The sequence below is a fragment of the Mya arenaria genome, chromosome 11 (genome assembly GCF_026914265.1).
Source record: "Mya arenaria isolate MELC-2E11 chromosome 11, ASM2691426v1".
In the NCBI taxonomy this organism is placed as follows: domain Eukaryota; kingdom Metazoa; phylum Mollusca; class Bivalvia; order Myida; family Myidae; genus Mya; species Mya arenaria.
In genome coordinates this window covers 56,451,190-56,579,733 of record NC_069132.1, presented here as the reverse complement: position 1 = coordinate 56,579,733, position 128,544 = coordinate 56,451,190, and the positions used below count along the sequence as shown (strand labels likewise).

Genomic DNA, 128,544 nt, shown 5'->3' with positions numbered 1-128,544 from the left:
ATTTCCCCAAGATTTGACCTTGTGACCTTATTTATTACCTGAAGAGACCATATTCACAAATGTTCTAGACAACATGTAGACAATTATTCTGACAAAGTTTCATTACAATTGGATAAAAACTATTGATTTTATGACATTAGGAAAATATTTCCGATGATTTTACCTGGAATAAAAACGTATTTTTCGTTGAAAAATCAGGCTTAAATGTTCCACAATCAGACACACCTTTTGTAAAAACAGTATATTATACTAAGAAATCACTCCTCTGAGCCTGAATCCCAGCAAAAAAAAATGTTAACGATTACCACCATGTTGTTTAGTAATGCCTGACGTGTGTTTCGTGGCCATAACATTAATGTCTTAGAGATATCCATTAAATACGATTTACACTCGTTTGGCTATATTTGAGTTTGTGTAGCAAACTACTTGCACATTTTAGAGGTATCACTCTAAATACTTGGTACGCATGGCATCCAGGACGGGTAGTAGTGCCTGATGGGTTTTTCGTGTCCCATGATTTATTTAGTTTTCATTGACTTTTTGAGTTATGTTCCCTTAAAATCAGTTGAATGTTTTATAAGCTTTCAGAATAGTCCCAACTTGAAACATCTCAATCAGTATCATGATTCTTATTTTAATAGCCAATTGGTAGTATCGAGGCGGCGTCCGGTGGTAGTCCTAACGCCTATATTGATGGTAAATCCAGTTGAATAAACGCACGCCCACGTCGTCACTCTTGAAAGTAGGTTAGCGTTCCTTTCCTCGGAGGAAATTACACTCGACCTGGTCCATATTAGACTACTCTTTTTAGGTGAGTACGGATTTGTTCTCAAAATTACAAGAATACCAGAATACATAACAATTTATGAACAGTTTTTGTTATATTTATTTAATATTCAAAGAATTTGTCTTATGTTGGTACTCACCAACATGTGCTCATAATAAGGCAAAAAATGACTTAACCAAACCGACCTTATCAGGGTATATCACTGTTGTAGAAAGTTTTGAATATACAATGGTCAAATTTTAACATGTTCACTCGTAAATAAGGAAAAAAAATCCACACAACGTCACACAGAAGTGTATGGTCCGGAGGAAAAACTAGGGTCGGCCGGGTAAGTGGGAATTAACAAAATTACACCTTATGGCATTTTAATTACAATATTCATAACAAAAATGATGTCTGCATTTAGCCAACCTCTTTGTGACCTTGAACGCAATAACATACGACAGAACATAACAGATTCACACAATTTAATCAAGAAAAATAAAATAGAATAAAAAATAAAGTAAGTATACTGTTCAAATGGTAACCGGTTGTTCCCTAATCCAAATACAAACTCGACAGTGGGTGCATATTTATGCCAGAAACTGCACCTATTAAATTAAGTGTTTGTCTTTTTTTCGTATTTTATCATAAAATTTACCGGAAAACATTCGGGTGTTCAATCTCGGAGAAACATAATTAAGCCACTTACATGGCAGGTATTGTACGACATTCTAGCTATGAACCTGTTTAGAATAATTGTGTATCGATAAGTGTGTATCGTTTTATCCTAAACATTTAGAATTCCTAAGAGGAATAGTCTCCGCCAGTCCCCATCGTACACGGTACTTACACAAAGTAATCCGTACAAAAGCAAATATCTGTCAAACACCGACTTACCATATTCTTCATGTTCTTCTTTCTCTTTGTACGACAAAGGCCAAATGGTGCGGACAGACCTTTATGGGTTCTAAATTGCAAGAAAATGTAATAGAGCAGACCAGAAAAGCATCATTCTTTATGTTCGAGTTCAATATTCTATTTGCTAAAGGCCACCGGCCAAAGACAACAAATATGTATATTACAAAAATGCAAAAGCAACAATGGTAACAACGGTTGAACATGTAAAATATGATACAAACACAATTACAAAATAAAACAAAACAAACCAACAAAAAAACACGAAAGCTAAAGGGTTAAGAGATAAGGAAGTGCAAGTCGGAATACAAGTTTGAATGTGTAGCATAAATTAAATACCTTTTCGAAACGAAATAGAAGGGATCCAAAGAGTACACATTGTAATCAAATACTGTTAAGATTCGAAAAGTGTGTCTTCCTTAAGACTGCCAAATGAAATTATTATACAATCCATTCGCACCTATTCTACTTTGTGCATGTGAAATTATTATACAATCCATTCGCTGCGATTTTTTTGATTTTTTTTTTAAATTTTACATCAGGCAATAATGACAAAGTCAAACCACAGTATGTGAGAGAAACTCTCCAAAAGTAAACTTTTACAACAAGTGATCAATTAATTTGTAGTAATTATCAAAGGCAAAGAAATATTACTCCTTTGGAAGGAAGAAATTTATAATATTTATTCTATTCTCTTATTGTCTGAAAGTCATCAAAGCTGATAGAATTAAGCACAAAACAAGACTTCGGAGGAAGGTAAATTTAATTTAATTGTCTCGAAAACATATTTTTCCAATGACATATTTTGTTTTGCAAGTGCATTACAGTATGACATGACAGTTTATCATAAACATATGATAAATCATGACATAAAATAATTCTGTATAATGAAAAAGTTAGAGGTTTTCAAAGCAAACTATATGTGAATACATTTTTTCATACTTGCGTCTAAAAATACTTTAAAATTTCGCCAACTTAGACCTGCTCAAAAAATCCCCCTGTATAATTATACAAAAATGTAAATATATATACTTTGGAAACACATATTGCTATATAATAAGAGCTTTTTGTATTTTGTAACTATTATTTTTTCTTTTCTTCAAATGTTTTTATTAACATTTATAGTCATATTATCCAAAATGCAACTTGTGGATATAATTGCAAATCTGCCTTCCACAAAACGCAAGGCACCAATTGACCAAATGACTTCAACCTTTTTTACTGATATCTTATCTTCTCTCTCCTGTCCTCATGAGCCACATGATAGTTCTGATTTATCCTCTTGTAACAATGATCACACGCAGAGTATATTTAAACAAAACATGAACATACTGATATATAAAACATGCATCTAAAAATATGTACATTTAATGCTAAAGGCTTAGCATCAAAAGAAAAACGAACTAAGTTGTTTGAATTTTTAAAACTAAAAAAATATAACATATGTCTCATCCAAGAAATGCACTGTATAAAAAACAAAGATGAACAGAAATGGAAAACAGAATGGAAACATGACATAATTCTAAGTGGTAACAAATCAAACAGCCAAGGAGTAGGCATTCTCATAAACAATAATATAAATTGTAACATACTAGAATACAATGATATTATAAGTGGTAGGCTTCAATCATTAAAACTTGAAATCAATGATGAAACAATAATGTTTATAAATGTTTATGGTCCAAATACATACGATAAACATTTTCTTGATACACTTCAAAACTTGATTGTAGATAATAATAACGAAACACTGATAATTGGAGGAGATTTTAACGTAGTGCTTAACTCAGAAATTGACAAATTGAATGGTAAAGATAACACAAACAAACAAAGCACACATAGACTTAATAATATCTTAGAAAATAATGATCTCCATGACATATGGCGCTTAAGCAACCCACAAACAAAAAGTTATACATGGCATAGTAATACAAAACCGCCTATATTCTGCAGATTAGACTACTTTCTAGTATCTCAAAATTTAATTAACACTATATCTAATTGTAATATCTCTCCAGGCTATAGATCAGATCATTCATTCGTTAATCTCAACATAGATTTATCAAGATCTGCCAAAGGACCAGGATATTTTAAATTTAATAACAACATACTGCTCAACAAAGAATACCAAAACATCATACGCAATGCAATTAATGAAACTGTACAAATTAATAATGCAGCTAACCCTAACACTCTATGGGAAATAATAAAAGGCACTATACGAAATGAAACAATTAAATATTCAGCTAAAATAAAAAAAGAAAATGAAAACGAAATAACGGAAATTGAAAATACTATTAAAAGAATTGAAAAAAAATTAACCCTATCTACTGATAAAAACAACCTTATAAAAGAGCTAAACGAACAGAAAACCAGATTAAACTATTTTCTTGACGAAAAAACAAAAAGTATATTATTAAGAACAAAAGCTGAATGGATCGAAGGAGCAGAAAAAAATACAAAATACTTCGCAAACCTAGAAAAAAAGCAAGCAAGCGAAAGATCAATAAATAAAATAATTCACAATGGAGTAGAAAAAACAAAAAGTGAAGAAATAATTAAAGACATTTATTCATTCTACAGTAATCTATATAAAAAAGACATTAACATACAAACCGATAATAACTTCTTTCCAGATAATAACAAAAAACTCAATGATGAGCAAAAAAAATCATGTGAAGGTTTATTGACAGAGTATGAATGTGGCAAAGCACTAAAAGAAATGCAAAACAGAAAAAGTCCGGGATCTGACGGCATAACTACCGAATTCTATAAAATCTTTTGGAATGATATAAAACGATTCTTAGTAAACTCATTAAATTTTTCATTTCAAAATAAAAACCTAACTGAACTCCAAAAACAAAGCGTCATATCTCTTCTACCAAAAAAAGACAAACTTTTAACAGACATTAACAACTGGAGGCCAATATCACTTCTCAATATAGATTATAAAATAGCCTCAAAATCCATAGCAAATAGAATCAAAAACATACTAGCCAACCTTATTAATGAAGATCAAACTGGATTTATTAAAGGGCGATATATAGGTGAAAACGTAAGAATTCTGTATGATATTATTGAACAAATAAATAAAGATAATGAAAAAGGAATTATTTTCTTCTCTGATTTTCATAAAGCCTTCGATAGTGTGAACCATGACTATATGTTTGAATGTTTAAAGTATTTCAACTTTGGAGAAACACTTATAAATTGGGTAAAACTATTTTACAATGATGCCCAAAGTTGCATTAATGTGAATGGACACTTATCAAACTTCTTTAAAATTGACAAAGGTGTAAGACAAGGGTGTCCCCTATCACCTTATCTATTTCTCATATGTATTGAAATTTTATCACTGAATATAAATAACAACAACAACATAAAAGGAATAAATATTTTCAATAATGAAATAAAACAAACATTATTTGCTGACGATGCAAGCTTTTTCCTTGATGGTACAGAAACCTCATTCCAAAACCTTGTAACAACATTTGAAAAATTTAGTCAAATATCTGGACTAAAATTGAACATATCAAAATGTACTGTCTTGAGAATCGGTACACTGCGATATACCAATAAAAAATTCTGTAAGTCAAAAAAATTTGTATGGACATCTAATGAAGCCTCAACGTTAGGTATATGTTTCTCAAATGACCATAGAAAGATACATGAACTAAATTTAGAACCTAAAATAAATGCATTTCAACACACTCTCTATAAATGGAAAAGATGGAAACTCTCATTGATAGGAAAAATCACTGTTTTAAAATCATATGCATTCCCGAAACTTGTTTACCCACTAACAGTGCTACCTAATCCAACAACCAACAATAAAACGAATTAAAAATATTATGTTTGACTTTCTTTGGGACTCAAAACCAGATAAAATTTCCAGAGACACAATATACCAAACCTATGAAAATGGCGGACTAAAAATGCTAGACATAGAATCCTTTATCAATGCATTAAAAGCTAGTTGGATCAAAAGATTAATAACTAAGAGTAATGCTAAATGGAATAAACTATATAACTCAGAACTCAATAAATTTGGTGGAACAAACATATGGAAATATAACACTAATGTAAACGATGCTAGCAACTTCCAGCTAAATTTTACCTTTCTAAAACAAATCCTTACATCTTGGTGCAAAATCAATTATAACAAGACCGTGAAAAATCTAGCAAAAGAATTTTTATGGAATAACTCTAATCTTAAACAAAGCAATGGCAATACCCTTCTTTATAAAGACTGGCAAAAAAAAAAAATATTTTATGTTGAACAAATTTTCGATTTTGAAATTAAAGATTTTTTTACTTTCGAACAGATGCAAATTAAATATAATATTGTGGATGGTGATTTTCTCAAATATCTTACGTTAATAAAAACTATAAATAAAATATGGGGACAAGAACTAAAAGACTACCATGCCACTTTAAACAAAGAGCCAGAATACCTTATAGACAAGTTAAGAAAAAAGAACAAAGTAAACAAAATCCTTTATAATAAACAAATTGAATTAAAACAAAAAAATAACAAATGTCTTATTAAATGGGACATTGAATTTCCTGATGAAGAATTAAATTGGAAGCATATACTGACAACACCAATCCACTCTACAATAGACACAAAATTAAGAGAATATCAATATAAGTATATAATGAATTTAGTTCCCAACAATGATTACCTACACAAATGTAAAATCACAAACTCAAGACTATGCGATTTTTGTTCAATGGCACCAGAAACACAAAAACATCTCTTCTGGGAATGTCCAATAACTCAAAACTTTTGGTCAAATTTACAAAATTTTATTAATACAAAACATATTCAAACAAGCATAATGCAATACAGAGTAATATCATTAGGAGTTAAAAAGAACAATAATAATACAAACATTAATTTGATAAACTTTCTTCTGATATTAGCAAAGTACTACATAAGTTATTGTAAATATGACAGAAAAATACCAGAAATAGCATCATTTAAAAACTATTTGTTGAGGCGCATCTTAATAGAAAAAATAATCGCAACACAAAAAGACAAACTAGATGTATTTGAAGCAAAATGGAATGAATTTTTGCAACTGTGTTAATATATCTGCATGTGATCAAACACCTTACTTATGAAATTACACTTCCAACTAAACAATAGAATTATCTCCCTTAGAGTACCCTTTTAAAAATATATCTGCTTGTGATCTAACAACTCACTTATGAAAGTACACTATCAACTAAATTATAGAATTATCTCCCTTATAGTATTTTTTTCTTTATTATTTATTGGCTCCCCCTATCTCCTCTCTCTTTGTTCTCTACAAAAAACTTAAAAATTCAAGAATAGGAAAAACATACTTTATATTGATGAATAAACTTTGCTCGATATAAACTATATAAATATATATACTTCTTACTTAGTTGTTATAGATTATGTCAACATGTTAATTTATATTGACTGAACTTTTTAAATTCTTTATATTGACTGTCTGTGTATGTATATGTATATTTGTATATGTTTATATTGTTCCAAAATCTTGAATAAAAATAATTGAAAAAAAAAAAAAAAATCCCCCTGAATACAACCAATATCCCCCTGAATTTTCAGCCTTTTGAACAAATCCCCCTGAATGTTCTCCAGAAAATATGGCATGTATGTTCGCACCTATTCTACTTTACAGTACTGTTAAGACCAAACTTGACAGTTAGTGAACTTCTTGTTCACTATCAGTTCACCATCAGTGCACTTCGTAGTGCACTAGGGTAAGACAAGGGGAAGACCAGGGAAAGACTAAATGTAGACAAGGGGCTGACCAGATAAGGCTTCTTCAGTCTGTCATAAAAGCTATATTTACAGTGAAACTTAGAATGATGTGTGTAGTTTAAACAGATGTTTTAATGTTAATAGAATAATTATAATCCATTTGGACCTTTCATGTAATTAATATAGATTTATTAAATTAAATAACTGATGTTGTTTTATAAAAAAGAAATTGTCAAAACAAAGATATTTAAAAAAAAAATTGTTTTCTTTAAATATGCATTGCATTATTTTGATATTAATTGATAGGTATAATGATATAACTTTGGTTCTGGGTTAAAGGGTTTCATCTTCAAACACTTATTGAACATAACGATTAAATGAATTCATGAGCCTTTATTTAAACGTTTTCACAAGGTGATAATTACAAATTGTTCGTTATTTGAAATAGTTAATCATCAAAGTTCATGCCTTATTGTTCCAAGCTCAAACTGAAATTGTTGTGCCGTTGTTGATTCATTCAAAGGTTATATAAACCAAGATTTTCTTCCATCTATTCTAAAACTTTCAATTTTATGTTTATTTTTGTTTAACAAATGTATTATGATTTAAGGTGACAGCCTAGCAGCAATCATGCATTATCGAATAAGTACACCATTAATTATAATAGTATATTTTCTAAATTGTACCCAGATTTATTAATTGCATTTCTGATTTGAAACACATAATAAATAAACAAACATTTTAGAGGTTTTGTATAATTGGTTCTGCTGCGACATTATTAAATGAAATACTATCCATTGAAGGCTACCCTAAGCCTTCTTTAAGTGCCCCCCATAGTACACAATTCTGTGTATTGATCTTTATCTTTATTGCCTCCTGCTGTCTATCAAATCTCAGATCTGTCAGTGTTTGACTTATTGTTTCATTTTGATAACTTTTTAAATCATATTAAAAGCATTATAACAATGCTTTAGAGTAAGAATAAGAGTAATGTTAGATATTATTAATAATATCCCATTTATATGATTTATATCATACAACATAAATGTTTAAATGTTACTTTATTTGTTTATTATTTACTTCTCATCTGTCAAATTAATACATCGTTTATGCAAGAGTATGTTGTGTATTAATAAGACAATGCTATTTTCTACTGTCACCTCCAAATGGCCCCGGGCCAATAAACAATACACAGGAAATTGGCCCTGCAATGACAGCAGTGCAATAAACAAGGGATACACAGCAGAGAATTAACATGACAATCTTCTTAAAACTAGGCCTTTGAAGGAAACTCAATAAATGTTTTACAAATTTGGTTTTAGAGAAGAGATGGTAACAAATATGTTTTTATAAAATATGGAAAATAGTTTATAATTTGTGTTGCAACTGCATTATAAAATAAAAATACTATTTCTTTACGACACTTTTCATCATTTGTTAATCAAATTGTTAAGATGTTTGAGTAGAGATATTTAATATTTACCATGCATATCATGTATTTTAACATCAAATAGCAAGTTTAATAGCACTTATATTCATTGTAATGCCTGTTTAATGGTTGGATGCATAGGATAATTCCCTTTTTTAATGTAATCACAGCAGGTATGAATAAAGTATGAGTAAGCATTTTATCATTTTCTGAAATTCAATTTTAATGCCTGGTAAGTGGGCCATTAGGTAGGATAATTCCCTTCTGTGCTCTTTTTATAGATAAAGATAAATAGATACATCCAGTATCAAATGCTTAAACTAGGCTTTTAAGATGTTTATTTATGAAAAGTAATGAAATTAGTCGTGAATATAGTTAGTAACATCTATACAGGAAAGTGACAGACAATTGCAAATTCATTTAAATAAGTATTTATAAACTTTTTGATGAAGTTATAATGTAATGTATGTATGAAAAAGCTGTTTCTGAAGAAATAGCCTGAGCTTCTATTTTTAAATCTAATTAAGGGTGAGGTATTTTTTATCAACACTTCTTCTTTTAAATTAAAATTACCTTTTTTATCATAAACATTGGTATTGCATTCACATTTTGAATATATAATAGTGCTGTTCACTTATATACTTAGGACTCAGAATTATTATTTTGTAATCACTAATTGACTTTAATTAAATGTCTGAATTACCAAAAAAAATGTTTGGATGTTACAATAGTAGCACAATTATATGTATAACAACCCTATTTTCAAATATTGGCTTACAAAGAAAATTTATTGTATTTATTTAAGAAATGTTTTATTTTTATTTCATCTACATTAGAATTTAAAAAATGACAAATATGACAAGTAAATGATGGGTAGAAACCCCTTGTCTTTAGTTACTGGCCCATTAAATGATGGACATCATAAAGTCATCAATAATGCAGTATACTAAAATGTTTTGTCACAAGTTAAACAATGAACTGGTAAACGGACATTTGCCCCCCCGGACATTTGCCCCCCCGGATGAACTACTAGAGAAAATGATCTTATCAGTAAAATTAAATCAATATAGTAAGGCCAATCTGAGTGGACCAGGAAAATCAATACTGGCTTATCTAATAAACTACAGACTACATTAGTTTATCAATAGTGCACAAATTGTTCACTAATAGTCCACTCCTAGTGAACAAGAGTGTAAAGTTTGGTCTTAATAGTACTGTATGCATGTGAAATATGGGGCTATGGTGATCTTAACACTGATGTAATTGCGTTATAATATTAGAAACATTCCTAACAACAAGGCCTGCTTTTTATGATATGTTGTACTTAAAATGTATATAATTTATGTACACCACTTCACTCCGCCCATTCTTAATCATTAAAATGTTACTTCGTGTCATTTAACTCTTACAAATTGCAGGGTGGTTAAAATGTTTATGGATATATTGCTCTTTTAGAATTTTAAATGTTATGAAAATCAATGATATACAATGATTTTACAAGGTAACCGCACCAGGCCGTTTAAGCATATTTTTTTTGTTGATTTTCGGTGTTAAATCTTAATTGACCGCATGGTCACAAAAAGAATTGATGACAGAGCAAAGGGAAGTAACCGCTGTGGAGGTTTGAGGCTCGAGTGAAGACTTTTGAACGGTGCTGTAATGGTCAAACTCTTTACAGTTATTTTAGAAAATGGCCGACTGTAGATCGACATGCATTTTGCAGTTTACTGATGATCATGAAAAAGTCACTGTTACGCGATATTAATGTAAAGTGGTAGTGTTTTCCACTTTTCTAATGAATAAAGTTCTGCTTCTGTTTTGTTTCCAACACCGATAAGTTTGATCACATGACCTGATGAAAACAGACTGAATATCCATGTGACCTGTACAGCCAATCAAATGCGTCGTTACATTGTGAAGTGATCCGAAAATACAGTGAAACGGGAAAAGTGAATTTATTTGGGTCACCTTTTTCTTCGAAATGCCAAATAAACCAAAGAAAGAGAAGGTATGTTCCTCTTTCTCAATACGTTCCAGCCTTTGAAATGTTGATTTATCTCGATGAATCGCTACAACTCTTTGATAAAGTCAGCTTACAACATGTTCCAAATCAATACTATGCTGTTATGATATTCGGTAAATATTGACTTATTCATGTGAATTCGGTTCTCATGGCATTTCCGTTTCAGACACCAACCAAAAATAACACGACCACAAAGCCGGGGTCGAAGGAGAATTCAGAAAACGCTGAAAATGAGGTACGAAAAACGTCATGTCTTTGGAAATGGTCATTCATAATTTGCATAGAATTCAAAATGGCGGCCATACAAATGACAGGTTGGTGTTTATTTAGCAGTTCGTTCCTGTCAGAGCATACATGCATGTTGAATAATTATATGTCACTACTAAATAGTAAATGTTAAGATATCAGTCAAAAATAATGTCATGATTTGACTCAGCTTTACAAAGAAAATGTACAATTGAGTGGAAATCTATTTGTTTAATAACATAGCTAGTTTTCTGAATCAGTCATCGAAATTAGACTTTTGGATGAACAAGCCCGAATTCTTATTGTATTGCGTGGCATAAAAGTTTTGAACAAGCCCTGCTATATAAAATGCAGAATTTGAGCAAGCCCGGAAGACATTTTACCAGTGCAGGGCTTGCGGGCTTGTGCTAATTTTGACCACTGCTGAATCACTAAATGCAGAATTTCTGTATGTTGTCTTGACCTTCCAGTTCTATGATACTTAGTTTGGAAATGAATAATAATGTTTCGATGCCACCAGACCATCCATTTGCATTGATTATATAGAGAGAGTATTATGCACCAGTCAATTGTAACCACGGCCCTCCCAGGTCCCGGGGTATATCGGGAATAGCGGGGGAAATGGGCTGTGTTTTTACCTTTCAGGTGGCCCCGCAGTGCCGGGTGAATGCGGTGGTTTTGTCTTCGCTTTAAATATAGCGGGAAATGTGCCTTACATAGGGTCCCTGGGGTGCGGGGGCATTTGGCGGGGATTTTACCATCTGTTCGTCCCCGCAGGGCGGGGAGTTTAGCCGGGGTTGGCTGAACCAAAGTCAAAGTCCCTGCTATTCCCCGGACCTGTGGGGGGGGGCGTGGTTACAATTGACTGGTGCATTAGTAATGTTAGGTTTTGGGGCATAGTGCACCTAAAGGTTGTTACCCTAGTTAGAGCTCTGGTTCTTAAACGTGCACCACATGAGAGCTCTGGTTCTTAAACGTGCACCACATGCACATCACTTTCACACAGGACCTTCATTTAACATCCCTTTAACATTCCTTGAAAGACGGTTGGAGTTTCAAGTGGTAAGGCTGGGATCGGACAGGCAGCCCCTGAATTTACAATGAAGAGCTTTACCACTAGACCATGTATCTGACACTTATACTGACATCAAAACAGCAAATCCTGGAAACAGTGGTGCTTGAACAAATATTTTAAAAAATGATTTTTCGTTAAAAAACAGTGGAGAAAAAAAAGATGGGCACCAAGGTGATTTCCTCTTCAGTGTTACAGATTGGGAAATTTCAAATAACTTGTTTTGCCCAATCAGGAAACAAACACTCTTCATTTTATTTATCTTGTATATAAATTAAAGATTTTCATAGATACCGTATTATATCATGTTTAGGACGCTAGCATAGATAGGACGCAGGCAAAAAAATTGTTGAGAAAACGGGTAAAACCCCTTAATATATAAGATAGGACGCAGCGGAAAAATGTCAAAATCGGAGCCGAAAAATTGAGGTTGGTAAAGTATTTATAACATATATTGAAGTAAAAAACAAACAAAAATTGTATAAAAGGCATATTTCGGTAAGTGTCTTGTGTATATCGATAATTATCGTCGTATTTCGGTAATTAAACGTACACAACAATGATATATGTCTTGACATTTTGAGAACATTCAGGCATAATATAAGACTTATACAAATGCTGTAATAGACTAGTTCTGACTGACAGTCAACCGTTGCAACCGTTGCATCTCCCGACATGCCCTCTGAATGACAGTCAACCGTTGCAAAACTGTGTATTGTCAAAACTAATGATTGTTTTGATAAGGCTTGTCGCTGCGCGGATTAAAGCATGTCAGCATAATTATTGCGTGTCGGTAATTAGCCTTGCCAGCAGAAGGCACCTCGGGTAAAGTGCGAACAAACAACAATACGGTATTACCATCGCAATAGTTTGTTCTATTGATGTTTTTCTAATGACAGACAGCGGGTGTTTTTCACACCTTCGCACATTTGAAAAGATTTGATAGTGACAAAAATGCTACTTTGCGTTATGCACATTCCTTTATTATTTTTTTAAAACAGTAACATACAACAAAATGTTTTGTAAAATATCGAAACATTAAAATCATGAACAACGATTAATTGATAAATACCTCCTTTCCCGATTTTCCGTTGCCGTTATAACTCAATCCAGTTAAAGTGCTGACTCACATCGAGTTTTTGTGAGTAGCGTCCCTTTTGTAAAAAAGTAAACACTCGTGTTTGTTTTCAATTTATTTTTCAATAAATCATTTTAAAGTAAACTTTCAATATATTTCTGCGTGTGTTAACTTGCATGATTTTACCTATGTCAGTTGTTCACTTCGGTGACGCAGTACAGATACTTACTATTACCGCGTTCTTCCCCGGTCCGATATTTTCGACCTGAAATGGACTTGGAAAAAAACAGATGAAATTCTAATAGCATAGAAAGACGCAGGCAATTTTTAAGGCAATAATTGGGGGTAAAAAAGTGCGTCCTATGCATGATATAATACGGTAGTAACTTTGTTTTTATTGAATAAGAAATCTATTTCCAGATCAGATAACAGGATGGGAGCATGATATTAACAGTTGAAAAACTCATTTTTACTTATTTTAAAACTGGTACTTAAGCACTTTGGTAAAAACAATGGAACAAGCATGCAAAATGAAAATGTTTAAAAACTAAATTTTAATTTCAGAAAAAGAAAGGCACAACCCCGAACACAGAACCCCATCCACCGACCACGAATATCAACAAGTTAAAGTTCACCGGCCCTCCTCATGTGAAGAAAGACAAACGACAAAACTCTTCAAGATTCAACGTCACGAAAAATAGAGAATTAGTCAAACTACCCTTTTTGAAAGGTATAAGATTATGTCTGAGGTATTATCAAGGAAATTTTCAAGGAAATTATTTTAGATAAAAAATGTGAAAGGAGCAACTTTAAAATTAGTTTCCTGTTCTAAATTGTTGTCTCTATAATAAATTATTTTCCCTTTGATGTAATTAATTACTATATAGTTTTTGTTGTTCCTAGTTTGAATGATCTGATGTTGTGTTATGTCATGTCTCTTCGCTCTCTTGGCTATTTATGTTTCTTCATTGTATTTGCATATGTATCAGTTCATCACAACAACTCCCTTGTCTGCATTTTCTTTTAATAAATATCAGAAATGGTGAACCAGCAAATTTGCACTTTTCTGTAGGTTGTATGAGCAGTTCAAATACGGATGTTTGCTTTTATACCACCCCATGATACATTTTTTTCAAAGATCTAATCTGTGGTATTACAGTTAAAGGCGCACAACATAGGTTGATGTATATTTTCTTTAATTCAATGCATTATCAAGTTTTAAATCATTTGACATTAATGATAAATGAAACTCAAAAACTCTGATTTAAGTACAGAATAAAAAAAATCAGCCTTTATACGTTTTTTTAATTAATAGCTATTTGGCCACAAATTCCCCAGTAAAAAGCATTAAAATATTGGCATATTTTTTTTTTAAATGAATTAAAGTCAATAATGCATTATAATGAATTGTTTGTATTTTGTATCAACCTATGTTGTGGCTCCTATAAAGCCCCATATAATAACGTATTACAAAGCAAGATATGTGGAACATAATCCTTTTTTTTTTTTTGACAAACATCACACCTGTAACTTAGGGTCATTCGATTGACTTCTTAGACTCCATGCAATATACAAAGATCATAAAGTGTTTTCTTATATCGCAGATGCGACGCCTGCTGAACGTGAGGAGCTGTTTATACAGAAGTTACGACAGTGCTGTGTGCTGTTTGACTTCATGCAGGACCCGCTCAGTGACCTAAAATGGAAGGAGGTGAAGCGAGCAGCTCTCAATGAGATGGTGGAGTTTGTCACCCAGAACCGTGGCGTCATCACAGATGCCATCTACCCGGAGGCAATCCACATGGTAAGTAGTCTGACACAGGTATTCTAGAGTTACAGATAAAGATATTGGTGTAAATACGGTTTAAAATGCGCCAATTATGATATCAAATTAAATTTATATAAACATCTTGGTGAAAATAATAATTGTTATATGGGTGGACCGTAATTCTATCAATTGACGACCATTTTAGGACCAACCATTTTGACCAGAACAGAAGATGCCGGGTAAACTGGTTTAGAATAATTTATTTTTAAAAGTTTTGAAAATGCAACCTGTTTTGATTTCTCTTTTGTGATGCAAATGGAAGTTAGCGCTGGTGTAATTTAATCTATGAAGTTCTGCATTTAGGATCAAGCCTATCATGAATGCAAAAATACATTAATATTTGCACTTCAATGTGGCAGAAGATTAACACTCACCATTACACTTTATTGAATGAAACCAAGGTGTACAATGCACTAAGAAAAGTTACACAAAGGTGTTCCATAATACACTTTAAGTAAAGAAATATCTGTATCTCTGGTTTTCACAAAACATCTGATTAAAATATAGTCAAATTGAAAGAAAAGTATGATTGATTTTAGCATAAATTGTGAATCCAATAATATCATGAATACCAGCCCTGTTTTGGAGTAATTTATTGTTTCATGTAAATTGTATGTGTTTAGATCTATTGTGCCTATGGAATCTGTGAATTTCATCTACATTTATATTTAGTTGTTTGTGTCATAGTGACATTTTAGCTTGTCTTTCAAAATCTAGATATGGTTGTAAACCTTGATGCTTTCTTGCTGGTGTGCCATTGAGAGACCTTCATGGTTGCCATTAGAACAGAATAACATTATTACTATTAAAGGGTATTGTCATGACCCTTGGTACATGTGTACTGTTAGTATTCCAATATATGAAGTAGCAGTCTCATGACTCTAATTAACATGACCCTGGTTGTCATTTAACTATCTAATTGACCAATTAAGAGATTATATTTCGTCAATGAATTATAGAACATGGTTGTATTATCCAATTGATTTCTATGATATTACCTCTGACAAATAATATCTGACAACTGAATAGACTTGGCTAATTAAACCCTATGAATGACAGCAAAAAAACTGACAAGAGTTGGCATCACTTGCTGTTGGCTGGTTTTGTATCTATATTTTGTATTCACATGGATGTGATTTGTCATACAATTTTCCACGGATCTTATGGCTCCAGAGACCAAATTGTTTTTTAAAATTGTATTATTTGAAACTGATTAAAAAAAAGTTAACTGTCAGAATGCTTTTAAGTGTTACTTTATTTGTTGTAAGCATTGACACTCCAGTTTGCTTCTAATGTAATGTAAGGATGGGCCTCAAAAGTGCTTTTATAAAGCCAGTTTTGCTTCTGGTACAGGGTGCTTCATCCCCTTTCAATCCCATGCGGGAGGGATTTTTCAGCCACCCAGCAGCCAATTCAATCACATCCCTGCTACTGTATCTCTGGAAACACCTAGTGACACAGATGGAGCAAACTTTAATTGTGTTTGTATTTTCAGTTTTCCACAAACCTGTTCCGCACTTTGCCACCGTCGTCCAATCCAAGTGGGGCAGAATTTGACCCGGAGGAAGATGAGCCAACCCTTGAGGCGGCCTGGCCACACCTACAGGTAATGAACACAGACCAGAGCATCAGGATGGATCTTGTGCTTGTCTAAAGACATTCTTGTCAATTTGCGCACTTAACACTGACATGTGATTCAGTTCTTGATCTGGAGTTTGAAACCTTTTTAATCTGTGTTCAGAACTTTTTTTCTGTTTATTTTGAGTGACTTAATATGTTAGCAATGTCAGTGAAACTCTCAATACTGAAATGCTTCCACTTAAGTGATTTAAAGTGAATGGTTCTTTAAAGTTTGTTAAACACTTTTTAAGAGAGTCAACTTCACATAAGTTGCAGTCGTGACATCATACGGTGAATCTAACATGTTATAAGATAAAGGAAAAAACATGCTATTTTGATTCCAGTATTGTACTTAGTGATTGAAAGGGGTTTTGATTGTGTTTATTCACTGTTTTCAGCTTGTCTACGAGTTTTTCCTACGTTTTTTGGAGTCCCCAGATTTCCAGCCTAACACAGCTAAGAGATACATAGACCAGAAATTTGTTCTTCAGGTAAGACCATGAAATACTTCCTTTTTTGGCTTCAGTTTATCATGACCATATGCTAAAATAATCTTTTAATAAACTTATGATATGAGAGTAAAAAGCGTGATTGATGAACATTTACATGCATTACCATCCAGTTAAATGAATTGGCGGATTGAACAGATTATAAATGCTATTTAACATATTCAACTTTCATGATTTTAGGCCACAGTTAAGTAATTTATTGTTTGGCATTATCTGACCCACGTTTGGAGGGGTAGGTTGGTCAAACCCCTGAAATATGTAATGGTGTTTATAAAATTGTTACCGCTTGAGAGGCTAAGAGACTTTTGAGTCACATGTATTATTGTTAGTCTGTCGAGTGACGCCAAACAAGCTATTTATTAATTTGCCTTAGGAATGTCTTGATAATTATGCACATTCATTAAGTTTGAAATAGATTTAAATGTTCTAATAGGATGTGATTAACCTGGACAGCTGTAATGCACAGGATATGTGATAAAGCTCTATCATACATGTATTATAGGCGTAGATATATATGTATGAGACCTGGTTTCCCATAAAACCTTTCCTTACATGTACACTGTAGATTGGGGTTGATTGTTTGGTTCCAACACAGCAATTTGTGCAGTCTGTTTCATTTTGTGACCAACAAATCTCTCAAGGTCACTGCAAATTAACCACAGTCAATGGAATTAATGAGACTGTGTGTCACCAGCAACACTCATGTCTGTATGTAGGTCAAGGTCACACATAAGGTTCTTTGGTCAAAAGGAGGTGCTATTGTAATAACTTAGGGAAGCATATAAACTTAAAGGGTGTCACATTTCCTTCTGTATTCTTATCCATCTTTTTAATATTAAATATGCTCAGACCCTCTCTTTGCACAAATATTGAAAACCCAGTTTTTGTCGCATGTTTTTAGTATAGCAATGAGGAAGTATTCGTCTTCATATGAAGGATTGTGAGTTTGAGTTTCCCCGGCAACCAATTGTAAAAACCTGGATGAGTTATCCACAGGTGATCTTTTGACTAAGTTGCACATAAAAGCAATTTGATTGGTCAATGGTTATTATAGGATAAATATTGACCGATCAATGAACATTTTGGCTAACTTCCACTGAATAAAAGAATTAACAAGTTTGATTCAATTCAATTGGCTGCGGATATACAAAGCAATTTGTACAGACTGTTACATATGCGTTCTCTATGCATGAATGTGTAGAGTTATGTATACATGTTTATTTTCCAGCTCCTTGAGCTGTTTGACAGTGAGGACCCAAGGGAAAGAGATTTCCAGAAGACAATCCTTCACCGCATCTATGGCAAATTCCTCGGCCTCCGTGCTTACATCCGTAAACAGATCAACAACATCTTTTATTCGTACGTACACAGCCCACTTTAATATTTACAGTAAAAAAGCAATAACTTGAAAATAAGAATGCCAGTGCCTGAGTTTAAACCTCATGTTATCTGATGTTTCAAGTTATCCCAAGTTCCAATTTAGTCCTTTATGAAATGCCTTTTTTCACTGTTTGAAGTCAAAACATGTCTAGTAGCATTATACCGTATATCTTTTTTGTCTTGCGGTACTGTTGACTTATAATATGGGGTGACAGCGTGCAGAGCATGGTGCATAAACAGTGATTAGCAGTTTTTACAACAGATAATTGTTTGTCTGTCATTGCAATTTTCATAATGTGCGAAAATTTTAACTCCTATCAATAGTTTGTTTATTTTGGAACATGCTTTGGGAAATGTGTGAATTTAAGACCTCAAGTTATTCAGCTTTAGTGTATGATTTGTGTTTGGGACTGGCAACAATGCTTGACTTTTTTAGGTCTCGAGTAATTGTCAGTATATTGAATCAGAAAAAAGAAAGAATTAAGGTTGTAACTTAGCCTCGACCAATCCGCAGTTCACGGGCTTTCCCCTGTTCAAGTTTTCACAGTTTTACTGTAACTCGGTTCTTTTACTGGTGAAGATTTATAATATTTATTAGCAGGTAATATTTGTGAGGTTTGCTAAGCAGTATGTTTTACTGACAATTTTTTGGTCGATATTCCACCTTATTCCCAATGCTTTAACATTTCCTTCTTTTCCAAAATAACAGAAATAATGTTTTACAATCTGTATCTGTACAATGCTTTACCCTATGTACATTTCAGGTTCATCTATGAAACAGAACGTCACAATGGCATTGCAGAACTGTTAGAAATTCTAGGAAGGTAGGTGTTGTTTATTTCGTGATAGAGTTTATCATAATCATTTTGGAAGACCATTAAACTGTTAATCGGAGTAAATAAAAATACAGGAGTTAATGCAGAATTCAAATCTTGTTCCAGTTATTGAAATGTTTACATTCTATGGCTCAATATATGTAATAAACTGGTACAGAAACATATTATCTCATTCATTGTCAGATTAAAAAATATATTTGGCAGGAGTGACCAACATAGCATGTGGATGTGTTGCGCACAAAACCTATGTCCCTTTAAGATTACAGAAACCTTCTGAATTTAGTATGTGTCAGCTGGTCCTTCCCTTTTTGTCTGGTCCATATCTTTCTCATTTATGGTCAGATCTTATAATTATTATACAAGAGTTGACTATCTTACTAATTGCAGCATCATCAATGGTTTTGCGTTGCCATTGAAAGAGGAGCACAAGGTGTTCCTACTAAAGGTGCTGCTGCCTCTGCACAAGGTGAAATCTCTGAGTGTGTACCATCCCCAGCTTGCCTACTGCGTCGTTCAGTTCCTAGAGAAGGACCCCAGCCTTACAGAACCCGTGAGTACATGCCTGCAGTCCTCGTCAGCTATTGAACGTTTGTATTGATCAATAATAGGGATGCAAAGGAATATTTGAATATTCGAACATGTCATTTAGGGACTTATCGTCGGGTACTATAAAAAGTCCCCCTACTTTTACAATATCTGGCTAGGAATGAGCTTTAACACCAATGTATTGTCTTGGCTGCAAATTAAGCTGTGGAACGTAGCTCAAATCGCTGTGATGATATGAATGCCATGTGCTACAATAATGTTGTAACATATATGTGCTGTAAAATGTTTTCCATGTTTCAATGTAATGTTCGTGCTTTGAAATGTAAAAGTATAGTATAGCGTTTTAGGATATATTTCCTCTATTGTTGTACAATGGATGAGTCAAATCCACATATATTTTCGTTTATCATTTTACTAGTTGGTTTGGGTTCTCCATAGTTATATTTAGTCAATTTAGAGGTCAATCACAGAACGAGGCTGCACGTCCTACGGAAAGACCCTCCATTGGCGCAAAACACTATTTGACTAGGAATCCATCTAATTTCACATTGTGAACAAATATAAAGGCAGCGGAATTGAAATTATTTGATATTGATGTTTGTTTATTAACCAGGTTTTCACATAGTGAAACCTGGTTATTAGAATGGCGAACGTGGTCGGCCGGGCGGCGTCAAACTCACCTATGAAACTGAATAACTTTAGTAAGGGTTGACATATCTTGACCAAACTTGGTCTATAGAAAGAGTTTATGGGTACCTTTCATGGGATTACGTTTAGAGTCCCAAGGGTCAAGGTCACTGTTACTAAAAATAGAAAAACGGTTGAAACTGAATAACTTTAGTTAGGGATGACATATCTTGACTAAACTTGGTGTATAGGAAGAGTTTATTGAGACCTTTCATGGGATTGTGTTTGGGGTCCCTATGGTCAAGGTAAAGGTCACTGTTACTTAAAATAGAAAAACGGTTGAAACTGAATAACTTTAGTTAGGGATGACATATCTTGACTAAACTTGGTCAATAGGAAGAGTTTATGGAGACCTTTCATGGGATTGCGTTTAGGGTCCCTAGGGTCAAGGTCACTGTTACTAAAAATAAAAAAAACGGTTGAAACTGAATAACTTTAGTTAGGGATGACATATCTTGACTTAACTTGGTCTATAGGAAGAGTTAATGGAGACTTTTCATGGGATTGCGTTTAGGGTCCCTAGGGTCAAGGTCAAGGTCACTGTTACTAAAAATAGAAAAACGGTTGAAACTGAATAACTTTAGTTAGGGATGACATATCTTGACTAAACTTGGTCAATAGGAAGAGTTTATGGATACCTTTCATGGGATTGCGTTTAGGGTCCTAAGGGTCAATGTCACTGTTACTAAAAATAGAAAAACAGTTGAAACTGAATAACTTAAGTTGGGGATGACATATCTTGACTTAACTTGGTCTATAGGGAGAGTTTATGGAGACCTTTCATGGGATTGCGTTTGGGGTCCCTATGGTCAAGGTCAAGGTCACTGTTACTTAAAATAGAAAAACGGTTGAAACTGAATAACTTTAGATAGGGATGACATATCTTGACTAAACTTGGTCAGTAAGAAGAGTTTATCGATGCCTTTCATGGGATTGCGTTTAGGGTCCCTAGCCTCAAGGTAAAGGTCACTGTCACTAAAAATAGAAAAACTGTTGAAACTGAATAACTTTAGTTAGGGATGACATATCTTGACTAAACTTTGTCAATAGGAAGAGTTAATGGATACCTTTCATGGGATTGCGATTGGGGTCCCTAGGGTGAAGGTCAATGTCACTGTTACTAAAAATAGAAAAACGGTTGAAACTAAATAACTTTAGTTCGGGATGACATATCTTGACTAAACTTGGTGTACAGGAAGAGTTTATAGATACCTTTCATGGGATTGCGTTTGTGGTCCCTAGGGTCAAGGTCCAGGTCACTGTTACTTAAAATAGAAAAATGGTTGAAACTGAATAAATTTAGTTAAGGTTGACATATCTTGACCAAACTTGGTCTAAAGGAAGAGTTTATGGATACCTTTCATGGGATTGCATTTGGGGTCCCTAGGGTCAAGGTCACTGTTACTTAAAATAGAAAAATGGTTAAAACTGAACATCTTTAGTTAAGGTTGACATTTCTTGACCAAACTTGGTCTATAGGAAGAGTTTATGGATACTTTCATGGGATTGCGTTTTGGGGTCCCTAGATTCAAGGTCAAGGTCACTGTTACAAAAAATAGAAAAACAGTTGAAACTGAATAATTTTAGTCAGGGTCTACATATCTTGACCAAACCAGGTATAAAGGATGAGTTTATGGATACCTTTCATGGGATTGCGTTTGGGGTCCCTAGATTCAAGGTCAAGGTCACTGTTACTAAAAATAGAAAAACAGTTGAAACTGAATAACTTAAGTTAGGGTTGACATATCCTGACACAACTTGGTATAAAGGAAGAGTTTATGGATACCTTTCAATGGATTGCATTTGGGGTCCCTAGGTTCAAGGTCACTGTTGCTAAAAATAGAAAAACAGACACAGGCTGAAGTTCTTCTGTCAATCATTAAAAACCTGGTTTCGTCGCATTGCGGCGTTTCTTGTATATAATGTATTGCTAATTCCTTCCTGAAAATGGAGAATTTCAAAAACTCATTTGAGGAAATCAGGGTCTGCGGCGTGTACTGGCTACAAAAAATTACGGAATAAAAATACCCCAGCTATTACTTTAGCAAATAATAACAGTAATTTACTACATCTTCTAAAATATGTATATCGGTAATCGAATATTCGATCAAAAGTATTACCGAATATTCGAATATCAAGTTTGCCATTCGTTTGCATCCCTAATCAATAACTATCGATTAACTTGGTTTTGGAGTCTCAAAACTTAGTCTGCACGTCTGTTGATGACCCCTTTTGATTTGATGTGAAAGTATCACAGTTACGCTGACTTTGACTAAAAAATAATAAGGGCGTGTCTTATCAATAACTTGCTGTAATGCCTTCAATGTATGTACATTGGTCAAAGAAGATGACCGCCTACTGGGTCAAAAGTAAAAAATATGGGTGATTATTGTTGTTGTTTTTACATTCATTTTATAGAACATCATTGTTGTCACTTAAGATCACCTAGTGTGGTACCAAAATAGTAGACTTCTTAAATCAAATATTGTTATATTTGAGCCTCCTGTGGAGTACTGTTACTATTTTTATGTTCATTTCCTGGATGTGGTGAATGAATTTTCAGACAGATATCATAATCAAAGATCATATGGAAACAGACAACCATAATTGATCAAAGAATCTGAAATAATTGGAAACTTACTTCTATATAAGATATTTTTTGAAAATATATTTTTCAATCAACACTCAAAATTAATAAACGCTCAATAGCATGACTAAAATTAAAAACCTGTAGTTTATGGTGTTTAAGTAAAATAATAAAGTTATACGATATTCAGTTTTTGATGATCATAGACCAATGGTGCCGATGTTCTCAATGATTAGGCCTAAAAAAAAAATAATTGTTTGGTTAGGGTTACATCCTTTTAAAAAATAGGTAGGGTAGGTTGGCTTTTTTTTTTTTTTTTAATTAGGCTTTTTATAAGAATGTCATTTTCATCATTGGATAATGGTGTTGAAGTTATCTTCTGTATATGCATTTAAGGTTTTCAACTACAAAGTGAAAAGCAATTTTTGTTAATAATTTTTTTTAAAACGGACTATAAAAATGGTAGGACGGAGCCTATTTCGTCGGTAGGGTCGGGTAACCCCAACAAAATGTATTTTTTTAAGCTTTATTTGATTATATTAGATCATCAAGCCATCACTTAGTCCAGACTTACAATTCTTCAATCAAATTTGATCACACCATCATGTCCTGGACCGACCACTCAAAGATTATTTGATTATAATGCAACATTGCATCATCACTATGTCCTGGACAAGCCACTCAAAGATTATTTGATAATATTCAAACATCATGCCATCAATCTGTCCCGGGTTGTTGCAGGTGATAATGGCCCTGCTCAAGTTTTGGCCGAAGGTTCACTCGCCCAAGGAGGTGATGTTCCTCAACGAGCTTGAGGAGATCCTAGATGTGATCGAGCCAGCTGAGTTCACCAAAGTAATGGTCCAGCTTTTCAAGCAGCTTGCCAAGTGTGTCTCCAGCCCACACTTTCAGGTATTATATAAAATAACAAATCAGGATAAGACATTTTTTCTCAGTAGATATATAAATGTACATGGGATCTGTATTAACTCTTGTACCATGTTTGGGAGTGATTTCTTTGTTTTTTGTGGACACATTCACTCCCATATCATAACAGTAACAAGTATAAAAACATATTAGTGATATTTGGCACCTTTTTTACTGGGTAATTTGTGGCCATGTAGCTAAATTGCAACCAACCATATATTAAGGCTAAAATATTTTTTTATATGAACACAATTCATAAACTTTTTTACCATAATGATAATAGTCAAATGAGTTAAACATGATAATGAATAAATTAAAAAAACACTTTTTTGCATCTACCTTTATTGTACGCATCTATAGAAACTTTATGTATTATTCAAATGTGTATAAATTGTAAGTTATGTGTTTAATGTCTTCATGACACAAAGAAGACTTGAATGGAGTAACTGTTGTTGACAAAGATGCTATACTTGTGTATTAAGGTGGCTGAGCGGGCGCTGTATTTCTGGAACAATGAGTACATCCTGTCCCTGATCAGCGACAACGCCTCCACAATCCTGCCCATCACTTTCCCAGCATTGTACAGAACCAAAGAACACTGGAACAAGTAAGCCACCTACTCAATAATGTCTCATCTCGAATGACAAGGCACCCATAATGAACTGTTAATGTTGTGTGCTGTTTATATAAATGCCATTATATATCAAGTGACATTAAAGCTGCACTCTCACAGATTGAATGTTTTTACAACTTTTTTATTTTCTTGGAATGAGCCAATTTTTGCGTAAATATGATCTGATAACCAGTGGTATAAGACTGCTGACAAAAGAGCAGATGGCAGTTTTTCATATTTATGTACGAAAATTAATGTTTTATGGCTAAAAGCGTTTCTAAAGCTATAAGAAAAGAGTTTTTAGGCACAAAACGTAAATTTTTGAACATTATTATTAAAACCTGCAACTTAACGTTTGGTCAGCAGTCTTGTATTACTGGTTTCAAAACTGCAATCTGTGAGAGTGCAGCTTTAACCTGATGATTGAATAACTATCAGGGAAAATACAGATTTTTGAGCTTCTGATTCCAGATTGTTATTTGTAAAAATGATTGGATATAGTTGAAATGGATATACATGGCTTTGAAAACTATTTCATCGAAGGTCTGAGCCCTTTCACTCTACTTTCTGAACCTCTCGTATTTTAAGTATTTTTTCATGATGGGTTTATTGTATGCTCTTATCCTTGAAATCTGTCAATGGCTAACATATTTTTGAAGTTATGCAATAAACTGTTAAATTGTAAGTTTTTATTGTTATCAATGTCTGTTTGAAAATATAGCTATATTTAAAGGAAGTTTGAACCCATCTTTATTATATGTAAATTGTACTATGTACTAATCATTCATTTCATATAATTCTAAATATATGCTAACAAATGTGGAAAATTGAGATTGAGAATTTGAGGTACATTGTAATTACCTGTATTTTCAGAACGATCCACGGGTTAATATACAACGCACTGAAGCTGTTTATGGAGATGAATCAGAAACTATTCGATGACTGCACACAACAGTACAAAACAGAACGACAAAAGTAAGAAATGTTTATTTGTCTCAACAATTTTCATTTCTTGTGTGAGGATGTTTCATTTCTAGGCAACATTTTATATCCGTTGTGAGAAGCTTCTGCAGATTTGTGGATATTTTAGATTTTTAGGTATAATTCAATATAAGGCTCTTGGATTGCGTCAAAGGGAGTTTAAAGAGGACTCAGCCCCCTGTGAACCCCACCAACGCACTGTTGTGGACCAGCCAACGCCCCTTGGACCCAAACGTGAAGTTTTAGAGAATTCACTTTAATCATTCAGTAGACTGATAAATTAGTGGTTGAAATTTCCACAACTATATTGTTTTCAGGAATAAAGGGCAGTTGATAGTTTGGTTTCTTATAGACTGAGTGGTTGAGATTGTCATGTTTGGTATCAGGGAGAAGTGGTTGAGATGACCAGAAGTCTGTTTGGTTTTTGTGAGAAGCGGTTGAGATTTCATGGCTTTGTTTGGTTTCAGGGAGAAGTGGTTGAGATTTTCACAAGTCTGTTTGGTTTAGGTGAGAAGTGGTTGAGATTTCCACTACTGTCTTTGGTTTCAGGGAGAAGTGGTTGAGATTTCCACTAGTGTGTTTGGTTTCAGTGAGAAGTGGTTGAGATTTCCACTACTGTCTTTGGTTTAAGTGAGAAGTGGTTGAGATTTCCACTAGTGTCTTTGGTTTCAGGGAAAATTAGTTGAGATTTCCACTGGTGTCTTTTGTTTAAGGGAGAGGTAGTTGAGATTTCCACTACTGTCACTTGTTTCAGGGAGAAGTGGTTGAGATTTCCACTAGTATTTTTGGTTTAAGGGAGAAGTAGTTGAGATTTCCACTACTGTCTTTGGTTAAAGGGAGAAGTGGTTGAGATTTCCACTAGTGTCTTTGGTTTCAGGGAGAAGTGGCTGAGATTTCCACTTGTGTCTTTGGTTTCAGGGAGATGTGGTTGAGATTTCCACTAGTGTGTTTGGTTTAAGGGAGAAGTGGTTGAGATTTCACAAGTCTGTTTGGCTTCAAGGAGAAGTGGTTGAGATTTCACAAGTCTGTTTGGTTTCAGGGAGAAGTGGTTGAGATTTCACAAGTCTGTTTGGTTTCAGGGAGAAGTGGTTGAGATTTCCACTAGTGTTTTTGGTTTCAGGGAGAAGTGGTTGAGATTTTCACAAGTCTGTTTGGTTTAAGGGAGAAGTAGTTGAGATTTCCACTAGTGTCTTTAGTTTCAGGGAGAAGTGGTTGAGATTTCCACAAGTGTCTTTGGTTTAAGGGAGAAGTGGTTAAGATTTCCACTAGGGTCTTTAGTTTCAGGGAGAAGTGGTTGAGATTTCCACAAGTGTCTTTGTTTTAAGGGAGAAGTGGTTGAGATTTCCACTAGTGTCTTTGGTTTAAGAAAGAAGTGGTTGAGATTTCCACTAGTGTGTTTGGTTAAAGTGAGAAGTAGTTGAGATTTCCACTACTGTCTTTGGTTTCAGGGAGAAGTGGTTGAGATTTCCACTAGTGTCTTTGGTTTCAGGGAGAAGTGGTTGAGATTTCACCTTGTGTCTTTGGTTTCAGGGAGATGTGGTTGAGATTTCCACTAGTGTCTTTGGTTTCAGGGAGAAGTGGTTGAGATTTCACTAGTGTGTTTGGTTTCAGGGAGAAGTGGTTGAGATTTTCATTCAGTCTTTTTGGTTTCATGGAGAAGTGGCTGAGATTTCCACTAGTGTTTGGTTTAAGGGAGAAGTGGTTGAGATTTCACAAGTCTGTTTGGTTTCAGGGAGAAGTGGTTAAGATTTTCACAAGTCTGTTGGGTTTCAGGGAGAAGTGGCTGAGATTTTCATTCGATTTTTTTTGTTTCAGGGAGAAGGAAAAGATGAAACTAAGGGAGGAGACTTGGTTGAAGCTTCAGAACATAGCCAAGGGGAACCCTCAGGTAGCCATGATGACAGCATTTATAGTTATATGATTAAACATATTGAAATTAATGTACAATTGTTTGATTTTGCTCAGAAGTTAAATATAAATCAACTTCCAAGTACTGAAAAAAAGACTTAAAAATTCCCACAGCCATATGAGGAAACTTGGTTTACATCTTTCCAATAGTTTAACAGTCATATGCCTTAACAATGATTATTCCTATCTTCCTGTTTGTGTTTCAGTTCAAGCAGTTTAGCAGTGGTATAAGTGGGGATGTGTCAATGGGGGGCTTGATCAGTAATGGGCCAGAGGATGAGGAGGTAGTTCTTGTGTCCCTAGAAAAGCTGGAGAAGGAAGCAGTCGAGGTCGGTCTCTCAGCGGTGAGGCAAGCCCTCACAAGGCTATACATATTCAGGGGCTTATTTATATCATGATTAAAGTAAAAAAATACCAGAGATCTGGGATATGCAGGTATCTTTTCAAGCTGGGGGGTGGGAATGGGAGGATTGCAATTATTTTGCACAAATATCAGCAAGTGCGTTGTTAAATGTGTTGGAAAAATATCATTCTATTTAAAATTTGTAGCTTTAGAATGTCGTATTGTTCTTAAGATTATTAGTGTATTATTTATGTATTATAACCAGGGTTCCCGCTGGCGATCGCCAATGGCGACAGCGATTTTTTTCTAAAATATTTTCTTAAAATGACGTAAGTGGTGCCCATGCGGCCTGCATGATAATCGATTCTATCACTGTCATAAATCAAGCGCATCTGCTGGTGCGACAACAAAAATTAATCCGATACTTAGGGCATGCAGTCACGGCCCAGTCAACACCTCGCTAATTATTGCAGAATTTTATTGCTTTCATGGATAAACAATGACATCCTTTAACTGTTATGTCTCTTATTAGCAAACAATTTGAATATTTAGCTCAACAGCTTTGTTGTTGCGCAATTATCGTATTAGTTTTAAATATACAAATCATAGAATTTAATGTTGTCCGAAAGTCACGTGATATGCAAATTTCGTAATGACGTTTACGCGCTAAAAATAGATTTGCTTTCGGTTTTGTCGCAATTTGTAATTGCTATAAATGCAGCATTCTAAGAGTTCGAAAAGTGTCAAAAAGATTAACAAAAATCAAATAAATAGGATTCAACCGCATTTGATAAGGCTTCTAATAAGTTGGCTGGAGTAAAGAGTAGGTAGACAAATTTCTATTAGGAAAGTTATGGCCCTAGTTTGACAATGTATATTTCTTTAAGTTTCCATTTATTTTAAATTTATCTCATAATTTCACAATTGTATTCTTTTATTGTATGCAGGCATTAGACTGAAATCAACATATTGATGTTTATGTCACATTTTTTGCAATATTTTTTTATTTCTATACTAGTCCATATACAGTATGTTGTACAATGTATTTTGTCAACAGAATAACAACTTGCTATTAATATCTTGTGCTTCATATACAACAATTTTTTTTGCTAAAATCCATGGAAACCAGTGATATAAGACTTCTGACAAAAGATTTTTATATTTAAGTTAAAAAATGAATGTTTTATTCATTTTTCTTAAACCGTTAGAACAGTTTAAAAATAAAAAAATATTTTTCGAATGGAAATATGAAAATCTACGATCTGAATTTTTGTCAGAAGTCTTATATCACTGGTTTGCAGATATTTACGCAGAAATTTGCTTTTTCCAAGGCAAAAATATAAAAAAAATGGTAAAAATGGTAAATCTGTGAGAATGTGGGAATGCATCTTTAAGTTAATTCACTACAATATGTAGCATAATAATGACACTTAAGATAATTTAATATACAGGTTAGATCAACCAAGATCTTTGTTGTAACAGCCGCCTGGTCACCTGGCTAAATGTTTAGGGATTTTTTTGTTATCAGCCATTCTCATGATTTCCAGATGGCGACATCATTTAAAAACAGTTTAAGTTTAGTGTCATTTATGTGTGTGTTGCATGTTACAGATCAGCAGAAGGAAGCCCAAGGACAAACCATTGTTGCGTCGCAAGTCAGAGTTACCCCACGATATCACTATGATCAAAGCTCTGGACGGGCATAAAAGGCCAGACGAGTTTTTAAAAACCAATTCAGAGACAAACTGATATTGACAGCGCCGTAACTCCATGTGGCACAACTACTTTTAAATTGTTGGTATTAATATAAACATTCAACTCCCCCTGGAAATCTGGGTCATGCCCTATAGACTATATGCTTAATCTTGAGATTTTATCTTCTGTAGCCAAGAAAAACAAAGTTCTGCTTGTGTTCTAATATTAAATATTGTTAATGATATTTTTGAAACATATTCAATGCATAATTATTACTTTGTAACTACCTTGTTTGAACTTTTATGTTGTACATGGAAAAGTGAAAATTCTATTTTATTATTAACATTGTTTCCTTTTTGTCCTATAAGGCAAATTCCTGCCTTGCACATATTTAGTTTTCATGAAGATTAAGCTAATAATTCAAACCATATATAGCATTAGATTGATTTACTTTGTAATTGTTCGTAGATTATACCTCATCATTTCACTAATGTTAACAGTTTCATGGTAAATTTGTCACTGGTCAACTCACATACTCCAGTTCCTTAGCATTCCAGCTTGCGTTAGAATAACGCACCTTCGTCTGTCTGTAGAAGGTACAAATTTTGCTCCTCTGTAGGTGATCACTCGGGGCAGACTAAGGCTGTAATTATTTTCTATACATTGTCTATGTACATATAAGTCTTTCATGTGTTTTTATCAGCAGGCATGTGAATATGTTAGCTTTCATCAGTTTTATCCATGGATCTTTGTACCAATTTCATGACCTTTGGTAGTCTGTTATGGGGTTCATGACCTGTAGAAGTCAGTACTGTTTTACGACCTTCTGTGGTAGCCTGTACCAGCCTCATTACCTGTTCATGCCTGTACCGGGGGCATGGCATGTGGTAGCCTGTTCTGCAGTTCATGACCTGGGGTAGCCTTTTCAGGGTATCATGATCTGCATATATCGTTTACCTATGTTCATGCCTGTTGTAGCCTGTACTTGGTTTTATGACTTGGGGTAGCCTGTATCTCTGTGATACCTTCATACAAAGCAATCAGGAGATTTGCACTGCTTTTAGCTGACAGGTTCTGCTCTTTGTTTCTGTAGGAAAAACTGAGTGAAGCATTGCAGAACATGGGGATAATAAAGGTACTTCTGTTGCTGGTGCGTGGATAAGTAGGGAAGAAACATTGCTTGAAACAAATATCCTGATCTTTTCCTTTCATGTGCATTTATCCTAGTGTTTGAAATTATACTGTCAAGGTTTTAAGTTTTGGAATATAAATTATATTTGTTTGGCTTTTCTTTTTGACGAAAAACAGCAGCAGTTTCAATCGACATCCAATCTTTTTAACTAGTTTTGCTTCATGCTGTATTAGTCTCAATAATGAAGTTTACATCAGGTTACATGTGTCTTAGTTGTAAATGGCAATATAATGCTGCCAATACCTGAACACATCTGATTAGTAAGACATAGCATGACACACGTTTGTATCAAGAAATAATCTTAAGCTGCTTTAAATTAAAACTATGTTGATGTTGTTGTATCCTTTAATTTGTGACCTATTTGGTAAATGAAAGGGTGTTTAGTGTCCTGTTCTTGTGATATTTTATATTGTATATTCTGGCTGGTAGCTACAAGCTCGGTAACTGGGCTGTGCTGGTCACAGACAGGATTATGGACCACACACATAAGAAGTTCATCTGTTGTAATTTAAAAAAAAAGCATAATTGTACTTTCATCAGTAGATGTTTGCAAGCCTGTTTCTAGAAGGTTACTGAAGGGTGAGGTAGTGTTATATGGGTGAAGCCCAAGGGGGTTTGGTGAATGTACCTGGTATAGTGAACATGGACAGTTGCGGCCTATCATGGACTCACCTCAGTTAATCTATGATCAGAGGTGGCGAAAGCATCTTGTAGATTGTAGAACTGCTTGGCCTTGCCAGGTGATGGCAGTATTGAAATTTAATCATGAAAAATCTTTTTCTCAGCAGACAATCAGTGACCTCAGTTTTTTTCCGTATTATATTGAATGTTTTTTGTTTTTTTTCTTCAAACCCTTGTTATGAAGTTAAGATTTCAGCAGTTTGGGGATGAACATTGTCACTCCATAACTATCATGAACATCAGCAAATTAATTTCACAGAGTTTTTTTGTGATCCAAAGACTTGCTTGTATACTGGATGTAATCGCACACTCGTCAACTCTTTCAACTGTGATAGATGTGCTGTTTTAAGGATTTATTTCACACTATTATTTCATGAGTATGTATTTGTAAGTAATGATTACCTTGTTTTATTAAGCTTTCTTTTCTTTTCAATCACTTAGTCATGGGAAGTTAACTTATGTAAATGTTTCCTTAAAACAGCATGGCATGTATTATTAAATATTTAGTGAAAGATAATTATATAGCTCATTGCCTAGACAATGTGTTAGCTTAGGTTAAGACAGTTGTGTGTGAGGCCTGTAGGTGTATGACGAGACAGTTGTGTGTGAGGCCTGTAGGTGTATGACGAGACAGTTGTGTGTGAGGCCTGTAGGTGTATGACGAGACAGTTGTGTGTGAGGCCTGTAGGTGTATGACGAGACAGTTGTGTGTGAGGCCTGTAGGTGTATGACGAGACAGTTGTGTGTGAGGCCTGTAGGTGTATGACGAGACAGTTGTGTGTGAGGCCTGTAGGTGTATGACGAGACAGTTATGTGTGAGGCCTGTAGGTGTATGACGAGACAGTTATGTGTGAGGCCTGTAGGTGTATGGGAAGGTAATTAGATGTGAACACTGTAGGTACATGCGGTGACTGTGAGATGTGTGAGCACTGTAGGTGTATGACGTTGATGTAGCTTACGTGAATGACAGAGATAGTGTATTACACTGTAATAAATGTGCAAGACTACTTGAATAGATTCATCGGCTATCTTTACAATTTGCACAATAAGGTGAACTTAAAGAGTACTTAGAAAAAGTCATGGATTGATATAGTATTGATAGAATTAATTCTTGTTTTGGCTTTACGATGTTAAACCTAAGGTCTTGTTTGTTTGAGTAACTGTCGTAATTTAACACATGTATCTCTTCACATCACAAATCAATTATGATCTAATTCAAGTAATCTCCATATTTAAATTATGATTAATAAAATTCAGGTAGCTTGCTTACTGCAATTGAAGCTACACTAATTATTATTCGCTGTAAATGTTTCAACAATATCTGTCTTGTTAACACAAGATCGGGGTGAATGCTGCAGTCACAATATTTTGTTCTTTGTAACAATGTCACAGACATCCTTTTTACTTCAACAGAAATTAAATGCAAATATAATCTTAAATATGTGCAACTCAAACAAGTCATGTTGTTTATGGGCGTTACTGAAGGTACATTCCAAAACTGTCCTCATATATTTCAGAAACATTTTTGTAAAAAAAACATTTAGATTTTTCTTTGACTGTAATAACCTACTTTGATCTATTTCCTTCTTTCTTGATGTTCTAACAACCATTTAGTCTCAAGTTAGGGCCATATTTGGCCCTTATCATAGTGTATAGCAGTTATAGCATGTTTGTCTTCAATCCAGTCAGGCTGGTTAATTATTGCACAGTTCTCTCTATGGAAGAGATTAGCTAGTATTTATTTATTGTTTCACACATTTCAGATTAGTTTGATTTATTCTATTTTGGTATTATGTTTGATCAGTGAATAGTCTATAATAAAAGTGTAGGATATAACTTGATGTAATGAATTGTTAAATAATAAAAAAAACATGTTACACATCTGTATACACATCATAATGTATTAATACTAAATTCCCTTCAACTGTAATCTGTGTCAAAAAATGTGTGTCAAACTTTCATTGCAAAGTAAGCTTAACTTTGTGGGTTAGGCCTAGGGCTTTTTCATTTAAACATATCCCCCAACCCAGGAGGCAAAACAATGAAATTTAATAGAGGGAGCTTTCTTATTTTTTTGCTACATTTGAGTTTATTTTTTTTAAAGGGGGATAATCCATTTTTGAAGTGCCTTCCTGGGGTAAGGTCCATATTTAAAGGGAATAGCCCTTACCTCGTTTTGAGTGGAAATGTGTTTAAAAGGAAAAGAATCGGTCATGTCATTCCACTGTCAAGGCTACAATGTGTTGTCAGTATTATTGCTTTAGTATTTCCATGTAGAAGTCATAAGTGCCAAGTTCCTGGATTGGTGACACACAATATTGTGTCAAGTGTTTTCCTGAAGTCATTGACATTTTACATATAACAAAGTACTTATCATTAGAGAAAGCTTCGGTCTTTATGGCCTGTATGAATTATACACCATGTTTAAAATTAGTAGATAATAAAGTATCAAACAGGGGAATAAATACTGAGTTGTGTTGCAGCCGACAAATCTAATATATTTAATTACCTGTATTATTATGAAAATAGACCTATCTTTTATTAACAATAATCATGTGCATATTAATCCACTATAAAAAAGGGGTTGATATGTTTCCTTACACAGACTGTGGTATGGAATTACTTGTAAATGATCAGCGGGTTCTGATGAGTGGTTCGCTACAATGTCCCCCCCTTGGCCCCCCACCCCCTTGTTAAATCCTAGTTAGCGAAAAGCCTGTGTTGAAAACTACTCAGAGACTTGTCCAGGAGCTTGGCACATACTGATATAAGCTGATATAAGAAGCAACACTTTGAATTCATATTTCAGTATAAATTTTCTAAATTTTTACCTGTGATATAAATGCAAGCACTGAATTATACAGTGTGTATTTGTATTTGACCAAGTAGTCTTGATATTTTAGTGTTTATTGTTTAGTTCAATGCTCTTTAATCTTTATGATTTACTATGCTTACATAGATATTTCACTTGATTATTGTTTTATAGATGACTTACCAGCTAATAATTGAAAAGTGAGAGAGTATATATTGTATCTTACTTGTGATCATGTTATTTGCAATACAGGGAATAAACTCTCTGATCTGTACACACAATTGTTTATTTTATTGTCACAATGTGACATGTGAAGATGACATATTAGTATTACTTTTTATATGCCCGACGACAGTTCATAGAACATGACATTTTATAGTTTCACCTTCGGCATATGGGCCAATCTGCGGTTGGCGTGCAGTATGTTGTCCAATCAATAACTTTAAAAGCCATTGCCCTATCATCACCAAATTTAGGCAGAATGTGTATGGGTATTATATTTTGGAAAAGTTTGATAACAAGCCATTTTGTTCTAGTCAGTCAAGAGTGTCGAAAAAAAACACTAAAATCCTTCTTGTCCATCAATAAATTTTGAAGCCTTGATCCAATCAACATCAGATTTTTGATATGCATAATAACTCAGCTAGACTATAGTAATACCCTTTAATGGATCTTGTCTAAATCATTGTCTAATTCTCATCAAATTAGATCAGAAAGTGTATGTGATTTATATCTCAGAAAAGTTTCATAACCAGTCATATTACTCGAGTCACTAGAGATATTGCCCATTAATTATAACAATTAAATACAATTGCCTTAAATCTGTCTTGACAAATAAAGAGCTTAAGAAGCCTTTGTCCAATCATCACAAAATTTGGTCAAAATGTGTGTAGGCATTATATTTTGGAAAAGCTCAAACCCAGCCATATTGCTGGTCACTCGAGAGTTACCTCCATTTAATCTTAGAAATAACCTAAAATCAGTCTTATCTGATCAATAACTTTGGAATCCTTTGTCCAGTCATCAACACATAGAGTCAGAATGTGAATGGGCATTATATATAGGACACATTTGATAACCAACCACATTGCTTCAGTCACTCGAGAGTTATTGCTCTTTAATTAAAGAAATTACCTAAAATAGGTCTTGTTGGATCAAAAACTTTGGAAGCCTTTGTCCAATTATCACCAAATTTCTTCAAAATGTGTATAGGAATAATTATTAAGTTCGGTTCAATAATCAGCCATGTCGCCCCTGTCACTCCAGAATTGTGACCCGTGAATTGGCAAAAACTTTATTCATACTGTCCGCACTCTAAAATTGACTTAAGGTACAACCACTTATCACCAAACTTGGTGTCATAAACCAGGAAGGACATATTTTACGTTAGATGGCGCTCTTGCTGGCTATGGCTAGACATACAACACTCCCAAGGTGAATTCCCCGATCCCGACAGTTTTTGCTTCGATAGAGATTTTTAAAGTTTTACAAATAAACTGTAATGAAAGTATGGTAATGCAATTTCTTAAAATAGCTATTTTAGCTCAGCTTGCCAAACGCTAGAAGAGCTTATGCGATTGCGTTATGTCTGTTGTCCGTGCGTCCATGGACAATTGCTAGTGAAAGCTAAAAAGACTTCAGTTTTGATTGTATCTCAATCAAACTTATACAGTAGTTAGATACATAAGTACACATAAGAGCTTGTGTTTTCCTTAAACCAACCAGATATACACATGCCTGATTGAATTATGGCCCTTCAAATGGTGTAACCCTGTCGGAAATATTCTTTAAGGGAGACAACTCGTACAGCGTTTTGTATTATTGTAGTGTTCCTCTTCCTTTATTTAACCTTTGTTACAAATAAGCAGGAAAACTTACAGTTCACTGATCGCTTCCCTTTGAATATGAGTTTAGTGTATTGCCTATTACTAGTATAAACATACTTGGGTAAAAATACCAAAAACCTTATACCAGTAGAGCATAGGTCATCGTGGGCCTCTGGTTTAAAGTACGCTTTTAAAAGACACTATTAATCTCATCTCAGCTTAAAGTTTATCCAAATTGCTTAATCCAATAAGTTATGACAAAATGACTGAACCTTGTATACATTACGTTTTTTACATTTCTTAAAGCCTTCTATTGATACGCCTTTATATTTACCTCTACACTATCTTAAACCATTGACTGAAATGCATTCTACTCTTTGTATCTTTATCTGTAACAAGACAAAAAAAGGTTAGTTTCCATGCACAGGTTGGAGTAGCTCCTTGTCAGTGTCCCCAAAACATTAATTTTACTGTCCTATCCATCAACACAGTTTTCCGTTTTTTTTTGTCTTTTATGAACAGAACCAGATGTCTTGGTGAGGTGGTCTAATCGTTAAAAAAGATCTTATGTCCTATTTATAGACACTATGTTCCATCCATAGACACTATGTCCAATTCGTAGACACTATTTCCTGTCTGTACAACTGTGTCCCACTCATAGACACACTATTATATCCATAAACACTATGTCACATCCGTAGACACTATGTCCTATCCATAGACATTATGTCCCATCCATAGACCCTATGTCCTATCCATAGACACTATGTCCCATCCGTAGACACTATGTCCTATCCATAGACACTATGTCCCACCCATAGACACTATGTTCCATCAATAGATACTATGCGCCATCCATAGTCACTATGTCCTATCCATAGACACTATGTCCCATCCATAGACCCTATGTCCTATCCATAGACACTATGTCCCATCCGTAGACACTATGTCCTATCCATAGACACTATGTCCCACCCATAGACACTATGTTCCACCCATAGACACTATGTTCCATCAATAGATACTATGCCCCATCCATAGACACTATGACCTATCCATAGACACTATGTCCCACCCATAGACACTATGTTCCATCAATAGATACTATGCCCTATCCATAGTCACTATGTCCCATCCTTAAACACTATGTCCCATCCATAGACACTATGTCACATCCGTAGACACTATGTCCTATCCATAGACACTATGTCCTATCCATAGACACTATGTCCCATCCATAGACACTATGTCCTATCCATAAACACTATGTCACATCCGTAGACACTATGTCCTATCCATAAACACTATGTCCCATCCATAGACACTATGTCCTATCCATAAACACTATGTCACATCCGTAGACACTATGTCCCATCCATAGACACTATGTTCCATCAATAGATACTATATGTCTAATCCGTAGACACTATATGTTTGACACTATGTCCCATCCATAGACACTATGTTCCATCAATAGATACTATATGTCTAATCCGTAGACACTATATGTTTCATGCGTTCACACTATGTCCTATCTATTTACACTGTGTCCAATCTATTGACACTATGTTCCATCCATAGACACTATGTCCTATTCATATACACTGTGTTCCATCCAAAGACACTATGTCCCATCCTTAAACACTATGTTCCATCCATAGACACTATGTCCCATCCTTAAACACTATGTTCCATCCATAGACACTATGTCCCATCCATAAACACTATGTTCCATCCATAGACACTATGTCCTATTCATATACACTGTGTTCCATTCAAAGACACTATGTCCTATCCATAGACACTATGACCTAACAATAGACATTATTTCCTTTACATAGACACTATATGTCCCATCCATAGACACTATAAGTCCCATCCGTAGACACTATGTCCCATCCATAGACACGTATGTCCCATCAATATACACTATGTCCCATCCGTAGACACTATGTCCCATCCATTGACACATATGTCCCAGCCATAGATACTATGTCCCATCCGTAGACACTATTTCATATCCATAGACACTATGTCACATCAATAGACACTATATGTCTCATCCGTCGACAGTTTATCCCATCCATAAACACTTTATCCCATCCTTCGACATAATGTCCCACCTGTAGACACATGTCCCATCTATAGACACTATATTCCATCCATAGACACTATATGTCCCATTCACAGACAATATGTCAAATCCAAAGACATTGATTTTCTTTAATATGCTTTTGTGAATATAACCAGTTGCATAAGTCTTGGTGAGGTTCTTTATTCGTTTTGAAGTTTAAACTTATTATTCATTATTTTTTACATTCTGTGATTTAACCTACCTAATGCCAATGTCCCATCCGTACACCTATCCCCCTTGGAAAACGGATTAATCATATACTTAGTTCGCAGCCGCTGGAGTAAGAGTAGCCTTTCATATTTTCATCGACGTTGGACCACAATTATTTTTTGCCACCAAACGGTGGGGGTAGATCACCCTTTCGGCTTAAAAAATTCGGGGATGTGACGGGGTCAAGCTATAATGCAGATTTATAAAGCTATACAGAGATGCGGGCGGACCATTTTAAAATCGAAGAAAAAGAACAAGAAAGTTATGTCATCCCTGTCGCCGATTTTAGCACGTAAACATCGACAGGGAAGTAACGACAAGGTATTTTTCTGATACTGTATATTCAAACTTGCGGTTAAAATTCCCTGATCTGAAACTTCTACAATATGTTAAAAAAAAACTTAAAATACTAGCATCAGCAGCATAGAATTTCAACACCAATGTCAACTGAAGATCGTCGACGTTCATGGACGTAAATATAGTACTATTCTGCAGAATAGGTACCTGAAAAACACCGGTTTTCGGTGCGTTGTTTTGATACTCCCCACCCATATACAGCCCGATAATGTTATAAACATCATAATTTGACATTCTATAATATACTTTGTCACAAATGGGAAATTGTCATAAGTAGGATGTTATGTATTTTAACGTTTAAAAAATATCTGGATTTGTTTGAGAGATTTGGTGGGTTGTGAAGGGTAGGGTTTTGGGTGGAGTAGTGGGCGTAGGGGTAAAAATAACGCACCAAACTCCTGTGAATAGCTGCTGTGAAAAGTGCCTTAATTGTCTCAGGCCTTTTCAATATTGTGCAAGCTTCGTCTTCAAGACCAGCCATAAGAAGGGTCAGAACGCTTTGTTAATTAAACTTGATGATCAGCAGTTTTCATAAAATTATTAAATATAACATTTGCCCTGGGGTGAAATGAATATATTGAAGAAATATGTGTTTCAACAATTTGTTTCGAATAATTTCGTAATAATGTCGAATATTTACTGAAAAACCTACCAAACTCGAAATACCATCTGGTGCAATTTAGGTTTTGCGTTTCAGACACGGTACAAATTTCGCCACGAGGGTCAAATTGCCCGTAGATATTTGCATAACCAAATAGTTCTTGCTTTTCGTAATAACAAACCACGAACATTACATATTTCTATATTAAATGAGCCTCATTTGCAGGTAAGTACATACCCTGTGGATAGAATATGTATTCCAAGATTTCCGTTTTAAGGCAAACATGATGAATATATATATAAACATACTTTTGGACAAGAAACATAATTTGCTTTTCGCTATAACAAACAATATTTTTTCCATTCTGAGCATTTGCCCACGATTTTAGAAAACAATATAAATTGCTCAACATATTGCTCAGTAATCGAATATAAGTGTTTGTTTTCCCCTTAGCCTGCGCAATATTTTGTGAAAACTGATATGATAATAACGAACTTATAGCGATAATCCTATCTGAATCGAGATGAATTTTGCTTACTGTAATAGCCAAATAAGACGTCACAAACCACGTGGTATGTCCACACTGATAAATTCGGGCAATTCATTTATGTAATTGTATATATATATCGCATAGCCTGATGTACTCGTACATTCTTTTATAAAATGATTCAAGTATGCATCGACAATTATGTTGAGGTATTTTGTGGGGAATGTGGTATTTCTGTAAAAAAAAAAAATCTGCGTCAGATTGATGAAATTAAATTTTCCTTTCAAATTGTGTTTTAACATATATTCATCATAATTTGTGCACATTTTTTCATAAACATACTGATAAATGCACTGGGGACTTCAGAATGAATTCCTTTATAAAAATGGTGCTAAATTTGTGACTTGAAGTTTTTCCTTGTTTCTTGTAAAATAGGCATGGGATGATTGTTGCCGGGATGGTATTATGCCATTCATATTGTATTTTATCTGTTTGAAAAAATATGTGACAAGATTTAAATGAAACTATGATAAAATGGTATAATTCAGATCTTAATCAATATCTGTGATAATATTGGTGTCATATTTTAATACGTTTTAGGGCTAAGATCGGAGGCAATCGTAACAACTCGACCATCTCTGGCAAGCTTCGAGGTCGATTCCTGTTGGATACTGGCCGAGATGTTCCGATTGAGATCGGAGGGTGTGACAATTAATGTACGGATTTCAAAAGGCTGGGCAAAGATGAACACCAATACTTCAGTTATCATCTTTGGCTTTGCACATTTATTTTATGACATATCTCACAGACATATCATAACTGTAATTATTTCTCGATTGTACTTTCAGGTCCACGTCCCATGTTAATTTTTACCATGCCCGTTTCGTGTTTATCTGGCAGCAGTGACAACCCAATGACAATCTTTCCGAGCTGACATAGCTGCTTTAATAGTTTTGATAAATGTAACAAAATCATTACATTGAAAGCTTTCAAACGAAAAAACACACAACAAAAACACCCACAACAAACAAACAAAAAACACACAAAAACAAACAAACAAAAAACACCAACAACAAACGAACAAAACCGTGTTTTGGTACACAAATTGAACAATTCATCGAAAGATAGCAAAATTTGTTATTTTCGAATATTTTTATTAACCATCACCTACACAGATATCCGGTCATTGTTGCCGATTAACCATCACCTTCATAGTAATCGGTCCATTGTTGCCGATTAACCTGCACCTTCACAGTAATCGGTCCAGTGTTGCCGATTAACCTGCACCTTCACAGTAATCGGTCCAGTGTTGCCGATTAACCTGCACCTTCACAGTAATCGGTCCATTGTTGCCGATTAACCTGCACCTTTACAGTAATCGGTCCATTGTTGCCGATTAACCTGCACATTTACAGTAATCGGTCCATTGTTGCCGATTAACCTGCACCTTTACAGTAATCGGTCCATTGTTGCCGATTAACACTGAACGTTTTGTTTTTAACTCGCTGCTTCACTGCCAATCAAGTTTTTTTGTTGCGATATAGTTAACATGATTAATATCTGTTAAGCTGTTACTCTACTGCGTTTACATATTTATACCTTTTATATCTTAGTTTATTATAATTGCATAGCGCTCTTGTAACACAAATATTTGTTCAACCATAAACGTACCTTGTACATACACATGACATATTTAAGTGAATTATTAAGTGATTTAGTATAAGTCTTAATAAAATATCTGTTCTTTTCATGATTAATATCATATGGAACATAAAGTTCCTAGCTTTATAACGGTGTATAAGTTGGAATAATAATTAAGTAATGACGATTTTTGGAAGATCACTCTTGTTTTTTTAACCTGTTCTGGCGGTCAAATAATGAAGATTTTCATTTAACGGCAGTTTTAACTCGCCGTTTTAATTCCATTTCTTATTTTGTTATGAAAGTATTTTACATTAAATGAAAGACAATTTCTTCAGCTTTATATCAGTGTAAAAATGTTAAGAATGCCATTTTAATTAATTAAGTAATGACGATTTTTGTGCAGGTACATCTGTATTCACTCGCCTGGTGATATCGCTCCGCTGTAATTCATTAAGCGCGCGTTGACATCGAATATCGATACATCAAATAATAATTATCAGTAATCAAAGCAACCGACAAAAGCACATTCAGACTGATCCAAGTTTTATCATTTGTTTTTTTTTTCTCCCTTTTATGCTACCCCCACCTAAGAAGTTATGCAAAGTCTAAACGTGATTGTGAATACATTTTATCATCTGACTGTTCTCGTTTATCATTCTTAAAAGGAAAAGTAAGATCTAAATATAACCGTTTCCGCACCTTGTTAATTTAATAACACCACTAAGGAAGAAACATTGGTGCAGTTAAAACGCTTGGCAAAATGATTGAGTACTGTGTGTTAACAAGTGAACATCATTGGACAATAGTTTACAATCACACATCTTGGTGTTTTTTTCTGGAATCGCCATTGGTTAAGGAAGAAACATATCTGTCGACTACGCTTAAACACTGGTTTTCATCATTAAACATTAACGATTACAGTTTTGACTTGTTCTATGCGGATGTGATTATTCGAAGTTAATTTGTGTTCACGTTTATTGTGAAATATGAACTACATAACAGTTACTGTACTTCTTAACGGTAGGTAATGTTTTAATTAGTAGAATGAAGGGCGTTATTGAAAGGTTACGAACCACTAAATATTGTCTGTTTAATAGTGTATACATACATGTATATCGTGACACACCACATGAACCTCGGGCGGATCCAGGATTTAACGTAAGAGGTGGCGTTTCTTCCGGGGGCAACATGTTGACATGAGCCCCTCCCTCAGAACCGAAAGTAGATTGCATACAGTTTGCATGAGGTTTGGGTTCGTTGGCTCCCTCAAGAAAATATGAACAATTTGTGGTCGGAAGTGGTGTATTTTGAGCGTTTTCTATTACTTTTTTCACCCAATTTGAAATAAAAAATAGCGCGTTATGACATGAAAGTATGAACAAGTTATAGTCCAAAATGGTGTACTTTGAGCGTTTTCTATTATTTTTTTTCACCAATTTTGAAATAAAAACCAGCGCGTTATGCCACACCCTATAGGCATAATATATGTGTGGGTTATCTCTATAAAATTTCTTTCGAACGCTCTGAGTATCTCGATAAATTTGCTTTTAAATATGTTAACAATAATTGCTCATAACCAACATTATTGTACCATACGTAATAGTTGTGATATTGAAGATGATCGAGTTTCACTTTGTTTGTGTTTGTTAGGTATTTGACGATTTACGTAGAACATATTTAAAACGAAAACACATTGTTATGCATAACTTGTTGAAATTCATTGACTTTAAGCAAAATACGAACTATTCCATTCAGCTTAAATTATGCTAATATATTTCTAAAGGATTCGAACCTCGTCATTGTTAACATTAATAGTGATCATATTATATTTTTTGTGTCTGACATTCAAGCCTTCCGACACATGTGTTATCGTTGTAGATATGTATACTTGCATTATTCTTTTAATCATGCAGTGAGGAATACGTGTGTGTTCATATTGTTTAATAAATTTGTTGAATCTTGAATCTTGATTTTAAAATAGCCGTATTCAAGAACATACAAATTTGAAATATGAAAAGTTGAAAAGCTTATATCTTTGGTTTGATCCAAGTTGCCATAATGCTTATTAATTGGTCAATATGAATCCCATAATTCATATTAACCAATCAAATAATTTGATTAACAATTGAACCAAAATATCACAAATTCTATTATTATTTAATATTGATATAAATTTTACATAATAAAAACAAACCGAATTGTTATAGCATCCAACAGCGTAGCCTAGATACTCAAATTTCCACAAAGCTAACTCAAATTAATATAAAGGGAATTGGACAAGTCAAAATGGAAAAGTAATTTTTGATTCAATCCCTTTCCATATCTATAACCTCGGAAACCTGTTTTTTTATTTTACATCTGTCATATATTTATTGCAAACATATTCTGGAGGAATATATTTGCTACAATATAGAGTGATGGATCGAATGACACAGACTGTTTTTTGTTTTGTTTCAGGAATAACGTTCGTATTGTGTGACTGTGACAGCCTGCCGGTCGTGGAGAATTCATCCAACAATGCCACAATGCAGGGCACATACCCAGTTGGCTATACTGTGCGATATGAGTGTAATGTGGGGCATGAGCCAGACGGGACTGTCGTGATTGTGTGCGGTGGCGGGGGCTGGATCGGGGAGCTGCGGTGTCGGGAGGTCTTCTGCCCAGCTCTAAACCCACCAGACAACGGAAGGATTATAGGCTCCCCTTCGTACAAAGTTGGCAGCTTTATTACTTTCGAGTGCAATGAGGGTTATGAATTGAAAGGATCCAGCCAATTACTCTGCCGAACTAACTTACAATTTGACAGTTTGCCTCCAGTATGCAAAGTGAAAATGTGTCCAGAATTTGGGCCTGTTGAGAATGGCAGGACTTTTCAAGAAAATGCTGGAGGTATAGAAAATGACTACGAAAGTGTAATTAAAGTCACCTGTAACTCAGGCTATATCATACATGGAACCTCTCATGTGACGTGCCGGGAAGATGGGACTTGGAGCAATAGACCAACATGTAAGGGAATTTCGTGTACACCATTCAAAGGTATGAATGCAACCTGTATTGACAAGTTCTTACTCTACAGTACTTTGTACTACATGACCTGCAGTGATGCTCCTAACACCAGAGTTGCCGGGACGACTGAAGATGAGCCGAACGTTTGCCAGAATGATGGATCATGGCAGTTTCAGGAGTTTGCTTGCTACTGCAGCTGTAACCTGACCAATTACGACGGAAACATCATGACGATCGACAATCTGGTACAGGGATACCTGCCCCACGGGAAGGTGCTGCAGTGGTCGTGTAAGCACGGCTGCACCAAAAACACAACTGACGATCTACGGTGTCTTGACGGAGAGATGGCCATGCCGCAGTGTGACTGTCCCTTCACCACCACAATGACAACACCTGTCAGAAAAGATATGACACCCGATGGCAAAATGAATGGAAACTCTCCAATGAGCTCGAAGCCTGCCGCCTTTCCAGTGTGGGCCATCATCCTCATTGTTTCAGTAGGGGTCATTGGAATCGTGGGCATTGGAATATTTGCTTATCAGAAGTTGGTTAATACAAGTCACAATGTAGATCATTTAAGAGATATTGGAGATAATGCTAAAGCGGCAGTGAAAACAAATGATGCGAGTATCTATATAAATGGATAAGACGATTCTAAAGAGCATCTGAATCAACAAACTAAAAGGAGGTATAAACTTTTTAGTCCGTGAGTCATAGTGACATTTAGCTAAAAATCTGCGACTTCCAATAATTTTCTAATTAGGTATTGATTGCGTTACTTGTACTGAGTATTTTCAACATTTAAAAAAGGACTTCAGCAATATCATGTTAAAGTACATTCATCTTTCAACTATGCATGCTTGTCTTATTGATAAAAAAAACCCATGTGTTCAAGGGTTTAAGCATGGTGTTGTTCAAGAGCTTTAAGCATTGTATTGATCTCAAAATATAGTTAAGACATGTCCCCTGTTCATTATGTTAGGAGAGCGCGCATCCGGTTAATGTTGAACCTGTATTATTATCTGATGATTATATTTCTGATATACAAATTATGGCCCTTTGTCTTAACAATATTTACAAGCTTCATGGGAAGAAAGGAAAGGTCTCCATGGAAATATGTTAGATACTGAAAGCTATCTGTACAGACAGGCCAAAATACTAATGACTATCTATACAACGTGGCCGTCCGGGGGCATTTGTCGCATTTCGGTGACATTACTTTATAGTATTGCTCGCAATATATTTCTTGTCCCGTAGTGCTAGTAAGAAGACGTTAATATTTAGACCACTGCATTAATCCTTACAATGATTTTTAACTGTGATAATGTAAATAATACATGTTTCGTGCTTTAATTATTTCTTTTCATACTTGGTTAAAGTAGTTTGCGATGAGTGAGTTGCTAAAAGGATTTAAATAAACAATTGTTCGATGTTACTTGTGTTTTTGCACTTTCATAAATATGCAAAATAAACGTACATAACAATAAAACATTGCAGAAATAAACCACAGTTTAACATCATCATGTACATAGAAATAAAATGTATGTAACCTTTTTTCAAAGTGCATGTTGAAAAGAATATCATAGACTCCATCAAACCGGACTGAAAATTAGAAAAAAATAAAAAAACTCAAGTTGAATACCAATGAGTTTGTTTCAATGCACAGAACATGAGATTTGTCCGTTTCAGTTAGTTTATCCAATTATTTTGCACATACTCGTATAAGCTGTTTTTAACATGAAGCCTCAGGCCAGACTCGTATTAGCATTATACAAATGATCTACAGAGTGCTTTTATTCAAGTGATGGTTGAAACGTAATTGAATCTGAGCTGTTTTCAATTTAATTGGAGAGCTCTACAACAATTTGAAGATTTCTTCAATTATTCAAGCTTATATAGAGTTGGTATTTGGCGGTACCTAACACTTCTTGATAAACACACCTAGAATTTGTATATAGTATATATATATGCAATGTGTTGTTCGTGGAGTTTTGTGTTGTTGTTCCATGTTTCTTGTTTGAGATTTTTTGTTGTTGTTTTTGTCTACTGAGCTTGTAGTAGTTTCTTTCACATTTGAATGTAATATTGTATTGATATTTGGTTCTTAAGATTAATTGAATGGTTCATTATTTGTTTGCATGATTATTGATTATTATGACCTAATAAAATGCACATACAATGAAAAGGCTGGTGTTACTTACCCCTGGGGTCAGTCTTTGTAATGAAAGTTGAAATGGCTGCATCCGTTCCTTAATGATCCCGGGGTACATACAGGCGCGATTCTTGAGAGTTTGTTCATTCCCGTGGCCGAGTTAACATTAAAGCATCGACATAGAAGTCACGACTCGGTAGATGCTCGTATATTGTTCAAACTTGCGGTGTAAAATTGCCATGATTGAAAAATTGACAATCTTTTAAAAGACTATCATATACAGCAGAAGATCTGCGACACCAACATCAACTCAAGGTCGTCGACAAGAATTTTGTACCATTGTGCATACGAGGTAACTGAGTAGTTTCGATGATTGGTCCTTTTTTTTTAAACCTGAACAATATTGTACGCCATGAAATACCCACAGAAGCATATTTTTCCCTCCTCCAGACATGGGGCGTAACGCACGAGGATGAAATTACCATGGGTATTTGCAAGATATAAGATACAAGAATCTTTGTTTAAATGCGGGTGTATGATAACAAAAGACATAAGTGCAATGATCTATTTTCTGACCTGAATAACAAACATATATACCATATCATAACATGAGCTGGTGACCTGTGTTCATATTAACAACCTATTCTTTCAATGTGTGAATACCACGTGATAAATGACGTCATAAATGCTACGTCTGAAGGCAATATTTTGCCCCGAATGATGACTTTAAACAAAGATAACTTTCCTATTTCTTCACCATTTTAAATGAAACAAAGCGCAGTCTATGCCGCCTACGGAGCCCCGCCTTCTTTTTATCACCGCGGTTTGATATGGTGATTAGTTTCTTCAAATACTTCGACAAACCTTTCGGAGAACTGTCAAAACACTATTTTGGAAACAGGTTTGTCGAAGTGTTTGATAAAACTAATCACCTTATCAAACCCCGGTTATAAAAAGAAGGCGGGGCTCTTTAAGCGCAATAGCCTGCTCTTTGCTTTATTTAAAATAATGTAGTAAAAGAAAAGTTATCCTTGTTTAAGTCTTCATTTTAAGCAAATTGGTGCCTTCCGACGTAGCATATATGACGCAATTTATCAATTGGTATTAACACACTGTCTTTGACACCATCACATCAAGTGCACAAAGAAGAGACAACACAGTTGCCACTCAAAACTTAAAAGGAATTTTCTAAAGGGCAAACAATGGCATAAATTCGGAAGTGACTGCTCGGTGCTACAAGTGCTGTCGTTTTTTTTTTCTTTTTATTAACATATACCAGTGAATCAAATATATCGGTGATACCATATGACACCATTGGCTTCATTCCATCTATGTAGGTTTTGAAGCTGAATGGTTTGTGATTAAAAAAAATATTTCTAAACATGCTGGATGTTTTATATACTTTTTATTGTTTACAGTTTCGGCATATTGTGTATATGCCTACGCGAGATTGTGTAACTCTATTGTATATGGTGGTATACATTTAACCAATTTTATTTTTCTTCTAAGAAACGTATTTTTCTTATGTTGTATATTCTTAGTGTACAAATGAAACGTGCTAGTGCTGAGGGGTTGTAAAACATTACAAGTCAGTGTTATTCGGCGTGTAAATAGGTCAATTTACAACAGAAAATGACTAGTATATAACCTCGAACCTACGGAACGATAACCCCTTTACAGTTTCAACATTAATCTCTAGCAATTTATGCAAGCTCTACACGATCGGATTTTGATTTATGTTCACTACTTGTTCATTTAATCTAAAACATAGTCGATCCTGTGTGAAACTACTTTTCCCAATAAAAAAATCTACACGGTTGACCTCGCAACGGAATACGCGTTGGAGCATTTTCAACGCATACCAGATTGTTACGGCTTCAATGATTCGCTGCCGTGTATTATGTGCAATCAAGTTTCGCGTGTTTTATGTTCTAATTTAGTTATATAGGTTTTTTTCGGTATACGTTTTATATATACGTTCTCTCACTTAAATGGTTTAAAGGTCCGTGGTTCCCTGCACATCAAACGTTGGATAACTAAACGTTTCAGTGTTATAATATGATAAAAATATAATTATATATGTATATAAATATATAATCACGCTGAAAAATACTCGCCCGAGGGTAAAATTGTCGTTTACAAGAAATAGGACAAACAGAAACTACTGAAGCCTTGACTTGTTCTGTCGGATGGCATTCTTCGCATGTATTTTTTCAGTGTAGCTTTAACGCTTATTGTGGAATATGAAATATATGACAGTCACAGTTCTTCTTAACGGTAGGTGATATTATGGTTGGTGGATTGAAAGGCGTTGTTGATAAGCTACGAACCACTAAATAGTCTTATGTTCAATAGCATTTCAAAACAAATTAGGGCTAAGATCGGAGGCAATTGTAACAACTCGGCCATCTCTGGCAAGCTTCGAGGTCAATTCCTGTTGGATACTGGCCGAGGTGTCCCGATTGAGATCGGAGGGTGTGACAATAAATGTACGGGTTTCAAAGAGCTTGGCAAAGATGAACACCAATACTTCAGTTATCATCTTTGGCTTTGGACATTTATGACATATCTCACAGCCATAACAAATCTGTAATTATTTCTTGATTGTACTTTTTGGTCCACGTCCCATGTGGATTTCTACCATGCCCGTTTCGTTTTTATCTGGCAACAGTGACAACCCAATGACAATCTTTCCGAGCTTTAATAGCTACTTAGTAATTTTTTTTTTGATAAATATATCAAAAGAATTGCATTGAAAGCTTTCAAACGATTTAAGAATTGTCCTTGTTGTATATAAATATAAATATATATCTATATATACTTTGTTAAAGGCCTAGTTTAGTCCTTCTATAAGTGACCCCCCCCCCCCCCCCCCCCCCCCCCAAGAAAACAAAAAAAGAACAAAAAAATCCAAAAACAAATCGTGTATTGTACACAATGTCTGTGTATTGATCTTAATCGAAATGGCTAATTGGCTTATCAGATCTCCGATCTGAATATCCTGCTTGGTTTTATAATGGAAATGAACCTTAAATGGCCCTGAGCCAATACACAAATAAACAGGAAATTGGCCCCTACTGTGACATCAGTGCATTTATCAGTAGATGCACAGCAGGGGATTGTCATGCCAAACATTCCTTAAACTACGCCTTTAAATTATTAAATTTTGTATTAAACATTTATATGTTTCAACATTGCATAAACGACCAAGTATCCTCATTTAACTAAAGGAAGTTAGATAAACACGTTAACTGTTCGGTATTCTGCAAATTATTATGATTACTTTTATTTTTAATGGTACACACTTTTGGCTAAAGAGAAACAGCACCGCGACTTACATAATTATATATGTTAATTGTTAATAGATGTACCAATGCTTGAGTAATGTTAGCATAAAGGTGACTTATAGGCCCGATGGGCCGGGTGTTATCATCAGTTATATTTGTTTTGTGAATATCATTTGTGTTATGCACATGTCACTATAATAAACATCTTACTTACTTACTTACTTACTATTCCCAGTTTTGAGTAATTATGTTTGTGTCCGCCTTTACAAAAACGAGCGAATACTAGCTAATCCATAGTTGTTCTCCTGACATAATAGTCACCAAGATTCAATAAAACATAATAAAAATAAAATTTTCAAATTAAACATTTCATCAAAAGAAGGCAAAATCTGTTATTTTCGAATCATTTTATTAACCAACACCTTCACAGTAATCGGTCCATTGGTGCCGATTAACACTGAACGTTTTGTTTTTAACTCGCTGCTTCACTGGCAATCAAGTTTTTGTTGCGATGTAGTTAAGATGATTAATGTCATATGGAAGATAAAGTTCCTAGCTTTATAACGGTGTATAAGTTGCAATAATAATTAAGTTATGTCGATTTTCGGAATACCACCTCGGTTTTTTTTTAAAGCTGCGCTGGCGGTCAAATAATGACGATTTTCATTTAACGGTAGTTTTAACTCGCCGTTTCAATTCCAATTTTTTATGAAAGTATTTTATATCAAATGAAAGGTAATTTCTTCAGCTTTATATCGGTGGATAAGGTGGCATAATAATATTTTTAATAATAAAGTAATGACGATTTTTGGAAGACCATTCCTGGTTTTTAAACCTGCCCTAGCGGTCAAATAATGACGATTTTCATTTAACGGTAGTGTTAACTCACTGTTTCCATTCCAATTCTTTTTTTGTTATGATTTTTTTTTTCATGAAATGAAAGACAATTTCTTCAGCTTTATATCGGTGTAAAAATGATAAAAATGCTATTTTTAGTAATTAAGTAATGAAGATTTTTGTGAAGGCACATCTGAATTCACTCGATATCGCTCCCCTGTAATACATTAAGCGCGCGTTATGCATTCACGATATCAACTGTCGATATATCAAATCATAAATATCAGTGATCAAAGCAACCGACGAAAGCATATTCAGACTGACCAAAGTTTTATCGTTTGTTTTTCCCTCCCTTTCATCCTACCCCAACAAGTTATGCAAAGTCTAAACGTGATTGTGAATACATTTTATCATCTGATTTTTATTTTTCTCATTTAACATTCTTATAAAAGGAAAATTAAGATATAAATCTAACCGTTTCCGCCCCTTGTCAATTTAATTACACCACTAAGGAAGAAACATTGGTGCAGTTAAAACGCTTGGCAAAATGATTGAGTACTGTGTGTTAACAAGTGAACACCATTGGACAATAGTTAACAATCACACATCTTGGTGTTTTCCTGGAATCGCCAATGGTTAAGGAAAGATACATATCTGTCGACTACGCTTAAACACTGGTATTCATCATCAAACATTAACGATTACAGTTTTGACTTGTTCTATGCGGATGTGATTATTCGTAGTTGTGTTCACGTTTATTGTGAAATATGAACTATATTACAGTTACTGTACTTCTTAACGGTAGGTGATGTTTTAGTTAGTAGAATGAAGGGTGTTCTTAAAAGGTTACGAACCACTAAATATTGTCTGTTTAATATTGTATACATTCATGTATATCGTGACACACCACATGAACCTCGGGCAGATCCAGGATTTGACGTTAGAGGTGGCGTTTCTTCCGGGCGCAACATGTTGACATGTGACCCTCACCCAGAACCGAAAGAATATGGCATACAGTTTGCACGAGGTTTGGGTTGGTTGTCTCCCTCAAGAAAATATGAACAATTTGTGGTCGGAAATGGTGTATTTTGAGCGTTTTCTATTACTTTTTTCACCCAATTTGAAATAAAAACTAGCGCCTTATAACAAGAAACTATGAACAAGTTATAGTCCAAAATGGTCTATTTTGAGCGTTTATTATTACCTTTTTCACCCATTTTGAAATAAAAAATAGCGCGTTATGACAAGAAAGTATGAACAAGTCATAGTCATTTTGAGCGTTTATTTATTTGAAATAAACACCAGGACGTTATGCCACACCCTATAGCCATAATATATGTTTGGGTTATCTCTATAAAATTTCTTTCGAACGCTCTGAGTATCTCGATAAATTTGCTTCTAAATATGGTAACAATAATTGCTCATAACCAAAGTTATTGTACGATACGTAATAGTTGTGATATTGAAGATGATCGAGTTTCACTTTGTTTGTGTTTGTTAGGTATTTGACGATTTACGTAGAACATATGTAAAACGAAAACACATTGTTATGCATAACTGTTGAAATTCATTGACTTTAAGCAAAATACGAACTATTCCATTCAGCTTAAATTATGCTAATATATTTCTAAAGGATTCGAACCTCGTCATTGTTAACATTCTTTTGTAATCAATCAATGTGGCTAACGTTTACAATTTAACTCTATTTCAGACATAACTATTTATTTTCATGTTTGTCATATGATATGTCTCTGTTCCTGACAAATAGTACATAAATATTTTACTCAACGTTTGTGAATTTAAGCAATTTTAATACAACTTCAGTGTGTAAAATACTGAACAATAATAGTGATCATATGATATTTTTCAATCTTTTAATCATGCAGTGAGGAATACGTGTGTGTTCATATTACTTAATAAATTTGCTGAATCTTTAATCTTGATTTTAAAATAGCTGTATTCAAGAACATACAAATTTGAAATATGAAAAGTTGAAAAGCTTATATCTTTGGTTTGATCCAAGTTGCCATAATGCTTTTGAATTGGTCAATATGTATCCCATAATTCATATTAACCAATCAAATAATTTGATTAACAATTGAACCAAAATATCACAAATTCTATTATTATTTAATATTGATATAATTTTTACACAATAAAAACAAACTGAATTGTTATAGCATCAAACAGCGTTGCCTAGATACTCAAATTTCCACAAAGCTAACTCAAATTAATACAAAGGGAATTGGACAAGTCAAAATGGAAAAGTAATTTTCGATTCATCCCCTTCCATATCTATAACCTCGGAAACATGTTTTTTTATTTTACATCTGTCATATATTTATTGCAAACATATTCTGGAGGAATATATTTGCTACAATATAGAGTGATGGAATGACACAGACTTTTTTGTTTTGTTTCAGGAATAACGTTCGTATTGTGTGACTGTGGCAGCCTGTCGGTCGTGGAGAATTCATCCAACAATGCCACAGTGCAGGGCACATACCCAGTCAACTATGCAGTCCGCTTCACGTGTAATGTGGGGCATGAGCCAGACGGGACTGTCGTGTTTGTGTGCGGTGGCGGGGGCTGGATCGGGGAGCTGCAGTGTCGGGAGGTCTACTGCCCAGCTCTAAACCCACCAGACAACGGAAGGATTATAGGCTCCCCTTCGTACAAAGTTGGCAGCTTTATTACTTTCGAGTGCAATGAGGGTTATGAATTGAAAGGATCCAACCAATTACTCTGCCGAACTAACTTACAATTCGATAGTTCGCCTCCAGTATGCAAAGTGAAAATGTGTACAGAATTTGGGATTGTTGAGAATGGCAGAACTTTTCAAGAAAATGCTGGAGGTATAGAAAATGACTACGAAAGTGTAATTAAAGTCACCTGTAACTCAGGCTATATCATACATGGAACCTCTTATGTGACGTGCCAGGCGGATGGGACTTGGAGCAATAGACCAACATGTAAGGGAATTTCGTGTCCACCATTCATAGGTATGAACGCAACCTGTATTGACAAGTTCTTACTCTACACTACTTTATACTACATGACCTGCAGTAATGCTCCTAACACAAGAGTTGCCGGGACGACTGAAGATGACCCGAACGTTTGTCAGAATGATGGATCATGGCAGTTTCAGGAGTTTGCCTGCTACTGCAGCTGTAACCTGACCAGTTACGACAGAAACATCATGAAGATCGACAATCTGGTACAGGGATACCTGCCCCACGGGAAGGTGCTGCAGTGGTCGTGTAACCACGGCTGCACCAAAAACACAACTGACGACCTACAGTGTCTGGACGGAGTGATGGCCATGCCGGAGTGTAACTGCACCTTAACCACCGTAATGACAACACCTGTCAGAACAGATGGAAACTCTACTCTCAGCTCGAAGTTACCTCCCTTCACCTTAACCACCGTAATGACAACACCTGTCAGAACAGATGGAAACTCTACTCTCAGCTCGAAGTTACCTCCCTTCACCAAGGATATGACACCCGATGGCAACACAAATGAAAACTCTCCAATGAGCCCGAAGCCTGCCGCCTTTCCAGTGTGGGCCATCATCCTTATTGCTTTAGTAGTGGTCATTTGAATCGTGGGCATTGGAATAGGTTCTTATCAGAAGTTGGTTGATACAAATCACAATGTAGATCAATTAAGAGATATTTGAGATAATGCTAAAGCGGCAGTGAAAACAAATGATGCGAGTGTTTATATAAATTGATGAGACGATTCTTAAGAGCATCTGAATCAACAAACTAAAAAGAGGTATAAACTATTTATAATATTACACCTTACATATATGTGTCTTTTCTTTGTGTACATAAAGTTGATCGAGCCGTATATCAATGAATTTTAGTAAAAATCCAGTTTTCATGACGTCAGCGGTCCATATCATGTTTTGGCCGGTCCGAACCTCTCCAAAATATAATATGAACCGCTGACGTCATATTATATGGACCGCTGACGTAATAAAACTGATGAGTGTTGCTTGCAATTTTCACAATGTCATTTTTTTCGCAAGAAAACATTAAAAGATTCGTTCACTTAAAACATCAAAGGCACATTGAAATTATTAAATGGTAAAAAAGTGTTCGGTATAATATAAGAAATATGACACACCACTTCGGGCCATATGGCATTATACGAAACTGCAAGTCAGCCTCCGAAGGTGAATGGACCTCGGCTAACGCCTCGGTCCATATTTACTTTCGGGGGCTGACTGGCTGGTCCTTATAATGTCATATGACCCTCAGTGGTGTGTAATATTTCATAACAACAATTAGGAAAAACAAGATAACATATTTGTATTGGACCTAAGACATAAACCAGATCCATACAACGTGTAACTGTTGGGTGAAACAGTAGCTTGACAATGACATGACAATGGTCGATTGATTTCAAATTATTGGCAAGCTCCATGGGAAGGTAGGAAAGGTCTCCATGAATATATGTTAGATATTGAAGGCTATCTGTACAGACAGGTCAAAATACTAATGGCCAGCTGTCCAACACGGCCATCCGGGGGCAATTGTCGCGTTTCTGTGACAATACTTTATAGTATTGGTCGCAATATATTTCTTGTCCCGTAGTGCTGAGTTTGAGATTTTACTTAAGTATCTTCGTGATATTGGGGCCTGGTAAGATGAAGTTAATATTTAGACCACTGCATTTATCCTTACAATGATTTTTAACTGTGGTAATGTTAATAATACATATTTCGTGGTTTAATTATTTATTTTTATACTTGGTTAAAGTAGTTTGTGATAAGTAAGTTGCTAGGATTTAGAATAAACAATTGTTCGATGTTTCTTGTGATTGTATTTGTAAGTGTTTGACACTTAAAATCTTAAGTGCCAGGATGTGAATATATGACTGTCATATTGACAAATATTGTCCTTATACTGTGCATTTATTTAGTGTTTTAATTTCTCACAAAGTACAAAAGGTTCTTTGATAAAACCTATTTTACCAAGGTTTAAGATGCATTATTTACCAATATTTATACAGTCAAAAACCCGCTTGTCTCGATTCCCTCGTTGGCTCGAACTAAATGTAAAAGACCGATTTTTTCAGTTGAATGTAACAAAATCCGCTTGGCTCGAACTTCCCGAGGCTCGAGGTATTTTCTCCGGGCCCTTGGATTTGTACTAACGGGTTTTTGACTGAAGTTTGAAATGGTCGTTACCTTTGTATTTTTGCACTATCATAAATATGCAAAATAAACGTAAACAACAGCTAAACATTGCAGAAATAAACCACAGTTTAACATCATCATGTACATAGTAATAAGATGTATGTAGTCTTTTTTTCAAAGTGCATGTTCAAAGGAATATCATAGACTCTATCAAACCGGACTGGAAATTAGAAAAGAATTTAAACTCAAGTTGAATACCACTGAGTTTGTTTTAAATGCACAGAACATTAGATTTCTCCGTTTCAGTTAGTTTATCCAATTATTTTGCACATTCATGTATAAGCTGTTTTTAACATCAAGGCTCAGGCCACACTCGTATTAGCATATAAATGTAATTTGCTCTACAAATGATTTGCAGGGAGCTTTTATTCAAGTGATGGTTAAAAAGTAATTGAATCTGGGCTGTTTTCAATTTAATTGGAGAGCTCTACAACAATTTGAAGATTTCTTCAATTATTCAAGCTTATATAGAGTTGGTATTAGGCGGTACCTAACACTTCTTGATAAACACACCTTGAGTTTGTATAAAGTATATATACAATGTGTTGTTTGTGGAGTTTTGTGGTGTTGTTCCATGTTTCTTGTTTGTAAGTTTTTGTTTTTGGCGTTTACACTGTGCCATTAAACGGGCGTAATGTTTTAATTTTTGGCTACTGAGCTTGTTTCTGTATAAATATTTCTATTCTTCTGACCATTGCATAAATTCCCTAATCCCTTTGACGACATCATGAACATTACATACATAAAATACTTAACCATTGTTAAATAAGGAGAAGGCTTAATTGTGAGTATAATTGGGCGTTGTATTAATCTATTATAAATATACTAGGTACAATTTACTTGTTGCATAATCATTCAGTAGTTTATTTCACCTTTGAATGTAATATTGTATTGATATTTAGTTTTTAAAATTAATTGATTGGTTAATTATTTGTTTGCAAGATTAGTATGACCTAATAAAACGCACACATCAACATTTGGTGGAAATAAAAATTATTGAATTGATTTGAATTAAATTGAAATTTCTTTATATAAATGTAGACTGAGCCTAAAATGTCCGTATTTTTATATTCATAGAGTATATTTCCTTATAGTAGAATTTCCATTTATGTATTTGAATTGTTCGATTTTAAAATGTATGTGATCGAATATTAAGATATTATTTTATTATTAAACTTCTAACCGTATATTTTACTTATTATTTAGATTTTACTTATTGTGTAGAATTTAACACACACACACACACACACACGCACACACACACACACACACACACACACACACATATATATATATATATATATATATATATATATATATATAGCATCCACGCTATGATGAGCGATGCAGAAATTTGTTTAAAAAAACTGTAGAATTATTGTTAATGCCGAATGGGTATATCCCGATGGCGAGGTTAAATAAGACCCCTCCCCCAATTTTTTTTTTCATTACTGTCGCCGAGTTAACATTAGAACATCGACATAGAAGTCACGATACATGCTCGTTTATTGTTCAATCTTTCGGTGAAAAATTGCCTTGACTGAAAAATTGACAATCTTATTCAGCAGAGGATCTTCGAGGTTGTCGTACCATTCTGAGTACGTGGTACCTGAAAAGCTTCGATGATTGGTCCCTTTTCTTAGACCTGTACAATATTGTATCAGCATCGTCCTCAAGACCAGCTATTAAATGATCAATATGCTAGTAAATTAAATGCACTTAAGAAATATGTATTTTTAAAACAATGTTCTTCCTATAATATTGCAATTGTGTTACAACCATGCCAACTCGAAATACGCTGTGTGGTAAATCAGGTTTCGCGTTATACCCACAGAAGCATATTTATCCCTCCTCCAGATATGGGGCTTGAGCACGAGGATGAAGTTACCCATGAGTATTTACAAGATATAAGATACAAGAATCTTTGTTTAAAGTCGGGTGTATGATAACAAAAGACTTAAGTGCAATGATCTATTTTCCGACCTGAATAACAAACATATGTACCATATCATAACATGAGCTGGTGACCTGCGTTCATATTAACAACCTATTCTTTCAGTGTGTGTATACCACGTGATAAATTGCGTCATAAATGCTACGTCTGAAGGCAATATTTTGCTCCGATTGATGACTTTAAACAAAGATAAATTCCCTATTTCTTCACCATTTTAAATGAAACAAACGCAGTCTATGCCCGCTTACGGAACCCTGCCTTCTTTTTATTACAGGGGTTTGATAAGGTGATTAGTCTCATAAAACACTTCGACAAATCTGTCGAAGCACTGTCAAAACACTATTTTTTGGAAACAGGTTTGTCGAAGTGTTTGATGAAACTATAATCACCTTATCAAACCCCGGTAATAAAAGTAAAAAGAAAACGGGGCTCTTTAAGCGCAATAGCCTGCTCTTTGTTTTTTTTAAATGGTGAAGTAAAAGAAATGGAATCCTTGATTTAAGTCTTTATTTTAAGCAACATGGTGCCTTCCGACGTAGCATACATGTGTATATGACGCATTTTATCACGTGGTATACACACACTGTCTTTGACACCATCACATCAAGTGCACAAAGAAGAGCCAACACAGTTTTTATAAAATAAAAGGCAACCTTTTATAACTCAAAACTTACAAATTTGTAAGGAATTTTCTTAAGGGCAAAAAATGGCACAAATTCGGAAGTGACTGCTCGGTACTACAAGTGCTGTTGTTGTTTCTTTCATTTTATTAACACCTTCCAGTGAATCAAATAAATTGGTGATACCATATGACACCATTTGCTTCATTCCATCTATGAAAGTTTTGAAGCTGAATGGTTTGTGATTCAAAAAAATATTGCTGAACATGCTGGATTTTTTTAATACTTTTTATTGTTTACTTTTTACCATATTGTGTGTATCCCTACGCGAGATTGTGCCGTATATCGTATATAGTGGTTAATTTAATCAAATTCTATTATTCTTCTAAGAAACGTATTTTTCTTATGTTGTTTATTCTTAGTGCACTAGTAAAATGTTCATACCATACATGGTGTTTGGGGTTGTGAAACACAAGAAGTCAGTGTCATTCGGCGTGTAAATAGGTCAATTTACAGCAGAAAATAAAACAAATGACTAGTATATAACCTCGAATCTACGGAACGATAACCCCTTTACAGTTTCAACATTAATCTCTAGCAATTTATGCAAGCTCTACTCTATCGGATTTTGATTTTTGTTCAGCGCTTGTTCATTTAATTTAAAACATAGTCGATCCTGAGTGAAACTACGTTTCCCAATAAAAAAATCTACTAGAACATATCACACGGTTGACCTCGCAACGGAATACGCGTTGGAGCATTTTCAACGCATACCAGATGGTTCCGGCTTCAATGATTCGCTGCCATGTATTATGTGCAATCAAGTTTCGCGTGTTTTATGTTCTATTTTAAGTAATGTGTTTTTCGGTATACGTGTTATATATACGTTCTTTCACTTAAATGGTTTAAAGGTCCGTGGTTCCCTGCACATCAAACGTTAGATACCTTAACGTTTCAGTGTTATAATATAATATAACTATAATTATATATGCATATAAATATATAACCACGTTGAAAAATACTCGCCCGAGGGTAAAATTTACCCGAAATGCAGTTATGTTTATCCGTGGGAAAAGTTTTCTAAAAGAAAGTTAAATGTTGAAAGGCTGATCATGAAAAAGCTAGAAGTAGTAATTTCAATTGCAACTTCCAGGCGATTCGCAATTGGTTAAGGAAATAAGATCGATGTCGTTTACAGACAATAGGACAAACAGAAACTATTGAAGCCTTGACTTGTTCTGGCGGATGTCATTTTCGCATGTATTTTTTCAGTGAAGCTTTTACGCTTATTGTGGAATATGAAATATATGACAGTCACAGTACTTCTTAACGGTAGGTGATATTATTGTTGGTGGATTGAAGGGCGTTGTTGATAGGCTACGAACCACTAAATAGTTTTCTGTTCAATAGCAATTCAAAAAATGTAGGGCTGAGATCGGAGGCAATTGTAACAACTCGACCATCTCTGGCAAGCTTCGAGGTCAATTCCTGTTGGATACTGGCCGACATGTTCCGATTGAGATCGGAGGGTGTGGCAATTAATGTACGGATTTCAAAAGGCTGGGCAAAGATGAACACCAATACTTCAGTTATCATCTTTGGCTTTGGACATTTATTTTATGACATATCTCAAAGCCATAATATAACTGTAATTATTGCTTGATTGTACTTTAAGATCCACGTCCCATATGGATTTCTACCATGCCCGTTTCATTTTTTTCTTGCAACAGTGACAACCCAATGACAATCTTTCCGAGCTTAAATAGCTACTTAGTAATTATTTTTTTGATAATTGCATTGAAAGCTTTCAAACGATATATATATATATATATATATCGTTTGAAAGCTTTCAATGCAATTATCAGTATATATATATAATTATTTACTTTGTTAAAGGCCTAATTTATTCCTTCTATAAGTGACCCCCCCCCCCCCAAAAAAAAAAAAAAATCCCCCAAAAATCTTGTATTGATCTTAATCTAAATGTCTCATTATCTTATCCGATCTCCGATCTGAATATCCTGCTGTGCAGTTTTGGAGGATTTATAATAGAAATGAGGCCTACATGGCACTTAGCAAATAAACAAATAAACAGGAAATTGGCCCCTACTGTGACATCATTGCAAAAAGCAAGAGATGCACAGCAGGGGATTGTCATGCCAAACATTGCTTTAACTAGGCCTTTAACCTTAATTTTATTTATACCCTTTGTGTAGGGATATGTGGTTATCAATAATCTGCAAAAATACGATAAATCGAAGAAAGGAATAATAAAAGCAAGCCACGCTTGTGTGACATTCATGTTTTACCCATGACAAAATAATTAAGATTACTTATTGGTTCAAACTACTTTAGCATGATAAAAGGAGAGTTTATATTAATTTCAGTTTTCATTTGAGTTGGAAGTAGATTAATTAATAATATTCGAAATTAAGAACGTATACGGTATTGAAGCGAGATTTTAAATACGAAAGCTATTTGGCCTGACCAAAAAGGAACGTTCTTTGCTGGCCCAATTACGTACTGGTATATTACCTTTAAGAATAGAAACTGAGCTGTATCTTGGTGAACCTGTGGATGCAAGACTTTGTAGGCTATCCAATGCCCAAGAGGTTGAGAATGAGTGTCATTTTGTATTAAAGTGCTCATTGTACACTAATACAAGAATTTTATGCTTTGGTCCTGTGATTTCTGAAGATCATTTCACTAATCTAACTGACGTTGAAAACATAGCGTTTTTAATGAATACAAAATAAGGCAGTTAGCGAAGTACATTGTGTATGCTTATGCTCTACACTGTATGCATAGCATTTATACTTGTATTATAATGTCTTGTGTCTTTTTGTATTCAACATTTATATGTTTAAACATTGCATAAGCGACCAAGTATTCTCATTTAACTAAAGGAAGTTAGATAAACACGTTAACTGTTCGGAATTCTGGAAATTATTATGATTACTTTTATTTTTTAATAGTACAATTTTTGCTAAAGAGAAACAGCACCGCGACTTACATAATTATATATGTTAATATATGTACCAATGCTTGAGAAATGTTAGCATTAAGGTGACTTATAGGTCCGATGGGCCGGGTGTTATCATTTATATTTGTTTTGTGAATATCATTTGTGTTCATCACATGTCATTATATTAAACAACTTAATTATTTACTTACTATTCCCAGTTTTGAGTAATTCTGTTTGAACTTCGTTCGTGTCCGCCTTTACAAAAACGTGCGAATACTAGCTAATCCATTGTTGTTCTCATGACATAATAGTCACCAAGATTCAATAATATGTAATAAAAATAAAATTTACAAATTAAACATTTCATCAAAAGAAAGCAAAACTTATTTTCGAATCATTTAATTAACCTGCACCTTCACAGTAATCGGTCCATTGTTGCCGATTAACCCGCACCTTCACAGTAATCGGTCCATTGTTGTCGATTAACCCGCACCTTCACAGTAATCGGTCCATTGTTGCCGATTAGCCCGCACCTTTACAGTAATCGGTCCATTGTTGCCGATTAACCCGCACCTTTACAGTAATCGGTCCATTGTTGCCGATTAGCCCGCACCTTCACAATAATCGGTCCATTGTTGCCGATCAGCCCGCACCTTTACAGTAATCGGTCCATTGTTGCCGATTAACCGCACTTTTACAGTAATCGGTCCAATGTTGCCGATTAACCAGCACCTTCACAGTAATCGGTCCATTATTGCCGATTAACACTGAACGTTTTGTTTTAAACTCGCTGCTTCACCTCCAATCAAGTTGTTGCGATATAGTTAACATGATTAATATCATATAATAGTTAAAGTTCCTAACTTTTAACGGTGTATAAGTTGCAATAATATTTAAGTTACAACGCTTTTTGGAAGACCACTCCTGTTTTTTTAAACCTATGCTGGCGGTAAAATAATGACGATTTTCATTTAACGGCAGTTTTAACTCGCCGTTTCAATTCCAATTCTTTTTTGATATGAAAGTATTCTACATTAAATGAAATACAATTTCTTCAGCTTAATATCGGTGTATAAATGTTAAAATTGCCATTTTTATTAATTAAGAAATGACGATTTTTGTAAAGGTACATCCAGTGATTGTATACCACGCGATAAGTTGCGTCATACATGCTACGTCGGAAGGCAATCTTTAATATATTCGAATGAAGACTTAAAACAAAGATAAATTCACTATTTCTTCACCACTTAAAATAAAACAAAGCGCAGTCCACGCCGTTGACTGCGCCCCGCCTTCATCCGTAGAATGAACATTAACTGGATTGTTGTCCATCGCCGATTTGTTTTGAGCAGAAAATGACCGGTGCATGTGCAAAAAGGGTACCGTATCAGTAGATTTCGCAGAGGGTGCCGATATGGATAAACACCGTGATATATAACGTAATTCACGTGGTATAAACACACTGACATCTGTATTCATGCGACATCGTTCCGCTGTAATTAGCAGGAGATGCCCAGCAGGGGATTATCATGCCAAACATTCCCTAAACTAGGCCTTTAAGCGCGCGTTGATATCGAATATCGATATATCAAATCATAAATATCAGCGATCAAAGCAACCGACGACAGCATATTCAGACTGACCCAAGTTTTATCATTTATGTTTTTTCTCCTTTTTATCCTACTCCAAGCTACCCAGTTATGCAAAGTCTAGACGTGATTGTGAATACATTTTATCATCTGATTTTTATTTTTCTCGTTTAATATTCTTAAAATGAAAATTGAGATATAAATATAACCGTTTCGGCCCCTTGTCAATTAAATAACACCACTAAGAAAGAAACATTGGTGCAGTTAAAACGCATGGCAAAATGTGGCTCCAATAATTGTATACTGTGTGTTAATAAAATAACCTCACTGGACAGTAGTTTACAATCACACATCTTGGTGTTTTTCTGGAATCGCCATTGGTTAAGGAAAGATACATATCTGTCGACTACACTGAAACTCTGGTATTCATCATCAAACATTAACGATTACAGTTTTGACTTGTACTATGCGGATGTGATTATTCGTAGTTGTGTTCACGTTTATTGTGAAATATGAACTACATAACAGTTACTGCACTTCTTAACGGTAGGTAATGTTTTAGTTAGTAGAATGAAGGGCGTTCTTGAAAGGTTACGAACCACTAAATATTGTTTGTTTAATATTGTATACATAAATGTAAATACACCCCATATGGACCTCGGGCGGATGCATGATTTGACGTTACAGATGGCGTATCTTAGGGGCGGAACTTGCTGTTGACATGTGCCCCTCCCTCAGAACCGAAAGTGTATGGCATACAGTTTGTATGGGGTTTGGGTTTACCTGTCACACTCAAGAAAATGTAAACATTTTGTAGTTGGAAATGGTGAATTTCAACTTTTGAACTATTACTTTTTTCACCCATTTTGAAATAAAAACTAGCGCGTTATAACAAGAAAGTATGAATAGTTATAGTCTAAAATGGCGTATTACCATTTTCACCCATTTTGAAAATAAAAATAGCGCGTTTGCCACACCCTATAGCCATACTATATATGTGTGGGTTATCTGTTTAAAATTTCTTTCGATCGCTCTGAGTTTCTCAAATTGCTTTTAAATATGGTAACAATGATTGCTCATAACCAACGCTATTGTACCATACGATATAGTTCTGATATTGAAGACGATCGAGTTTCACTTTGTTTGTGTTTGTAATGAATTCGATGATTTACGCAGAACATTTTTTAAACGAAAACACATTGTTAGGCATATATAATTTGATGTATATATGTATAATTGAACTAATCTTTTAATCATGCAATGAGGAATACGTGTCTGTTCATATTACTAAATAAATTTGTCGTTTAATTTTGATTCTAAAATAGCCGTATTCAAGAATACACAAACTTGAAATATGCATAGTTGAAAAGCCGTTGGCCCAAGTTGCCGTAATGCTTATTAATTGGTCTATATGTATCCGATAATTCATATAGAACAATCAAATAATTTCATTAACAACTGAACAAAATATCAAAATTCTGTTATAATTATATATTGATATAAATTTTTGATAATAAAAACAAACTGAATTGTTATATCATCAAACAGCGTAGCCTAGATACTAAAATTTCCACAAAGCTAACTTAAAAAAATATAAAGGGAATTGGATAAGTCTTAATACAAAAGTAATTTTCGATTCAATCTCTTCCATATCTATAACCTCGGCATTGTTTTTATTTAACATCTGTCAAATACTTATTGCATATCATATTTTGAAGAAATATAGTTGCTATAAGGTAGAAAGAAGGAATGACACAGACTGTTTTGTGTTTGTTTCAGGAATAACGTTCGTATTGTGTGACTGTGGCAGCCTGCCGGTCGTGGAGAATTCATCTAACAATGCCACAGTGCAGGGTACATACCCAGTCGACTATACTGTGAGATATAAGTGTAATGTGGGGCATAAGCCAGACGGGACTGTCGTGATTGTGTGCGGTGGCGGGGGCTGGCAGGGGGAACTCCGGTGTCAGGAGGTCTACTGCCCAGCTCTTAACCCACCAGACAACGGAAGGATTTTAGACTCCCCTTCCTACAAAATTGGTAGCTATATAAATTTCGAGTGTAATGAGGGTTATGAATTGAAAGGTACCAGCCAACTACTGTGCCGGACTGACTTACAGTTCGACAGTGCGCCTCCAAAATGCAAAGTGAAAATGTGTCCCGAATTTGGGCCTGTTGTGAATGGCAGAACTTTTCAAGAAAATGCTGGAGGTATAGAAAATGACTACGGAAGCGTGATTAAAGTCACCTGTAACTCAGGCTATATCATACATGGAACCTCTCATGTGACGTGCCAGGCGGATGGGACTTGGAGCATTAGACCAGTGTGTAAGGGAATCTCTTGTCCACCATTCAAAGGTATGGGCGCAAATTGTATAGACAAGGTCTTACTTTACCATACATTGTACTACATGACCTGCAAAAATGCTCCTCACACAAGAGTTGCCGGGCCGACTGAAGATGAACCGAACGTTTGTCAGAATGATGGATCATGGCAGTTCCATGAGTTCGCTTGCTACTGCAGCTGTAACATGACCAGTTACAACAGAAACATCATGGCGATCGACAATCTGGTACAGGGATACCTGCCTCACGGGGAGGTGCTGCAGTGGTCGTGTAACCATGGCTGCACCAAAAACACAACTGACGATCTACGGTGTCTTGACGGAGAGATGGCCATGCCGCAGTGTGACTGTCCCTTCATCACCACAATAACAACACCTGTCAGAAAAGATATGACACCCGATGGCAAAACAAATGGAAACTCTCCAATGAGGCCGAAGCCTGCCACCTCTCCAGTGTGGGTCATCATCCTCATTGTTTCAGTAGGGGTCACTGGAATCGTTGGCATTGGAATATGTGCTTATCAGAAGTTGGTTAATACAAATCACAAGGTTGACTATTTAAGAGATATTTAATGCGAGTATCTATACAAATGGATAAGACGATTCTAAAGAGCATCTGAACTAAAGAGAGGTATAAACTATTTAGTATAATAATTAGGAAAAACAAGATAACATATATTTACATTGTTTTTGACATAAGGAAGACATCAACCAGATCCATGCAACGTGTATTAAGCTTTTGTGTGAAACAGAAACTTGACAATAACACGACAATGGTCGATTTCACATTCCTAACAAGGTTCATGGGAATGTAGGAAAGGTCACCATGAAAATATGTTAACTGAAGGCTATCTGTACAGACGGGCTAAAATACTAATCTATCTGTCCAACGCGGCCACCCGGGGGCATTTGTCGCGTTTCTGTGACATTACTTTATAGTATTGGTCGCAATATATTTCTTGTTCCGTTCTGCTGGTAAGATGAAGTTATATTTAGACCACTGCATTTAAGCTCCACTCTCAAAGATTGAACGGTTTCAAAACTTTTTTTTATTTTTTTGTCTTGGAACGAGCGAATTTATTGCGAAAATTCATGGAAACCAGCTTAATAAGACTGCTGACAAAAAAGAGATCACAGAGTTCAAAAATTGTTATTTTATGCATTTTTCTTTAGGCCATAAAACATTAATTTTTGAACAGAAATATGAAAATCTACGATTTGATTTTTTGTCAGCATCCTTATATCATTGGTTTGCAAATATTTGCGCAAAAAATTGCTCTTTCCAAAACAAAAATTAAAAAAATATGTAAAAATGGTATATCTGTGAGAGTGCAGCTTTAATCCTTACAATGATTTTTAACTGTTTACTGTTTTAATGTTAAAAATACATGTTTCGTGCTTTATTTATTAATTTTTATACTTAGTTAAACTAGTTTGTTATGAGTAAGTTGCAAATATGATTTAGAGTATACAATTGTTCGATGTAACTTGTAATTGTATTTTGTATTTTAAGTGTTTGACACTTAAAATTTGAAGTGCCAGGACGTAAATGTATGACTGTCATATTGACAAATATAGTTATTATATTGTGCATTTATTTAGAGTAATAATTTCTCACAAAAGTACAAAAGCTCCTTGATAAAACCTAGTTTGCCGAGGTCCAATATGCATTATTCATCAATACAGTTGAAAACTCGCTTGTCTCGATTCCCTCGTTGGCTCGAACGAAATGTAAAAGACCGATTTTTTTTGCACAAATTCCGCTTGGCTCAAACTTCCCGAGGCTCGAGGTATTTTCTCCGGTCCCTTGGAGCTCGTACGAACGGGTTTTGACTGAAGTATTAAATGTTCGTTACCTTTGTATTTTTGCACTCTCATGCATTTGCAAAATAAAAGCATACGTAAACAACGGCTTATCATTGCAGAAATAAAACCAAAGTTTAACATTATCATGTACATAGTCTTAAGATGTATGTAACCTAAGTGAATGTTGAAAATAATATCATACACTCCATCAAACCGGGCTAAAAAATAGAAAAAAGTAAGTTGAATACCACTGAATTTGTTTTTAATTCACAGAACATTAGATTTGTCCGTTTCAATTCGTTTATCCAATTATTTTATACATATAAGCTGTTTTTAACATCAAGGCTCAGGCCAGACTCGTATTAGCAAATACATGTAATCTACTCTACAAATGATTTGCAGATACCTTTTATTCAATCGATGGTTAAAACGTAATTGATTCTGAGCTGTTTTCAATTTAATTGGAGAGCTCTACAATAATTTGAAGATCTTTCCAATTATTCAAGCTTATAAAGAGTTGGTATTAGGCGGTACCTAACACTCCTTGATAAACACACCTAGAGTTTTTTTTAATATAGTATATAAAGAGATTTTAAAGATTCAAACATATTTATTAAGTAATGTGGACATATTGTTTCTTGTCACATGGTAAGTTTAATTTACATTATATATCACGTGACATAATCATTTCTGATCAATTAATTGCATATTAGAGAGCAAATAAATAAACATATGCATGCATAAATAACAATATCAAATGAGGCTGGACTGCTACGTTTTTTAATAAAAAACAATAAAAATCCATTTCTATTATTGCACTACATTGTTAACAATATTAAAAGGTATAACAAATGCTTCGTGAATAAATTTACACAACCGTAGGAGAACATTAGTACTAACTGTTTGTAAAAGTTCAATGAATTTGACAACACTTGGTTTTACATAGTAGGTTTTCGAAAGATACTTTTTCCGAATATTTTCAAATGTTTAACAAATACAGACAAAATGATACTCATCTTTCAAATCACCAGAACCACGTGATATATATATATATATATGCACTTTGGTCTATTTGGAGTTTTGTGATGTTGTTCCATGTTCGATTGTTTGTGATTTTTTTTGTATTTGTGTTTTATGTCTCTGGTGTTTACCCTGTGCCATAAAACGGGGTTAATGTTTTATTTTTGGGCTACTGAGCTTGTTCTGTATAAACGTTATATTCTTCTAACCATTGAATAATTTCCCTTATCGCTCTGAATATTAAGAAAATTACATACATAAAATACTTGTAAATGCACTTATGTCAGTATTGTTAACTGATGGGTGGCTTAATTGTGAGTCTAATTGGGCGTTGTATTACTCTTTTATTAATATACTAGGTACAAGTTTCATGTTACATGTCTGTATAATCAATCATTCAGTAGTTTATTTCACCTTAGAATGTAATATGTATATTGTTATACTGTATTGATTGATTTTTTTAAGTTTAATTGATTGGTTCATTATTTGTTTGCAGGATTATTATGACATAATAAAATGCACAAACAATGAAAAGGCTAATGTTACTTACCCGTTTCGTCAGTCTTTGTAATGAAAGTTGAAATGGCTGCATCCGTTCCTCAAGGATCCTGGGGTTCATAAAAGCGCGATTCTTCAGATTTTGTTCATCTGTCCCAGAGTTAATATTAAAACATCGATATAGAAGTCACGATTCGGTAGATGCTCGTACATTGTTCAAACATGCGGTGAAAAATTGCCTTGACTGAATTTTTTAAATCTTATTCAGCAGAGGATCTTCGAGGTTGTCGAAAAGGTTGTTGTACCATTCTGAGTACGTGATACCCTAAAAGCTTCGATGATTGGTCCCTTTTCTTAGACCTATATAATAATGTACCAGCATCGTCTTCAAGACCAGCTATTAAATAATCAATATGCTAGTAAATTTAATAGACTTAAGTGTATTTGTTTAACAATTTTCTTCCTATAATATTGCAAAATCATGCCACGCTGGGTGGTAAATCAGGTTTCGCGTTTATATGACAAATAATACCCTAAGATGAACCTTTATCCCTCCTCCAGACATGGGGCTTGCGCACGAGGATGGAATAACCCATGGGTATTTGCAAGATATAAGATACAAGAATCTTTATTTAAAGTCGGGTGTATGATAACAAAAGACATACGTGCAATGATCTATTTTCCGACCTGAATAACAAACATACATATTAAACACATCATAATATGAGCTTGTGACCTGCGTCCATGTTAACAACCTATTCTTTCAGTATTGGAAAACAACGTGATAAATTGCGTCATAAATGCTACGTCGGAATGCAATATTTTGCTTCGAATGATGACTTTAAACAAAGATAACTTTCCTATTTCCTCACAATTTTAAATGAAACAAAGCGCAGTCTACGCCGCTTACGGAGCCCCGCCTTCGGTCTTTCCCAGAGTTTGATTGAGTGTGTAGTTTCTTACAACACTTTGACAAACCTTTTCACAATACGGCCGTCTGACGGTGCACTGTCAAAATACTATTTTGGAAACAGGTTTGTCTTTAGGCGCAATAACCGGCTCATTGTTTTATTTCAAATGGTGTCGTAAAAGAAAAGTTATCCTTGATTTAAGTCTTCATTTTAAGCAAAATGGTCCCATTCAACGTAGCATATATGGCGCAATTTATCACGTGGTATACACACACTGTCTTTAACACAATCACATCAAGCGCACAAAGAAGAGCCATGCAACACAGCTTTTATAAAACCTTTTGCCACTCAAAACTTACAAATATGTAAGGGCAAACAATGGCATAAATTCGGAAGGGACTGCTCGGTGCTACAAGTGCTGTCGTTGTTTTTTTTTCTTTCTTTTTATTAACACATACCAGTGAATCAAATATATTGGCGATACCATATGACACCATTGGCTTCATTCCATCTATGAAGGTTTTGAAGCTGAATGGTTTGTGATTAAAAAAATATTGCTGAACATGCTGGATGTTTTATATACTTTTTATTGTTTTCATTTTCACCATATTGCGTATACCCTACGCGAGATTGTGTAACTCTATCGTATATGGTGGTATACATTTAACCAATTTTATTTATCTTCTAACAAACGTATTTTTCTTATGTTATTTTCTTAATTCTCAGTGCACAAGTAAAACGTTCATCCCATATATGGTGCTGAGAGTTGTGAAACATTAGAAGTCAGGGTTATTCCGCGTTCAAATCGGTCAATTTACAACATAAACAAATGAGTAGTATATAACCTAGAACCTACGGAACCGTAACACATTTTCAACATTAAGCTTGAGCAGGTTATGCATCCACACGATCGGATTTTGACTCTTGTTCAGGGCTTGTTCATTTAACTTAAAACATAGTCAATCCTGTGTAAATCTACGTTTCCCGATAGAAAAAAAATTACTGGAACATATCACACGGTTTACCTCAATTTTCAACTTAATGACACGACAACGGAAGACGCGTTGGAGCATTTTCAAAGCATGCAAGATTGTTCCGGTGTAACGTTGTAAACTGACCCCCATAGAATAATGACCCCCCCGGTCATTATTTTATATAGAATAGTGACTCCTCGGTCATAATATTATGACTCCCCCACACGTAAAAAATGACCCTCACATAGTAATGTGACCCCTTATAGAATAACGACCCCCTAACCCTAACCCAAACTCTAACCCATCTATGGTACACTTACAACATTATTATCCCCACCGATGGGTATCGGAGGACAATATGGTAATGGCACCCGTCCGTGCGTACGTGCAACATTTTCTTTTGTGACCGCAACTCTTCATTCATTATTGGACGGAATTGATTTAAACTTACAGGGATTTCTACTACCGATGCCTAGATGTGCAGAAAGAGAAAAAAATGGATTTGCTCCACCTGTTCGGAAGTTGTGGCCCTTAAATTCAAACAACATCTTATTGCCATGGGCTTCACAGATCATAAAACATGGGACTTCCCCACAACCGATTTGCATATTTTATGCCTTATATTGATATAATTGTTTACTTGTTTTACTTAAAAACGCCTAAAACGTGACACAAATACCACAAATCCAAAGAAGGATGTCTCTTCAACAATATACTGAAATGTGTATTATTTCTAACGACGAGGAGCGTCACAGGTATTAAAACCACTGGGCTACCCCACACCCGCTTCGCATATTTTTAGAGGTATATATGAGTGACATATAGGTGACATAAATAAGTTTAAGGGTATTTGACATCACTTTCAGGGGTGGCATGAAACATTGTGCTTTTCCACGTATGAATTGCCTTTTTTACAATCTTGCACTCCAGTAAATGAACTATTTTAACGTCAATAGCATTTTTTCGTAATGAGCCCGGGAGCACATGCTATTACGAAATTAGTGTAACACGTAGGATGTAATAACAAAATGATGTTTCTTCTAAAATTTTGGACAAAATCACCGTTACTATAAGTTAAAGAATGCTTACACTTCATTGTACAAAAGGTAAATTAATAATTATATACATATATGCGTAACATAATACGATGTCACAAAGTAACGAGGCTGTTAAAGGTACACTATCTCAACGAATCTTGGAAAAATCTTGGAAAAATAAAACTTAAGCCTGTTGAAAGCCTGCATGATACCTTTATAGGTAACAAAAATATTTAGATCTAAAACATGTTCTAAACAAAAGGTTATGCATCTTTAAAGCAAGGGTCTCGTGATCTAAGTTCTAAGTATGTTCTACAGTGTACCTTGAAAGTTGCAGGGGGTTCAAGTTGCAAAAGGATTCCTTTATGTATCCCCATTCCATTAGGTCATCTGTTTCTATTGGCAAAGGTTTGATACGGCGAACCAATATCCCTTTAGTGAGACTTATCTGCTTTAATAAGCGCTATCATTGCGCCACCGAGGCTCACGGTCAAGATCTTTCATGTGAGGAAGCTAACCAGCTAGCTTGCGGAACGTCGTTGGTTCTACACAGATGCAGCCCGAGCCTGTAAAAAGATTGGAGAGGCACACGGGGTCTTCCTCCACCATGTATAGCTGGTATGTCCACACCATAATGTCCTCATAAAGAGGCGGGAGGGTCATACAACTGGGAAATAACAACAACAACAACAACAACAACAACAATGGCCTGAGCCGGTATAGCTGGTTTTTAAGATGCGTTGTTATGCTAACACAATTCGATGAATAGAATGCATTAAGGTGGATGGCCAGTCTTCTTTGACACAATTAGACCTTCGGTAAATTGTGTACGTTTCTGGGTCAAAAACAAGGTCACAATTGTTGCCTGATCCTCACCAAACTTATTCAAAATGAGTATTTTAATGATATTTAGGTTACGTTTGAAACTGGGTTATGTGGGGTCTAAACTCGGCCACGGGGTCAAATCTTAGAAAAAAACATGTGAATGCTTTAGAAATCACATTTTAACGCGATCTTCATCAAACTTGACCGGTCATATTATTATTACGGGAGTCATAATGATATGATCTCCGATTATGACCACCGGTCATAACATTATGGCACCCGGTCCTAATAATATCATGACTCCAAAGGGAAAATGAAGAATTGTAATCCTATAGAACAACAAAATATTTTCTGTTTTCTTTAAATACAGACCCCTGTTATAATCTGGGATTCTCTTGATCTTTTAACACACTAATGATTTGTACTCTCAAAATAATCCATTGAACTTATGGACCGTCAATATTAATGAAATGTTTGTATAATGTTGTGTATGACGGTCGAGTCTAAGAGGACGGGAGGCGGACTTCGGATCCACAGGTCGTGGGTTCAAACCCCGCCCATAACAAGTAGTTTTTTTCCATCAAAGTCTCTTCAAACCATAAACTCGTGCTTGTCGATGGACGGTGTCCACAATCATTCCTAACTTTTAATACAATTTGGTATAAGCTAAGATTCTAACCATAATCTCTATGTTTTCAATAACTCAATTTTTAGACTTAGTACGTTTATTTTAATTGAATAGATAAGAAAGAATAAGTAAGAAATATGAAAATAATAAGAATTATTTGTAAATAAAGCCTTACGTAAGATTTTTGTTTTACTTGGGTATGATTATGGTTACGTGGTCCTGGTCGGAAGCCAGTGAAGCAGTGACCTTGAGGGATTATAAAATTTTGTAATTTTAATACCAATCTTTACAAGATATTGTAAACCATCGGGTAACGTCGCTTACAGGGTCATGTCTGGGACTTTGGGGGTGCCTATTAATGACACTGTCATCTGTAAGACAATTATCAGATAAGCATAAAGCTGCTGAGCCTTCGATTTTTCGAGAACTTTAAAATTTCTTTTTAGCATTAAAATGTGTTTTTCTTAGTATAATTGTTACTGCAAATAAAAATTACAGCTTGCTTGCATCACCTTATTAAAATTAAGCATTATCTTTGAAAATTGAAGCAAAGTAAATTGTTATTGCTAGTCCCGATTATCGGTGGTATCGGTTCTCTCTATTTCTATAGTAACCTTAAAGCTGCACTCTCACAGATATACCATTTTTACAACTTTTTACGACTTAGGTATATCTTCTATTATTGTAAAACTTCTCTTTTAGTACAATCATGATAATTGAAATGAAACAACAAAAACAACGACAACAACAACATATATAAGATATAGAAACACGACAGTGACTTGAATTGATATCGAGTATGTTAGTAATAGGTAAGGTGGGGGTCAATATTTTATGGATAAAATCAGGGGGTCATTATTTTATAATGGGTGTCAGTATTTTATAGAAAGGGGTCATTATTCTATATAAAATAATGACCGGGGTTCTTTATTCTATGGGGGTCAGTTTACAACCTTACACCGGCTTCATTTATTCGCTGCCGTGTAGCAATCAAATTTCGCGTGTTTTATGTCTTATTTTAGTTATATAGGTGTTTTCGTGGTTCTCTGCAGATCTCATTATATATATTTAAATATAAATATACAACAACGATGTATAAATATATAACCACGTTGAAAAATGCCTCACCCCTCCCGTCGGTAAGATTGACCCGAAACGCAAGAATGTTTACCCGTGGGTAAATTTAGGAATAGAAAGTTAAATACAACTAAAAGTTGTACTCTCAATTGCAACTTCCGAGCGATTTGCTATTGGTTAAGGAAATAAAGTCCATGATTGTCGTCTACAAACAATGGGACGAACAGAAACTACTGAAGCCTTGACTTGTTCTGGCGGATGTCATTTTTCGCATGTATTTTTTCAGTGTAGTTTTTACGCTTATTGTGGAATTATGAAATATATGACAATCACAGTTCTTCTTAACGGTAGGTGATATTATTATGTTAGGTAGATTGAAGGGCGTTGTTGATAATTTACGAACCACTAAATGGTCTTATGTTCAATAGCATTGCAAAAAAAAATGTATATAGAAATGTATAAACACCACAGGAAAAGTGCGCGTAGCAGTAGGTGGGGTAAATTTTACCCGTGGTATTTCATGCCATACAAAAACAAAATATGATTTTGAGGTATTTTTTTAATTGTCAGGAATTTACATTAAACATAATGAAGGGAAATTGTTATTAATACAACTTTGTTTATTCTGTAAACCCTTTTTAGTATGGCCTTTTCTACAAAGGACTGAACTGTTTAAAATATCATGTCAGTTTTATATTTAAATATTTTGTTTCCAAGTTTAACTATTTTGTCTTTCTTGGAGACTTATATGCTATGAGAATGGAATGCTAAACTTTCAGATACATTTAATTATAAAAGCTATCGCACTCTTATTCCAGCTTATACTGTAAATATTATCAGCTTAAAGCTGCACTCTCACAGGAAAATCCATGGAAACCAGTTATATAAGACTGCTGACAAATAATTCGATCGCAGATTTTTATATTTAAGTTAAACAATTGATGTTTTATGCATTTTTCTTAAACCGTTAGTTTAAGCCATAAATCATTAATTTTCGAATGGAAATATGACAATGTACGATCTGATTTTTTGTCAGCAAACTTATATCACTGGTTTGCAAATATTTATAAAAAAAAATGCTTGTTCCAAGACAAAACATAAAAAAAGTTGTAAAAACGGTATATCTGTGAGAGTGCAGCTTTAAAACACGTGATTGATTCTTTTTTAGAATGGAATAAACGTGAATACGTGCAGTTTAAATGTCTTCTGACAGTATCATATCAGTATGAGTGGTATAACGCTAGTAATATTAACTAAATCATTGTCACACAGACTACTGGCATTTTATTAATTAAAATTTAATGTACTGAATTACCATATGAACGCGCCCAACGAATACACTGGGTGCAAATTTGCCCACTAAAACATTTATCTGTATGGACATATGATATAAATGTTTTATGTTGCGCAATCAATTTAAAAATCATTTGAAATGTCAAAATGCAACTTTGCCCAATATCGACAACGCTTTTAATTATTTCTTCATTTTATTTGGAAAGTCATTATATTGATAAAAGCTCAAATCATTTTTAATTGATTTCCACCTCTTTCTAATATTTGAAGTCAACCTAACCATTCAATGCCCCTACTTTAGCGCATCCAGTGCTTAAAAAACTTTAATAAAATATTTGTGTGAGTTTCCTGTTGTTATATTCAGCCGGAGGTATCACTTTATAAGATTATCCACTGTTTTTTCCAACCTGATGTGCTATTATTCGAGTACCAAAAAGCATCTTTCCCATGTGAAATAAGTATTTTGAAAGCCACATAAGCCCACTTAGAGCGCCTCAAACCTCATAAGGGGCCAACTCTTGTCTCCCTCTGTATCCCTTTAGTGGTTACAGTCAAGCCAAATACTTATCAAACAAGTACCAGCCGGGCTTGACAAAAGGAAAGTTTCATTAAAGTCAAGCCAAAGCTCATTCAACCACATTTTACCAAAATCTGCCGTACAGCCACCCTAGACTGACTGTTCTTAAATACAAGTGTGTCCAAAAACAGTGCATATTGTACCAAACTTACAATAAAGAGGCTATGAAACTCTATCATGAGCCAAACAAGCAATAGTTTTGCCATACTTGAGATTATTAAGTGTAAATAAATCCTATATAGTGTCTCAAGTCAGAAAATAAACACAAGTGCAGTTACAGATAAGTCCATCATATTTCAAGCAAATATCAAAGCGACACAACAATCTGCGTTCTTAGCCACAAAAAGCTTGTTCACAAACCATTCCAGCGTCTGACAGTTCCATTAGTGATTACAGTAAAGCAATCAGTGAAGTTTTTATGTATACAAACAAACCTCAGAGGGTCTATAATTAAGTCAGTCCAGTGCTCTATCCTTTTAATTTTGACTACAATAAAAAACACTCAGATCCAAACAGACGCATGTGTAGCTTCCTAGTGTCAAATTGACATTTACGCAACCATGAAGCAGATCCAGTGCAAAAGAAACTGTGTATTTCTCCAAAAGCCTTTTCAGTTCCGAAAAGGCTACACGTGTCAACCATAAACCCAATTTGGACCAAAACAAACCTTTCTGCTGCTCTAATTAGCTTAATCAGTACCAAATATATCACATGATGGCAGCCATACAGCCCATATAGAGATCAAAACCACAAACATGCAGCTCAAATTAAGCCTACTTAGTGCCAAGCATATCACATTTTGGCAACCATGAAGCCAATTCAATTAGAGCAAAACGAATTTATGTATAGCTCTAATATAGCCTTATCTGTGCCAAAAAAAGACCTAGTTTGGAAACTGCAAGCTCATTCAGAGCTTAATAATGATATGTGCATTTCTAAAACCTATATATACTCATTTCGTAAAGCGTCACATTTGACAAACATAAATCACACTCAGAGCCTAACAAACACAAGCGAAACTTTTATCAAGCATACTCAGTGCCAAACAACACAGTTTGGCAACCATAATGTCGATTCAGAGCCCAACAAAGCCATATGCAGCTTTTGTTTAGTCTAATGAATGCCAAATATACCATATCTTTGCAAAGACCATCAAGACCATTTAAAGCAAAACAAACATATGTGCAGCTCTACGTAAACATATTATGTGTCAAATAGACCAATTTGGGCAACCATAACGGGTTTTAAAGCCAAAAAAAACAAACAAACGTAGTTGCAGTTCTTATTGGCCTACTCAGTGCTAAGTTGTCCACATTTAGCAACCATAAAGACAAGTAGTCAATGCCGCGTGGGGGGCATATTGGATTTGGTGGACATATTGGATACATCCTTAAAGGGTCCTTACATGTAACAGTAGTACTTTACTCAATTACGTTAACGATTCCATAAAAAGTAAATTGATTTCAATGAGACATATCCAACTCATATTTATTTTATCCCAAATTGGATACATACAAATTGCATTAGCATAAAAAATTATGCAGGAAATATAAAATTTTGGCGGTAATGGCGGCCATCTTGAGTTTTGGCAGCCATAACAGATGAATCCAGAGTGGGTCCTGAGCTTTTTTCAAGCATATACATAGTAAATGCTAGTGTACATTTTTTACCCAATGAGCTATTCGTTCGCAATATCAACCGACTCAGTACATTCCTTCACGTTGAATACAATAACGGTTATAGATCTACCCGTTTAAATTTGTAATTGATGCACTGAAATCTAAGTCTACAAAAGAATAACCGTAAGCTTTTCGGTAATATATCTAAGAATTGCCAAATCTAATGTAATTTTGGCTTCCTTATAAAAATCAATACAGAGCTACCGAGAGATCTATATCAATTTTGCTTAAATCAATCAATTATTCTAGTTTTAAATTCACACAATGATGATTTATCATTCATTGCACTAGAGTTAAGAAATACATAAGCAGCACTATAATCATTTTAAAGCTTGTTTACACTTGCTGACCTTTTTTGCCTTCAAGTAACGCAGTCGGATAATGCCTGCAAATGTACCTTGCGTATTATGATTTTTATTACTTTTGATAAAAAAACATACCAATATTGTGTAGTTCTTACAAATCTATGAATAAACAGTGGATATCTAACAAGCTCCCCATAAACACTAGCTGTAAATGTATATAATATTTAACAGACATTTGCAAAATTTCAAATAAATTCGTGCAATTTCTTTTTACTTGGCATTACTCCAAATTTCAAAAGCATAGTGAAGAAAAGGAACGAAAAAATCACCAAAAAGCTGAAATAGTACCTTTGGTTTCAGATCGTTATCATGACATTGGCAGAATAAAACATTTAGCCGGATCAAGAAATATAACTAAAAACTTGTTCATCAAAAATAACAAATATTGGTATGCGGGCAATTTTTTAAATATTTATAAATGATGATAATTATACTTGCGACACTGATTTCAAATTTGTATAAATCATTAATCAATAATATGGCGGTAATATCAGCATGCTACTAAAACAACTTAACTAACTATCATTATTTAATATGATAATTACTTATTTAGAATACAACCTACATTTTAAGCCAATGAAATTGCAGATACGCAATCATTGAGCACTAGACATAATCATTAAGAATTTCACCTTTCGCGGGTGTTTAAAGGTCCGCCCACTGCCATTCATCCAATACACTTTCCATGCGACAGTTTTTTTGCGTTATCAATGTATCAGCCAATAAGGTTGTATTCTAAGTCAGTTAGATGAAGTAACTTCTTAATGATAATAAACGGCTCGTTCGCTACGCTCACTCCGCCCATTTTTATTCATTCAGAATTAACCTCATGTCAATTAACTAAATATAAAATAAATTCATAAAAAATAAAATAATAATTAAAAAAACTTGAATACAGTATCAAGCCTATTTTCTTAGTTTTTCACGAAGCTTACCAACAAAAAAACAAACAAAAAAAAACAATGAGAAATGGACAAGTCAGAAAGCAAAAATTACATTTTTGATTCAATACCCTTCCATATCTTTTACTCCGGTAACTTTCAGTTATTTTATTTACATCTGCCGTAAATGTTTGTTTTTTTTAAAAGTTCTGCTAGCTTAACATATTTTGAAGAAATATTTTTCTTACAATATAGAGCAATGAAATGCCACAAACTTTTTTCATTTCAGCAATAACTTGCGTATTTTGTGACTGTGGCAGCCTGCCCGTCGTGGAGAATTCATCCAACAATGCCGCAGTGCAAGGCACATACCCAGTCGACTATGCTGTCCGCTTCACGTGTAATGTGGGACATAAGCCGGACGGGAATGTCGTGACTGATTGCGGTGGCGGGGGCTGGCAGGGGGAACTACATTGTCGGGAGGTCTACTGCCCAGCCATTACCGCACCAGACAACGGCAGGATTTTAGGTGCCCCGTCGTACAAAGTTGGTAGCTATATAACTTTCGAGTGCAATGAGGGTTATGAATTAAAAGGTACCAGCCTATTACTCTGCCGCACTGACTTACAATTTGACAAATCGCCTCCAGTATGCGAAGTGAAAATGTGTCCAGAATTTGAGTCCGTTGAAAATGGCACGACTTTTCAAGAACCTGATGGAGGTATAGAACATGACTACGGAAGTGTGATTGAAGTCACCTGTAACTCAGGCTACATCCTTCATGGTACCTCTCATGTGACGTGCCAGGGGAATGGGATTTGGAGCAAAAAACCAATGTGTAAGGGAATCTCTTGCCCATTATTCAACGGTACGAGCTCAAACTGTGCAGAAAAATTCGTACTCTACGGAACATTGTATTACATGACCTGCAGTAATGATCCTAACACAAGAGTTGCGGGGTCGACTGAAGATGAGCCGAACGTTTGTCAGGATGATGGATCATGGAAGTTCAATGAGTTTGCCTGCTACTGCAGCTGCGACCTGACCGGTTACGACAATAATATCATGGAATTAAGCAACCTTACGCACGGATACGTGCCCCACGGGGAGGTCCTGCAGTGGTCGTGTATCAACGGCTGCACCAAAAACACAACGGAAGACCTTAAGTGTGTGGACGGAGAAATGACCATGCCAAAATGTAACTGTCCCTTCACCAATATGACACCAGCCTCCGCCTTTCACGTGTGGGCTTTCGTCCTCATTGTTGTAATAGGGGTCATTGGAATCTAGTGCATTGGGAAAGGTGCTTATTAAAAGTTTGTTTAATAAAAACACCATTAAGATGGTGATACTGATAAAGCGTTAAAATATTAACACATGCTAAGATTATTAGACGAGTCTAAAGGAGCACCTTAGTTAACAGATTCAAAAGGTGTTTACATGCATGATGATGATTGCAATATATGTTTTGTCTTGAAGGCTGTAGTTGATATTTAGACCACTGTGCCCACAACTGTTTACCAGACTGTGATAATTTTACTAATGCTAAAACTAATATAACACTCTACCAAACCAGACTGAACATGAGGAAAAAATTAAAATACAAGTTGAATATTAGTAAGTATGTTTCCATGCTCAATACATTCGATTTGTCCTTCAGTTTTATTCAGCAAAGCTCAGGTCTGGGGGTCGTATAAGCATAAAATGTATGCCCTTTTTATTCAGATTTCATTTCATTCTGTCCTCATGGGTTCTAGTCATAAAGCTTCCTAGTGGAAATGTTCAAACTAGTGGAAATAAAATATTTTTGATAATGAATATTTTAAATACCCCCTTTTTCATAAGATGTATTCAAATGCATTTATCATTTGGAACCTTTTCTTGCTTATTTTGATATTTTTGTTGAACAAACATTGTAAATTTTCTTTAAATTATCTAAGAAAAAGGCGAGTTCCAATTAGTTGAAATATTTCATAAGAGTACCTTATAAATATGGCCCCAGATGCCTGCTTTTAAAAACAACAATTTTCAAAATAAACTGCAATGTAATTTTCCTCCAGATAAATTCCTAAATGGCATTTAGTTTATAACAAAGCATTTCTGTGTGACTAGTTATCTTAGATGTTAGATGTGCTGTTTTCTATGGAATGCAAAGTCTATATAAACTTAAATATTTGAAGATATATTCAATAAATTTGAGTACTCTTCAAATATGAAGAGACCTCTTCAAATCAATTGAAATCTCTTCAAATGATTTAGAGAGCTCTGAATAATTTGTTGCGGTTAGTTTATGATAATTGCTAGCATCAATTCATTTTTTGCCCTCATTAATGAAAACTTACACATCAACGTTCAATTGCTGAAATGAATGGCCTTTCGGCGATTGCGAATATTTTCCGATGAATCCAACATCTTCGGATATGTTCGGATCGTGAATCAGGGCAAATTACAACATTTCGGAAATGCCAGTGAATCAAAGCATGGTTATACCATCTCGGACCATTGGCTACCTTCCGTATTTATTGGTTTATATGAAGCTGAAAGTTTTGTGATTTCAAAAACATGCTGGATGTACTTGATCTACATTTTATTATTTACATTGTCACCGCATTGTTTTTCCTCGTACACCAGAGATGGCCGTTTTACCGAATAGACAGTGGCTACGTTCAAACAGGAGAAACATATATTTTTCATAACGTTGTTTAATGTTTAGTACACAAGCGGATCTTTCTCCTCATATATGGTTTTGTTGGTCATGAAGCACTAGAAATCAGTATTAGTTTGCATGCAAATTGGTCAATTAACTACAGGTTATATAGGAAAAATATATAGTGGTTTCTGACCATCATTGCGAATTATATTAATTAGAATACAACCTATATTTTCAGCCAATGCAATTGGCACTGTAAATACTAGGCTTAACCATTAAGAATTTCAACTTTCGAAGGTTTATAAAAGGTCGGCCTACTGCAATTCATCCATAACACACTCACTGCGTCAGATTTTGTGTGGACAATGAGTTATTTAGCCGATTGGGTTGTATTTAAAGTCAGTTTGATCACCTGAAGTAATATAATGATTCGGAAGGGCTCATTCGCTATAATTAGGATTTTGCTTAATGTCATTTAACTGTTAGTTGAAAATTGTTTATCTTGTTATTGTTTGTATTGTGTCAACAGGTCACGAAAAAACTTAATCAACATGTTGATTAAATGTGTCAATTTATGATTTGTTTTCAATGTGCCGTAGTCACTAGCTTTCCAATAATACGTTTAAAAGGTGATTTAACGTATCAACTTTGAACTGATTATTTTTCCCGCTTTATTAGGACGTCATATGATAACCATACGGTAGTGTTAGAAAGAATAACTGTTAGGTTTTCTTAAATGAAAATATTTTTAAACAATTATGAAAGAAAAAAAATGATGCAAATTTAGCTATTATTTTATATTGACCTTATGAGCTCTTAATTTTAATTGATTAAAAAAAATCTTTGTAAAATGAAAAATGAAAAGTAAAATTGAATACAGCTAAAATTGAAGACAGCTTCAATTAAATTGATGATAGCATCATTTTTCATGTTGTCTAAAACATTTGACGAAATGAAGAGCTCTCCAAATAAGTTGAAGAAAGCTCTCATTCAATTGGTCCTATCAGAGCTCTCTTCAATTCAATTGAAGAGCTCTCCAAAAGTTGAAGATATCTTCAAATATTTGAGCTTATGAAAAGTTTGCGTACATTACTTTTCACCATTGTATATTTTCCGACCATCATTTTGATGACATCAACAACCATAAATACATAAAGTACTAAATAATAGTAAAAATAATAATAACGTTACATTATACCTTACTCCCTATGTACGTATGGGGGTGTATTCAGATTTTGAAATAAAAACAACACAAATAAGCCACCTTTTCATGATATAAAGCGGCCTCAGATCAAGAAAAATACATTTTATATAGTAACTACAAGAATATATAAGGTTACTACAAAACTGCGTCTATGAATTGACGTTTTGTTATGAGATTGTTTCCAAGGCCTATATTTTTTATATTTTTTGTACAGTATTCCATACAGTTAAATTTTACAATATTTTACACACAAGGGATTTCAATGATAGTTTAAATGCATGGGGAATACATCCCTCTGCAAAGGTTGGTTGTTTGGGGATTTTGTTCTAAACACGGGGATGCACATATACAAAAATGATCACTCGAGTTTTAAAATTTGACACTAGAAGAACAGATTTGGTCGATCCTCAGCAAACCTTGATATACATATATAGTCATGTATATAAATTATATTCACCAATCATAAACAAATAAAAAATGCTTCGGTTAATTTACTTCTGCCACAGACTGAAGAAGATAATGACCAATAAACATTGACAGAGGTCAATACAAGACTCAAACTAGGCTAGATGTGTATTAATGAAAAGTAATGAAATAATTCACCGGTATAAACAATATCTACATTTCGCTATAGATAGTTACAGGTAAACAATTGAAATATCAATTTGATTGGTATATATTAAATTGTCATAGAATTATAATGTGATTGCAAATAAAAAGATCTTTCTACAAAATAGCCTGCTGTACTATTTCAAATAATTTCATAATAAGTTGGCAAGGTCGTTTTTTCAAGCACTGCTTAAGATGGCAAGTACTGTCCGCCTACTCTGTAGTACAGATACCTCTGTTAAGGCAATAGTTTGCTAAATTTTCGTTTCTCTTTTGTAACATGCTTTGATTATATAATTTGATATTTGAAATCAGTGCTAATGCCTTTTTATCTATTCACTTTATATCATAATCCGTATACAAAAGTGTTTTTTTGCTCCAATGCTGAAATATTTAACAAATGAAGTTTTCTTAAAACTTCCTAAAGTCTTAAACAAGTTGAACAATAAACTGGGATAGGAAATACTTTTATCAGTGATATTTAATAAAGGCCAATCTGTGTAGACCAGAAAAATCAATACGGGCTTACCGTATAAACTAAAGACCACATAAGTTTCTCCATAATGCACTTCTTGTGAACTAGAAGTGAACGTCTAGTGCACAAGGGCGTCAAAGTTGCTTTTAAGAGTACTGTATCTGTCGTCTACACTGAACCATTGGTATAATTCAACCAGCAGTGACTGAAACAGTTTTGACTTGTTCTAGGCGGATGTGATTTTTCGCTGTTGTGTTTACGTTTATTGTGAAATATGAACTTTATTACAGTAACTGTATTTCTTAACGGTAGGTGATATTTTGGTTAGTCAATTGAAGGGCGTTATTCATTTGTTACAACCAACTGAAAATTTTCTGTTTAAATAGCATCAAAATTGTATACCGATATGTGCGCGTTATGCCACAGGGGCAGGTTGCATTGTTTTGACCCACCATGCCCCCGCCTGTTTTTATTGTTTTGTTTTTTAAAATCATTTTTAGTAACAATATGATGTGGTAACTGTAACTTGTGATATTAAACTGGCATTTTTTTTCTTGTTCTATTACCTTTGTAAAGAAGACGTATTGTCCCTTTATTTCCCAATATTTGAGATGACCCTGCTCAAGAGACCATAACTCATAAGGTCAAATCGCAACCAAACTCTACACTTTTGTGCATTCGTTGTAGAATTAATACCAACCTTTAAGAAAATGTAAAATTTTACTGAAAATAAATGCAGTTTCAATCTCGAAATGCAAAAAACACGTTACTCGACGAACCAACTAACTGCAAATTTCACCGAAAATTTCCAGACTAAAACGCATTATTCCGCTATGGCATCATCAATTCAACACGTACACACATGTATATAAAACAAAACAAAACAAAAACCGGGCGATCCGGTATCTGACCAACACTAGTCGGGTGAATTGTGAACACAATGTGCACATTGGGTCACATTTTGAAACATGGTATACTTGAACCTAATATGAATATGACAGAAAAACCTCAGGACCCACTCTGGGTTCAACAAATATGACCGCCAAAATTCAAGATGACCACCATTATCATAATTATGTTAATTTATAGTTGTGGTATTTACTGTGACCTTATTAAATGCATTGTTTAGTGATGTTTAATGATATATGATGTTGAAAGCGACCTATTTTAAATTTCATACAAATATTGCTCAAAAACAATATTAATGTTGTCTTGACAAATATAATTTCCTTGAAAACGAATTTATCGATTTTTATGGCCAAGAACTCCATATTTTCATAAGTTGATACATATTACAAAGCATTAAATATGTTGCAGCATTGCAGAAGTTTTTAACTTAATTTCGTGTAATCTATGTCTAATGAGGACCAGGATATTCAAAATGGTATTTTAGATGGCCGCCATAAATATCTAATTGAGTGTCTCTAAATATGTCAAACTTTTAAATAAAAATAGAGATGTGTATTTCAAAGTATATTATATAAATATATATTATATATTGAATGCCTCAAGGTCAAGGTCATTTCAAGGTCAAAGTACGAAAATGCCGCACGTGGGTTTGGTTGTCTTTAAATGGGCTTTACTGTTCCCCAAATATGTAGTATTTGGCACTGGAAAGGCCTTATGTGAGAAGCACATGGGTTTATTTGGCAGTGAATGGACTTAATCATGGATTGACAACATGTGGTGTATTAGGCACTGAAAATACTTAATGACCGCTGTTATTTCTTTAGCTAAGTAGGCTTAATACGAGCTATACATGCGTTTGATTGGTTCTGAATGTGCTTTATTGTAATCATAATTAAAATGATGGATAACTGGACTGGTTTATGTTTTGACCCATTGAAGTTTGTTTATCTATGGATTTGCTTGACTATAGCCACTAAAGAAAATGTCAGATCCTGCAAGAGTTTATGTATTAGCCTTCTGTGGGTAACAATACCGAATGTTATGCTGCTTGTGTGTTTGCTTTACACATGCTGGATTTAAATGAAGCTGCATTTGCGATTATTTTGAACTGAGTTGAATGAAGAAGACCCCTACTGACACTAGATTAACTTCATTGCAGCATAATTTTAATGTACAGGGCATTGAATTGACTTGATTTGTTTACATGAAATGGTCTAAAGTATTGTCAATTTGGCACATAATAGAACTTTGTAGAGCCCCTTTATTGTTTTCCTGGCACAGATATTTTTTTTGAACACACAGTGGACTTGAGAACAGCCTGTTTGTGGTGACTGTATGGCATATATGGGTTGATGGTAGCCATAAAAATGATAATTTCTAGCTTATCTTTTAAAGAGCCCGTCAGGGGCTTGTTTGATAAAGAGTCGGTTTGACTGTAAACACAATTACGAAACAGAGGGCTGCTGAAGACCTAGTGTGTCTTCAATAGACAGTTTGAAATTTTGCCTTTATGTAGTTTCAGAAATTCATTCGACGTATTAAAACACGCTTTGGCTTTCTAAATATTGTTTCGACATGGGGATTGTTTTTATTTGGTTGTTTGGTATTAGGATATTTACACATTAACACAGGCTAGACAAACGCAAGATCGACTTTAAATGTGACACTTCCAACTGAAAGGGCTTACATGAAACCCACTTAAATATTTCATATGAAGCTTGTTTACCACTTGATGCGCTTAAGTAGGGACGCTGTATGGTTAACTTGACTTTTAAAATGAACACAGTATGGTGGCATATTACTGCCGTAAGATAACCTGATTGCGTTCGCAAATTGTTTCGTGTTATGTTACTTATTAGGTGGAATTCGCAAACCATAACTAGTTAACCTGCTAATGTTGCACAGCTTAAAAAGGTAACTGGTGGCAGTCCTTGGTACTTTCAATCCAGTTTTTAGTCTTATGATATTTATCTTACCGAAATGTTTCGCGAATATTAAAAATATAGCTAAATAATTACCGCGAAAACACAATTTGCGAACGTTTACAAGTTATCATACGGCATTTATATGCAACCATAGAAAAGTTATGAAATATAATCATCCTTATCTCGATAAAACATTTGCCATATTTAAACATAATAATTTAACTGAATTGAACTTTTACCGTGGCCTATTTGAACGCGATCCCACACCGAGCATGGGAAATTTAAGCCATCACTTCCATTTTACTACAGACTTTGCCGATCATATTTTGATATAACAAAAAAATATACAAACATTTAAGAACTTCAAGAAGTTAACAGGTTTTGGGTCCATTAAATTAGCAAACAAAACTTATTAGGAGGACAACGGCATCCAAAAAGCTGAGATATATACAATATTTGAAAATTACAGAGTTTCTTCGCAAGATTTTAGCAAAAAAGATAATTCAACTGAAATATCAATGAGGTTTTATTTAGAGGAATTGCTTGTTTCAGTGTAATATTGTAATATATATTACCGAGTGAGTACCAAAAGCGAAGCCTCAAGTGAAATATTTACTTATGGTTTTCACGAGGTGAAATATATTGCGATCTTAAACTGAATGGAACAATATTCCTTTTTTTAGTATCAGGAGGTCCAACGTCATTTATTTTTGCGGAATCTAAAGTGAGGGAAATGTAAGATGCGGAACAAAATATTGATTTGTTAAAGTATATTGGTGTTTTTGGAGGATATTTTGAAATATTAAGTGAGTTTATGTCACTTTTATCGCAATATAATTACGCATACCCAGAGGCCAGACGTGTAAGCTTCTCTCCTTTTTTAAGCAAAAGATGTTTCTAGAGGCCTGAACAAATAAGTAATTGAATGTATCAGCTTGTTTACACAATGGAAACAGAAATTGCGTGACTTGAAACTGTGTATTTAGTCAAAGTGTTCCATTATTGTACCTATTTTAGCATTTTTATATTGAAGTTTTGCAACTTTTTCGTTTCGACGACTGGTGAAGAAAAAAATGACTGGCAGTTACGATCCACAATCACCTTGTACAGTCAATGTTCATGCGATAATTGAAAGAACATTTTGTCAAAATATAAAACATGGATCTAGGAACTAAACAGAAAACAATAGATTACTAATTGACATGGCTGAAATAAAAATATTTTTACTGTTTTGAAATTTAAGCCAACTCTCGGTTCTAAAACAAACGTCAGCGCGCACAGTGTGGGGGCACAATTTTAACGACAACATTTTCGATATGACATAACGTGAACATATACATTGGCGCGTTTTTCTAAAAAAAGAGTCACTGAATAAAACAACTTTAAATTCCAAAATTATCCTCAAAATACAAATAATCAAGTATACTTGAATTATCAAAAAACTTACTCAAATAAAAATAAAGCCAAATGTATAAGTCAGAAAGCAAACTGTTCTATTCCATCCCCGTCAAAACTTTAAACCCGGCAACTTTCAGTTATATTTATTTAACATTTGTCATAAATGTTTTGCTATTAAAAGTTATGCTAATCAACCATCCTCTTGAAGGAATATTGTTGATTTCACTTCTCGAAAACTGGATTTCACTTCGATTTCCGTTCAATTTTCGAAAAAAAAATTTATTCCAATTTTAATAAAAAATGAAATATAAACCCTTTATGAGACAAATCTAATATGCACACAATACATTTTATTTATTTATCAAAATGAATGAGTTATGAGTTATGAGTGGATTTTACGTTTTGAGTGCATTTCACATGAAATCCATTGGTTACCTGTATCACCCTGTACCCCACTTTCACCACCAGTATGTCAATATCTGTCAGAACAGATGGAAACTCTACGCTCAGCTCAAAGTCACGACCCTTTCCCACCGATATGACATCTTATGGAAAAACAGATGTTACGACGATCAGCCTAGACTTCATCCCTTCAACAGCGATATGAAACACGACTAGTCCGAGGCCAAATCCCTTCACCAGCGATAGTGCATCCGATGGCAAAATAAATGGAAACATCACAATCAGTCCGAGGTCACATCCCTTTACCAGCGATAAGACATCCGATGGCAAAAAAAAAGAAACACCACAACCAGTCCGAGGCCACATCCCTTCACCAGTCTAAGGCCACATCCGATGGAAAAAATAAATGGAAACACCACTATCAGTCCTATTCCACATCCCTTTACCAGCGATATGACATCCGTTGATAAAATGAATGGAAACATCACAACCAGTCTTAGGCCATATCCCTTCACCAGCGATAGGACATCCGATGGTAAATTAAATGGAAACACCACAATAAGTCGGAGGCTAGGTCCCTTCACCAGCGATAGGACATCCGATGGCAAAATAAATGAAAACACGACAGTCACTCCGAGGCTGCATCCCTTCACCCGATGGCAAAATAAATGGAAAATCAACAATCAGTCCTATTCCACATCTCTTCACCAGCGATATGACACCCGATGAAAAAAGATGTATACATGAATCATCATGACTGCAATATATGTCTTGTCTTGAAAGCTTATAATAATACTTTGATAAGATTTACCTTTTGAGTTTTTACTTTATTCAGGATTGTTGGGATAAGAGGGAGGTTTGTGCACTTAAACTGGTTTCAACCCCCAGTAAATTTACATATTACTGACCGTTCCAAGGCGGTACCTAACAATCCTTGATAAACATACCCAGTTTTTTTATATATAGTATGTATGCACTGTGCTGTTTGTGTAGTTTTGTGCTGTTCTTCCATGTTTCTTGATTGTGTTTTTTGTTTGCTTTTATGTTCTATGTTTTTGGCGGTTGCCCAGTGCACTGAAACCGGGTTTTTGTTTAAACGTTTTGCTACTGAGCTTGTTTCGGTAGTTTTTTGCATAAATATTGAACTCTTTAATTCAATCGTTGAGTTCATTAATTTGACTAATTTTTTAAACAATTCCTTTATAAAAATGTTTTAATTTAAGAGAGCTTTTAGCATTTGAGTTTATGCTCTTTTAAAACAAATAAGTTGGAGAGAGCTCTCTTCAATGTAATTGGAGAGCTTTTAAACATACGTATATTTTGCATATAATACTTTTGGCCATTGCATATTCTCCCTCATCATTTTGATGACATCAAGAACGTAACATAAATGAAATAAATATAATGTGAGAATAATATTGTTAAACGTGAAAAAGGCTTCCTACTGAGTCTAGTTTGTTTAACTGGGCGTTTTTACTCTTTTTATACAGAAAAAAAACTTATTACATAATCGTACATTTCATTGTATATTATTGTAATAATTTAATGAGACTTGGTCTTTAAGATAATTTGTTTGATTTATAATTTGTTTGCAGGATTAGTATGACATAAAACCCCTTTTCCTTCACACGTGTACATAAAATGAAACAACTTAGGTATGCCGATACCACATTGACTGTAAACATGTTTGATTTTGTCCTTTATTCCAATTTTGGTTATGCTCTAACTGCCAAATTCCAGTCATCTGTTTTTAAAAAAAGCAAAAGTACTGTCAAAGGCTTAGCATTGTTGTTGTCATGCAAAACCTGGCCATAACTGAAACTCTTTTCAAGATATTACAATGAAACTTGGTCAACTTTGACAGCAACAATGAAGACATGCACATCAAAGCTCAAAACCCCGGCTATATTTATTTTCAAGTTATTCCCCTTGATTGTTTGAAAATCATAAAAAAGTTTAAGCTTATCTTAACATATCGTTTCTTTCCGTAAAAAGAATAACCATGTTTGGTAAAGATTTGATAAGAAATGCTCAAGTTAGAGAGTGGCCAAAGTGAGTTTGGTGATTTTTTTATCCATAACTGAATAGTGCAATCTGCTTCTTTATAAAATTAAGATGAAATATTATGCCTAAATTCTTTGTGGCCAAGTTTGGTAAAGATTGGACTACCAACACTTATGTTAGAGAGCAGCATGAAAGTGTGACGCCATGGACAGAAAACAACATGATTCATATATGTCATGCTACACAGGCGACATACAAATGTGGGTTTTTCTATTTTTAGGTAAAAAACTCACTGATATTCAAATCACTGATATTTACATTTCGACCCTTGTACTACAATATCCATACATTCTTTGCCAAGTCAATACTATTTACATTTAATAAAAAACAATACATAAATGTAATGTATACATTGAAATTCGATACATCGACAAGGAAATGAAATTATTTCCGATCTAAATACACTTATGTAATAAAAATAATTATTTTTATTTAAAAAAATAACTCGGTTTTTAAATATTGACAATTGCCAACAGCAAACAGTTAATGAAGGAGATAATTATGTCTGTAAGTACCCAGATTACGAGACAAGTTTCCAATGATTATCCTAGTAACCTAAACATTTTGATCTGTAATCACAAATATACAACTACTAGAATATTTCAGGGTGCTAAAAACTGTCTCTGAGACTGAGAAATGCCAATGCAACCATGTTAACTTCTGGAATGATAGTGGCAGTCGGCCAAGTAAAGTTTAGTTGCTGTGCTTGCAGTTTTCTTAATTATGAAACGCTTGCAGTAATCTTGATTATAAAAGGCTTGAAGTAATCTTTATCATGAGATGCTTGCAGTAATCTCTGTCATGAAATGCTTGCAGAAATGTTTAGCATACCATGCTTGCAATAATCTTTATCATAAAATGCTTTAAGTTATCTTTATCATGAAATGCTTGCAGATATCTTAATTAAACCAAGCTTGCAATAATCCTTATTATAAAAACATTGTAGTAATCTTAATCATACAATGCTTGCAGTTATGTTCATCATGAAATGCTTGCAGAAATCTTCGTCAGGACATGCTGGTTTTCATAAATTGTTGTACCCGGTTTCATCTCTCATCTTTCTCAGAAATTTCAGCTGATCTGTCAAATAAGTCACTTTCATGACCTGAAATGTTGAATTACATTTCGTTAATACTATGCCGTGTTTTGGACCTTTGGATCAACTACCCGCATACAGCACATGATAATGGGTGTTCTAGTAAATCTTTAAATATTAATCTTTGGCATCATATCAAAGTCATTATTTATCACAAGGAAGCATACACTTCCTCAAAAGTATCATGGACATGTTACACATATAAGCATGATGTTAAATGATCTCAAACTGGAGCATGTTCGGAGCTTATAAATATTTTAAGTATCTCACATTCAATATTGTGAATTTTTGATGTCTGATGTCTTCACATGAGTAGACGTAGATTTTATTTAAATATTCATAATAAAAACATAATAAAAACAAAAAAAATGGCCATTAAAGAATGCACAATTCTAAGTCTGATTGATGCAAAAACATTTTTATATAATGTTTTATCGATTAATTATTTTAAATATTTTTAAACAGTATGCAATTCCCTTACATATAATGACAAAAGAATAAGGGGCCACAAGGCATAAAATGTAAACATTTTTCTAATGACTCACTGAAATAACAATCATATTTGTATAACTGTTCCTGGTTGGAATGATTTCCTTGTTCAGTACATAACGGGTTTTCCCATACTCAGAGTCGGGAGTGCTCGATAATGTGATCACAGTTAAGGACAATAAAACAACAAAGACCTTGCTCATTTTTTTGTAATAAGAACAATTCTTTAAAATGCCATTTTCAGTTATTTTGTACTCATTGCTTCTAACTGGTTGTTTATATAACTATTTTAGCTAGTCTAAGGAAACTGGAATTCTACTTATCTGATGTGTCTTCCCAATCAGGAGCGACAATCATTTTTATCGCAGCTTGACCTTTGACCTATTGACCTTATTTAAAAAGGGGTTATCTATTGACCATAACCAATGTGATGCAAAGGATAAAGACTATTAATAGTACTATTGTGGTATATCTTCAAGATGTAAAGCAATAAAAAGTACTGGTTGCTTCTCTTATTTGCGACAACGTCAAGTAAACCGAAAGTTGAAGGGGGTGTATCAGCATTAATGCACGCATATTCTGATTCTGTTTCACAAAATAACTGCATAAACCTTCGTCGCCCAGCATAAAAAGAGTTTAAACAAATACAATCGGCTGTTTAGAGCCCATGTAAGTGCATTAGACGTCGAAAAGATAAATAATGCAAAAATTCAGTAACATATAGCTAAAATGAGTACAAGAATGGTAAACTTAGACTGAAAACACAGTTTCAAGTCACGCAATTTTCTATTTTCACTTTGTAAACAATCAATCGCTCAGCTTATCCTTCAATAACTTTTTTGTTAAGGCCTCTAGAAACAAAAGTTAAAAAAAACGAGAGACGCTTATACGTATGGTGTCCGGGTAGGCGTGTTTATATTGCGAGAATGGTGATGTAACTTACTTACAAGGTGAAAATACCTACCTGAAACACCGAAATTCCTTCAAACGCCGCCATTTGATTCGGCTTCACACAATTCCCACACTTAAAATTCGGCAAACACAAATCACGTTGGACCCCTTGATCAGGGAAAGATCCAAGATTTGACGTATAAGGGGGGTGTATATTTTGGGCGTAACCATTTGACTTGCGCCCTTCCCTCAGAACCGAAATTAATTTTGTTGGCAGGCAAGGGAGTTTGGTGGTACTCCCACGAGAGAATTTTACCAATTTCGAAACCGATATGGTGCATTTTGGGGTATTGTATTACTTTTTTCTCTTACCTTGAAATCAATAATAAATTGGACTATTTAAGAAGGGTTCGCGCCGTCTGTGTTCCCCCTCCCCCTTCTTGGTTTCGCTATTATTTATCCCGATCTCTTTCTGGAAGAATTCCGCTCGTTCTAAAGTTTCATATGCCAACGAATTTAAAAATAATCTACATTCAATGTTGGGATGACGCTCCCAATTTCAAGTTTCCAACATGGTAAGATACGTAGAGCTACATTACACTTGTGGATTGACAAACATATTTCATTTTCCCCCGACTCAAAACTTCTATTATTATATTGTGTTTCATAATTCAAGGGCCATCTAATGTGTAAGGCTGGACTTTTTCTGCCCATTTTGGGAAAAAGACCCTAGACATTTTGGGAAAACTTGAGTCACGAAATATGCCGATATTGGGAAAGTTTACAGTTAAAGAACAAGCTTTCCAGTCTCCCGAGAAAGAGGAAATTATTAGATATTAGTTTCTTTTCCCTTTCACAAAACCTGAAAAGGCTGAAATATCAATTGCAATAAATCATGACAGATAATATTTCATTCTGATGTCTAAATGTGATGAAAATCAACGATTTCTGAATTCAATTACCCACAAATATTTTCATCACATAATTTATTATGATGTTGGATAAACCAGGCCGATAAAACCACTCCCCCACCCACCAGACGTTGCACCTTGTGGTGGGTACTTGTAATTTGGCCCTAGCTACGGCTTTGATTACTACCACACATTTTGTTGTTTTCCTGGAATCGCTATTGGTTAAGGAAAGATTCCTATATGTCGACTACACTGAACCACTGGTATTAATCAAACATTATGTTATCGAAAATAACCAGGGATGGATGCCGGTACATCAGTTAAAGTAGGTCTTAAAATTAAAAATTATATCATTACTTAAATGTAGGGTTTTAGCTTGAATTTGTTGCTTTAAGTTGATTGATTGCCAGTTAAGTGTTTTATTGCAAACATAATGAAGATTTCCAAGTGTTAAGACATTAAGTTTAACTGCTAAATTTAATTACTACGCGATCTACTTACAGCGGACTTAAAAATACCCGATTTCTGACATTGTAGTTTTCAACAAAAATGGCTTAGGAGTTCCGAATGGGGAAATAAATACACAACACAAAAGATACCCCAAATCTATTTCTTGTACCCACAGTAATTTGATTGGAACGAACTCCTGCTTTGGATTCATACAAAGTAAAATGTTAGCGACATTTAACATAAAATATTCATTTTTTTAGATTACTCAAACGGGTCACATTTTCTAACGACCTTGCATACACACTATGCAATACTCAGTTTAACAATGCCAGAAAATCCCGGAACGCCCTAATATTAGAAATAAAACAATTCAAATCTCAAAACAGCGATCCGATTTTCGGAGGTATAGACTGCCCTTTGTTTTATTTAAAATGGTTTAGTTAAAGAAAAGTTATATTTGATTTAAGTCTTCATTTTAAGCCAAAATGTTGCCTTCCTACGTAGCATTTGTGACATTATTTATCACGTGGTATACACACACTGTTTACTGTAAAATATCAGCATCATCATTTAATTTAATACAGCATCATTCAACGTAGCCAATATGATTGATTTTTTTTTTCAAAACTTACTCAGATAATAAAAAAAGCTAAAAGGACAAGTCAGAAAGCAAAATGTAATTTTCAATTCAATCCCCTTTAATAACTAAAACTATGGCAACTTTCGGTTGTATTTATTTAGCATCTGTCATTAATTTTTTGCTATAAAAAGTTCTGCTTATCAAACATCAACAGACAGGAGTAGTTTTCTACAATATAGAGTAATGAAATAACACAGACATTTTCATTTCAGAAATAACGTACACATTAAGTGAATATAGACTGATGAAATGACACAGACTATTTTTGTTTTAGGAATTACGTACACATTGTGTGACTGTGGCAGCCTGCCCGTCGTGGAGAATTCATCCAACAATGCCACAGTGCAGGGCACATACCCAATCGGCTATGGTGTAAGATATACGTGTAATGTGGGGCATGAGCCAGACGGGATTGTCATGATTGTGTGTGGTGGCGGGGGCTGGCAGACGTCCCCGCTCCGGTGTCGGGAGGTCTACTGCCCAGCTCTTAATCCACCAGATAACGGAAGGATTGTGGGCTCCCCTTCGTACAAAGTTGGTAGCTATATAACTTACGAGTGCAATGAGGGTTATATCATACATGGAACCTCTCATGTGACGTGTCAGGGGGATGGGACTTGGAGCACCAGACCAGTGTGTAAAGGTATCTCTTGTCCACCATTCAAGGGTATGGACTCGAACTGTGTAGACAGGTCCTTATACTACAGTACTTTATACTACATGACCTGCAGTAATGTTCCTCACACCAGAGTTGCCGGGCCGACTGAAGATGAGCCGAACGTTTGTCAGAATGATGGATCATGGCAGTTTCAGGAGTTTGCCTGCTACTGCAGCTGTAACCTGACCGGTTATGACAGTAACATCATGACGATAAGCAACCTTACGCACGGATACCTGCCCCACGGGAACGTCCTGCAGTGGTCGTGTTCGCACAACTGCAACAAAACAACTGACGACCTACGGTGTCTGGACGGATGGATGACCATGCCGCAGTGTGACTGCCCTTTACCATAAATATGACAACATCTGTCAGAACCGATGGAAACTCTACGCTCAGCTATAAGTCACGACCCTTTCCCATCGATAGTACACCCTATGAAAAAAACAGATGGAAGCACAACAGTCAGTCCCCATACCAGGGCCAGAAATATGACACTCGATGGCAAAATAAATGGAAACACCACTAGTATTGTTGATAATAAAATGCTTGAAGTAATTTTTATCATGAGATGCTAGCAGTAATCTCTGTCATGAAATGTTTGCAGAAATCTTTATCATACCATGCTTGCAATAATCTTCATCATTAAATGCTTTTAATTATCTTTATCATGAAATGCTTGCAGTAATCCCTGTCATGCTATTCTTGTGGAAATATTTATCATACGAAGCTTGCAATAATCATAATTATAAAATCCTTGTAGAAATCTTCATCATAAAATGCTTGCAGTAATCTTCATCATGAAATGCTTGCAGAAATCTTCGTCAGGACATGCTGGTCTTCATCAATTATTGTCAGCAGTTTTAATCTTCCATCTCTCTCAGAAATTTCAGCTGTTCTGTCAAATAAGTCACTTTCATAACCTAAAATGTTTACTTACATTTCTTTAATACTATGCTGTGTTTTGGACCGATAAACTGCCGGCATACATCACATGCTAATTCGTGTTCTAGTAAATTTTTAAATATGATTTTTTGTCATCATATCAAAGTCATTATTTATCACAAGGAAGCATACACTTCCTCAAAAGTATCATGGACATGTGACACCATGGCTGACATCATTTTAATTTTAGTCCTATTTCCTGCTTATGTTTGCTATATCACTACACGTCGGCTTGTTAAAGTTCATGTATTCATTATTCACATAGAAGCATGATGTTAAATGATCTCAAACAGGAGCATGCTCTGTGCTTATAATTATATCTAAGTATCTCACATTCAATATTGTGATTTCTTTATGCATGATGTCTTCTCATGAGTAGACGTAGATTATATATAAATATTCATAATAAAAACATACTAAAAACTATGTACCATTGTCTATATTTTTAATGTTGATGTAATTAATTGATGGTGAGCCATATGAGATGTTATATCCAAGATAATAGTTCAATTCTTAGACACTGTTCTGCATAGGAGCAGGACCTTTCAACCCCAAGAGGCTTTTCAACCCCTTCTAAAAAAGAAGACTTTTCAACCCTTAGACTTTTAAACCCCTATTTCAAAGACTGTCCAACCCCTAACTGTTTTTACTTTTCAAGACCCCCCCCCTCCCCCAAAAGTCGTCCAAATTAACTATTCATTTCAAGATATGAGATAAAGGGTAATCATGAAAAAAGCCCAGAATGGACTAGTTTGGACTAGAAATTGTAAAAAGCCAAAGATAAATTCAAAAGGTTTCCGCCCCTACATCGCACTCCCTCTAATGTCAATCCTGGAACCGCCCCTGAATTATGCATTCATTTATTCATTTCTGAGTTTGTGAAGGTATGCGCCCATGCATTGTCTACAATATTGTCTGACCAGTTAATTATAAATAACCTGTGTTCGAAAGTTCACAACCAAAAGAAGAAGAACTGGAAAAAAACAGGACAACCTTTCTGGTTGTGAAATTGCGTAAATGTGTTTAATTATTAATACTCGAGTAAATGGTTTAACACAAACATGTCACAGTAATCAATACCATCTGCTGTAAAATGTCGGGATGTGTTAGACAAATGGTTTTGTTTAATGGAGCTTTGAAGGACGATGAATGGCACTAAAGTGTTGCCAAATTGATATCTCAAACACCCATTGGTAAGTCATATATATTTTCATTTCTTTTGTGTGTACCTTGTTGAATATATAGACAGTCAAGAAGTAGGACAACTGTAAAGAACGTTCACTTGAAACAGGCATCTTCTTATCCACACTAACGGCTTTGTGGGGGGGGGGGGGGAGGATGGCGCGTTCCTCACTAAAGTTGTGTTAGAGTTTTTTTTTATATGGTTGAAAGAGAGTTAAAAAACAGCCCAAAATGCACTATTTCAGACTCGAAAAACTTAAGCTGGGTTTAGCTGGACGGAAAGTCAAAGTCTCCGCTATTCCCCGAACCTGGGGGGGGGGGGAGGGGCGTGGTTACAATTGACTGGTACATAACAACTGCAACTCCCAGATATAATCAATTAAAACGCTGGTTTTAACATTTTCATCTAACTTGGTAACATGCTTCTTTTGACACGGACAAAAATTTCATGTGATATGTAGGAGCCTGTCATATTTTAACAGTACTGGTTGACGTTACATTTCCGAACAGGGTAAAAATCCTGAATACCTATTAAAACACGCGCTTTTTTAACGTGATCGATAATACAGAGGCTTGCCTTTGTCACACTTGCGAAGTTTGACCTTGTTATGTTGAGTATTTAAAAAAAATGTCATTCAATGTTTCAGAGGTCGTTTGGTTCGCATTGGTAATGCTAAAAATAGCACTATTATAAAGATCACATGATCGGTCATATGATTTAGATAAGATCAAGGTTATCGAAAACGGATGCGGTGCATTCTCTCAAATGTTCAAGAGGAAAACCCCAAATTTCTCGGCATTGCAAAAAGACTGTTTTCAAAGCGCTCTGCTTGTTCTTGTCATAACGTTTCGATTGCCGATTGATCTTTATAAATATTTAATCCTTCGTGACGCATTAAAATAGTGTAACGCGCTCTTGTTTTGAAAACTGTTAACATCAGTACAGAAGTGTATTTTCGCGATCGAATCTAAATTTTTGAATTTCTCCGCGTGCTTTATTTTGTTCTTAAAATCAAATTATATCCGTACACTTTGCAAAATTGCTGTTTAGTTTATTTTAAGCTGGAAGGTGTTTTGGTGGCTGGTGACTCCAATGTCTACAGACTCCGAGATTCGAGCAGCGATCGGTCTGGCAACGTGAATATTTCATTCCTGGCCGTCTCAGGTAAGTTACATTATACAATATTTGAATTAAATTAATACCTTAATTTATTCGACATAATTTTTTTTGATTCATAAGTATATCTTTCAGATCTTATACTGATTATATCAATCATAGTAACTGTAAAAAGAAGGTTTTTGAGTACAAAACTGAAGCCGTTCCAAATGTGTGTATGTATGTTTGTATTTATTTAGACCTTGTGGTCAAGGATAACCCGTGAAAGTGCAAGCATTTTTTTCCAATTGGGTCCTTTGTTTTTGCTGAAGGGACAGCACGCGGAAAAGACAGTGGTGGGATACAAGGAAATCCACGTGCGATACCCTAGGTCTTTTTCGAAGAGACCCCTTTGTTATTTTACGTGCTCGGTGTAAGCACCGATACACCGGGTACAACTTTCCTGGGTTTAACCAGTACTGAGTACACCACTTTTAATGCCTTTAAATGCCGAGCGCCAGACAAGGGAACTACTTGTAACAATTTTTAACGTCTTTCGGTATGACGCGGCCATGGATTGAACCCACGATCTCCCACTCCGTAGGCGGACATCTAGGCCACGGAGTGTTACACACAAAAATAATATATAAGTCCTCAACATTAGTGAACTTGTTGCCTGACTGTACCAAGTCGGTCAAGTGGGTTCCCATCGGGTACCGAGTACTCAGATTTCCCCGGCAACACAAGATCACACTTAAGGGTAATGTTGTGCCAAGAGAGATATAATGCACTAATAAGTCAATTGTAACCCCCCCCCCCGCCCCCTATCCCAGGGAATAGCGGGAACTTTGATTTTCAGTCCAGCCAATCCCAAGAGAAATCACCACCATGTGGGAACAAACTGCTGGTAAAATCCCTGCTAAATGCCCCCACACGCAGGGTAGGACATCCTAGTTAAGGTCCATTTCCCGCTGTTTTCAGTGCGAAAAATAAAACCATAGAATTCACTTGGCACTGAGGGGCTAAAAGGCTAAATTGAACTTAAACCGAACTCTGAACGAAAAGACGATTCCATGCCACCATGGCAAGCCAATAGACTGTGACTCCTGTATGAAATGGTGATGCAATGAAATGAAACTGCATTTGTTAAAGGAACCATATCTTTAAGAATAGATTGAATAAGTAAGCATGTGATCAGTGACGTTCACAAGTTGCCACACTTGAGGCATGAAGCAAAAATTGTTTTAACTTAATTGTATAACGGCAAGTAACAATGGTTTCGGGCAATTAAATTTTGAAAGCAAATTGCCCAACTTGGCACGTTTCACAAAACTTTTATTACAAAGAATGTAACTGCTATGAACAAAAAGCTGCCAATGCTTTCCAATATCACTAGAAATGCCCACATTACTTTATGAATTTTGTCAAGAACAAATTGCTATATATACTAAAATTAATATCTATTTATTTTTCACTTGTTTGAAGGTGATCGTTACGAAAAGGACAGGAAGAATTGTGTAATATTGAATATGTGAATTGCTGTAATAAAGTTAAAAGTATTTAAAATAAATACCCCTCCATATCATTTTAAATTTAATACTTTCTAATTTGACTCATGTAAAAGCGATTTTGCAACTCCATATAAATTATTATCTTTAAACATATGTTACTATAATAGTAACAGTTTGCGTTGTCCAATTGGTATTACCTGCGCACTAGGGCCATACTCATCAAACGTGATTATAGCCCCGCGGATGTTCACATGATCGATAATAGCCATGCAATTATTCCCACATGATGGAGTAGACATGGATAACTGCTCAAAAGAGGTAAGATACTCCAACCCCCAACGCCGAAAGCAAAAAATAATTTATTACTTTAAAATTTATAGCTGTCTGATTGGACCTTTACTTACGTGTTTATGTAGATCTTGCTGTGGGATGTCAAATCAGATGCCAGTCAGTTATCAGTTTTTTTTAGATCAACGTTAAAATGTCTGCTTATACAGATAGGTTTGATGATGGTCCGATAAATGGCCAAAATGAACATATTTTGAATATGTATTTTGATCAGATAGTAATGACCAGAATTTTGGTGTCAATTCCTTAATACTGTTATAATATAGTTCATTATAATTGATACCTTTTTCCGAGCTTCTTAAATCCAGAACAAGTAAAATCGGACCTAGTTCGGTTTAAACTTTATTTATTTTACAACCGTTGTGAAAAAAGTAATATATTTAAGTAAAAATATCATCTAATTGTTAAGTCACTCTTGTTGGCACGATTTTGCGCAAAAGTGAGGTTTTGATTTGTGGGGTTACCAGAGAAAAGCCACTTTTCTGGCTTGGTTACCATAAATCGCAAGCTCCTTGCTGAGTAGCGAGTGTGCTAACCACTGCACTTACCAGACAATCACCCTGTTTAGAAAAGTGCTATGTGTAAATGCATTTGAAATTAAAGCTAGTACATGTATTTCAATCCATTAAGATATTATTTTGCTTTAATTTATTATATATATATCTATGTATTTCATTAATTAAATAATGCTTTTTAGTAGCACGAGACGGGTTCTAATATCAATCATGGTCTATTAATATGATAATCATATGAAGTATACCCCGACTGCCTTAAAGGCATGTTGAGTCAATATTTACAACTGGAATAAAAACATTCATTTTCTGCTTGTGCATACTCTTTTTACACGTTTCTACATTGTTAATAATCTAGGTTCTAGCCAAGGATGGACTGCATTTAAACAGATATGGAGCAAGACAGTACATGCAAGATCTTCATGCTGATTCTGATTGGTTGTATGATGAAGTAGACATTGAGAGGAGAGTGGCCAGAACTACAAGAGATAGAGCTGTCCGTAGTCGAGAAAGATGATGCAACCTTACCACCAGTAAACACTATGGAGCAGCGGTCGTATGCCACTGTAGTGCAGCAGTGTAATTAAACTGATATTTTTATATTTGTTGCAGGCATTTGACATATTACCTCTGTGGTGTAGATTTAAGTTGGTTTCATGTTGTGGCTCAGGTACAATACAGTACGATTATGATTCAGATGATGGCACAGATACATAAAGAAGATCTGAAGAACGTGCCTATTCGCATTAAACTTCCGGAAAAGAGGAAAAAGGTTCAATTTCTTGCGCTATGACACATGTAAATGCATAAGCAGCTTTTAAAAAAAAACATTCATCACTGATCAGATGATTGAATATACTCAGGGGTAGTTAAAACTATACTAAGTTATTGTTAATAAGAAATTTATGAGTACAATCATTGACTTCCATCTCCCTTGTAACACTCGTACACTCCTACATATAATACACACTAAACCACTAGTTTCTTTTGCTTATTTCTGATTAACGTAATTTACAAATAAATATGTAATGTTGAATGGGTTATTTTTATATATTCTTCATTAGATTAAATTTGAAAATGATAACCTATGCTACAAATAGAATATTGTCTTGTCTGTTGTTAATTCTGGGTTAAAATTTATTTTCATTCATGAAAATTAAAAAAAAAAAAAAAAAAAAAAACAACAACAGTAAATAACGGATTATATTATTTCATTTTTATATTGCAGTTTTATTGACACCAGTGACCATTTTCAGCTGCTTCTGGGGGATGTTGCAATTTGCCATCCAGCTCAGAACATACATGGCTTACCCATAATAAATAGTATGACGACCTTGGTACATTAACATTGCTAACAAAAATGCATGAGTGCTGTTTAATTAAAGACAAGTGTTATATATGATGAAAGGAGTACACTGTAAACACCTTGTAAACTTCATTGTATCATTCACATTTTGTTAGTTAAGATATAACTATACTTTAAAGCATGAAGAAAGGAAATGTCTATGGAGATATTTGCACATGTATATGAAAATATTGTTTAAGTAGTATTTCAATTAATTTTACATTTTTCAGAAACTGAAAGCTGTGACAGTAGGAAAGAAAACCATTAGAAAAAACAACATTGCAAAAAGGCAAAACGATGTGTGAAAAAGGTATTAAAAAATGCAAAACAATCATTTAACTGTATTAAAAATAGATTTAATTTTTATTTCATTATTCGTCATAAATAATTTCACCGTGAAATGGCTTACATGTGATTGTCAATATACTCATATAATATTACATTTAAGGTGTGTTACCACACAATAGGGTAATCATGGTAATGCATAGTTGTTTCAACTTTTATAATTGTTTGGAATAGTTATGCCCAATGGTTACTTTTTTAATTTAACTTCAACATTGTTAGCCTCAACAGTGGTTGAACTGTACTGACTGCAAGGTTGGATGTTCCAGGGAAGATTTTCTCCTAGATCATATGCACAAACGTCATGTTCATGAAGGGACCATTTCAAAGCATATTCAGTTAGATGTTTAATCAAAGGTAAATGAGATTAGGAAATGAAACACCTTTTTGATAAAAAGTCACAAATAGTCTGATCGGGTTAATTATTGAGAGAGTGACTGGTATTTTTTTGTAGAGACATATTTAAAAAAATGGAAAAAAAATAATAAAGGGAGTTTTGAGGTAGAAGTAGTATTTGGTGATGTATTAAAACATAAATTAATTCTATATATTTGTAAAAGATATGTAAAACATTTTAAGATCAATCAGTATATTAATCATCTGTAGACAGTTCTTATTCATGAAGAATATTACGTATTACTTGTTAAAATTATAATCTTTGACTCAGGATTCTCCTAGAAACAGGCACCAGAGGCAAACTTTGAGGATATGGAAAATCGTCAAGTAAATCTCAATCCACCCAAGAAAGGTATGGACAAAATAACAGAAGGGTGTTCACAAAGAAATCTGTGCATTTAATTGTTCGACATGATTGTTGTGACTAAGTTGCCTTGTACGACATTGGAAATATTCAGAAGATACCGCTTTAGTTTATTATATTTAAATTTACAGTATTAAATTTGAAGGCAACGTATTCGTTTTAGATTTATGGTATTACAAACTAATTTTTAAAATGTTTAAACTGTTTGTGTCAAAAGCATGAAAATCTTTACAGACTTTCAACAGAACGTGGATACTACAAGAAGGAGGTTATTGTTGACCAATGATGTTGAGCAGAACCCTTGACCGGTAAATAGTATTCACTTTTATTATACTTATTAAAGGACAACAGTTATAATTATTAATATAATCATGAACTTAGTCAATATTCAATTCATATAAAGTCTTGAGAGCATTTGTCCTAATAATTTAATCATTATAAAAATGATTTATTTACTCAATATTAAGAAGTGGTTTAAGGTTTTTATATTAATATATTCACTAAAAATATGTGTGAAATATGATGATTTACAATGTTTATTGAAGATCATTTTGTAATTATTACAATTTAAAATGTTTTATCAAGTTACATTCTATTTACTGGAGTTATTAGACTACTAGAGTAACAGAAACCTTCATCAGCATTGAGGATTGGTCGGCAACACTACCAGAGGGTCAGCTCACTGACACAACAGATTTGCTCTCATGCCCCATTCATTTGTTAAACACTTAACTTAGATATGGATTTATAAAATTATGCATTATATGTATATAAGAATTATTTTCTTACCCCTGTTAATTTTTTCATGATACATATAAATTACATGTGTCAATTGATTTTTTTTCTATAACGTTCTTTATTTTCTGAAGAAGAAAAACCTTTGTCAATGACTCTTAATCATGCATTGTGTGGAAAATGAAATATTTTCACAATAATTTAGGAGAATGAAATAAATTTTGGAAGGGTATAGAATTTTATCAATTTCAGAGAGTGGAGTTGAATATTCCTTTCTTCAATGACAGTCCAATTAATACTGTGACATTCCAGCCTTTGGACCATGTACTGTAGCTGACCATTTACAAAACATGGAAACAGTAAGGTCAGGACAACTTGATTATAAAATGCTTAAAGAAATACACTTTAAATAAGTTATTTTGTGTTGAAGACATTTCAATGTGCAAACATAAAGGGGGTAATAATCAAGGACCTTCTACCTCCTCTGCCCACTCTGATTCTGTTTTGCAAAATGATAAACAACTGAGATACGACTTTATTGAAACAAAAAGACCAGAATTAATATCAGACTTTTATAGTGGTACATGTACTTTATTAAGGTCAAGTTTGAAAAGAAAGCTTGAACCAAGTCGATATAAGTGTGAATGGTTCAAACCCTTAATTGATAATCTTGATAGATGCTCCCCTGTAATTACCTTTAGGAAGAAAATTTGAGAGATAATGGTTCAAAATGAAATGCTTACGTCAAAGAGGGAGAGTATTTTAAAGCCTGAAACAGTAGCAACCAATTAGCATCATTTGAAAAATGCACTCAGGGAAATTTGCTTGTACTGTTTTCAAATGCAGTATTGATGATGTTGTTGTTCATTATGTTCGCTAAATTGAATCTGGGGTTTTTGATGGTGTTTTGGAACAAAGGTTTCTTTTTGAACTCCAACAGCAGTATGTACTGACTGAGCGGTGTACAATCCTTCATAGTGTATTGACATCTGAGGATATTAAGAAAATGCATTTGATCAGGATATTAAGAAAATGCATTTGATCAATGATAAACGTGATAACATCAGAGACCGCCCTAGTACAATATTTCAAAGGAATGTCAATAGTATACCTTGTATTGCAGACTTATCAAACTTACCGTCTACCGAAGAAAGGTGTTTTATTGGACATACTGTTTGTCTTATTTCATTCAAAAATAATGTTTCATTATTGAATGAAGACAAGACATCTCTTAGCACTTTTTCTGTAAGAAATATATATATAATAATAGTATACTTTCGTCTCAATAGGTCTCTTCCAGTTTCTTTTCCAGATTCACGATGCATGATGCAACTGCCAACACAGGTGTTGAGTACTCTTGAAAAGCAATCAGTATTTCTAAATTGCATGACAGGTGGCATAAGGGCACTAAATGGTTTAAAGTAGTTTACAGTTAAATGTAGGTTTGATTCAAATTTGTTAAAAAAATTGTTTTGCAACCTCTGTGAGAAATAAAACTCTTTCATTTATCTTGAATGAAATACTGATGCATTGTTCTCATTTTATAAGGAAGTTTTTCCCCCAGAGTCTATTGTAATGAATTCAGGAGAAACTACTACTATGTCTGAGCATGAACCAGCTCCAAAAAGAACCAGAACAAGGTTTAGATAAGTGACAGTGACAGCAAGTGCTGTTAAACACACACTTGAAGCTACATCTGAACAAGATCAAAAGATATTCCATCTCGAGATGGGTGTCTCAATTTATGAAAATTATTGTCTCAATATTAAGTCTGGACAAGGAAAATTTGTCATTGCACAAAATGAGGATGACAATCTCATTTGTTGTTTAAACAACTATAGTGAAATTGATGGTTCTTTTAAGGTCAATAATTTTGTTTACACAGTTAGATATCAACAAGAATCAGGCTCCTACTATTACTGTTTTGCAGCATAAACAAAACTCTGTTGAATGTCCCTGATTGTAATTTATTGGAAAATGAGCATGTTGTTTTAGGTATCCAGGGTAATTGTGTTACATGCATACATTGTAGTTTGTGAAAGAGGTTGTTGTTCTGTATCTCCCAGAAGCAAGCAAGGTAATGGGAAATGACGGACCAAACATTTTTGTTCAACAAGGATTACAGTATGTAGGTAACTCGCTAGTTAAATGTACAAAGGTAAGAATTTGCGGAAGTATTATGTGTGAGCTGGTGAAGACAGCTTACCAGTTATGGTAAGGTTAACTTTGAATAAAAGTAAGGGAACCTACATAGTGACTTGTGACAGTGGCCAGTGCAAGGCTGAAAGGGTACTTAGAAATATGTCGCCAACTTGCTTACATCAAAGGTTTGTAAACATTTGTTTGTTCTAAAATCACAATCAGAGCACTGGCTTAAAGTTGATGCTGGTGATGGAGACAGTTAAGACTGTGACATTTTTTACAATAACTCCAGTGGCAAATTTTACTGATGATGGTGATGAAGTTGAAAGGTTAGAAACGTTCGAAGTTGAAAGTAGTACTAGGCCAAGTGATAGTGGTGATGGTAGTTGTATTAGTGGTAGTAGTAGTAGTTTACACTATTTTGAAGAAACCGGGCTTTGGAATTTTCCTGCAAAGAGCAATCATCTTCCCTGTGAGCGGGAAGCAGTAAGTTGAGGCTTTATACCTGCAATCGTGACACCTGGTCAACTCCTGATCGAGAGAGATGCAAATGGATGTGTATGGGATAGAACTATATCCATCTGTTCCTGAAGGTAATTGTGATTGTGTTGCTGGCTGGCTAGATGGGGCAAGACTTTGAAGGAGCGTAAGGTACCTTTGACTGTTTATACAGGTACAGCTCCGACCAAATGTATGGTTTATAGTAGGTTATGTTGTAGTTTGGTAAATTCATGTAAGTTAAAATGGCAAGAGGGTGACGATGAATGCCTTCATGTGCTTTCTTCAGAAACAGCAGCTAGTGATGAAATTGGATGAGAGTATGTTTCAATGGTTATGAGTAATACCGGATGCACAGAGTTTTCCAGGTAAAGAATGCCTTCTACAATTTTTGTCACCCGAATGCAAAGTTCATGGACGCTAGTGTTTTTATTAAGTTGTGGTTTAGTTGGGCAAGCATTATGAAGATTGACTTTCGTCAGCCTTGTGATGTGTGTGGTTTTGAGCCAAAACAACTGTGTTGTGATGGCACTAGGGTTGGTGTTGGATTCAGACATGCCGCATTTGAAGAAATCAGTATTCCAGATTCTTCAATTCCAGTTCAACACACATTTCATAGACGCATGGACAGGTGTTTCCTACAAAACATAAGATATATTAATAAAGCTGACTTGATTTCTATTTGAACCAATTTAGATTACCTTTCTAGGAAACAATTTGGAGAAATAATTGGCAATGATGATGATTCTGAAAAAGTTGGTGCAGTGTTGCAAGTCCTGCCAGATGAGGCTAAGCCATCCTTTCAACGTTTCAATTCAAATATGTCTGATTTAGAAAAGACAGATTATGCCTTTGTTCTTAAGATGTTGGCAACAGCTCAGTCACAAGTCTTTTGCCAGCAAAATATTGTCAGGACTTTGATCAGGTAATTAATTGTTGTAATTATAGTGAATTTGCACAAAACCTCAGGTTTAGTTCTGGCATGACTAAAATGAGAAAGTATGCACCTGAACTCCGTGTTTTGGACATTTGGATAAACTACCGGCATACATCACATGCTAATCTTTAAATATTAGTTTTTGGCATCATTCCAAAGTCATTATGTATCACAAGGAAGCATATACTTCAAAAGTATCATGGACATGTTACACCTTGGGTGACATCATGCTAATTTAAGCCCTGTTTCCTGCTAATGTTATTTTTACTGTATCACAATACGTCTGCATGTTACTGTATTAATTATTCACATAGAACACGATGTTAAATGATTTCAAACTGGAGCATGTAAGTTATAGATCAAAAGGAAAGTGTGATCACATTTACGTGTATTGGGTTAAAATTTGAAACTTTGTACAATTGCAGAAAATATAAATATGATTTTAAAAAAGCTCAGGATTTATCCAAAATGGCTATCAAAATTCAAGATGGCTGCCATTACCATATTTATGTTAACATATAGTTTTGGTACCTACTGTCACCTGAATGAATGCCTTGATAAGTGATATTTAATGATGGCAGCCGCATACTCCCGGTAGAACTTGGTTTTTGCGAAATGAAAAATTTAAGTGGCCTAAAAATGAAGTTTAACTTGAAGCCTTAGGAGGGGTACATGCCAAGTATGAAAAAAAATCCAAATCGTCATTTCATAGCGTTTTCAGACAGTTTAGAAATATAATCCGTTAGACCCTCAAATTTAGCTGATCCGTATTCAATAAGACAAGGTAGAGTACTATTGTGATATATCTTCAAGATGTAAAGCAATAAAAAAGTACTGGTTGCTTCCCTTCTTCACCACAACATCATGTAAACAGTAAGTTTAAAAGCGGATTCTTTCGAGGAAATATCCAGGAATTGTCATAAGAGGGGGCGTTTATTTTGGCCATAACCTTTTGATATATGCTCTTCCCTCAGAACCGAATTAAATTTGGTTCAACGTGTTGGCAAGAGGGTTTGGTGGAACTCACTCAAGTTAATTTTAACAATTCCTTGCCCGATATTGTGTATTGTGGGTAATTGTATTTTTTCTCCAATATTGAATTAAATAATAAATTGGACGCCGTCTGTGTCTTTCTCCCTTCTTGGATTGGCTAGTCATTATCCCGATTTTTTCTAGAAGACGGAACTTCCACTCGTTCTAAACGTTCATATGACAACGAGTTTAAATACAATCTGCATTCGAAAAGTTGGGGTGACGCTCCCATTTGCATGTTTCCAACATGGTAAGATACGTAGAGATACATTACACTTGTGGATTGACATACATGTTTCATTTTCCCGAATGAAAACTGCTATTATAACATTGTGTTTTTTATAATTCAAGAGCAATCTACTGTGTAAGGACACATTTATAAATCAAAAGCTAAAACAGAGCCAGCGTGTATTATATAGCCAATGATGATCAAGGTTTAATGATGCAGTGGCTGTAGGTTGTGAGTTCGAGTAGATTGCATTTTATATTCACTTTCAAACACATGTATTATATATAAAAATGTATATTCATGACAGATGAACTTGCTCCATGTAGGCGTTACATCGTGTTTTAAAATAATGTTTTCACCTTAAAACGTGAAAATACTCAAGTTTTTTTGCTCCTTATTTATTCACTTTTAAATAATGTGTTCAGATACCCTTGGTGTTGCCCCATATTACCAAAGTTATTTTCGACATCGGCAGGCAAAACCATTCCCGCACCCACGCGTAGTTGCACATATCCGACAGTTTTTAATCAATCAATGTTGGGTACTTGTTATTTGGCCATAGCTACGCAATCACAATCACACATCTTAGTGTCTCCCTGGATTCGCCATTGGTTAAGGAAAGATCTGTCGTCTGCACTGAACCACTGGTACTTATCACCAAACATTAACAAATTATACAGTTTTGACTCGTGCTATGCGAATGTGATTATTCGTAATTGTGTTTACGTTTATTGTGAAATATGAACTATTATTCAGTTATTTTAATTCTTAACGGTAGGTGATATTTTTTTTTAGTATATTGAAGGGCGTTGTTCATTTATTACGAGCCATTAAATATTTCTGTTTTAATAGCATAGAAAATTGTATACCGATATGTGCGCGTTATGCCACACACCCTATGTTCACATATATGTGGATGATCTCAATGCGACCTGTAATTACGTGCAGTTACTGATAACTCGTGCTTCTTTTTGGCATTTACGAGGATAGTTCAATTCAGTTATATAGGAAATAACATTCGGAAGTCCTCGTCATTTTAATTGAAAACAACCTCAGATGTATGCCGGCATAAATTTAATGACTACGCGATCGACTTGCTGACATTGTAAACCGACTGTATACATCCAAGGTTATTTTCGATAAAAATGGCCGAGGAGTTCCGAACGGGGAAATAAAATACACGCCACAAAAGATACCCCAAATCTTTTCCTTGTAATCACAGTAGTTTGATTGGAATAAATACTACTTTGGTGTCACACAAAGTGAAATTTTTAATGAACTTCCACATGCAATATTAAAATCTAGCTCAGATTTATCAAACGGGTTACATTTTTAACGATCTTGCATAAAAACTACGAATTCCTCAGTTAAACAATGTCAGAAAATCTCGGAATGCCCTAATATCAGAAAGTGCAACTAAAATCTCAACACAGCGATCCGGGTTATTGTATGCGGAAAATACCAGCATCATTATTTAATTAAATACAGCATTAATCAACGTAGCCAATATAATTGTGTGTTTTTTTCAAAACTCACTCAAAAAATTATAAAACTATTTATTTAGCATCTATCATTAATGTTTTGCTATAAAAAGTTCTGCTTATCAAACATCCTGTTGAAGGAATAGTTTTGTACAGTATAGAGTAAATAACACAGACTTTTTTCATTTCAGGAATAACGTACGTATTGTGTGACTGCGGCAGCCTGTCCGTCGTGGAGAATTCATCCAATAATGCCACAGTGCAGGACACATACCCTGTCGACTACACTGTAAGATATAAGTGTAATGTGGGGCATGAGCCAGACGGGACTGTCGTGATTGTGTGTGGTGGCGGGGGCTGGCTGGGGAAACTCCGGTGTCGGGAGGTCTACTGCCCAGCTCTTAACCCACCAGACAACGGAAGGATTTTAGACTCCCCTTCATACAAAGTTGGTAGCTATATTACCTTCGAGTGCAGAGAGGGTTATGAATTGAAAGGTAACAGTAAATTACTCTGCCGGACTGACTTACAATTCGATAGTTCGCCTCCAGTATGCAAAGTGAAAATGTGTCCAGAATTTGGGATTGTTGAGAATGGCAGAACTTTTCAAGAAAATGCTGGAGGTATAGAAAATGACTATGGAAGCGTGATTAAAGTCACCTGTAATTCAGGCTACATCCTTCATGGTACCTCACATATGATGTGCCAGGCAGATGGGACTTGGAGCAACAGACCAACGTGTAAGGGAATTTCGTGTCCACCATTCAAAGGTATGGACTCAAACTGTATAGACAAGTTCTTACTCTACAGTACTTTGTACTACATGACCTGCAGTGATGCTCCTAACACCAGAGTTGCTGGGACAACTGAAGATGAGCCGAACGTTTGTCAGGATAATGGATCATGGCAGTTTCAGGAGTTTGCCTGCTACTGCAGCTGTAACCTGACCAGTTACAACAGTAACATCATGAAGATCGACAATCCGGTGCAGGAATACCTGTCCCACGGGGAGATGCTTCAGTGGTCGTGTAACCACGGCTGCACCAAAAGCACAACTGACGACCTGCGGTGTCAGGATGGAGTGATAGCCATGCCGCAGTGTGACTGCACTTTCACCACCAATATGACAACATCTGTCAGAAAAGATGGACACTTTACGCTCAGCACGAAGTCTCGACCATTTTCCACCGATATGACACCCGATGGAAAAACAAATGGAAACACCACAATCAGTCCTATTCCACATTTCTTAACAACCGGTACGACACCCGATGGCAAAATGGATGGAAACACCACAATAAGTTTGAAGCCACATCCCTTAACCAGCGATATGACATCCGATGGCAATATGAAGGGAAACATCACAACCAGTCTAAGATTACACCAATTCACCAGCGAAATGACACCCGATGGCAAAATTAATGGAAACACCACAACCAGTCTGAGGCCACACCCATTCACCGGCGATATGACACCCGATGGCAAAATGGATGGAAACACCACAATCAGTCCTATTCCACATCCCTTAACAACCGGGACGACACCCGATGGCAAAATGGATGGAAACACCACAATAAGTCTGAAGCCACATCCCTTAACCAGCGATATGACATCCGATGGCAATATGAAGGGAAACATCACAACCAGTCTAAGATCACACCAATTCACCAGCGAAATGACACCCAATGGCAAAATTAATGGAAACACCACAACCAGTCTGAGGCCACACCCATTCACCGGCGATATGACATCCGATGGAAAAATAAATGGAAACACCACAACCAGTCCTATTTCACATCCCTTCACCAGCGACATGACACCCGGTGGCAAAATAAATGGAAACTCTCCAATGAGCCCGAGGCCTGTCGCCTTTCTAGTTTGGGCCATCGTCCTCATTGGTGTAGGTGTCATTGGAGTCTAGATCATTGGGATAGGTGCTTATCAGAAGTGTGTTGTCAAAAACCACCGTTAAGACGGTCATAATGATTAAGCGGCAATATCAAAAAATGATGTGATTACGCTACGATTAAGAAGCACCTTAGTCAACAGATTCAAACGATATATTAATGCATCATGATGATTGCAATATATGTCTTGTCTTGATATTTAGACCTTACTGTGTCTACATTTGAAAAAAAACTGATTAATCACTGCTGTTATTGAACTAATACTAAAACTTATATTACACTCTACCAAACCAGACTGAACATCAGGAAAAAAATAAAACACAAGTTGAATATCAGTAAGTATGTTTCCATGCACAATCCATTCAATTAGTCCTTCAGTTTTATTCATCAAGGCTCAGGTCAGAGTCGTAAGGCCTATAAATGTATTTTTCTTTTTCATACCGATTTCATTTCATTCAGTCCTCATGGGCGTTATTCATAAGGCTTCTTGGTGGAAATGATAAACTTAGTAAAAATAATTTTTATAACGAATATTTGAACACCTTCCGCCCCATTTTCATCCTCACATGAATGGCCTTTCTGCAATTGCGATTATTCCGATGAACGCAACTTCAGCGGAAATGTTTGGATCGCGAATCAGGGCAAATAACAACAATTTGGAAGTGCTAACTCATTGTTAAATGCCTTATTTCTATTGATAAACACATGCAAGTAAATCAACGTATGGTTATACCATCTCGGACCATTAGCTACCTTCCATATTTATAGGTTTTGAAGCCAAATGGTTTGTAATTAAAAACATGTTAAGTTTTCTTAATTGCAACCTGGAATAAATAAACTGAACTTCAGTATTGGTGTAAATACTCGTATAAGCATGACTGATGTCATTAACGGGAACATGAAAGCAGTTTGGCTGGTTAAAAGACGCGTACAGTCCTTCGGACTCCACACAGTTTAACCAGTCCAACTGCGTTCATACCCCTGATAATGACATCATTTACGCAATTCATTCCTCATATAAGAGAGCTCTTTACATCAATGGAAACTAATAAGGACAACTTGTTGCTGGCATATTTATCTGTACTTGATTTAAAGATAGCTCTATTTCAAATGTGGAGCTCTTTAATTCAATTGTTAAGTTCATTCATTTGACTAAGTTTTAAACAATACCTTTATAAAATAAAATAGAAGAAACATTTAATTGAAATAACTTTTCATTTGATTTAATGCTCTTTTAAGCATTTGACAAATGCAAAGAGCTCTCCAAATAAGTTGAAGAGAGCTCTTATCAATGTAATTGGAGAGCTTTTGAGCACATGTATATTTGGCTTTAAATACTTTTCACCAATTGCAAATTCTCTCTCATCATTTTGTTGATCTCAAGAACATTACAAACATAAAATACATATAATGTGAGAATAATATTGCTAAAAGTGAAGAAGGCTGAAAAGAGCAATCTGCTTGTTTATAAAACTCAGTCGTGATGCTATGCCAAAATACTTTGTGACGAGGTTTGGTAAAGAAACTCAACTATTCAAAATATATAAAAATTTATTCTTAAGAAACGATACTTTTTACATTTAATAAAAACAAGACATACATGTTATGTATACATTGAGATTGGATACATCGACAAGGAAATAAAATTATTTCCCATCTACATACACTAAAAAAAATTTAATGGTAAAACATAAATCGCTTTTTAAATATTGACAATTTTCTTTTAAATATTGACAATTTTCAAAACAGGAACCTAGCAATTCGTTAATGAAGGAGATAATAATGCCTGTAAGTACCCAGACTATGCGACAAGTTTCCAATGATTATCCTAGTAACATTAACATTTTGATCTTGTTCAAACTCCTCCACTCTGAAGTTGTACCAATTAAAACCCCTCCACTCTGAAGTCGTACCAATTTAAACCCCTCCACTCTGAAGTCGTACCAATTCAAACCCCTCCACTCTGAAGTCGTACCAATTCAAACCCCTCCACTCTGAAGTCGTACCACCAATTCAAACTCCTCTACTCTGATGTCATACATGATTCAGAAAAGTCGCACCATCTATATGGTATATAGTGGAGTCGTCTGTAGCTTGGTATGGTATGAACAACTAAGATGGCTATCGGGTAGGTTCATTTAGCATATATATATTGTATAGTAGCGATTGTTCTTTAATTGGTATAAATTATGAAATATTGTAAAAGATCCTGATCAGCATAAATATTTTTGATCATGTCATATGTTATCATTATAACTTTATCTTGTGTAAAAGGACGCATAATATGAAGTTTTACAATATAGTTGGAGGACTTCTTTTTGTTTTGCAACTAAAGGGCATGCTATCATTAAACAGTGTACGACATTGACATCTTTTTCTTTCTATGATTGCCTTTTATCTAAAGATGAAGGAGTCACGCCGGATTTGTGAAACGTCTAGATATAAAAGTTGTAGAAAACATAACATTCAATATGGTTTATATAGATTATTTAAGACTCTCTTGTTATTGATTATACCACTTGAATTTATGTGTTTACGGTGTAACGATAATTTATGTGTATTAATACTAGCCATGTTGAGACTTAGAATGGTATGAATCTTGAGATTTGGGATGTACGATGTATTTATGAATTTTGCATGATGTCATGTTTAGTAAGATTTGTTGGTGAGTATGTATATTATTATTTAAGTGAATTGTTATAATTCATAATTGATATATTATGAAATCTGTGAATAAATATAAAATATGTGTTTTATAGATTTATTTATCACTTCTTGTGTACGAAAATACAATACAAAGGTATAATCAACTTCAAAATATCTCATGAGCTCACTGTTGTTCTTTGGAAACTTTTTGTTCTCTGAAACTGAGAATATAAAACATTGGCCACCTTGTTCAGAACTTTGCTTAAGTTACAAATGTGATGGACACTGTTGTTAACCGTGAAAGTGAAATATTTTATGATGTGCCCATATTTAGATAAAAACAAGTGCAGCTTAAACAGTTGTCTGAAAACTTGTGATGAATTCTTCTGATCGTAAGAGTATCTCTGAAACTTCCAGAGCAAAACAGATTTCAAAGTAAACAACTATAACGTAAACAACGTCATTTACTTTAACGAAACAATCGGCCCATTGAATCATTGTGATAGATTGGAGAGGCATTTTCAAAAGAAAAGTTCATGTCAATAGTAAGATGGCGAAATGCTTCATGTACGTGTAAACTACTTCTTGATTGCAACTTTCCCAGGTTTGTGTTAACCACTTCTAGATTGCAACTTACCCGTGTACTTGTTAACCACTCCTTGATTGCAACTTACCCGTGTACGTGTTAACCACTCCTTGATTGCAACTTACCTGTGTACGTGTAAACTATTTCTTGATTGCAACTTACCCGTGTACGTGTAAACTACTTCTTGATTGCAACTTACCTGTGTATGTGTAAACTACTTCTTGATTGCAACTTACCTGTGTACGTGTAAACTACTTCTTGATTGCAACTTACCCGTGTACGTGTAAACTACTTCTTGATTGCAACTTACCTGTGTACGTGTAAACTACTTCTTGATTGCAACTTACCCATGTACGTGTAAACTACTTCTTGATTGCAACTTACCTGTGTACTGTAAACTACTTCTTGATTGCAACTTACCCGTGTACGTGTAAACTACTTCTTGATTGCAACTTACCTGTGTACGTGTAAACTACTTCTTGATTGCAACTTACACGTACAACCGTGTACGTGTAAACTACTTCTTGATTGCAACTTACCCGTGTACGTGTAAACTACTTCTTGATTGCAACTTACCTGTGTACGTGTAAACTACTTCTTGATTGCAACTTACCTGTGTACGTGTAAACCACTTCTTGATTGCAACTTACCTGTGTACGTGTAAACTACTTCTTGATTGCAACTTACCTGTGTACGTGTAAACTACTTCTTGATTGCAACTTACCTGTGTACATGTAAACTATTTCTAGTTTGCAACTTACCCGTGTACGTGTAAACTATTTCTAGTTTGCAACTTACCTGTGTACATGTAAACTATTTCTAGTTTGCAACTTACCCGTGTACGTGTAAACTACTTCTTGATTGCAACTTACCTGTGTACTTGTTAACCACTTCTAGATTGCAACTTACCTGTGTACGTGTAAACTATTTCTAGTTTGCAACTTACCCGTGTACATGTAAACTACTTCTTGATTGCAACTTACCTGTGTACGTGTAAATTACTTCTTGATTGCAACTTACCTGTGTACTTGTTAACCACTTCTTGATTGCAACTTACCTGTGTACTTGTTAACCACTTCTTGATTGCAACTTACCTGTGTACTTGTTAACCACTTCTTGATTGCAACTTACCTGTGTACTTGTTAACCACTTCTTGATTGCAACTTACCTGTGTACGTGTAAATTACTTCTTGATTGCAACTTACCTGTGTACGTGTAAACCACTTCTTGATTGCAACTTACCTGTGTACGTGTAAACTACTTCTTGATTGCAACTTACCTGTGTACGTGTAAATTACTTCTTGATTGCAACTAACCCGTGAACATGTAAACTACATCTTGATTGCAACTTACCCGTGTACATGTAAACCACTTCTTGATTGCAACTTACCCGTGAACATGTAAACTACTTCTTGATTGCAACTTACCTGTGTACGTGTAAACTACTTCTTGATTGCAACTTACCTGTGTACGTGTAAACTCCTTCTTGATTGCAACTTATCTGTGTACCTGTAAACTACTTATTGATTGCAACTTACCCATGTATGTGTAAACTACTTCTTTATTGCAACTTACCCGTGTTTGTGTAGACTACATCTAGAGTGCAACTAACCGTTGATGTGGTAATTGTACATGTAAACTACTACTTGATTGCAACTTACCCGTCTATGTGTACACTTATTCTAGTTTGCAACTTACCAATGCACTTGTAAACTACTTCTTGATTTCAACTTACCCGAGTACTTGTAAACAACTTCTAGATCGCAACTTACCCATGTACGTGTTAACTACTTCTTGATTGCAACTTACCCGTGTGCTTGTAAACCACTTCTAGATTTCAACTTACCCATGGATGGTAAACTATTTCTGGATTGCCACATACCCATGTATGTGATCACTACTTCTTGATAACAACTTGCCAGTGTACGTGTAAACTAATTCTTGATTGCAACTTACCCGTGTACACTACTTCTTGTTTGCAACTTTTCCGTGTATATGTACTTTTTCCGAGTTGAAATCTTGTAGTCGATATCCAAGACAAAAACCAAATAATTATCAAGAAGTTGTTTATGAAATATAAACGACCATAATAGAAAGATTGCGGAACGCGAACTACTATGAGACTACTTCTTGTGCGCTAGGTCAATTTTAGGATGTCAAACATTTATGTCCCAGAAATATAAAATAGTTAACAGTATTCTGCACACAACTTTTTACTATTTTGCGGCCCATTACATATACATATTTGAGTAGCTAAGTGCAAACATATATACAAACGCCGGGGGTTTGCAACTGGTTTCCTCAAAATCACTTGGATATCATTTCATGATTAAGCGGGTGAGCCTGCCGGACAGTTTCGCAAACGACAGTTAAAGCGAACTGAAACTTAACCTGTACGGGTAGGTAAACATCCAAGTTAAGGCCCTGTACGGGAAGGTACAAATATAAGTTATGGCCTTGTACCGTAGGTACACATCCAAGTTAAGGCCCTGAAAGGGGAGGTACACATGCAAGTTAAGGCCCTGTACGGGTAGGTACACATCCAAGTTAAGGCCCTGTACGGGAAGGTACACATATAAGTTATGGCCTTGTACGGGTAGGTACACATCCAAGTTAAGGCCCTGAAAGGGGAGGTACACATGCAAGTTAAGGCCCTGTACGGGTAGGTACACATCCAAGTTAAGGCCCTGTACGGGTAGGTACACATCCAAGTTAAGGCCCTGTACGGGAAGGTACACATATAAGTTATGGCCTTGTACGGGTAGGTACACATACAAGTTAAGGCCCTGAAAGGGGAGGTACACATGCAAGTTAAGGCCCTTTACGAGAAGGTACACATCCAAGTTAAGGCCCTGTACGGGAAGGTACACATATAAGTTATGGCCTTGTACGGGTAGGTACACATACAAGTTAAGGCCCTGAAAGGGGAGGTACACATGCAAGTTAAGGCCCTGTACGGGTAGGTTACACATACAAGTTATGGGTCTGTAAGGTAGGTACACACACAAGTTATGGCCTTGTACGGTAGGTACACATACAAGTTAAGGCCCTGATCGGGTAGGTACACATACAAGTTAAGGCCCTGATCGGGTAGGTACACATACAAGTTATGGCCAAGTAGGGAAAGGTATATATACAAGTAAAGGCCCTGTACGGGTAGGTACACATACCAGTTAAAACCCTGTACGGGTTGGTACACATACAAGTTAAGGCCCTGTACGGGTAGGTACACATACAAGTTAAACCCCTGTACGGGTTGGTACACATACAAGTTAAGGCCCTGTACAGGTTGGTACACATACAAGTTAAACCCCTGTACGGGAATGTACACATACAAGTTAAACCCCTGTACGGGTAGGTACACATACAAGTTAAACCCCTGTATGGGCAGGTACACATACAAGTTAAACCCCTGTATGGCCAGGTACACATAAAAGTTAAAACCCTGTACGGGTTGGTACACATACAAGTTAAGGCCCTGTACGGGCAGGTACGCATACAAGTTAAACCCCTGTATGGGCAGGTACACATACAAGTTAAAACCCTGTACGGGTTGGTACACATACAAGTTAAGGCCCTGTACTGGCAGGTACGCATACAAGTTAAACCCCTATACGGGCAGGTACACATACAAGTTAAACCCCTGTACGGGCAGGTACACATACAAGTTAAGGCCCTGTACGGGTAGGTACACATCCAAGTTAAAGCCCTGTACGGGTAGGTACACATCCAAGTTAAGGCCCTGTACGGGTAGGTACCCATCCAAGTTAAGGCCCTGTACGGGTAGGTACACATACAAGTTAAGGCCTTGTACGGGTAGGTACACATCCAAGTTAAGGCCCTGTACGGGTAGGTACACATCCAAGTTAAGGCCCTGTACGGGTAGGTACACATACAAGTTCAGGCCCTGTACGGGCAGGTACGCATACAAGTTAAACCCCTGTACGGGCAGGTACACATATAAGTTAAACCCCTGTACGGGCAGGTTCACATCTAAGTTAAGGCTCTGTACGGGCAGGTACACATACAAGTTAAGGCCCTGTAAGGGTAGGTACACATCCAAGTTAAGGCCCTGTACGGGTAGGTTCACATCCAAGTTAAGGCCCTGTACGGGTAGGTACACATCCAAGTTAAGGCCCTGTACGGGAAGGTACACATACAAGTTAAGGCCCTGTACGGGTAGGTACACATCCAAGTTAAGGCCCTGTACGGGTAGGTACACATCCAAGTTAAGGCCCTGTACGGGTAGGTACACATCCAAGTTAAGGCCCTGTACGGGAAGGTACACATACAAGTTAAGGCCCTGAACGGGAAGGTACACATAAAAGTTAAGGCCCTGAACGGGAAGATACACGTTCAAGTTAAGGCACTGTACGGGTAGGTACACATACAAGTTAAACCCCTGTACGGGCAGATACACATACAAGTTAAGGCCCTGAATGGGAAAGTACACAAACAAGTTAAGGCCCTGAACGGGAATGTACACATACAAGTTAAACCCCTGTACGGGTAGGTACACATACAAGTTAAGGCCCTGTACGGGTAGGTACACATACAAGTTAAGGCCCTGTACGGGAAGGTACACATACAAGTTAAGGCCCTGTACAGGTTGGTACACATACAAGTTAAGGCCCTGTACGCGTTGGTACACATACAAGTTAAGGCCCTGTATGGGTTGGTACACATACAAGTTAAACCCCTGTACGGGTAGGTACACATACAAGTTAAACCCCTGTACGGGTTGGTACACATACAAGTTAAAACCCTGTACGGGTTGGTACACATACAAGTTAAGGCCCTGTACGGGTAGGTACACATCCAAGTTAAGGCCCTGAACGGGAAGGTACACATACAAGTTAAGGCCCTGAACGGGAAGGTACACATACAAGTTAAGGCCCTGTACGGGTAGGTACACATCCAAGTTAAGGCCCTGTACGGGTAGGTACACATACAAGTTATGGCCTTGTACGGGTAGGTACACATACAAGTTAAGGCCTTGTACGGGTAGGTACACATCCAAGTTAAGGCCCTGTACGGGTAGGTACACATCCAAGTTAAGGCCCTGAACGGGAAGGTACACATACAAGTTAAGGCCCTGAACGGGAAGGTACACATCCAAGTTAAGGCCCTGTACAGGTTGGTACACATACAAGTTATGGCCTTGTACGGGTAGGTACACATCCAAGTTATGGCCTTGTACGGGTAGGTACACATCCAAGTTAAGGCCCTGTACGGGTAGGTACACATCCAAGTTAAGGCCCTGAACGGGAAGGTACACATACAAGTTAAGGCCCTGAACGGGAAGGTACACATACAAGTTAAGGCCCTGTACGGGTAGGTACACATACAAGTTCAGGCCCTGTACGGGCAGGTACACATACAAGTTAAGGCCCTGAATGGGTAGGTACACAAACAAGTTAAGGCCCTGTACGGGTAGGTACACATCCAAGTTAAGGCCCTGTACGGGTAGGTACACATACAAGTTAAGGCCTTGTACGGGTAGGTACACATACAAGTTAAGGCCCTGTACGGGTAGGTACACATACAAGTTAAGGCCCTGAACGGGTAGGTACACATACAAGTTAAGGCCCTGTACGGGTAGGTACACATACAAGTTAAGGCCCTGATCGGGTAGGTACACATTAAAGTTAAGGCCCTGAACGGGAAGGTACACAAACAAGTTAAGGCCCTGAATGGGTAGGTACACATACAAGCACATCCAGTGTATCGAAACCTCTCTAATATTGAATTTAAACGTCGTGGTATAAGAAGCCTAAAAAGATCATAATTATGGTGTATCCATCAAACGTACATTTTAAATACAGGCCTGTAAACCTGACACTACAAGCAACCGAGTTTGAAACCTCTATTGGATTATGGGTACACGTAACTGTAACTCACGATTGTTCTACAGAACGTTAGCACCGTTTAAAAAATCTTAATTCATAAAATATACATCACAACGATGCTGCAGATGCCTGCATTTTAAAGGTTTTCACAGTGGGCGAAACTTTTCCATTTCTGTCTTCTACTCTAAATCACAACAAGTTGGTTTATAGACTGTTCCATTCGCCGTGTTCCTTGGTCCTCACCAAGCATTGCTTGGCTGGTCATGTCTTTCAGGAAACGCCGGAGAATTTTGCCGCTCGGGGACTTTGGGATTTCCTTGAGGAACACAACACCGCCATGGAGTTGTTTGTACTCTGATACTTGGTCTGAAAGTACACGTATTTTTACAGAATGCAAGCTATTTTGAAGATTATTTTGAATTTAAGTGCACGTCAAATTGATAAAGGTTATCTGCAGACACCTGATATAATATGCTTGTATACATAGATTAATTTTTTGCGCATTGATTATCATATATGATGTTTTAAAACTCATTTTTACAAATTACTGAAAATACATCACATCGCTGTATTTTCCCATTTTTTCTCATATATAGATTGTCATAGTTTGGATCCAGAAAATCGTATCTGCTTCAAATTGAAACTTACCGGCGACAAACTGTTTGATATCGTCCTCAGTGGCATTCACATTAGGTTTGCAGACGACGAACGCCTGAGGCAGCTCTCCGGCGCGCTCGTCGGGGACGCCGATTACCGCCGATTACCGCCACATCCTGTCCGGCTGGATGTTTGTGGGTCGCGTCCTCCAACTCAGCTGGTGCCACCTGGGAAATATGAACAAGATCATTGTAGATACGCTAATGCCCGTTTTTTTCTTGACACAATGGACAGAGATTGATAAAGCAGTAGTACTGAAAGGAATAAATATAATGCATATCTTGCATTTTGAAAATCAGGCAAGTTTGGATTGAAAAGAAAGTACATTGTAGTACATTGAACGATGGGTATACCTGCATGCCCTTGTATTTGATGAGTTCCTTCAGTCTGTCAGAGATCACCAGTCGATCGTTGTCCGTGAAATAACCCATGTCACCTAGAAAAGCAACAAAATCTCGAGTTGTCGCTTTGCTGGTCGTTTACAGAACCTGCACTGCCTACCCGGGCGACAAACGGACAGCAGAATATTATAAAAGTTATTATATATATCATATACACCTAAACGTAAAGGTTTAAACGTTATTAATTTTACAATGATTGTAAGAGAGTTATATCAACTTATGCTCAGTCACTCTCATCGGCAGGATGTTAAGCGAGGGTGGTCTTGGATTGTTGAGGAAACCGGAGTACCCGAAGAAAACCCACTTGTTCATCTTGGTGACCACCAACCAAACTCACATACGCCAAGGCCGGGAATCGAACCCAGATCGCCTTGATGAGTTGCGAGTGTGCTAAAACCACTTACACCTTAAACATGTTAAACACGAGTTGACAGTAATATGCATATTAAGAAGATCTTCGTATTTTGTCAGATGTAAATTCAACTGCCGAGTCATATTTGAAAAAAGTTATGGAAAGTTTAAAGAACATTTGAGATAGATGAGATTGGAACAATAGCTTATAGAATCCCTCTCGCAAATCATTTCTGCGAAGGAAGCAGTACCAGTGTCCATTTTATGAAGCCATGAGTATGTACCCGTATTGGAGATTGAACCCACAACCTCTCGGATGAGTGGTAGACACCTTGGGAACTAGTGATTTTGAAACCTGACTATTTCGTACCCTCCGATTTTTTTTGTCATTTCGTACCCTTTAGATAGCTATTTCGTTTCCGTATAAGTCGGATACGAAATGGCTATCTAAAATGTACGAAATGACCTAAAATCGGAGGGTACGTAATGGCTATAGGTCGGGTACAAAATGACTATCTTAAGGTCACGAAATGATCCAAAAGCGGAGGGTACGAAATGGTCAGGGTACGAAATTACTATAAACCGTCACATGCCCCCAGTGACATAATGTAATGTTTTACACGGGCCATAACTATGGCTTGTCTGATAAGTCAAGTGGTTAGCGCACTCGCTTCAAGTAAGTTCGGTGGGTGGTCACCAAGCTGGACATACGTTTTCTCCGGGTTCTCCGGTTTCCCTACGACATAAGACCACACGCTCCCACAACATTGTGCCAACAAGAATGATAAACGCCACTTGATTGACTGATGAGTTACGCCCCTTGATTGACTGATGAATTTCTCCCTTTGAATGACTGATGAGTTACACCCCTTGATTGACTGATGAGTTACGCCCCTTGATTGACTGATGAGTTACGCCCCTTGATTGACTGATGAGTTACGCCCCTTGATTAACTGATGAGTTACACCCCTTGATTTACTGATGAGTTACGCCCATTGATTGACTGATGAGTTGCGCCCCTTTATTGACTCTTTTAAGACGAGAGTTGGCGATCTCTTGTGGTGCCGTTTGTTTATAAACTGTTGTCTGCTGGACAGATATGTGGCATATGTTTAGTAGTTGCTGTAGAAAATGATGCATTGTTTTAATTGAGGTCCATTATGACCTACATTGTATTTACTTATTCATGTACTTTATTCATATTTTTGAATGAAACGGTCACTGCCTATTGCAATACACGTGGTGTTCGTGTTTGTTTGCTTCTGTAATATGATTTTTATTACACTTTAATCAGATCATTGTACGTGAAGGTTATGCGGACAATTGTAAAGATAAAAATGGCGTCTTATGATTTTTGCATTTTCTCAGAACGTCTACTACTATACAAGACTGATGTCTCCAGTGCCCATGTTGGCGGTGGTCTCAGACTCAGGACTGATGTCTCCAGTGCCCATGTTGGCGGTGGTCTCAGACTCAACGAGCGAATTTGAAAGAAAATACAAAGTGTCTTTAATTTTTTTTTTTTTTTGATAAAAACTGTTATAACACGAACCGAGTTATATTGTCACTGGTATTAATAAATTATTAAATAATTGATGAGTGCTAAAAGATTTACTGCGATTTACTATCGTCTCAGAAGGTAGAAAAAAACGTGTTTTCTGCACCCGTCTTTCAAATTAAACTCGGTATACTTCATAAAAACCATTCATTTCGACATTTATTAATATTTTTGGTATATTAAAACAATTGTATTAACTGTGGTAAAAACTTACTTTGAAGTAAGAGTGCCTCTTTAAACATAGCAACTAGTCATTTACAATGAAACTAAGAATTGCAGTTTTGAGATTGAGCGTGAATTGGAGGGCGGTTATCGTTATCAATCGTTCAATAGGCGTCATGTGAAGAGACCGCCGGCGATTAACTCAATTATCATAACGAATTAAACTGACACACTATTTCAAAATCAATACAACACATGTATACCAGACAACATTTTTGACTGATGAACCTTAAAGTACTTACTAAATTATTCATTTATGGAAAATATTAATTACTAACAAGAATTTAACCGTGTATTTAATAGCAGGAGGCGCAAAATATGAAATGATTGGTGAATGATTTACTGTGGTTTACTATAGTCTCATAAGGTAGAAATACCGTGTTTTATGCTCATTCCTTCAAATTAAACTCGGTATCCTTCATAAGAATGTCACTTCTTTGCGTTACCTACGTTACAAATAGTACTGTCAATTGTCCATTTTGCACTCTGCAACAATAAAACATTTGATTCATAAAACATGCATAACTGAACTGAACATTAAAAGGAACTACTGTTTCAAATATAACAATATATGCATACTTTAACTTCGTCCCACCAGAACAGCAGTCACTAGAATACACATATAATGTATGTTAACTTTATCAACGCCCCACCAGGACAGCACTCACTAGAATACAAATATAATGTATGCATACTTTAATTTTGTCCCACCAGATCACCACTCACTAGTATACACATATAATGTATTTATACTTTATCAACGCCCCACCGGGGTAGCACCCACAAGAATACAAATGTATGCATACTTAAATACGCCCCGACAAGACGGCAACTTATTGAATACAAAAATAGTACTTGCATACATTAACTACGCCCCACCAGGACAGCACTCACTAGAATACAAATATAATTCATGCATATTTTAAGTACGCCCCGACAGGACAGCACCCACTAGAATACAAATATAATGCATGCATATTTTAACTACGCCCCACCAGGACAGCACCCACTAGAATACAAATATAATGCATGCATACTTTAACTACGCACCACCAGGACAGCACCCACTAGAATACAACTATAATGTTAACATACTTTAACAACGCCGAAGCAGGCATCATCCACTAAAATACAAATACAATATATACATACTATCATATCTCAAACTTTAACAACGCAACGCCCCACCAGGACAGCACCCATTAGAGCAGTATATATCTCAAGTAATCCGTGCCAGTGCAGCGCATACTCTTAAATCAAGTATAATAACACATTAGAACGTGTGATGATATTATATTGTAGTTTAATAATTTAAACAATGAATTCTAGCCCCTGGACATGTGCTTATTTAGGTTTGAGTGAATGAAGTGTCATGTGGTCAGTATTGCATGTATATTGGTCAGTATTGGTCAGGTGAAGGCAGGAGCGATACAAGACGGATGTCTCGTAATGGCTGTCATAAGGACAAACGCTTCTGTTTATAGGTATTTGAATGTGTTTTAAATGCATTTTGCCTCCTGATATTACGATTGGTCGGAATTTAAATAAATTTATTGTTATCAAAAGTGGAACTTATGAACGTGCATTGCGTCGCCATCGCAAGTTAACATCGTATGATCGTACTGGCACAGAAACTACCCCACACCCAAGCACTGTACTGCTTTATGACGTCACAATGGTTTACAGGTATTTTTAATTTTGCTCACATTTTAGTACTTTGTAGTGTGGGTTAGAACCAGACCGCCGTGCTAGTGTTTCCAGGTTTACTACAATAAGAATTTGTTGAAAGCCAAATCATTTTGCATTTTAATTTATGGCGAAAGTATTACAATTAAAACGTTTTGCACAATTAGGATAAAAATAATTGAAAACGAATGTTTCACTTATTAGGTTATTTTATATTTCATGAGCTTGGATTTAAGAAACACACGAGAAACAAACTGCATTTGGTTTTAGACATCTTAGCATCTTTCCGAAGACCTCTAACCCAAGTGTCAGAAATTATTTGATTTATTTCCGTGTATACATATTGTCATAAATATAATATTGCACGTTGGTGCATACATTTTCCGAGGTGGTCTTCGTGTCAATGAGATATAAAATGAAAATTATTATTATGAAGAGTAATACAGTAAAGTACGTTATAACAAATTGTCAAGTACCCGTATATGGTCTAGGATGCACACTCTATATGGCTCAATACTAGTTATCTCCCTCACCCTTCACCCTTCCGTTGACCAAGATCCGGATGTTAATACAGCAAAAAAGAGTGCTTGATTCAAGTATCAATAGTTTATTAAAGTTGAATAAAAGAGAAGAAACGGGTGCTCTATTTGCACAGAACTGAACATTATGTACTGTACTGTATTTAAAAAAAGAGAGTTTGTATTGTAAATAATGGAAAAATCATTGCCCGTGGAACTCTGCTGTAAATTGGTTGTTTGTAGCCTTATTCCCTTTAGAGCTTAGGGTCATGTATTTCTACTCAATTTAGTGAGACGCTGAATTGGTCAACGCTGGCAGGTCAACGTTATGTTTTTTTTTTGGTGATTACAGCAGCCAGTCGCTTTTTTATTGCTCTTAATTTATAGGACTGTTTTAAAGACTGAATAATGAACAAAAATCATAGCCACTCTTTGAATTTGGCTAAAAATCTCTGACATATTCATGATCTTTTTCTTTTTGTGTCTTTTAACCAAATTCAAAGAGTGGCAATTTTCTGCTGGAGTTTTCTTACTTTTGGACTGATTTAAAAAAAAATCCCGTTAAAAGTTCAAACTGGGCAATTTTCGTAGAAGAAAAGCGACATCCATTTTATTGTTTAAATCGATTGATTTTGTTCTAATTTTTAAGGTTGTAATTTATGCGAAAAGCTAGACATGGATTTTGTTCCGATCTTAAAGCTGCACTTAAACATATTTACAGTTTATAAGATATGAGAATCTGCTGGTTTCCATCAATATTAGCATATATTGGCTCGCTCCAAAAGAAAAAGATGTCAAATCGTTCGATCTTTGAGAGTGCAGCTTCAAGTATATAAATGTATAGGTAAATTAATTAGTAGTTTAGAACTTAATTGGCATTCATTTAAATTTCGATATGAATTAATGATAGTAGTTTATTCCTACCTGCAATTCCTTTGTTTAACATTTCCTTGTTTAATTATGATTTTTGTACATCCTATAAGCTCTAGAGTTAATCTTGACATCAGTTCATGGTATGACATAACTACCGGAACTTACCTTCGAAGAAGAAGAAATTCGCCTTTTTAG

The 128,544-nt window shown here is 35.3% G+C and overlaps 6 protein-coding genes and 1 long non-coding RNA gene across 10 annotated transcripts; all 7 read left to right on the top strand.

The window, feature by feature from the left end:
* The first annotated feature begins 10,737 nt into the window (after positions 1 to 10,737).
* Positions 10,738 to 34,709, top strand: LOC128207795 (serine/threonine-protein phosphatase 2A 56 kDa regulatory subunit gamma isoform-like). 2 transcript variants are annotated; one of them, XM_052910932.1, is made up of 15 exons: positions 10,738 to 10,879; positions 11,061 to 11,129; positions 13,855 to 14,020; positions 14,895 to 15,094; positions 16,614 to 16,724; positions 17,137 to 17,229; positions 18,476 to 18,606; positions 19,392 to 19,451; positions 19,851 to 20,013; positions 24,025 to 24,195; positions 24,693 to 24,817; positions 25,697 to 25,798; positions 27,620 to 27,692; positions 27,919 to 28,041; positions 29,667 to 34,709. In XM_052910932.1, exons 1-15 carry the CDS (start codon positions 10,853 to 10,855, stop codon positions 29,802 to 29,804), a joined length of 1,752 nt encoding a protein of 583 aa, XP_052766892.1. In that variant the 5' UTR covers positions 10,738 to 10,852; the 3' UTR covers positions 29,805 to 34,709. The 2 variants fall into 2 exon arrangements, with proteins under 2 accessions (XP_052766892.1, XP_052766891.1); XM_052910931.1 differs by having other exon boundaries at positions 10,739 to 10,879; positions 27,919 to 28,056.
* Positions 34,710 to 42,352: 7,643 nt separating this feature from the next.
* On the top strand, positions 42,353 to 46,879 carry LOC128208146 (E-selectin-like). Its single transcript, XM_052911537.1, has 2 exons — positions 42,353 to 42,714; positions 44,152 to 46,879. Exons 1-2 carry the CDS (start codon positions 42,681 to 42,683, stop codon positions 45,345 to 45,347), a joined length of 1,230 nt encoding a protein of 409 aa, XP_052767497.1. The 5' UTR covers positions 42,353 to 42,680; the 3' UTR covers positions 45,348 to 46,879.
* Positions 46,880 to 49,101: 2,222 nt separating this feature from the next.
* Positions 49,102 to 81,464, top strand: LOC128208145 (sushi, von Willebrand factor type A, EGF and pentraxin domain-containing protein 1-like). Of its 2 annotated transcripts, none has more exons than XM_052911536.1 (2): positions 49,102 to 49,129; positions 79,519 to 81,464. In XM_052911536.1, exons 1-2 carry the CDS (start codon positions 49,105 to 49,107, stop codon positions 80,517 to 80,519), a joined length of 1,026 nt encoding a protein of 341 aa, XP_052767496.1. In that variant the 5' UTR covers positions 49,102 to 49,104; the 3' UTR covers positions 80,520 to 81,464. The 2 variants fall into 2 exon arrangements, with proteins under 2 accessions (XP_052767496.1, XP_052767495.1); XM_052911535.1 differs by lacking the exon at positions 49,102 to 49,129 and adding an exon at positions 74,668 to 74,781.
* On the top strand, positions 51,498 to 66,274 carry LOC128208144 (sushi, von Willebrand factor type A, EGF and pentraxin domain-containing protein 1-like). Of its 2 annotated transcripts, XM_052911533.1 has the most exons (3): positions 51,498 to 51,777; positions 53,400 to 54,756; positions 65,093 to 65,184. In XM_052911533.1, the coding sequence occupies exons 1-2, from the start codon at positions 51,744 to 51,746 to the stop codon at positions 54,578 to 54,580; spliced, it is 1,215 nt and encodes a 404-aa protein (XP_052767493.1). In that variant the 5' UTR covers positions 51,498 to 51,743; the 3' UTR covers positions 54,581 to 54,756; positions 65,093 to 65,184. The 2 variants fall into 2 exon arrangements, with proteins under 2 accessions (XP_052767493.1, XP_052767494.1); XM_052911534.1 differs by lacking the exons at positions 51,498 to 51,777; positions 53,400 to 54,756 and adding an exon at positions 63,583 to 63,859 and having other exon boundaries at positions 65,093 to 66,274.
* A 2,855-nt stretch (positions 81,465 to 84,319) lies between the features above and the next one.
* LOC128209293 (complement factor H-like) lies at positions 84,320 to 97,371 on the top strand. The gene is made up of 2 exons (XM_052913269.1): positions 84,320 to 84,475; positions 95,617 to 97,371. Exons 1-2 carry the CDS (start codon positions 84,442 to 84,444, stop codon positions 96,354 to 96,356), a joined length of 774 nt encoding a protein of 257 aa, XP_052769229.1. The 5' UTR covers positions 84,320 to 84,441; the 3' UTR covers positions 96,357 to 97,371.
* A 1,806-nt stretch (positions 97,372 to 99,177) lies between these two features.
* LOC128209295 (uncharacterized) lies at positions 99,178 to 103,246 on the top strand. Its single transcript, XR_008256973.1, has 4 exons — positions 99,178 to 99,292; positions 102,292 to 102,366; positions 102,823 to 102,917; positions 103,170 to 103,246. It is a non-coding gene; the product is annotated as an uncharacterized LOC128209295 (long non-coding RNA).
* Positions 103,247 to 110,258: 7,012 nt separating this feature from the next.
* On the top strand, positions 110,259 to 113,332 carry LOC128209290 (CUB and sushi domain-containing protein 2-like). Its single transcript, XM_052913264.1, has 2 exons — positions 110,259 to 110,388; positions 111,287 to 113,332. Exons 1-2 carry the CDS (start codon positions 110,355 to 110,357, stop codon positions 113,014 to 113,016), a joined length of 1,764 nt encoding a protein of 587 aa, XP_052769224.1. The 5' UTR covers positions 110,259 to 110,354; the 3' UTR covers positions 113,017 to 113,332.
* The last annotated feature ends 15,212 nt before the right edge of the window (positions 113,333 to 128,544 follow it).

What these genes read in the sequence shown, in the direction of transcription:
- LOC128207795 (XM_052910931.1), top strand. Translation starts at nt 10,853, where the DNA reads ATGCCAAATAAACCAAAGAAAGAGAAG. An exon ending in CAAACTACCCTTTTTGAAAG is followed by an intron (nt 14,021 to 14,894) that starts GTATAAGATTAT and finishes CTTATATCGCAG; the next exon opens with ATGCGACGCCTGCTGAACGT. An exon ending in ACCAAAGAACACTGGAACAA is followed by an intron (nt 24,818 to 25,696) that starts GTAAGCCACCTA and finishes CTGTATTTTCAG; the next exon opens with AACGATCCACGGGTTAATAT.
- LOC128208146 (XM_052911537.1), top strand. Translation starts at nt 42,681, where the DNA reads ATGAACTACATAACAGTTACTGTACTTCTTAACG. An exon ending in AGTTACTGTACTTCTTAACG is followed by an intron (nt 42,715 to 44,151) that starts GTAGGTAATGTT and finishes GTTTTGTTTCAG; the next exon opens with GAATAACGTTCGTATTGTGT.
- LOC128208144 (XM_052911533.1), top strand. Translation starts at nt 51,744, where the DNA reads ATGAACTATATTACAGTTACTGTACTTCTTAACG. An exon ending in AGTTACTGTACTTCTTAACG is followed by an intron (nt 51,778 to 53,399) that starts GTAGGTGATGTT and finishes GTTTTGTTTCAG; the next exon opens with GAATAACGTTCGTATTGTGT.
- LOC128208145 (XM_052911535.1), top strand. Translation starts at nt 74,748, where the DNA reads ATGAAATATATGACAATCACAGTTCTTCTTAACG. An exon ending in AATCACAGTTCTTCTTAACG is followed by an intron (nt 74,782 to 79,518) that starts GTAGGTGATATT and finishes TTTTCATTTCAG; the next exon opens with CAATAACTTGCGTATTTTGT.
- LOC128209293 (XM_052913269.1), top strand. Translation starts at nt 84,442, where the DNA reads ATGAACTTTATTACAGTAACTGTATTTCTTAACG. An exon ending in AGTAACTGTATTTCTTAACG is followed by an intron (nt 84,476 to 95,616) that starts GTAGGTGATATT and finishes TTTTTGTTTTAG; the next exon opens with GAATTACGTACACATTGTGT.
- LOC128209290 (XM_052913264.1), top strand. Translation starts at nt 110,355, where the DNA reads ATGAACTATTATTCAGTTATTTTAATTCTTAACG. An exon ending in AGTTATTTTAATTCTTAACG is followed by an intron (nt 110,389 to 111,286) that starts GTAGGTGATATT and finishes TTTTCATTTCAG; the next exon opens with GAATAACGTACGTATTGTGT.